The sequence below is a fragment of the Chlorocebus sabaeus genome, chromosome 23 (assembly GCF_047675955.1).
Source record: "Chlorocebus sabaeus isolate Y175 chromosome 23, mChlSab1.0.hap1, whole genome shotgun sequence".
In the NCBI taxonomy this organism is placed as follows: Eukaryota; Metazoa; Chordata; class Mammalia; order Primates; family Cercopithecidae; genus Chlorocebus; species Chlorocebus sabaeus.
The window spans coordinates 47,642,849-47,787,027 of record NC_132926.1 but is presented as its reverse complement, the minus strand read 5'-3'; the positions used below and the strand labels follow the sequence as shown (position 1 = coordinate 47,787,027).

Genomic DNA, 144,179 nt, shown 5'->3' with positions numbered 1-144,179 from the left:
TTGTCTATCAGTAGTTGCTTTACATATTTTAAAGCTCTGGTATTAAATGCATACACATTTAAAACTATTATATTTTCTTAGTGCACTGACCCTTTTATCATGAAATTTCTCTTTATCCCTGGTATACCTCATTTAAAAATCTACTTCATCTAAGAATGTAGTCACTCTAGCTCTCTTATTATCACTGTTGGCATCCTTTTTCTATCCTTTTAAACTGTGTATTCATATTTATAGTGTGTTTCTTATAGCATATGGTTGGATATTGCTTTTTTTTTTTCCCCAGTTAGACAATCTTTGTCCTTGTCATTGGAGTATTTGAACCATTTATATTTAATGTAATTATCTATGTAGTTAGGATATAGCATCTGTTTTCTCTTCCCTTTCATGTGCTGCTTCCCTATGAATAGAGTACCATTCTGTCTCTACTGTTGGTTCATTAGCTATACCCCTTTTGCTTTATGTCTTTTGTTTTGTTTTGTTTTGTTTTTTGACAGAGTCTTCCTCTGTTGCCCTGGCTAGAGTACAGTGGCATGATCTCTGCTCACTGCAACCTCCACCTCCCGGGTTCAAGTGATTCTTGTGTCTCAGCCTCCCAGGTAGCTGGGACTACAGGTGTGTCCCACCATGCCCAGCTAACTTTTGTATTTTTAGTAGAGAAGGGGTTTTGCCATGTTGGCCAGGCTGATCTCAAATTCCTGGACTCAAGCAATTCCCTGCCTCACCCTCCCAAAGTGCTGGGATTACAGGTGTGAGCCACCACGCCCAGCCCCATGTGGATTTTTTTTTTTAATATTCCATTTATTTTCTCATTATGTTAATGTTGTCCTTTAAATCCTGTTCTAAAGTTGTTGTAAAGCCCTTGCCTGCTAATTCCATTATCATTTCTTTATCTCCTTCTATTGAATCATTTAAAATTGTCATTGTAGGTCACATATTTTCTGGGTTGTTTTATTTTAATTTAATTTAATTTATTTATTTTGAGATACAGTTTCACTCTGTTGCCTAGGCTGGAGTGCAGTGGAGCAATCTTGGCTCACTGCAACCTCTGCCTCCCAGGTTTAATCCTCCCATCTCAGCCTCTTGAGTAGCTGGTACTACAGGCATGCACCACATGCCCAGCTAATTTTTGTATTTCTTATAGAGACAGGGTTTCACCATGTTGCCCACGTTGGTCAAACGATCTGCATGCCTCAGCCTCCCAAAGTGCTGGAATTATAGGAGTGACCCACTGCATCCGGCTGCTGGATTGTTTTCAAGTCTAGAATTTTTTTTTTTTTTTTTTTTTTTTTTTGAGATGGAGTCTCGCCCTTATTGCCCAGGCTGGAGGCAATGGTGTGATCTTGGCTCATTGCAACCTCCACCTCCCGGGTTCAAGCAATTCTCCTGCCTCAGCCTCCCAAGTAGCTGGGATTACAGGTGCCTGCCACCATGCCCAACTAATTTTTGTATTTTTAGTAGAGATGGGGTTTCACTATGTTGGCCAGGTTGATCTTGAACTCCTGACCTCAGGTGATCCACCCACCTCGACCTCCCAAAGTACTGGGATTACAGACGTGAGCCACCGTGCCCGGCTTTTTTGTTTGTTTTTTGTTTTGTTTGTTTGTTTGTTTTTGTATATGGAGCCTTGCTCTGTTGCACAGGCTGGAGTGCAGTGGTGCAATCTCAGTTCACTGTAACCTCCGCTGCCCTGATTCAAGCGATTCTCCTACCTCAGCCTCCCAAGTAGCTGGGATTACAGATGCCTACCACTATGCCTGGCTAATTTTTGTATTTTTAGTAGAGACAGGGTTTCGCCATATTGGCCAGGCTGGTCTCAAACTCCTGACCTCAAGTGATCCGCCTGCCTCAGCCTCCCAAAGTGCTGGGATTACAGGCATGAGCCACCGTGCCCGGCCAAGAGTCTTGTTTTTAAGCTGTGTAAGAGCATATCTAAAAGGCCTTTTATCGTAAGATAGTTTAGCCCTACTACAAAGATATGATATGGGGTCTCTACTAAATACCCTGGCTGTTCAAAAATATCTCTACACATTAGATGGCAGAAACTGGAGTTGCTCCTAGCCCTGTGGGATCTCTGACAATTATTTTACGTATAGATCCCTGGGAGATATTCTTTGACTGGCCTTGTAAATTTCATCCTATATATGGCTTATCAGTTTGAGTACTCCAAAAAACAGATACCAAGAAGGGGGTTCTAAGACATTATAACGTTGTAGGGAAAAATGGGAAAGGAGCCAGGGGAAGCTAAGAGAATCATATAATTGCAATGCAGGTTTGACCCTTTTGAAAGAGAAAAGAAAGGAAAGTTGAGTGGAAGACATTTAGACTGCACTGCAGTTCTAAGGAAGTTTGGAAATCTGATGGGGAATCCTTAAGCCAAAGTCTCCCATCGGAGGCATCCTCCTTTTCTCAGCAATAGGCCTACCTTCATATGCCTGAAAGTCATTAGATGGGAGTTGACACATGGGAAACATGGCCTTACTGCAAATGTGGAGATGGATTTCAGAGTGCAGCAGCTGGGCCCATTAGTCAAGTATGTTCTTAACAGTCAGATATATTAGAGACACATTTTTTTAGGCGACCAAATATTCACCCCTTCCATCAAACAGATATACATCTCCTCAAAATTTGGAGGCAGGCTCCTCCATGATGCCTATTATCCTTTCTTCCTGGGGGGAAACTAAGAATAGAGAGAATAATGAGACAAACTACAGTCCTCGTCACTGCAGTTGATCTAAGCACTGCACTTGGTCTTCACCCTCTCCTTCCTCCAATGATTCATTCTGAATTGCCTCACTCATAGCCATTATTTCAGCAGGTCTTGGTGTCTTACCTAGTGGTGTGATCCAAACCTCCATTCCTGGGAAACCTGAACTCTTAGTAATCATACCCTTTTCAGTCTCAGGTTGCTACATGTGTTCATTCACAGTTACAGTGGTTCAAGGGAATACCAGGAGACACTCAAATGGATAATGGGTTGGACACATTTGCCATCCTTCCCCCTTCATGTAACAGTGATCCTACTTCCTCCTGCTGATCAAGGCCAATTACCCCTCCCAGTATGGTGACTTCTTTTCTTGCCTGCTACACCCTGGACACAAAGAATTCAAAATGCCATTGTGGAAATTGTAACTTTACATTAAATGGAACTCTTGCTGTGTGTGACCTCTAGCAAGATTGTGCCCCTTTTGGAAACCAAGAACTCCAATTCTGTCAAAGTCCAGGGTTGCAAGGATGAGAAGTACAAAATCTCCCAGGTGGGACATGAATTCCCATTTTGGGAGTGATAATAAGAGGAGCCACTCCTGCTTCCATGCCCTGACTCCCAGACCCATGTGTTTTTCCCCCTGGGGATATGATATCCTATAAAATTCTCTGCATATATATCCTGCATCCGGAAGATTGGCACATTATCTTTTCAGAATATTTCCTCTGAGCTAGCACTTCATCTGTACTTACAAAGGCTGGTCCAGTGTTCTATAAGGCTGGCTGCTTTAGGATGGTACATGTGATATTCCCAGTGAATCCCATGGTCATGAAACTACTCCACATCCTCTTCACTGTAAAGTGGTTGGATGCTATGTTGTGTGGAATTCCATGCCTATGAATTATTCTGTAAGCCCCAGAGAAGCTGATAATCTTTAGGCAGGAAGTATAAGACCATACTCAGAATAAGTGTCTATACCTGGTGAAGATAAAATTCTTGCTCTTTTTGGTTGGAAGAAGCCTGATATACTTGACTTGGCACCAACTAGCTGGTTGGTCTCTTCAGAGAACAATGCTATGTCTGGGGTTCAACATTAGTCTCTGTTGCTGTAGTTTTCAGTGTCCAAATCTTCAACCTCATTTCACCAGTCCTTGGTGAATGATGTGTCCTCTGGGTCCTCCCATGATTCTCTGGTTAGACTTCTGGTCTTACATTACACATCTATTCCAGCATGCCTACTTCCCTCAGCCTCTTCATCCTTTCCTATGCCATCTGTAAGGGCAACTCAGGCACTTCCACTTCCCTGAGTGTTAGCCACAGCATTTTCCAAGCTTCTAAAATCCACCTCAGCAGTGAATTTGCCTTATCCCCTACGGTCCTTGCAAGGGTGTTAAATCCCATGTCCTGAGATAGTACTCCCAAGTAGAAGAATTCTTGCTTATCTATGCTTACATTCTAGTCCCCTTGATCAAACACCCTAAAAATCAAATTCCAAGGATACATTCCTGCCTCCTGCTAGTATGCTAGCTAATTCTTGCAATTCTTTTGATATAAGTCTCTTTTCTTCCCTTATCAGGCCCAGCATGTTTTCAACAAAGTTATGCTGAAATTTAACCTAAGTTATTGATTTGGCAGCAAAACGTCGGAGTGCTACTGAGATGAGCACCTGCGGCATCATACAGCAAAATATAAGTGTTAGTTCTTACAAGGGAAAAATGAGCCACCTCTGCAAGCCCAGACAGTTCAAGGGCTGCAGTGCCAGCATTCTTAGGGGCATTCAACCTGATGTCCCCATTCCATGTTTCAGGGTCCCAGGTTATCCCCACTAGGTCCTGACCTTTGTATAATAGGCCTGCTGGGCATTCAAATGTGTCATGTCTCTGAAGTTCTGCAACTCTAACAATTAGATCTTCATTCTACTGCTCACATGTGTCTGCTCTTCCACTGCAGTACATAAGGAGCTCTTTGTAAGATGATAACACGAAACCATCTGGCTTAGCCATTAATTGCTCAAGAGCTTTCAGTTTCTGATTATTCCACTGCAAGGCATCAATACAACTCAGCAGTAACCAATTCACCCACATTTGGAGGTAATCTCCTTCCTCCCTCAAAATCTTTCTCTGCCTGCATCAGCACACCTTATACAGAATTTCCCTCTACCACATCATTTTCCAAGCCACCACTGAAATCTTTAGTTGCTGAGCTCCGGTTTATGCTAGTGTCTATCCATGGCCCACGTACCAGTCAGAATGATGTTCTCTTTGCCTGCCAGAAGGGGAGTGAGCCAGTCCCAGATCCCATCTTACTGCCTATTTTCTTGGACCACTCTTGGTACCAAGAGTGTGTTAGCTGTGTTAGCTCAAGTCCCCTGAGAAACAGATGGCAAGAGATTAGATATGCAAGAGATTTACTGGGAGAAATACCTGTGAGAAAACTGGGAAAGGAGCCAGGGGAATCTAGGAAAGGCATCAGACTGTAATGTATGTCTGACCTTTGTGAAGGAAAGAAAAGAAAGGTTGAGTGGAAGCAATTTACACTGCAGTGCAATTCTAAGGAAGTTTGGCAATGCCAGTGAAGAATCTTTCAGCCAAAATTTTCAGTTTCACACCTTCCAAGAATGGGCCTTCCTCAGTATCTCTGTGCCTAGTCACTGACTGTAAGCAGCAGCCATAGGAAGATTCCTTAGTATGAACATGGTGATGAATTTCAAAATGCAGCAACTGGGCCGATAGGTCAAAATTACATTCCCTGCAGTTGAAGGTCTGAGAGGTCTATTTTCATGGCTGCCACAATTGCACAGATTAATAGTCAACCAAAGACTGGAGGGTAACCCATGCAGACTTTTGAGCACCTTCTCTATATGTAGAGCTTTTCTCTTCTCTAGTACTCTGCCTTGCAAATTCTAGCCACCTTGGCCTCCCCAAGCTTCTATCCCTACTTCATCAACTCAGCAAAGCTGCCAGGCTCTCCTTGGGTTATGCCATCCTGTGCCGTGGTCCAGAAATTGCCTTTAAGCAAAAAGCCTATGTGATCATAGTGCTTACCTCATTCATTTTCCATCTGTAAGGGACTATGGTCCTGGGCTGGCTGTTGCCCAATGTCTAAGGCATTGTTTCAGATACTTTTTTCCATTATCCTAGCTTTTACAAAGGAAGAGTATCATGCCAGTTGCTCCATCATGGACAGAAGTCAAAGCTCCTCAGTTTTCTCTGGTGTGTGTTTGTTTTAAATGTCATTATTTTTTACTTTTATCTATTTATTTCTCTCTGGGTTTAATTTGCTGTTCTTTTACTCACTTCTTGAAATACAAGCTTGGATCACTGATATTAACCTGCCTTCTTTTCTAGCATATGCACTTAAAGCTACACATTTCCATCCAACCACTGTTTTAACTACATCTCAGAAGTTTTGATATGTCATATTTTCATTATTATTAAGTTTCACATACTTTCTAATTTCTATTGTGATCTCTTTTTTGATTAGTGGATTACTTAGAAGTGTACTGCTTAATTTCCATTTTCTAATTAGTTTTCATAATTCATTTCTACCTTAAGACTATTGTGGTCAGAGAGTACATTCCGAGTGCTTCCAATCTTCTGAAACTTTGTTGAAGCTGGCTTTACTGTCAAATTTGATAAATTCACTTGTATACTAAAAACAATGTATATTCTAGCTGGGCATTTTGCCTCATGCCTGTAATCCCAGCACTTTGAGAGGCTGTAACGAGAGGATCACTTGAGGCGAGGAGTTCAAGACCAGCCTGGGCAACATAATAAGACCCTGTCTCTACAAAAAATTTAAAAAAAAATAACTGGGCACTGGTGGTGTGTGCCTGTAGTCCTAACTAGTTGGGAGGCTGAAGTAGGAGGATTGCTTGAGCCCAGGAATTCAAGGCTACAGTGAGGTATGATCATGCCATTGCACTCCAATCTGGGCATCAGAGTAAGACCCTGTCTCTATAAAAAAATTTTTAAGGCCGGGCGCGGTGGCTCATGCCTGTAATCCCAGCACTTTGGGAGGCCAGGGTGGGTGGATCACGTGAGGTCGGGAGTTTGAGACCAACCTGGCCAACATGGTGAAACCCTGTCTCTACTAAAAATACAAAAATTATCCAGGCATAGTGGTGCGTGCCTGTAATTCCAGCTACTCAGGAGACTCAGGCAGGAGAATCACTTGAACCTGGGAGGTGGAGGTTGCAGTAAGCTGAGGTCATGCCATTGCACTCCAGCCTGGGCAATAATAATAAAACTCCAACTCAAAAAAAAATTTTTTTTAATATATAGTCTTTTTTGTTTGTTTGTTTTTGAGACAGAGTCTCACTCTGTCGCCCAGGCTGGAGTGCAGTGGTGCAATCTTGGCTCACTGCAAGCTCCACCTCCCCGGTTCACACCATTCTCCTGCCTCAGCCTCCCATGTAGCTGGGACTACAGGTACCCGCCCCCATACCCAGCTAATTTTTTGTATTTTTAGTAGAGACGGGGTTTCACCATGTTAGCCAGGATGGTCTCGATCTCCTGACCTCGTGATCCGCCCGCCTCGGCCTCCCAAAGTGCTGGGATTACAGGTGTGAGCCACCGTGCCCGGCCCTAATATGTAGTCTTATCCTCAGTGCAGTGTTCTATTATGTCAACAGACTCAAGTTTATTGTGTTATTTTGATTTTTATGTCATTACTGATTTATCATGTACTTGTTTTATCAACTATTGAAAGGTGTGTTAAATCCACCTTATTAATGTTGATTTGTCTATATTCTCCTTTTAATTCTGTCCATTTTTGCCTTATATATTTTGAAACTATATTATTCAGTGCATATATATTTAGAATTGTTATATCTTCTTACGAATTGGACTCTATCATTAGAAAATGCCCCTTTCTATCTCGTTATTCTTCTTGCCTTAAGAGCTATTCTCTCTCATAATAACAGAGCAACACCAGCTTGAGTGCAATGATGCGATCTCAGCTCACTGCAGCCTCTGCCCCTGGGTTCAAGTGATTCTCACACCTCAGCCTCCCGAGTAGCTGGGATTACAGGCATGCATCACCACACCCAGCTAATTTTTGTATTTTTAGTAGAGGTGGGGTTTCACCATGTTGGCCAGGCTGGTCTCCAACTCCCTATCTCAGGTGATCTCCCCACCTTGGCCTCCTAAGATGCTGGGATTACAGGTGTGAGTATCACACCCAGCTCCAGCTTTCTTTTAATTATTGTTTGCACACTATATTTTTCCAACTTTTACTTTCAGCATTTCAGTGTCTTATACTTAAAATATTTTTTATATGCAGCATATAGCTGTCTTTTTTCTTTTTTTAACTTTTCTTTTTAGATTGGAGTCTTACTATGTTGGCCAGGCTGGCCTTGACTCCTGGCCTCAAGCAATCCTCCTGCCTCAGTCTTCTGAGTAGCTGGAATTATAGGCATATGCCACCATACCCAGGTTATAGTTAGATAATTTTTAATCCAATCTGATAATATTCATCTTCTGTTCAGAGTATTTATTCTATTTGTTTTAATGTAATTACTAATATAGTTGGAATTGTATCTACCATCTTTGACTTGAGTTTAATACAAATTACTATTTTAATATTTCCTTGATAATGCTAAAATCTTAGAACACTTTATTTACCCTTTCCTTCTTGCTTTATTGGAGTCATGAGTTTTAATTCTACATATATTTTAAGCCCTCATATTACTATGATTGATCTTTACAATAAATATTTATTTATATTTACTCACACATTTCCCCTTTTTGTTGTTCTTCATTCCCTTCAAATTTCCTGTTTCCATTTGGGACTATTTTCTTTCTGCCTTAAGAACTCTCCTCAGGCCAGGCACAATAGCTCACACCTGTAATCCCAGCACTTTGGAAGACTAAGTTGGGAGGATCACTTGAGGTCAGGGGTTCAAGACCAGCCTGGTCAACACTGTGAAACCCCGTTTCTACCAAAAAGAAGAAAACAAAATAGCTGGGCGTGGTGGCAGATGCCTGTAATTCCACCTACTCGGGAGGCTGAGGCATGAGAATCACTTGAACCCAGTAGGCGGAAGTTGCAATGAGCGGAGATTGCGCCACGGCAGCCTGGGCAACAGAGCGTCTCAAAACAAAAACAAAAACAAAAAAAACACTCTCTTCAGCTTTTATCTTAAGGCAGGTCTTCTGGCAATAAATTATTTCTGCTTATATGTTTGCTTAGGTGGCGGTTGCAGTGAGCCAAGATCATGCCATTGCACTCCAGCCCAGGCAACAAGAGTGAAACTCTGTCTCAAAAAGAAAAAAAGAAAAGCCTGTATTTTGCCCTCATTTTTGTCACAGAGTATACAATTCTAGCTTGGCAGCTATTTTCTTTCAGTACTTCAAAGGTGTCATGTCATTGTCTTCTGTATTTCATCATTTTTGTTGAGATCAGCTCCTTTAAAGGAAACACGTCTTCTTGCCTTTTAGATTTTCTTTTTATATTTGAATTAAGCAGTTTCATTATGATGTGCTTAGGTGGGGTTTTCTTTTTTCTTTTTTAAAACCGATTCTCACTCAGTTGCCCAGGCTAGAGTGCGGTGGTGCTATGTCAGCTCACTGCAACCTCTGCCTCCCAGGTTCAAGCAATTCTCCCACCTCAGCCTCCCGAGTAACTGGGATTACAGGTGCCCGCCAGCATGGCCGGCTAATTTTTTGTATTTTTAGTAGGCACAGGGTCTCACCATGTTGGCCAGGCTGGTCTCAAACTCCTGACCTCAAGTGATCTGCCCGCCTTGGCCTCCCAAAGTGCTGGGTTTACAGGTGTGAGCCACTGTGCCCAGCCGCCTAGGTGGGGTTTTAGTTGTATTTTTCCTGCTTGGGGTTCACAGAGCTTCTTAAACACACAAATTTTTGTCTTTCATCAGTTTGGTAGTATTTTGGGACATTCTCTTCAAATATTGCTTCTGCCTTATTTATTTATTATTTATTTATGTATTTATTTTTGAGATGGAGTCTTGCTCTGTCACCCAGGCTGGCGTGCAATGGCATAATCTCGGCTCACTGCAACCTCCACCTCCCGAGTTCAAGTGATTCTTCTGCCCCAGCCTCCTGAGTAGTTGGGACTACAGGCGCGCACCACCACGCCTGGCTAATTTTTGTATTTTTAGTAGAGATGAGGTTTCACCATATTGGCCAGGCTGGTCTCGAACTCCTGACCTTGTGATCCACCCGCTTTGGCCTCCCAAAGTGCTGGGATTACAGGCATGAGCCACCGCAGCCAGCGCTTCTGCCTTATTTTCTCTCTCCTCGTCTTATGGGAACCTAATTATACTTAGGTTAGATCTTTCCACTCTGTCTTGAAGGGGAAACAAACTATGTGTTGAGACTGTTCGTGTCTCTGATGTTGTCACTCTAGCTGTATGAAACTACTAAAAAGCTCTGTTAGTTTCTCTGTACCACAGTAGTGCCCTCTTCCAGAGCTAAGTCTGAATTCTCAGTTTTTTTCTTGTTTCAAGAATCAGTCTATATTCCCCAGGGAAAAGCCACTGTAAACCATCAGCTCAACTCTCTGGAATTATCCCCTCAAATCACTATTGCATCAGCAGCAATCTGCCTTTAAACAGAAATTTCTTGCATTTCACCTGGCTTTAGTGGTTCTCAATGGATGTTTAATTTTGTTGCAAACTATCGTATCTAGAAGCATAAGTATCTTATTCCATATGTTTTGAGACTGCATTTTTATTACTATTTTCTATGTATTATTATATGGAAATGATTAACTAATTTCCATTATTATTTCTTCTTTGACAGTTTCAGAAAGTACTTTTTAAAATTTCATATATACGGGGCCAGTCACAGTGGCTCACACCTGTAATCCCAGCACTCTGGGAGGCCGAGGTGGGTGGATCACCCGAGGCCAGGAGTTCGAGACCAGCCTCATCAACATGACTAACCCGTCTCTACTAAAAATACAAAAATTAGCCGGACATGGTGGCACATGCCTGTTATCCCAGCTACTCGGGAGGCTGAGGCAGGAGAATCACTTGAACCCAGGAGGCAGAGGTTGCAGTGAGCCAAGATCATGCCACTGCACTCCAGTCTGGACAACACAGCAAAACTCTGTCTCAAAAAAATATAAAATCATATATATGGGTTTATATGGGTTATTTTTCATTTTTGGGCAAAATGTTTTCTTATATATCTATTAAATCAAACTTAAATATATTGTTATTCAAATCCGTATCCATACTTTTTCTTTGTCTCCTTGTCAGTTACTGAAAGAGAAGTATTAAGAATATCATGCTATGATAATGGATTCTTCAAGTTCTCATGTTCACTAAATTTATGCTTTATATATTTTGATGCAAAAACTTCTTGGCTTTTATGCCTTCTCAGTGAATTAAATCATCATATGTAGTGTCCCTCTTTATGCACAGTAAGTTTTTTTGCTTTATAATTTGTTTTTCCTGATAATATAGAGCCACACCAACTTTTTTTCCTTAGTGTTTGCCTGTTATATCTTTTCTAACACATATTTTCACTATTTCTGTGTCCTAATATATATATATATATTTTTTGAGATGCAGTCTCGCTCTGTCGTCCAGGCTGGAGAACAGTGGTTCCACGCTCACTGCAACCTCCAACTCCCAGGTTCAAGTAATTCTTCTGTCTCCTCTTTTTGAGGAGCAGGTTTTTTTCTAATTCACTCTTTACTTAGGGTAACACTTTTTACAGACTCAACTTCATGTGCAGTCTCCAACATAACTTCCAAACTTGCTTAGGCTCTAGGTTTATCTCCTTCCAGCTGGGTGACCTATTCAAACCAATGCTCTAAACCACCAGGAACTTTTAGCCTTTGATGAGAGGTTTTACAATTGGAGTTTTTCAGGATATGCAGTATACATTTAATCAGACACCCACCACACATATTTCCAGAAATGAAAAAGTAGATCTGCTTTTGATCTAAGTCTGAAACTTCAGGAAATCTTCAACTACATCTTTCTAAAGGCAAACAGAACTGTGAATGCTCCGAAAATTTAAAGAGTAACTACAGCATGACACTAATTCCCATCTCAAGATTTCTTCTGGCAAGCTTGCTCAGTGACATCTATACCTCAGATTCTTTCTGGTTTTTTTTGTTTTTCTTTTTTTTTTTCAGGCTGGAGTACAGTGGCGCATTCTTGGCTCACTGCAACCTCCGCCTCCCAGGTTCAGTATTACTGATCATTTTTAACATCATTTCCTAATTCTTAAATAAGTCTCCAAACTACCAAGGTCATTTTGAATTTAAATTATTTGTTCCATACATATTGAGGTACATTATCATATAAAAGGCACTGGGGGTTCGGTGATAATGGTTTGACAACTCTAACTTCCAAGAACTAATAGTTTTGTTGATGACACACATAAATTAAGAGGTAACTAGCATCACAAAGCAGGATGTAAAACATAGTATAAACAATAGAATATGGGAACCTAGAAAAAAAGGAGATAACCTGTCATAGGAAGAGCCCAGGTCATGCAAGGAAGGCTACATAAGCATAAACATGAAAAATTAATACAATTTGGGAGGATCAAAATTTGTTAGAGTAAGTCAAGTAGGCCTGATGACTGAATGGCTATCAGATACATGGAAGCTGAAAAAATTAAGTTAATGCCAAGTTTCAAGCCAAGGAAAACCACAGTATTACTTTTAAAAACAAGAAAAGCTAAGAGAGAAAGATGGTTTGGGGATAAATTAATACAGTTTAGATATGGTAAGTGTATTAGTCTGTTTTCTCGCTGCTGATAAAGACATACCTGAGACTGGACAGTTTACAAAAGAAAGAGGTTTATTGGACTTACAGTTCCACACGGCTGGGGAGGCTTCACAATCATGGTGGAAGGCAAGGAGCAGCAAGTCACATCTTACGTGGATGGCAGCTTGCGAAGAGACAGCTTGTGCAGGATAACGTCCCCTTATAATAACCATCAGATCTCATGAGACTTACTATCACAAGAACAGCATGGGAAAAACCTGCCCCCATGATTCAATTACCTCCCACCAGGTCCCTCCCACAACATGTGGGAATTCAAGATGAGATTTGTGTGGGGCCAAACCATATCATTCTGCCCTGGCCCCTCCCAAATCTCATATCCTCACATTTCAAAACCAATCATGCCTTCCCAACAGTCCCCCAAAGTCTTAACTCATTTCAGCATTAACTCAAAAGTCCACAGTCCAAAGTCTTATCTGAGATAAGGCAAGTCCCTTCTGCCTACGAGCCTGTAAAATCAAAAGCAAGTTATTTACTTCCTAGATACAATGGAGGTATAAGCATTGGATAAATACAGCCATTCCAAATGGGAGACGTTGGCCAAAACAAAGCAGCTACAGGCCCCATGCAAATCCAAAATCCAGTGGGGCAGTCAATTATTAAAGCTCCATAATGATCTCCTTTGACTTCATGTCTCACATCCAGGTCACATTGATGCAAGAGGTGGGTTCCCATGGTCTTGGGCAGCTCCCATGGTCTTGGGCAGCTCTGTGGTTTTGCAGGGTATAGCCTCCCTCCTGGCTGCTTTCATGGACTGGCATTGAGTGTCTGCAGCTTTTCCAGGCGCACTGTGCAAGTGGTCAGTGAATCTACCATTCTGGGGTCTGGAGGACAGTGGCCCTCTTCTCACAGCTCTACTAGGCAGTGCCCCAGTAGGGACTCTGTGTGGGGGCTCCAACCCCACATTTCCCTTTTGCACTACCCTATCAGATGTTCTCCATGAGGGCCCCACCCCTGCAGCAAACTTATTCCTGGACATCCAGACATTTCCATACATCCTCTGAAATCTTGGCAGAGGTTCTCAAACCCCAATTTTTGACTTCTGTGCACTCACAGGCTCAACACTACAGGGAAGCTGCCAAGGCTTGGGGCTTGGTCCTCTGAAGCCACAGCCTGAGCTCTACATTGGCCCCTTTCAGCCATGGTTGGAGCAGCTGGGACATGGGGCACCAAGTCCCTAGGCTGCATACAGCATGGGAACCCTGGGCCTTTCCTCCTAGGCCTCTGGGTCTGTAATGGAAGGGGCTGCCACAAAGGTCTCTGACATGTCCTGGAGATATTTTCCCCGTTGTCTTGGGGATTAACATTCGGCTGCTCATTGTTTTTGCAAATTTCTGCAGCTGGCTTGAATTTCGCCTCAGAAAATGGGATTTTATTATCTATTGCATTGTCAGGCTGCAAATTTTCTGAACTTTTATATTCTGCTTCCCTTATAAAACTGAATGCCTTTAACAGCATCCAAGTCACCTCTTGAATGCTTTGCTGCTTAGAAATTTCTTCCACCAGCTGGGTGCGGTGGCTCATGCCTGTAATCCCAGCCCTTTGGGAAGCTGAGACAGGTGGATCACAAGGTCAAGAGATCGAGACCATCCTGGCCAACATGGTAAAACTTCGTCTCCACTAAAAATACAAAAATTAGTTGGGTATGGTGGCACATGCCTGTAGTCCCAGCTATTCAGGAGACTGAGGCAGGAGAATCACTTGAACCCAGTAGGCACAGGTTGCAGTGAGCCGAGATCACACCACTGCACTCCAGCCTGGTGACAGTGAGACTCTGTCTCAAAAAATAAAAAATAAAAAAAATGAAAAGAAAAAGAAATTTCTTCCACCAATTACCTTAAGTCACCTCTCTCAAGTTCAAAGTTCCACAATCTCTAGTGCAGGGGCAAAATGACGCCAGTCTCTTTGCTAAAACACAACAAGAGTCAGCTTTGCTCCAGTTCCCAGCAAGTTCCTCAACTCTATCTGAGACCACCTCAGTTTGGACCTTATTGTCCATATCATGATCAAGCTTTTGGTCAAAGCCATTCAACAAGTTTCTATGAAGTTCCAAACCTTCCCACATTTTCCTGTCTTCTTCTGAGCTCTCCAATCTGTTCCAACCTTTGCCTGTCACCCAGTTCCAAAGTTGCTTCCACATTTTTGGGTATCTTTTCAGCAATGCCCCATTCTAGTAGTACCAATTCACTGTATTAGTCTGTCTTCATGCTGCTGATAAAGACATACCTGAGACTGGACAATTTACAAAAGAAAGAGGTTTACTGGACTTACAGTTCCACATGGCTGGGGAGGCTTCACAATGATGGTGGAAGGCAAGGAACAGCAAGTCATATCTTACATGGATGGCAGCAGGCAAAAAGAGAGAGAGCTTGTGCAGGAAAACTCCCCCTTATAAAAACCATCAGATCTCATGAGACTTACTACTATGAGAACAGCACAGGAAAGACCTGCCCCCCATGATTCAATTACCTCCCACCAGGTCCCTCCCACAGCACGTGGGAATTCAAGATGAGATTTGTGTGGGGACACAGCCAAACCATATCAGTAAGGCTGAAGAAACAGCAAAATTATAAAGTGGAAACATTTAGCAAACATATAGAGACTGCAGCTTCAGGTAAATGTGGAAGAACTACAAATTTTGGAGTAATACGCTCAGAGGTGGTAGCCAAGCTATAAGAGTAACATGCTTCTCTCAAGAAACAGGGAAGAGTGGAGACCTTAAGAACTGCCAGGGAAACAGGTAGGAAGACAAATTATCAGTAGAACAGAAAAGCACTTAGAATTAAGAAGAAAATGATGATATGTGACAAAAAAGATGGAGCTTTGAGGAGGATAAGATGATTCATAGTGTGAAATGTGACACAAAGATCAGGAAAAATAAGGACTTAAAAAAGCCACTGAATTTGACAATTAGGTGATAACTAGTGCCCATGAAAAGCAAGTTTTTACTACTCTGGTGAAAACAGAACCCTGACTCAATTATTTAATGGATCAAATTTTAATTTTATTTTTCAAGGGGTGTTAAGCACAGGAGAGTGTTCCCTATCCTTGTGACTATATTCTGTGATCCTTCTTCCAACAGAAAGGTAATGAGTGCCACACACCAGCAACCCACTGAGCAACCAGTTGTATCCCCTTTCACTTATGACAACTTCGCGTGGCCAAAGGACTTAGAGCCAGGACTCCCAATAATCACATGGATGCTACCCAACAGATTTCAAGACCTGGCCAATTGATTGCCAATTCAGCTGCCAGGGCCACTGCCTTTGCCATAACCTACTTGTTTGCATGAGTTTTGGTGGCCACGGAGACCCAAGTAGGAGCAATCCTATCAGCAGAGGCATATTTGTTGAAAGCCAGTGTAACCCCTCACTTGCACAGGCTCCACTCAAAGCCATGGAAACAGCCCTTCCAATTTAGCCTTTGAAATTTTGTGTTTTCTCCTCAAAAAGCGCCCTCATTTAAAAGCAGCAGCTTCCATAAAACCTGTATCTGCCTAAATTAACCAGTAACTCATCTTCTCAACAACTTACCACAGCTATGTTTGTAACTTTACTTTTTTTTTTTTTTTTTTTTTGAGATGGCATTTCACTCTTGTTGCCCAGGCTGGAGTACAATGGCGCAATCTCGGCTCACCACAACCTCTGCCTCCTGGGTTCATAATTCTCCTGCCTCAGCCTCCTGAGTAGCTGGGATTACAGGTGTGCGCCACCATGTCCAGCTAATTTTGTATTTTTAGTAGAGATGGGTTTCTCCATGTTGGTCAGGGTGGTCTCGAACTCCTGACCTCAGGTGATCTGCCCACCTCGGCCTCCCAAAGTGCTGGGATTACAGGTGTAAGCCACCGAGCCTGGCCTATAACTTTACTTTTAAAACTCCACTAACACACAAAGAATCTGAGTAAATCCAATGTAACCCCAAAAGATAAAAGTTGGAAAGTGTTGAGCTAAACTTGCTTTTCTCAGGATGGAAAAGAATTACAGTACTAGTATCTCTGTTGTGACATGGTACAACTCTAACTGGGTCTCCAGAGATTTTCTTCCCAACCACAATAGAGGACACATTATACAGATCTCTTTTAAAACTGTAAATGCCATGTTTTTTCTTGTATTTAATGAAACACTTTATGCATGCAGAACAGATAATTCATGCCAACTCTATGTCTAAATACATGGTGCCCAGTGCACAGATACCCTAGGAATTTCACAGGCAGTATGCAACAAGAGTAGAGGGCACTTTCAAACCTAATTTATTCCCAAAGGGAATTAAGTCAGGATAAACTCAGATAACTTGCACAACAAAACTTAAAGACCATAATCTTCATCCTTGAAAAGACACACAGACCCAGTGAACTACTAAATTTCATCACTACAAACCCACTGTGTCCTGTGTGTGCTAAACCTTGAGTCCTCACAGTATCTCTAAGATAAGCTATTTTGTCCCCATTATCCAGCTGGGAAAACTGAGGCTGCAAAGCACCAAACAGGCTTCCAATGAAGAGGTGATAAAAGCATCTGCCTTCTAACTCAGGTAATCTGATACTAATCTGGACTCTCATAATACGGGGGTTTAAAAAAAATGGAATGTTTGTTCAATGAGCTTTTTTTTAAGAACCTCCCTGGCCAACATAGTGAGACCCTGTCTCTACAAAAAATTTAAAAATGAGCCCAGCATGGTGGTGAACACCTGTACTCCCAGCTACTCAGGAGGCTTAGGCAAGAGGATTGCTTGAGCCCAGGGATTTGAGGCTTCAGTGAGCTATGGTCTTGTCACTGTACTTCAGCCTAGACAACAGAGCAAGACCCTGTCTCAAAAAAAATAAATAAATAAAGGAAAGAAAAAGAAAAGAAAAAAATCCCCAGGAGTTTCTAGGTACAGTAGTTTCAATAAATATTCTGATACCATCAAATTTTCTATTTGAAGAATAGAGAGAAATTAAAGAAACCAATTTTCCAAACTCAACAACAATCCAAGGAATCTAACAATACTGATGGCAGAATTATTATATAATAAATCCTGTTATTAAAGTAATTTCATGAGACATCAGATGCTTTTAACATTATAATAATACTGTTCAATGTAATAATTAGTAGCCACAAAGAAATTACTCAGAGATGCCCAAAAGTAAACGTAGCCTGAAATGTGTATGATCTAGGTCTTGGTTTGAAACGTCCTAAGACTTTGGAGCCATTCATCTGAGGAAACCAAATTCCTAGCTTGCACTTTTGTTGCATCTGTCATCTAGGAGATTTAGAGCAAAACACAAAGCTGTATTAGCACCCCATCTTCATACATTAGTTCAGTCCAACAGGAGATCAAATGGCTTGTCCTCTGTTAGGGACAGAGGCTGACTCCAGCTCTTTAAAATGCTGGACTGTGGGCTCCCTCTGGAGGAGACTATGATAATCTGACTTCAGAGAGAATTTCAGGATCATCCTTACTCTCTAGAGCAAGAGGGGCATACAGAACATGTAACAGCTACTGGAAACAATCAATCAGTACAAAGTACTGAAAGTGAAATTAATACTAACATGATACAGAGGGCATATTCTACCCCACTGGTAAAATTATCTTATATTTCATTCTTCTTTTTTTTTTTTCTCAAGTGACTTACTATGTGGAGTGCTTAATAAATCCATTCATTCCCTGTAATCCCAGCACTTTGGGAGGCCAAGGTGGGCGGATCATGAGGTTAGGAGATCGAGACCATCCTGGCTAACACGGTGAAACCCCGTCTCTACTAAAAAAAAAACCAAAATAAATTAGCTGGGCGTGATGGCAGGTGCCTGTAGTCCCAGCTACTCAGAAGGTTGAGGCAGGAGAAAGGCGTGAACCTGGGAGGTGGAGCTTATAGTGAGCCCAGATCATGCCACTGCACTCCAGCCTGGGTGACAAAGTAAAACTCCATCTCAAAAAAAAAAATTAAATAAATAAATAAATAAATCCATTCATTTGTCACAAAGCAAATGTTATTGTGTGCCAATATATGTTATGCATTGTTCTAAGCATGGAGAACAATGCATAACATATATTGGCACACAATAACATTTGCTGTGAACAAGATGTTAAAACCTTGCCTTGGCCAAGCACGGTGGCTCACGCCTGTAATCCCGCACTTTGGGAGGCTGAGGTGGGTGAATCACAAGGTCAAGAGATCAAGACCCTCCTAGCCAACATGGTGAAACCCCGTCTCCACTAAAAATACAAAAATTATCTGGGCGTAGTGGCGCGTGCCTGTAATCCCAGCTACTCGGGAGGCTGAGGCAGGAGAATTGCTTGAACCCAGGAGGTGGAGATTGCAGTGAGCTGAGATTGCGCCACTGTACTCCAGCCTGGCTACAGAGCAAGACTCCGTCTTAAAAAGAAAAAAAAAAAAACAGAAACAAAAACAAAAAACCTTACCTTCGGGAGTCATTTTAGTGGAGGGACACAATTGATAAGAAAGATTCAAAAGTAACACAGATAGAGAAATGCTATCTGAAACAACAACAACAACAACAAAAAAAAACAAAAAGGGAAGAGAAATGGGGAGAGTTATGATTTTAAGCAAGGTGGTGGGGAGGCTTTGTACATGAATAAGAACATTAAAGAGTTTGTCTTGGCCAGGCGCGGTGGCTCACGCCTATAATCCCAGCACTTTGGGAGGCTGAGGTGGGTGGATCATGAGGTCAAGAGATTGAGACCAGTCTGGCCAACATGGTGAAACCCTGTCTCTGGCAGCACATGACTGTAATTCCAGCTACTCAGGAGGCTGAGGTAGGAGAATCGCTTGAACCAGGGAGTTGGGAAGTTGCAGTGAGCCGAGATTGTGCCACTGTACTACAGCCTGGTGACAGAATGAGACTCAGTCTCAAAAAAAAAAAATAAAGAAAAGAGTTTGTCTTGAACTGGAAGGAGGTGATAGGGAGGAAAATAACAAATGGTGTCAAAGAAGGGGAGAGGCATACTGTGTAGGGCTGTGTAAGTTATTGTGATGTCTGTGGCTTTTACTCTGAGTGAAGTGGGAAGCCATGAGGGTTTGGGGCAGAGCAATGACATCGTCTGATTTAAGATTTTAAAAAAAATTTTTTGTAGAAATGGGGTCTTGCTATATTGCCCAGGCTGATCTCAAACTCCTGGCCTCAAGGGATCCTCTCATCTCAGGCTCCCAAAGCGTTGGGATTATACGTGTGAGCCACCACACACAATCTGATTTAAGTTTTATTAAGAACACCCAGGCAGTGCATTGAAACTGAAGAAACTGAAGGCTGAACAGAGGTGAAGGCAGGAGATCAGTTAGGAGACTTCTACAAAATCCAGACGAGAGATGTTGTGAATAGCAGTGAAGGGGTATAAGGTGGCAGATCCTGGAAATATTTTGAAAACAGAGCTGAAAGGATGATGTAGGGTATAAGAAAAAGAGAGGAGTTGAGCATTACTCCAAGATTTTTCTCCTGAGCAATTGGAAGAATGGAGTTGCCCTTAACTAACATGCAGAAAACACTCAAGGAAGCATATGGGGAGTGGGGAAGAGATCAGGACTTTAATTTTGGACATGTTAAGCTTGAGATACCTAGTATATATTTTAATATAGCTGTTGAATGAGCAATTGGAAATCTGAGTTTGGAGTTTGCGGGTGAAGTCCAGGCTGGAAAAAGAGATTTGAGAATCATCAGCATATAAATGGTATTCAAGGTTATGAGTCTGGATAAAATCACCCAGGGATTGTAGACAAAAAAGAGAAGAGGTCTAAGAAGTGAACCCAAATGTGTGAACTACAAAAACATTATCTCTTGCTTTCCCATTATTTACAGGTTCATCAAACTATTATTAAGAGAAACTAACCAGGCCGGGCACGGTGGCTCACACCTGTAATCCCAGCACTTTGGGAGGCTGAGGCAAGCAGATCACCTGAGGTCAGGAGTTTGAGACCATCCTGGCCAACATGGTGAAACTCCCATCTCTACTAAAAATACAAAAATTAGCCGGGCATGGTGGCATACACCTGTAATCCCAGCTACTTGGGAGGCTGAGACTGGAGAATCACATGAACCTGGGAGGCAGAGGTTGCAGTGAGCCGAGATCATGCCATTGCACTCTAGCCTAGGTGACAGAGCAAGACTTCGTCTCAAAAAAAAAAAAGACAAACTAACCAGATAAAATGACAAAATCATAGTGATTATTATATACTGTTTCTCCGGATGACTATAAATCAACTACTGGGATTCTTTCTAGGTTTCCAGGTTTCAAAATTAAGATAAACAAATTTGTTATTTTTTTGTGTGACATTTTTATGAAGATTGCTAGGTTTGTCTGCCTTCTGAGAGATTTTCAAATAATAATTCAAAACTAATCAATAACAGCTAATGATTTCTTAGCAATCCTACAGTAAATGACAATATATTGGACCAGTTTGAATAGAACACAGCTTGAAGAGCTCTTTAACTATGTTTTCCTCTCTCTTTAGTTTGGTTTTTAATCCACCTATCGTAAGTGCATTCTTCTGGTTATCTAATCTCAGGATTACTTTTTCAGAAAAGAAGAAAAATCATCATAATCATCTGCCTCTGAACAGCCATCAGTCATCAACTTTCCCTAACCCTGCAGGAGGAGCAGGTGGGCAGTTAGGAGGTTAGTGAGATAGTAGGCTATTTGATTTCTTTCTATACTTTTGCCTTTATTAAAAATCAAAGAAGGCTTTCTTGCTGTCTTTTATCATCTTATAATTTATGGCTCCCATATCACCTAAGATTTCTCAATTGCTTCCCTATGCAATACTGCTAATTGTTTTAGTAACCTGGTCCAATTTCCATTTAGAGCCCTTTAATTTACACTTTCTGAATGTAGCCAACCTTTCTTCTTCTTGGCATTCCTATGTCCTAGTATAGTTGTTCCTATGTATATACAAGCATGTGTTTTAAAAGCCATGACTTTCTTGACCAGGCACGGTGGCTCATGCCTGTAATCCCAGCACTTTGGGAGGCTGAGGCGGGCAGATCACCTGAGGTCAGGAGTTTGAGACCAACCTAACCAACATAGCAAAACCCTGTCTCTACTAAAAAATATTAAAAATTAGCCAAGCATGGTGGTGCATGCCTATAAACCTAGCTACTCGGGAGGCTGAGGCAGGAGAATCACTTGAACTCCGGAAGTGGGGGTTGCAGTGAGCCAAGATCTTGTCACTGCACGTGAACCTGGTGACAGAGCGAGACTCTGTCTCAAAAAAAAATAAAAATAAAAATAAAAGCTCTACTTTCTTAACTTTGAATTTGAGGAAAATGTTGACTCTGCAACAGTCTACCATACTTGTGGCCTTAGTAGACACTGAAACTACACTTTAAACTATTTTTACTCAGACTCTGGAAATCAGTCTTAGGGAGAATAGATGAAAAATCTACGAGCTTGGAATATAAATAATAAACACAGAAATCAAGACTATATCTTTTTTCAAATACTCTGAGACCTATCTTAATGTCATCATGTTCTAGCCAAATGGATCATTTCCTTTTTCTTTTTTTTCTTTCTTTCTCCTTCCTTCCTTCCTTCCTTCCTTCCTTCCTTCCTTCCTTCCTTCCTTCCTTCCTTCCTTCCTTCCCTTCCTTCCTTCCTTCCCTTCCTTCCTTCCTTTATTTTCTTCTTTTCTTCTTCTTTCAAGATACAGGGTCTCACTATGCTGCCTAATGGGGCCTCAAACTCCTGGGTTCAAACGATCCTCTCACCTCACATTTTTCATTTGTTGTTGCTATTCTTCTTCCCTCCCTCCCTTCCTCCCTTCCTTCATTCTCCTCCTTCTCTTCCTCCTTTTTTAAGTGATAGGGTCTTGCTACATTGCCCTGGCCAACCTCAAATTCCTGGGCACAAGTGTTCCTCCCATCTCAGCTTCCCAAGTAGTTGGGACTACAGGTGCACACCACTGTACCTGGCCTTTTTATTTTTATGTAAGCAACTCATTACTTCAACCATTTGCTTTTAAAAAGTGCTTTGTAAAAAAAGACTTACAAGATAGAATCATATGTGGAAAATGAAAACAGACCAGAAATGAGACATAAACACACCTGCCAGACCAACACCTTTTGACAGGTATTATTAGCCAATAAAATATCCACCCTACCAAGTACATTCATTGCTGACGTTTTATTATATTACTGGCAAAAAGTTCAAATGTCATCAGCAATTATGTAATAATTGATCATTACAATAATCAAAATAAGTACAAAAAATGTATGAGCAGGCTCCTACTTATAGAATAAAGGGACAACTTTCTGTCTCCATATCCACACCCTTAGGTATGGTCTTCAACTAAAACATCAGACAATACAATCAAGGTCAATTTACATAAAAAGAGCTATAACCTTTGGTAATTACTCTAAAAGTACTTTAAAATTTTTAAGATAAATGTCATTGTGTTAGTCAATAGATCTCCATTATTCACAATAGTGACAAGATCTTCTTTAAGAACTCCACTTTTTTTTTTTTTTTTTTGAGATGGAGTTTTGCTCTTGTAGCCCAGGCTGGAGTACAATGGTGTGATCTTGGCTCACTGCAACCTCTGCCTCCTGGGTTCAAGCTATTCTCCTGTCTCAGTCTCCCGAATAGCTGGGATTATAAGCACCCACCACCACACCTGGCTAATTTTTTTGTGTTTTTAGTAGAGATGGGGTTTCACCATGTTGGCCAGGCTGGTCTTGAACTCCTGACCTCAGGTGATCCACCCCCCTCAGCCTCCCAAAGTGCTGGGATTACAGGCATGAGCCACTGAGCCCAGCCTTATTAAGAACTCTTTAACTGAACTTCTAGTTATAGCCATGTTGGAATAACAGGTATCGGCTTTACCTTTGATAATAATAAAACTGTACAAAATATATAAAACAACTGTTTTCAGGCATGTGATAACAGGTAATGGTCAATTTTATCAGAAATATTATAGCTCTAAATATATATGCAGTTAATAATAGAGCTTCAAAATACATAAAGCAACTGATGAAAAGAGCAACAGACAAATCCACGATTATAATTGAGGATTTCAACAGCCTTCCCTCAGTAATTAATTCAAAAAGTAAACTGAAAATCAGTAAAGATATGAGACTTAAATGCACCATCAACCAACTTGACCTAATTGACATTTATGGAACACTACACCCATTTTCAGCAGAATACACATTCTTCTCAAGTACAAATATTCACTAAGATAGACCATGTGTTAGGATATTAAACAAGAATCAATGGATTTAGAAGGATTAAAATAATATAGAGTATATTCTCTGACCACATTGAAACTGAATTAAAATCAGTAACAGAAAGATATTTGGAACACCTCCAAATAGATGGTAATTAAAAACAGATTTCTAAATAAATGGACCAAACAGAAAACAAAAAAGGAAGTTGGGAAATATTTTCAATGATGATAGGATAATAACATTTAAATTTGTGGGAAGCAGCTATAAAAGGAAATTTAAAATTTTAAATGCTCACATTAGAAAAGAAAGGTCTCAAATCAATGATCTCAGTCTCCACCTTCAGAAGCTAGAAAAAGAAGAGCAAATTAAACCCAAAATGAATAGAAAGAAGAAACAATAAATATAAAAACATAACTCAATAAAATAAAAAACAAACAATAGAAATAATAAAAAGTAGTTCTTTGAAAAGATTAGCAAAGTTGATAAATCTCTATCCAGACTTACCAATAAAAAAAGGAAGAGAGAAAACACAAATTATCAATAACAGGAATATCAATAAAGGGAACATCACCATAGATCCCACCAACTTAAAAATGATAACAAAGGAAAATATTAAACAATTTTATGCCAATACAATCAGCAACTTAATTGGGATGAATGAATTCCTTGAAAGAGGCAAACAAACTGATACAAGGAGGAAAAGAAAATCTGAATATCTCTATTAAATAAATGTAAGAAAATTAAGTTTGTATATTAAGATTCTTTCACAATGAAAACTCCAGGCCCTGTTGGCCTCACTGCCAATTTCTAACAAACATTTAAGGAGGAAATAAAACCAATCCTTCACAAATTCAGGAGGAAATAAAACCAATCCTTCACAAATTCAGGGGGGAGTCCTGGGGGATGGGAGAATACTTCCCAACTCATTTTATGAAGCAACATTAACAAAGATAACAAAACTAGACAAGGATAATACAAGACAAAAATGAACCAAAATCCTTCATTAAAATATTAACCACTCCAGTGCTTTGGAAGGCCGAAGTGGAAGGATCACTTGAGGCCAGGAGTTCAAGACCAGCCTAGGCAACAAAGCAAGACCCCAACTCTACAAAAATAAAATTTAAATATTAGCTGGATATGGCAGTGTAAACCTGTAGTCCTAGCTACTTGGGAGGCTGAGTTAGGAGGACTGCTTGAGCCCAAGAGTTCAAGGCTACAGTGAGCTATGATTGTGCCACTGCACTCCAACCTGGGCGACAGAGTAAGAACTTGTCTCTACAAAAAAAAAATTTAAAAATAAAATAGGCCAGATACAGTGGTTCATGCCTGTAATCCCAGCCCTTTGGCTTAAGCAGAAGGACAGCTTAAGGCCAGGAGTTTAAGACCAGCTTGGACAACAAAGCAAGACTCCATCTCAACAAAAATAAGAAAATGAAAATTAGCTGGGCATGGGGCAAATGGCTGCAGTGACTGCTTGGGAGACTGAGGTGGGAGGATTGCTTGAGCCCAGGAGTTCAAGATCACAGTGAGCTGTGATCACACGGCTGCACTCTGGCCTGGGCCACAGAGTAAGAATCTGTCTCAAAAAAAAAAAAAAAAAAGAAATAAAATATGTATCAATTGAATCCAATAATACATAAAAAGAATCAAATGGATTTTTTTTTTTTTTTTTTTTTGAGACGGAGTCTCGCTCTGTCGCCCAGGCTGGAGTGCAGTGGCTGGATCTCAGCTCACTGCAAGCTCCGCCTCCCGGGTTCACGCCATTCTCCTGCCTCAGCCTCCCGAGTAGCTGGGACTATAGGCATCCACCACCTCGCCCGGCTAGATTTTTGTATTTTTTAGTAAAGATGGGGTTCCACTGTGTTAGCCAGGATGGTCTCGATCTCCTGACCTCGTGATCCGCCTGTCTCGGCCTCCCAAAGTGCTGGGATTACAGGCTTGAGCCACCGCACCCGGCCTCAAATGGATTTTAATCTCAGGAATGTAGGGTTGGTTTAACATTCAAATGTCAATTAATATAATTCATATTAACAAAAAGAAGGAAGGAAAATCATAAGACCATCTCAATAGATGAAGAAAGGGCATTTGACAAAATTCAACACCCATTCATGGTAAAGACTCAGGAAATTGGAACAGAGGGAACCTTCCTCAATCTAATAAAGGTAATCTACATAAGACCTATAGCTAGCATCATACTTAGTGGAATAAAAATGCTTTCCCTCTGCTACAGGAAAAAAAAGCAAATGTCCACTGTCATGAGTTCTGCTCAACATTGTATCACAAATACCAGCCAGTGTAATAAGGCAAGAAAAAGTAATAAAGGCATACACACTGGAAAAGAAGAAGTGAAACTATTATTATTTGCAGATGTCATGATTGCCTATATAGGGAGACATCCTACATGGGCCAATTTATATAGGAAATCCTAAAAATAAACAAAGAAGATGAAGGAGAAGAAGAAAGGAAGGTAGGAAGGAAGGAAGGGAGTCAGGAGAGAAAGAAGGAAAACCAGAAACTTACCAGAACTAATAAGTGAATTTAGCAAGGTCTCAGGATACAAGATCAACATAGAAAAACAAATTGTACTTACGTATATTAGCAACAAACAACTGGAAGATGAGATTTTAAAAAGCAATACCATTTACAGCAGCATCAAAAAACAAAATATATAAAAATAAATTTAACAAATGATGTATCGGATTGCTACAGAAAACTGTAAAATATTGTGGAGGAAAGTTAAAGAAGATCTAAATAAAGAGTTTGTATCATGCTCATGAATTGGAAGACTTTATTTTTTTTCTTTTCTTTTTTTTGAGATGGGGTCTATCTGTTGCCTAGGCTGGAGCGAAGTGGCTCGATCTTGGTTCACTGCAACCTCCACCTCCCAGGTTCAAGCAATTATCCTGCCTCAGCCTCCCAAGTAGCTGGGATTACAGGTCCTTGCCACCACACAGAGCTAATTTTTTTAATTTTTAGTACAGACAGGGTTTCACCATGTTGGCCAGGCTGCCTTCAACTCCTGACCTCAAGTAGTCTGCCTGCCTCGGCCTCCAGAAATGCTAGGATTACAGGTGCGAGCCACCAAGCCCAGCCTTGATATTGTTAAGATATCCATTCTCAAATTGATGTATAGATTTAACACAATCCCATCAAAATTCCAGTAGGCATTTTTGTAGAAATTCTGAAAATGGACAATCTTTGATATTGGTGTAAGGATCAACAAATATATACATAAAACAGGCAATCAGCAGATTTATACCTGTTGAACCTACCACAGGAATAACTCTTAATTACCCTAGAGGAGCAATTACTTTTGCACCAACCTAATAGTTGCTGAGGCCACCAGGGAGTCTATCAGAAAGGTATATTATGTATAATGACCTCAGCTAGCAATTCTAATTAAGCTTTTTCGAGATTAACAGAGATCACAATATTATAATAAATTATGTTTTCCTTTGTTTTTCAGGTTTCTTTAGTAAATATAAAATTAGGTAGAGTCCTGGTAAAACACTAGGTAATCCAATTTAATTATTTTTTGAAGAACAGGAAAATTCAGAATTTTGGTAGTGCTGGGTTGTACATTGTATACTTCATGAAACAGAACAAGTCTGTACCACACAGAAGGCATCATCAGATGGAACTAGGAAACTGGAAGAGTGCTGACAATTTTTTATTTTTTATGTTTTTAGACGGAGTCTTGCTCTGTTGCCCAGGCTGGAGTGCAGTAGTGGTATAATCTTGGCTCACTGCAACCTCCACCTCCCGGGTTCACACCATTCTCTTGCCTCAGCCTCCCGAGTAGCTGGGACAACAGGCGCCTGCCACCATGACAGGTGCCCGCCACCACGCCCGCTAATTTTTTGTATTTTTTAGTAGAGACGGGGTTTCACAGTGTTAGCCAGGATGGTCTCGATCTCCTGACCTCGTGATCTGCCTGCCTCGGCCTCCCAAAGCGCTGGGATTACAGGTGTGAGCCACCATGCCCAGCTGAGTGCTGACAATTATTTAACAGAATATGTCATCCAAAAGACCACCAAGATGGCTAAATAGTAGAAAAAGGGAGTTTTATTGGTGATATCAGTTTGCAAATCAGGAAGAAACAATCTCCAGCATGGACTGAAGGTGCTTTCTCTTCAAAGAGGAAAAGAGCAGGCTGGGTTTTGTGCCTCACAGGGCCTGTACAACACAAGAGAGTCATACATATTCAGCAGGTTTGTGGGGAGTTATACATATTTATGAGAGGAACAGAGCACATGTGCAATGGACAAACACATATAAATGTAATATACATCCCATGTTCACTTTGGAATGGGACTTTAAGCATTAAGATGAGGTAGAATTGCCGTGAGCGGTGGCTCAAGCCTGTAATCCCAGCACTTTGGGAGGCCGAGACAGGCAGATCACGAGGTCAGGAGATCGAGACCATCCTGGGTAACCCAGTGAAACCCCGTCTCTACTAAAAAATACAAAAAACTAGCCGGGCAAGGTGGTGGGCACCTGTAGTCCCAGCTACTCGGGAGGCTGAGGGAGGAGAATGGCGTAAACCCAGGATGCGGAGCTTGCAGTGAGCTGAGATCTGGTCACTGCATTCCAGCCTGGGCGACAGAGCGAGACTCCGTCTCAAAAAAAAAAAAAAAAAGATGAAGTAGAATTTGTCTCTTTACATCAAAAGGTGAACTATAAGACATAAAGACAGTTTGTGCAGTCTCTATAAACTGGCTGAAACTTAAAGAATGTTTGTGTCTAGGCGTGCTGGCTTATGCCTGTAATCCCAACACTTTGGGAGGCCAAGGTGAGAGGATTGCTTGAGGTCAGGAGTTCAAGACCAGCCTGGGCAGCAGAACAAGACCCTGTCTCTACACACACACACACACACACACACGGATCTCTATCCAATCAGAGGTGTAGCAGTCTAGGTTGTAAATCAGGATTAGGAATTTGCCTCATAGCTTGTGTTGTTAGGGAGTTTAGCAAGAGTGTGGTTTTTCTTTTTCTTTTCTTTCTTTCTTTTCTTTTTTTTTTTTTTTTGAGACGTCGTCTCACTCTTGTCTTCCAGGCAGGAGTGCAGCTCACTGCAACCTCTGCCTCCCGGGTTTAAGCGATTCTCCTGCCTCAGGCTCCCGAGTAGAGTAGTAGGCACCACACCCGGCTAATTTTTGTATTTTTACTAGAGACAAGATTTTGCCATGTTGGTCAGACTGGTTTCGAAGTCCTGACCTCAGGTGATCTGCCTGCCTTGGCCTCCCAAAGTGCTGGGATTACAGGCGTGAGCCACTGCACCCAGCAAGACTGTGATTTTTCCTACAGCCTAGGAATTTAGAAAGTTGTCATGCCAGCTCAGCCCTGAACCCTCAACCCAGAGGTAACTTTTGTTTCCTTAATGTTAGGGTCCATCTTAGTTGATAAAGGGGCATCTATTTTGGTCCCTCAAATCACAGATAAAACAATTTAACATTTGAATACCATATTATTTTTAAATATTTTATAAACATTATATATTTTCTTTATTTTTAGATCAGAGATGCTGCTAAATTATAAATAAGTGCTTTCATTGTTGACTAATAGAACATATTTTTAACCATGTAATGTAATGATAGCTTTTTTTTTTCGTTTTTCTTTTTTTTTTGAGACAGAGTTTTGCTCTTGTTGCCCAGGCTGGAGTGCAATGGCGCAATCTCGTCTCACTGCAACCTCCACCTCCTGGGTTCAAGCGATTCTCATGCTTCAGCCTCCCGAGTAGCTGGGATTACAGGCATGCGCCACCACACCCAGCTAATTTTTGTATTATTAGTAGAGACGAGTTTTTCCATGTTGGTCAGGCTGGTCTCAAACTCCCGACCTCAGGTGATCTGCCCACCTCAGCCTCCTAAAGTGCTGGGATCATAGGCGTGAGCCACTGTGCCCAACCATGAATAGCGTGTGTGTGTATGTGTGTGTGTATGTGTGTGTGTGTTTTGAGTATTGCTCTTGTCACCCTGGTTGGATTGCAGTGGCATGATCTTGACTCTCTGCAACCTTGGCCTCCTGGATTCAAGTGATTCTCCTGTTTCAGCCTCCCGAGTAGCTGGGATTACAGGCGTGCACCACCACACCCAGCTAATTTTTCCATTTTTAGTAGAGATGGGGTTCCACCGTGTTGGTCAGGCTGGTTTCGAACTCCTGACCTCAAGTGATCCGCCCGCCTCAGCCTCCCAAAGTGCTAAGATTACAGGCATGAGCCATTGCAACCAATCACAAACAGTTTTTAAAACAATGGCTCAAATATTTCATTAAGAACTTATTTAAAGAGGCCTATGTGTTATAGGAGATAACTGACTCGAGGTTATGTGTCTATGAGAAGGCAGAGATCATTAAGTATAAGTACAGTTTGTATGATGTCACGGCATGTGTTACCCACTCAGTAATCATGGCAAAAAAAGAAGTAGGCAGAGAAAAGATGACTTTATAATTCCAAATCAAATTATCACATCAACAGAGTCTTAAAAGGGAGAAGAAAACAGTAACGGCTTTGTTAACAAAAAAAAAGCTGGATGATGCTCATGCACATGGATGTCTGACTTAACAATAACTCACATCACATTTCTATTGTAGATAAATAAAAAGGGAAGAGTTGTCATCTTGTATTTTTAGGACTATTTAAAAGAAAAGACACTACCAGAAAAAAAACCTGTTTCTCTTCAAATTCTTCCCCTCACAATGGCCATCTCCACCCTAAAATTAGAAACCAAGCTAGTAAGAATCAGGGACTAGAATGTAAATATATACTACCAAAACTCTGACTTTATTAATGCTAAATTACATATAAATTACTAAATTATAAACATGCTAGTCAAGCCAAAAGATTTGCTTCAATGCCTTGCTCAACTTCCATCCTTTTTTTTGCGGGGGTGGTGCGGCAGGATGGAGTCTCTCTCTGTTGCCCAGGCTGGAGTGCAGTGGCGTGATCTCAGCTCACTACAATCTCCGCCTCCCAGGTTCAAGCAATTCTTCGGCCTCAGCCTTTGAGTAGCTGGGATTACTGGTGCGCGCCACCATGCCCAGCTAATTTTTTGCATTTTTAGTAGAGATGGGGTTTCACCATGCTGGCCAGACTGGTCTTGAACTCCTGGCCTCATGATCCACCTGCCTCAGCCACCCAAAGTGCTGGGATTACAGGCGTGAGCCACTGTGCCCGACCAATTTCCATCCTTTTAAACAATCTTAATGATATATTTAAATACTGCCCCAGAAAGTTCAGTGTGAAGCCAAACCCATGTTGCATGCTTATCAAGTATATTTGTTTGCTCAGAAATGTTTGGTGTTCCCAGACATCGGGATCTTACTTTATTACATATTTAGAAACTTTTCCTTCTGTAATTATAAAGCTCTAAACCAATGCTAAGAATGACCACTAATCAAGTATGATTGAAATAATAGGTGATCAAATAAAATTATATGACTAAATGTAAGCTGAAATCTTATTAGGATGTACCAGTCAGGTAGTTTTTATAAATTCATGCTCAAATTAAGAAAACATGAATAATTTAAAGATTAATAAATTTAAAAACAAATTTAGGTGAATATACATATAACTAAAAGGATTTACAATATACCTGTAGAATTCTCTAGTTAGTATTTTTGTGTATGTAACATTAATAAAAAGGATTTTTTTAAAACCATACAGTGATTCTGGGATTCCCTGAATTTTCAGCTGCTGCATTTTCTACTCTACATCTGGTAGATTCTTCTTCCTTTCAGTTTGTGCATTTCCTGTATTCTAAAAAGTAAATAGAAACAGGTCTTTAATTGAGGACATGGTGAGTCTTTGGCTAAGGAAATACAGCCAGAGATAAATACTTGTACTTTGCCCCTACGGGTTGTTTCATAAGGTACAGGGAAACTATTTAGCAATGAATTCCTTATTATTATCATCCAACAAAACAAAAGGTGGCCTTTGTATGGACTCTCTCTCTCTTGCCTAACTCACTCATTCACAGTAATTTAGAGTCTCTTTCTGGTTATAGAACCTAATTAATGCATGCATGCATATTTAAGATGCCTGAAATAGTTTAAAGTAAACCTGGCAAGGCGTGGTGGCTCACATCTGTAATCCCAGCACTTTGGGAGGTTGAGGAAGGCAGATTACCTGAGGTCAGGAGTTCAAGATGAGCCTGGACAACATGGTGAAACCCCGTCTCTACTAAAAATACAAAAATTAGCCAGGTGTGGTGGTGGGCGCCTGTAATCCCAGCTACTCAGAAGGCTGAGACAGGAAAATTGCTTGAACCCAGGAGGCGGAGGTTGCAGTGAGCCAATATCACACCACTGTACTCCAGCCTGGGTGGCAGAGGGAGAGTCTGTCTCAATAAATAAATAAATAAATAATAATAAAAAAGAAAGTAAACCTGAGAAGTGCTTGGATCTGATTGTATAATTCAAAAACCAAGTCAATACAGAGCCAAGAATAGAAAAAATAACTAGCAATTCCCTATCTTATGTTTTTAAAAATATGTCATATTCTCTCATGCTCTAAAATAAACTACAGACTCAAAATTTAAGACATCTTCTTAATTCTGACATTTATTAAAACCAGTTGTACTAGCCTTATATGCAATTTCAGTCACTTGTCAGAGCTGCATTTGAATGAGAGTACAAATAAACTATAACAAACACTGATGACTTCATTTTTTTCTGGAGTTCTGTATCATATGAACAAGAAGATGTTTTCCCTTTGTAATTTATTATTTATCCTAAAAATCACAGAAGTCTTTTTTCCTGCAGAGTTCCTTTTTTCCTAGACTAGAAAGTAATTTTAGTTCCTGGGGACTCTCATAGGACAACGGGATAAACATGAGGCACATTAATAGTCTGCCTACCTCAGGAGCCCTAACTCGCCCAAATCATTGAAAAAATGTGTAAATGGTATGCTGTGCAACATGCTGTGACATGAGTATGTCACCCAAATTTAAAAGTTTAAAGCCATCTTATTACTTTTTATAATGAACTGAAAGATGACTATTAACGGTTTTCTTTTTCTTTTCTTTCTTTTTTTTTTTTTTTTTTTTTTTGAGACAGAGTCTTGCTCTTGTTGTCCAGGCTGGAGTGCAATGGTTTGATCTCAGCTCACTGCAACCTCCGCCTCCCAGGTTCAAGCACCTGCCTCAGCCTGCTGAATAGCTGGGATTACAGGCATGCGCCACCATGCCCAGCTAATTTTTGTATTTTTAGTAGAGACAGGGTTTCACCACATTGACCAGGCTGGTCTTGAACTCCTGACTTCAGGTGATCCACCCTCTTCAGCCTCCCAAAGTGCTGGGATTACAGGTGTGAGCCACTGTGCCTGGCCTAATGGCGTTCTTGTTCTACAACATTTCTGCAAAGTGGACTGTGGAGTTCTTAAGCTCTAGACCAAGACTAAAGAGCCCTAAATGTCACAGTGAGAATACATCTAATAGTGTCTGATAACCCTCTTATCCAAATATTATAGAGATCAAGTAGCCTTGTTAAAATGCCTTCTTACGGAGTTTCAGATTTTTTAAAACATTTTTAATTTCTTCAAATTTTCTTAATAAGTATATACTAATTTTATCATGAGTAAAACTGTAATATTATTTTTTTAAAAAATAGAGGTTGGGCCGGGCACAGTGGCTTACGCCTGTAATCCCAGCACTTTGGGAGGCCGAGGTGGGCAGATCATGAGGTCAGGAGATCGAGACCACCCTGGCTAACACAGTGAAACCCCATCTCTACTAAAAATATTTAAAAAAAAAAAAAATTAGCCAGGCGTGGTAGTGGGTGCCTGTAGTTCCAGCTACTCAGGAGGCTGAGGCAGGAGAATGCTGTGAACCTGGGAGGCAGAGGTTGCAGTGAGCCAAGATTGCGCCACTACACTCCAGCCTGGGTGACAGAGTGAGATTCTGTCTCAAAAAAAAAAAAAAAAAACAAAAACAGAAGTTGATAAATCACATACAGAGATGACCTCACAAGTGCAGAATAGGAGGCCATCAATATGATTTAATTCAGTGGGTGCTTGGCACAATCTCTTTCTCTTAAAAGACTGTCTTTATAGAGCATTCATTTGGATGTTACAGGCTTCAAGATTTTCAAATAAAATTTGAGAATCTCTCTGGTGGGTAGGGACTGGGAATATTTCAACAAGATTACCTGACAGTTAGCTGAGAGCAAATATTTGTTAAAATAGGACAGTAGGCAGACAGTAGAGATAGACAGGGGAATAAACTGGAGAGAAAACAAGAAGGAAGGAAGAGGCTTTAAGACAGAGACACACATGCTTGTGGCCATATAACTGTATATTTATACCATGATTCATTTTCTTTTTTTTTTTTTTTTTTTTTTTTTTTGAGACGGAGTCTCACTCTGTCGCCCAGGCTGGAGTGCAGTGGCCGGATCTCAGCTCACTGCAAGCTCCGCCTCCCGAGTTCATGCCATTCTCCTGCCTCAGCCTCCCGAGTAGCTGGGACTACAGGCGCCCGCCACCTCGCCCGGCTAGTTTTTTGTAGTTTTAGTAGAGACGGGGTTTCACCATGTTAGCCAGGATGGTCTCGATCTTCTGACCTCGTGATCCGCCCGTCTCGGCCTCCCCAAGTGCTGGGATTACAGGCTTGAGCCACCGCGCCCGGCCCCATTATTCACTTTCACTAGTCTGGCTTACCTGCCTGATATCTGACATTACACACAATATAGATACTATTTTCCCCGGGTGCCATGCATTCTAATTATTCAACATTACCCACTAAAAAATAACTTTTAGAAACTTCTATTAATGGGTTATTCTAGGAAAATACAGATCTGTTTCTTGAGTTCAAAGATTATAAAATTTCGAATTTTTATATAGCTTTCCAATAGTAATAACTAAATTTATACACTGAGTCAAGTCCTCTAAACAATATGCCTTAGTAAAAGCTATATACAAAAAAGTTACCTCTTGTTTTTCTTGATTTTGATCCACATTAAGTAAAGTTGGTATCTTAGATGAATCTGTTTTCTTTGACTCCCTCTTCAGCATTTTTATCTGTTTAACTTTTGTAAAAATATACAAAACAATGAAAATTTGTTATTCCTACTTTGAAATTTTACTTTCCAAGAATTTCAAATAGAGATTCTGATATCCACTAAGTCAGTTTCTCAGTTTATTACAAAGGAACAAAATAAGTTATGAGTTGTAATGGTAAAATACGGTAAATTATTTGTTTTATAACTTTACAAATAGTCTACTAAGTATTAAAATAAGACTTTTATTTTATTTTATTTTATTATTCTCAGTGTAACTGTTAAGTGGATCAGAAAATTCCTCTTGAACTGTACAAGGATTATATTCTTGCTATTATATTAACTTTTCACAAGGTGTCACTGTTCTTCAAAGAAACATAAGAAAATTTATTCAAGACAAAAGTGTGTTCATTCTGAGATAAATCTTAAGTTTATAAATCTTTTTTTTTTTTTTTTGAGATGGATTCTCACTCTGTCACCCAGGCTGGAGTGCAGTGGCGTGATCTTGGCTCACTGCAACCTCCACCTCCCAGTTTCAAGCAATTTTCCTGCCTCAGCCTCCCAAGTAGCGGAGATTACAGGCATGAGCCACCATGCCTGGCTAATAGAGATGGGGTTTTGCCATACTGGCCAGGGTGGTCTCAAATTACTGACCTCAGGTGATCCGCCCACCTTGGCCTCCCAAAGTGCTGGGATTACAGGTGTGAGCCACCATGCCCAGCCTATAAATCTATTTAATCCTTGGATGCCCAAAATACATATAAAATTTCTGCTACTATATGGGTAAATGATCATGAAGAAACATAGAAAGGCAATTTACTCCAGGTCATACTAAACCAGATTTCTCAAATACTGCTCTATCATTTCAACAACATTGAGCTAATAAAAAAATTCATGCTTTGCAGCCAGCTGCAATGGCTTATGCCTGTAATTCCAGCACTTTGGGAGGGCAAGGTGAGTGGATCACCTGAGGTCAGGAGTTCGAGACCAGCCTGGCCAAAATGATGAAACCCCATCTCTACTAAAAATACAAAAAATAGCCAGGCATGCTGGCGGGCACCTGTAGTCCCAGCTACTCAGGAGGCTAGACATGAGAATCACTTGAACCCAGGAGGTGGTGGTTGCAATGAGCTGAGATTGCAACACTGTACTCCAGCCTGGGTGGCAGAATGAGACTCTGTTTTAAAAAAATAAATAAATAAGCAAATTCAGCAAAGTCTCAGGATACAAAATTAATGTGCAAAAATCACAAGCATTCTTATATACCAGTAACAGACAAACAGACAGCCAAATCATGAAAGAACTCCCATTCACAATAGCTTCAAAGAGAATAAAATACCTAGGAATCCAACTTACAAGGGATATAAAGGACCTCTTCAAGGAGAACTACAAACCACTGCTCAGTGAAATAAAAGAGGACACAAACAAATGGAAGAACATACCATGTTCATGGATAGGAAGAATCAATATCATGAAAATGGCCATACTGCCCAAGGTAATTTATAGATTCAATGCCACCCCCATTAAGCTACCAATTACTTTCTTCACAAAATTGGAAAAAACTGCTTTAGAGTTCATATGGAACCAAAAAAGACCCCACATTGCCAAGACAATCCTAAGCCAAAAGAACAAAGCTGGAGGCATCATGCTACCTGACTTCAAACTATACTACAAGGCTACAGTAACCAAAACAGCATGGTACTGGTACCAAAACAAAGATATAGACCAATGGAACAGAACAGAGTCCTCAGAAATAATGCCACACATCTACAGCCATCTGATCTTTGACAAATCTGACAAAAGCAAGAAATGGGGAAAGGATTCTCTATTTAATAAATGGTGCTGGGAAAATTGGCTAGCCATAAGTAGAAAGTGAAACTGGATCCTTTCCTTACTCCTTATACAAAAATTAATTCAAGATGGATTAGAGACTTAAATGTTAGTCTAAATCATAAAAATCATAAAATCATAAAAACCCTAGAAGAAAACCTAGGTAATACCATTCAGGACATAGGCATGGGCAAGGACTTCATGTCTAAAACACCAAAAGCAATGGCAACAAAAGCCAAAATTGACAAATGGGATCTAATTAAACTAAAGAGCTTCTGCACAGCAAAAGAAACTACCATCAGAGTGAACAGGCAACCTACAGAATGGGAGAAAATTTTTGTAATCTACTCATCTGACAAAGGGCTAATATACAGAACCTACAAAGAACTCAAATACATTTACAAGAAAAAAAACAAACAACCCCATCAAAAAATGGGCAAAGGATATGAACAGACGCTTCTCAAAAGAAGACATTCATACAGCCAACAGACACATGAAAAAATGCTCATCATCACTGGCCATCAGAGAAATGCAATTCAAAATCACAATGAGATACCATCTCATACCAGTTAGAATGGCGATCATTAAAAAGTCAGGAAACAACAGGTGCTGGAGAGGATGTGGAGAAATAGGAACACTCTTACACTGTTGGTGGGACTGTAAATTAGTTCAACCATTGTGGAAAACAGTGTGGCGATTCCTCAAGGATCTAGAACTAGAAATACCATTTGACCCAGCCATCCCATTACTGGGTATATACCCAAAGGATTATAAATCATGCTGCTATAAAGACACATGCACATGTATGTTTACTGCAGCACTATTCACAATAGCAAAGACTTGGAATCAACCCAAATGTCCATTAGTGACAGACTGGATTGAGAAAATGTGGCACATATACACCATGGAATACTATGTAGCCATAAAAAAGGATGAGTTCATGTCCTTTGTAGGGACATGGATGCAGTTGGAAACCATCATTCTCAGCAAACTATGGCAAGAACAGAAAACCAAACACCGCATGTTCTCACTCTTAGGTGGGAATTGAACAATGAGATCACTTGGACACAGGAAGGGGAATATCACACACTGGGGCCTATTGTGGGGAGGGGGGAGCGGCGAAGGGGGAGGGATAGCATTAGGAGATATACCTAATGTGAATGACAAGTTAATGGGTGCAGCATACCAACATGGCACATGTATACATATGTAACAAACCTGCATGTTGTGCACATGTACCCTAGAACTTAAAGTATAATAAAAATAAGTAAATAAATAAAAAATTTTTTTAAATTTACCCTTTAAAGCTGTCTTAACCTCTCTTTTTCTTTTTAATTAATTTTTTTTTTTTTTAGAGACACGGTCTCATTATGTGTCATCCTGGAGTGAAGTATAGTGGCGTGACCACAGCTCACTGCAGTCTCAACCTCCTGGGTCAAGCAGTCCTCCTAACTCAGCCTCCCAAGTAGCTGGGACTACAGGCACACACCACCACACCAAGCTAGTTTATTTTTTGTAGAGACAGGGTTTTGCTATGTTGCTCAGGCTGGTCTCAAACTCCTAGACTCAAGCAATCCTCCTGCACTGGCCTCCCAAAATGCTGGCATTACAAGCTTACGCCTCTTTAAAATTATCTCCTTAAAATCGTACCCCTTATTTGACAATGGGGAGAAAATCTCATCAGCTGAAATGTTTTCCTTACCAATGTACTGTTTTCTACCTACATCACACTAAAATATAAGTTATATTATGAAAAAATCTTATAAATGATATCATCATAATTGTAAAGCTATACAACAAATGTGTACCTTCCATTCCTTTTATATCTTTTGGCTGTATTGTGACAGGCAATTCTGGAAAATGGAATTCTTTCCTGTCAGATCTGGAAAAATTCAGCTTCCTTTTGTTCTCATTAGACATTTGGTCACTGTGACCTGTTCGCTCATTAAATATACCCTTCTCCATTTGGCTCTAAACAAACAAACAAGAGTTAGTTTGAAGAAATGTGTCTAACTATCTGTAGAATGACAATCCTAGAATTGCTAGGCATTTGGATGATATAAGATAGACATAACAATTAATTTAATAATTAAGAAGATTTAGAATACTATTGAACATATCAACAGATCAAACTCCAACAAGTTTCATATAGCAAACATTTTTAGCATATTTAATATTCTGAGCATAACAGTCTTGATCATGAGAACCACAATAATAACAATAATAATAATATTATTATTATTTTGAAACAGGGTCTTGCTCTGTCACCCAGCTGGAGTGCATTGGCATGATCATGACTCATTGCAGCCTCAACCCCCTGGGCTCAAGTGATCTTCCCACCTCAGTCTCCCAAGTAGCTGGGACTACAGGCACACACCACCATGCCTGATTAATTTTTAAATTTTTTGTAGAGATGGGGTCTTGTTAGGCTGATCTCAAACTAGGCTGATCTCAAACTCCTGTGCTCAAGCAATCGTTCTGCTTTGGGCTCCCAAAGTGCCGGGATTACAAGCATGAGCCACTGCACCTGGCCTTATTATTATTATTATTATCATTGAGACAGAGTCTTGCTTTGTTGCCCAGGCTGAAATATAGCAGTGCTGTTATGGCTGCAGCCTCAACCTCTTGGGCTCAAGCCATAGTCCCACCTCAGCCCACCCAGTCTGAAACCACAGCCACACGCCACCACACACAACTAATTTATTTTATTTCATTTTTTGTAGAGACAGGGTCTCACTATGTTGCCCAGGCTGAACTCAAATTCCTGGGCTCAAGCAATCCTCCCAGTTCAGTCTTCCAAAATGCTAGGATTACAGGTTAGAGCCACTGTGCCTGGCCAGAACCACAAACTTAACTTTTCATTTTTAATACTATTCACTGCACTCTGACTTTGAGCAAATTGCTTCAGTTCATTTTCTTAATAACTTACTTATCTACCTACAAAATGATATGCTTTGTGAACACTGAGAAAACCCAAAGGAAAAAAAATTAATTGCACATCCAGCATCTGGGAAACGTTCTGTGTTACCAGATTTTTGTTCATTTGAAAACAGATCATAAAATCTTGTCTAGGTCAATGAACACTCTTCCACAATGTAATGTGTAGTATTCCACTGTATGAATGTACACTAATGTACTTAGTCACCGGCTCTTGGACAAGTTTGTACTGTTTTCAGTTTTTTGTTATTATAATTAACATTTTGCTTCAATTTTGAATAAATCACCTTCCTATGTAAAAAGTTGTGAGGTCCCATTAGAGATGAATAATGCAAAATAAGCCAAAAACAAAACAAAACAAAAGTTGGGAGGGGGATGAACTACACTGATGATTTTTTCTAGTGAAAATAAGTTGTGTTTATTTGGTGATTGTTTTTAATCCATAAAGATATTAAAAACATTTTTTGGAAGTGAAAAAAAACAAAACTACTTCTGACTTTCAAAGGTGGAAATCCTAACTTACTCTGCCTAAGTCACATATTAAATACATAAATTAAGATATATGAACTTAATTAACTGTGATAAATTAAGATATATGAACTTAATTAATTGTGAAAGCACTTAGAAAATAATGGCCTATTTTCATCTCAGGGAAAAAAAAAGAAACTTAAAGTACATTTTTAAAAGTGTGAGAGGCTGGGTGCATTGGCTCACACCTGTAATCCTAGTACTTTGGGAGGCTGAGAAGGGAGGATCCCTTGAGCCCAGGAGTTTGAGACCAACCTGGGCAACATAGTAAGACTTAGTTGCTACAAAAAATGAACAAAATTAGCTGGGCATGGTGGCATGTGCCTGAAGTCTCAGCTACTTGGGAGGCTGAAGTGGGAGGATTGCTTGAGCCCAGGAGGTCGAGGCGGCAGTGAGCTGAGATCGTACCACTACACTCCAGTCTGGGCAACAGAGAGAGATTCTGTCTCAAAAAAACAAAACAAACAAACAAACAAAAAAGTATTAGAGCCCTAAAGATACAGAAAAAGAAAACAGAAGTAATGTTAAAAGAGGCCATATTTTAATGCGTGGCTTCTTGCCTTACTTGAATAGGACCTGGATCCTCTTGCCTGCTATTAGGCATAACTTGTCCAATAGATTGTGAAGAAGTGCGTCTCTTTTTTGCTCTTTCAGTTAACCTATTATTTAAAAATGAATGAGAAGTTATTAGAACTCCCCAGAAATGCCTTTTTTTCTTTTTTTTGGGGGGGGGGGGCAGAATCTCACTCTGTCACCCAGGCTGGAGTGCAGTGTCATGATCTTGGCTCACTGCAACCTCTGTCTCCTGGGTTCAAGTGATTCTCTTGCCTCAGCCTCCCAAGTAGCTGGGATTACTGGTGCGTTCCAACTTGGCCAACTAATTTTTCTATTTTTTGTAGAGACAGGGTTTTGCCATGTGGGCCAGGCTGGTCTCGAACTCCTGAGCTAAACTGATACACCCGCCTTGGCCTCCCAAATTGCTGGGATTACAGGCACGAGTCACCATGCCCAGGCGAAATGGCTTTGTTTTAGCTTCAAGAATGAATAAATTATGGCATGAAAGTCTATTTTTTGAACACTGAGTACCAAAATGCAATAGTGAGTCCTTATCTACCAATTACCCTAAAGAGAGAGGTGGTAACAGGGCAGAGAACAATTAGTGCATGTTAACATCAGTGGTGACAGGCATGTTGTGGGGTTACTCCTGCTGGCCTACTTGCTCCCTTCTATCTGTTCTGAATTTGGATCTCTTCACTACCAGCTTTCTCAATTTATGAGCTTACTGTCCAAGACTGACTGGCTTACAACCATTGTTACTAGTATATGGTTTTGGGATCACCTCAAGAACAACTGGGCTCTTGCAGTCTGTAGCCTGCTGTACCTTTGGACTGACATGGACATGTCCACTTGCTCACCTCTGCAGACCACTGGGCTTCAAAACCTGTAGCCCAAACCAGTCTGCTAGAATCCTCTTGGGCTAATGAATCCAGTCTCCTTCTCCCCTAGAATGACCGTAGTCTCCCTAAATTTTGAAGTGGCCCTACTGATTTGTTGGACAGACCCTCACCATCCATCACACTGCCCTTGATTAACCAGACTCATGGACCAGTCTCTCAGTCTGTATCAGAGGATAAATCTAAAACTGGCCTAATACGCTATTTTTCTCCCAAAATATTTCACCTTGAAAGGCTATTTGACTTATGAAAGATTTTTTACTATCCTTTCTCCACTTAGAGAATTTGCTATGATATAGAAATAAAGCTTATTTTGTTATACCGAGGCACACTGATACCAGAACTTAGGGCATATCAACTTTTTTTTCTTCAAAAATAAAAACATTTTTCAAAGGGTCTTTTTTTTTCTTTAAATGAGGTTTCTCCAAAAGACATTAGTGAAAATTTAAACATCTATATGGTCAAGAAAAGTTAATTTCTTCTACAGCATTTGTAAGAAACACTCAGTAAATGGCCCATTATACAGCTTTAATTTCAACATATTTTCTTCAAGTTCAGTTTACATACAGACACTATGAACATGATTCTTCGAAATACCATTATACAGGAATATTGTATTATTTAGGTTTCTTCTCTGTTACAGCTCACCTCACACTGGGGTGAAAGAGATTTGAATTGAGATTTGCAGCCATCAAATTACTGTTAGTTAGATTGATGGGTGGCATTGTCATAGGACCTCCGCAATGTGGATTTTCTTTCAAGCCATTACAGTTAGTGCTGGGATTGATAGGGTTTGGCGGTTCAATGGTTACAAGTTTTGTATCTGGAGACATAGGATGCACATTTTCATTTGCATCCTGTTGACAAAGTCCACCTTCATACTCTTTCTTTTTTGGTTCTGAGATATCTCCTCTTCCTCCTTTGACTTTAATAACTCTGACTTTGATCTCCTTGGGCTTTTTCTCTTTTTCTATTTCCTGGAATATATACATCCAAAATCCGAGTCATGATAACAGTTATTTTTGTCATTAGAGTCTAACTATAATTATACTGGCTGAAACAAAAGCCAAAGTTCTTACCTTTCCCAAAACTGAACTACTTAGCAGTGTATTGGTATAAACTGTTTTTCTTTCATCTTTCCTGAGTTCATTTTCTTTAGAACTCTCTTTTGGCTTTATTAATGAATTGACTTTTGCTTCCTGCAGTAATTTAGCTTTCAGTTCTGGCATGAATCTGATAAAACAAGCAATATCAACGAGTAATCTTTTTTATATATGCAGATAAAGTATTTTATCTTGAATAAACCATTTCATCAATTAATTTGTATTTCAGCTACAGTATAAATAATGCTATCTAATTACAATGCATGCCAAGAGATGGCCCAATTTACCTAATAAAAATTGCTTTCTGGTAAAGCTACATCTTTCGAAAATTATGCTATGGGAACCTACTATATAAAACTTTTACAAAATAGATTTATACTAATTAGATTCCTTTCGCGATGCAAACTCAACTCAGAAAAATACTGCTTTTAATTTTGATAAAAATATTATTATTTTTAAGGAAGACTCAGACCACTTTGACCTTTTCTGTGGTTCTTTTTTTTTTTTTTTTTTTGAGATGGAGTTTTGCTCTTGTTGCCCAGGCTGGAGTGCAGTGGCGTGATCTCATCTTACCACAACCGCTGCCTCCTAGGTTCAAGCGATTCTCCTGCCTCAGCCTCCTGAGTAGCTGGGATTACAGGCATGTGCCACCACGCCCGGCTAATTTTGTATTTTTAATAGAGGTGGTGTTTCTCCATGTTGGTCAGGTTGGTCTCTAACTCCCAACCTCAGGTGATTCGCCTGCCTCAGCTTCCCAAAGTTGCTGGAATTACAAGCGTGAGCCACCGCACTCGGCTGTGGTTCTTTAAAGTAATAGAACTTTAAAAATGGACTAACTAGCTTCTAAAATCTTACTCTAGAGAAATGTAACAGAATACATTCATATTGGAGACAGATTATTTTGGTTTTAGTTTGATTTCTTTCTTTTTAAAAGTTATTTTTGATTAGAAAGTCCATTCATGTGGTTCAAAGTTCAAAAGTCTATACTGAAAAATTTCCTTCCCACCCCTTCCCTGAACTGCACAAGTCCCTTCCTTGAAGCAGCTACAGCTATCAGTTTGGGAAGGTTTTAAAATATCAGCCTATGAATTCTTCCCTAGTCCAGCAAACTCTTGCTAGTGCTGTGCAGGGCACAGGCCTAATGACAAGCAGTGTGATGGAAGAAAAAAAAAAAAAAAAAAAAAAGAATCAGTGTGATTAGTTTGGCTAGATGAGAAAATGTCATACTCCTGTTAAATCTCCCTTGAACTGCAGAAGGTACATGAAATAAAGAGGCATCGGGCCGGGCGCGGTGGCTCAAGCCTGTAATCCTAGCACTTTGGGAGGCCGAGACGGGCGGATCACGAGGTCAGGAGATCGAGACCATCCTGGCTAACATGGTGAAACCCCGTCTCTACTAAAAAATACAAAAAACTAGCCGGGCGCGGTGGCGGGCGCCTGTAGTCCCAGCTACTCGGGAGGCTGAGGCAGGAGAATGGCGTGAACCCGGGAGGCGGAGCTTGCAGTGAGCTGAGATCGGGCCACTGCACTCCAGCCTGGGCGACAGAGCGAGACTCCGTCTCAAAAAAAAAAAAAAAAAGAAATAAAGAGGCATCTTATCAAAGCAAAAGGACTTATCCAAATATTTGCTAAGGATTCTATAAATTGAACTCAAGGTACTTTCACCCCACAAAAGTAAAAGCCTGATATCTAAATGTCCAAGAAAAATAAACTTAGTCTGTGTAGAACTGATATGAAGTAACTTTTTAATTCAATAACTGACATCTTTTTTTTTGAGACAGTGTTCCTGTTGCCCAGGCTGCAGTACAGTGACACACTCAAGGCTCACTGCAACCTTGACCTCCTGGGCTCAAGCAATCCCCTACCTCAGCCTCCCTAGTAGCTGGGACTACAGGTATACACCAACACACCCAGATCATTTTTGCATTTTTTGTAGAGACAGGGTTTTGCCATGTTGCACAGGCTGGTCTCGAACTCCTAGGTTCAAGCAATCTGCCTGCTTCGGCCTTCCAAAGTGCTGGGATTACAGGCATGAGCTACCATGCCCGGCCGATAACTGCCACTTTTTATCAATGGCACTTCATTTTTTAATTTTTTATTCTTTTATTTATTTATTTATTTATTTATTTATTTATTTATTTATTTTGAGACGGAGTCTCGCTCTGTCACCCAGGCTGGAGTGCAGTGGCATGATCTCCGCTCACTGCAAGCTCCACCTCCCTGGTTCATGCCATTCTCCTGCCTCAGCCTCCTGAGTAGCTGGGACTACAGGGTGCCTGCCACCACACCTGGCGAATTTTGTTTTTGTATTTTTAGTAGAGACAGGGTTTCACCGCATTAGTCAGGATGGTCTTGATCTGCTGACTTCGTGATCTGCCCGCCTCGGCCTTCCAAAGTGCTGGGATTACAGGCATGAGCCACCGCGCCCGGCCTATTCTTTTATGTTTTGAGACAGAGTCTCGCTCTGTCACCCAGACTGGAGTGCAGTGGCGCGATCTCGGCTCACTGCAGCCTCAGCCTCCTGGGTTCAAATGATTCTCCTGTCCCAGCCTCCTGAGTAGCTGGGACTACAGGCGCATGCCCACGCCCACCTAAGTTTTTGCATTTTTAGTAGAGATGGTGTTTCACCATCTTGACCAGGTTGGTCTTGAACTCCTGACCTCAGTTGATCTGCCCACCTTGGCCTCCCAAAATGCTGAGATTACAGCATGAGCCACCACGCCTCGCCAATGGCACTTTAAATATATCATCTTAGTTTTTGTTTTAGAGTAAAACTCCTGAAAGGCTCAAAGTTCTAGTTGCCCTCAAGGATTCTTTTGCCTTTTTCTACTTAGTCTATCTCCAATAGCAGTTCCTGGACTTTTCCATATCTGACCTTAGCTCTATCACATTTTTAATGGATGTCCATCTTTCTAATATGTCCAAAGACAAGCTCAATGGTTTTACAGTTAATGAGAAACTTTTCCTGTTTTTTTCAAAGTCCAAATAGAAAATAGTGTTTTTTTAGAAATATGGCTGATTCATGAATCTAAATTGTAATACAGATTATATGCTGGGCATGTCATAAGCAATGTGGGGCACAGAAGGCCTGTAAGAAGCATGGCACCTGTCTTCAAGGAACTTCCAATTTCATGGGTAGGATACAACAACAGGCACTGCAGCTGGGCACAATGGCTCATGCCTGTAATCCCAGCACTTTGGGAGGCCAAGGTGGGTGGATCACCTGAGGTCAGGAGTTCGAGACTAGCCTGGCCAAAATGGTAAAACCCCCGTCTCTACTAAAAATACAAAAAATTAGCTGGGTGTGGTGGCATGTGCCTCTAATCCTAGCTGCTCTGGAGGCGGAGGCAGGAGAACTGTTTGAACTTGGGAGATGGAGGTTTGTAGTGAGCTGAGATTGTGCCACTGCACTCCAGCCTGGGCAACAGAGTGAGACTTTGTCTCAAAAAAAAAAAAAAAAAAAAAAAAGACAACAGGCACTACAACAGAGAATAAGTAGAAAAAAATCATTTGGGCTGGGCGCGGTGGCTCAAGCCTGTAATCCCAGCACTTTGGGAGGCCAAGGCGGGTGGTTCACGAGGTCAGGAGATCGAGACCATCCTGGCTAACATGGTGAAACCCCGTCTCTACTAAAAATACAAAAAATTAGCCGGGCGTGGTGGCAGGCGCCTGTAGTCCCAGCTACTCGGGAGGCTGAGGCAGGAGAATGGCGTGAACCTGGGAGGCGGAGGTTGCAGTGAGCAGAGATTGTGCCACTGCACTCCAGCCTGGGCCACACAGCGAGACTCCGTCTCAAAAAAAAAAAAAAAAAAATCATTTGGGAAGTGCATGCTAATTATGATAAATGAATGTCACCAGAAGAGGAAAAACTAGACTATTCTCTGAGTCAGAGGTCCAAACAGGAATAAAGCTAAGAAGTACTGATTGCTTATTTAATGTTATCTCTGGTCTATGATAACACTGAAACTGTAGTATGTAAAGAGCTGAGCACACTGCCTAGGACATAGTAACTGTGTAATGAATGTTAGCTGCAATTACTCTTTATTATTAGACTTTCTTTTTCTTTTTTTGAGATAGGATCTCAACCTGTCACCCAGGCTGGAGTGCAGTGGTGCAATCTCAGCTCACTGCAACCTCTATCTCCAGGGTTTAAGCCATCTTCCCACCTGAGACTCCCGAGTAGCTGGGACTACAAGTGTGTGCCACTACACCTTGCTAATTTTTGTATTTTTTGTAGAGACAGGGGTCTCCCTATGTTGCCCAGGCCAGTCGTGAACCACAGGGCTCAAGCAATCTGCTTGCCTCAGCTTCCCAAAGTGCTGGGATTACAGGTGTGAGCCACTGTGCAGATCCTATTATTAGGCTTTTCATTCATGACACTTGTTAAGTCTACTATCTTTCTAGTCAATACCTGATACAATAACTCAATAAATTTTTGTTAAACTGAATATTTGTTATGTAAAAGTAACCTATACAGCAATTTTCCTGCTAGTAAAATTTCCCAATACAAAATGCTTTAAAAAAATCCACATTCACTCAAAATGCTTACTTTTCAATAAATCCATCTCTAGTAAAATACTCATGATGCAAAAGATCACTAGATGATATCCTGTCAGCAGGATCAATTTGTAAACAAGCCTAGGAAAGGAAAAAGATTGTAATGATAAGTGAGCTCTCAACAGGGCTCCATATGGTAAAAATTAAATTTATTTTACAAATTAAGAAGTAATTAATTATCCAGATCAAAAAGCATTCTTGAAAAGATGGAATTAGACCTCAGGAATTTCTGGTAGTAAGTTCTGACTGTTTATTTCCTTAAGGAATTTGCACTTGCAGAACATTATTATAGGTTAAATGTCCCATGATTCTAGCCAAAACAGAGGTCAGTCTGTTTCTGCTGAAATTAGCAAAAATTAATTAGCTCATTTTGATCCTCTTTTCTGCCCTGCGAGGTGGAAAGTTCATGTATAATCATTTGCATTTTACAGATCTGGAAGCATGATTAGTAGTTTGCCAAACAAGAGTTTTAACCCATGTTGTCTTGACTCCTAATCCAGCACTCTTTCTATAGCATAATACCATTTTGCAAATATTCAAGTCCCTAAATCTTTCTTTTTTTTTTTTTTTTGAGACAGAGTCTCGCTCTGTCGCCCGGGCTAGAGTGCAGTGGCCGGATCTCAGCTCACTGCAAGCTCCGCCTCCCGGGTTTACGCCATTCTCCTGCCTCAGCCTCCCGAATAGCTGGGACTACAGGCGCCCGCCACCTCGCCCGGCTAGTTTTTTGTATTTTTTTAGTAGAGACGGGGTTTCACCGTGTTAGCCAGGATGGTCTCGATCTCCTGACCTCGTGATCCGCCCGCCTCGGCCTCCCAGAGTGCTGGGATTACAGGCTTGAGCCACCGCGCCCGGCCCCTAAATCTTTCAATAACCCATTATTAAATCAGCTCTTTTCTGTTTCCCTTTCTTGGTATAGAAACAAACAAACAAAATATGGAAGGAAGTTTTGAATGTTAAGTTGTACATAACAAATCTGTATGTAAACAACAATTATAAATGGAACACATTTCTTTAATCAAAATATTGAAGACACGTTTTGAATAAAAAGCATCTGCTTTATAATTTTCATTCCTCCTGTGAAAGGAGGTAAAACAATAATAGTTAACTTCTTTTTGTAGAGATGGGAGTCTTGTTATGTTGTGAGGCTGATGAACTCTTGAGTTTAAGTGATTCTCCTGCCTTAGTCTCCTAAACTGCTGGAATTACGGAAGAGAGCCACCATGTTTGGTTTTTAAAAATTTTTTAGAGACAGGCTTTTACTCAGTCGCCCAGGCTGGAGTGCAGTGGTGCAATTATAGCTCACTGGAGCCTTGAACTCTTTGGCTCAAGATATCCTCCTTCCTTAGCCTCTTGAGTAGCTCAGACTACAGACACATGCCACCATGCCTGACTAGTAACTTTTATTGATGCTTACTACATACCAGACAATGCTCCAGTCTTTTTCTCCATTCCATCCCAACAACAATCCTACAAAGTAAATATTATTATTATCCTCATTATACAGATGAGGAGACTGAGGCCCAGAGAGATCACGTAATTTGTCTAAGATCTCATAAGTAGAGGAGCCACAATTAAAATCCAGCAAATCCAAGATAATTGTATATAATATTATGTTTCTGTTTATTTCAAAATGCATATTTAAACTGATTCACAGAAAAAAATCTAGAGATCTGCTGTACTATAATGTGCATATAGTTAAAAATGCCATACTGTACACTTAATAATTCTGTAAGAAGGTAGATTCCATATTATGTGGGTTTTTTTTTTTAACCAAAATAAAAACATTGATTCACAAAGAGAAATTATTTAAGTCTATTACCTACTTAATGATGTGGCAGTCTTTAAGACTGCAACTAGTTGGCCAGGCGTGGTGGCTCATGCCTATAATTCCAGCACTTTGGGAGGCCAAGGGGGGTGGATCACCTGAGGTTGGGAGTTCGAGACCAGCTTGACCAACACGGAGAAACCCCGTCTCCACTAAAAAAAAAAAAAACAAAATTAGCCGGGCGTGGTGGCACATGCCTGTAATCCCAGCTACTCGGGAGGCTAAGGCGGGAGAATCACTTGAACCTAGGAGGCAGGAGGTTGTGGTGAGCCAAGATCATGCCATTGCACTCCAGACTAGGCAACAAGAGCAAAGCTCCAGCTCAAAATCAAAACAAAACAAACAAACAAAAAAAGTTAAAAAATGTGCTCATTTTAGAACATAATGGTAATCTATCACTAAAACTTAATATGAAAAATGCTAAAAGGTCTGACCAAATCATAGAGGCAGACAATTAGAGGCAGTCCTTCTGCAAATATAATTCAGTAAATTTAAATATATGCCCTATTTTGGAAAGTGTAAAATATGACACTTGGGGAAACAGATTGGCAGTTTCTTAAAAAATTAAACATATGCCTACCCATGACCCAGCCATTCTGTTCTTAGATATTTCTGCTGGAGGAATGAAAATACACTGTGTGTTCCACACAAAGACGAACATGAATGTTCTCATGGCAACTTTATTTGTAAAAGCGAAAAATGGGAAATAACCCAAATGTCCAACAACAGTGAAGGGATTTTTTAAAATTTAGTATAGTCATATAATGAACTACTACTCTGCAAAAGAGGAACAAATTGCTGATACATACAAAAACATGAATGAATCTCTAAACCATTATGCTGAGTGGAAGAAGCCAGACATGAAAGAGTGCCTACTGCGCGATTCTATTTATATAAGATTCCAGGAAATTCAAACTAATCTATGGAAAGAGAAAGCAAATCAGTGGTTATCTGGGGACAGAAATGGAAGAAAAGATGAATTGTAAAAGGACACAATGAAATTTTGGAGAGTGACGGAAATGTTAGGTATCGTGTGTGTGTGTGTGTGTGTGTGTGTGTGTGTGTGTTAGATATCTTGACTGTGGTGGTGGTTTCATGTGTGTATACATGTATCAAAACTCTTCAAATTGTACATTTTAATTATGTGTAGTTTACTGTTCATAAATTATACCCCAATAACATTGTTTAGAAAATGTATATTTAGGAAAAAAAGTGCCCTACATCAGATATCAAGGTGTATATTAAAGTTACAATAATAAATCAAAGTTGTACTACTTCTAGAATAAAGAGAAAAATCAATGTAACAGAAACAAACCCACACATGTATAAGCTTTTTGTCTATGATAAATGTAGCATTCCAAATCATTGGATGATTCTAGTTGTTTAAAAAAAAAAAAGCATATTGCAAGTTTTGCAAACGTATTGCAAAACTTATGACAAAAGATTAATGTGCTTTTTTCACAAATCAATAAGAGAAATATTTCAGTTGACACACAGGTTAAGGATTCTTTTTTTCTTTTTTTATACAGGGTCTTGCTCTGTCACCCAGGCTAGAGTGCGGTGGTGCAAGCATAAATTACTGCAGTCTCAAATTCCCGGGTTCAAAGGATCCTCCTGCCTCAGCCTCCCAAATAGCTAGGACTACAAGTGGGTACCATGACACCCTACGCTTTTGATTAGAGATAGGGTCTTACTATGTTGCCAAGGTATGCCTCATGCCACACCCGGGAGGCAGAGGGTGTGGTAAGCCAAGATCGCAGCATTGCACTCCAGCCTGGGCAACAAGAGCAAAACTCCATCTCAAAAAAAACAAAAACAAAAATAAAAATAATAAATAAAAAATTAAATTTTAAAATAATAAAAAGGAGTTATATAATGTTTTCATTTTCTCCAGTTCAAGACAGATTTTGGCCGTGGTATATCTTCAGACATTAAAACTATAGCTGCTGAGGTCCTGTAGATATTTTAGTACAAAAAATATGTCCCTAACAGGGCTAAACTAAATGTTAAAAGGTAGTGATAAACACAGTAAGTCCTTAGAATTTCTTCCAGTTGTTTTTTTTTTTTTGAGACAGAGTCTCTCTCTGTCATCCAGGCTGGAGTGCAGTGGCCTGATCTTGGCTCACTGCAACCTTGGCCTCTACGGTTCAAGTGATTCTCCTGCCTCAGCCTCCTGGGTAGCTGGGACTACAGGTGTATGCCACCATGCCCGGCTAATTATTTTGTATTTTTAGTAGAGATGGGGTTTCACCATGTTAGCCAGTATGGTCTCAATCTCCTGACCTCGTGATCTGCTGGCCTCGGTCTCCCAAAGTGCTGGGATTACACCGTGAGCCACCGTGCCTGGCCCATTTCTCCAGTTTATACCTAATTATCATTAAAATAGAGATAAATTAAATATAATGAACATAGTTATCTTAGGGGGCGTTCAGCTCTGACAGTCTATGAATTTTAATTTCTCTGTACTAAAGACATAACTTTCTACAGATTACATTACTTTAGGAATCCTTTTGGAATTTCATTAAAGTGATAATTTAAAACTGTATTATAATTTATGCAAATTTCTCAGATATAAATTCTTAATTTCTCAACATATATGAACTGGCTGGGCGTGGTGACTCACGCCTGTAATCTCAGCATTTTGGGAGGCCGAGGTGGGCAGATCACCTAAGCTCAGGAGTTCCAGATCAGCCTGGCCAACCATGGCCAACATGGTGAAACCCCATCTCTACTAAAAATACAAAAGTTAGCCGGGCACAGTGGCAGGCGCCTGTAACCCCAACAACTTGGGAGGCTGAGGCAGGAGAATCTTTTGAACCTGGGAGGCAGAGGTTGCAGTGAGCTGACATTGCTCCAATGCACTCCAGCCTGGGTGACAGAGCAAGACTCTGTCTCGGGGGAAAAAAAGACATACATGAACTATATCTGCCAACAATCCATTAAGCTTTGGATATTTTTTTCTTGCATTTTTGGGGTGTTGAACTTGAGGAAGAACTACCCCAGCAAAAATGGGGCTCTTGGAAAAGATATTCTGCAAGTGAGGTGACAAATTGCCTGAAAAGAGAAAAAAAATGTATATTTTAAAAACAGAGAAATTAGTCCATAATCAAAATAATCAAATTGCTATGTGATCTACATTAGATACTAAAAACTGATATAAGGAAGAATATCAATTATGTCTTTTAATTTTTTGAAGTAGAATAAAAACTATCTGAATATGTCATAAAAAATTGAGGTTTCCTGTTATCTGCTGATAGCCCACAGGCAACATAAGATATAAAACCACCAGGTTTACTTGCTTTTCCCAAACTATAAGACATAATATGTAATGCTGTCAGAAAATGCACATTCCAACTTTTATGCATTTCCATGTGGGTATCCAAATGATTTTACTATTAAGTGTTCATCAGCAAAATACATTGAAACCTTACTCAAAGTAGTTAAAATATTAAAGGTATGTAGAAATCAAAATATTGCAAAAAAAGAAACAAGGCTAGAGTAGTAGCAGAATGGAAAGAACTATAAATATGAGTGGAGGGAACTAAGTTCTAGCAGTTTTGCTATAACTAGTTCTGTGACCTTGGGTAAATCTCTTCCTTTTTGTGCTTGGTTTTCTCATCTGTGAAATGATAGGATTAAACCCCACCATCTAAGGTTCCTTCTGATATTAATCTCTTAACCAGAACTTCTTAAAAGACACAAAAAAGTGAGGTGTCTTAAGGCTCTAAACTATATCTTAAATCAATAATTATCCAGGTTTCACTGTTTTTAGAATTGTTCATAGTATCTTCCTCATAATCCTGTAATTACAAATTTATGCATACCTTCCCCACCACACAAAGAGCTCCTCAAGCTTCTCAGTCAGGAATAGTAAAAAATAAATCTTAGCCAGGCACGGTGGCTCACACCTGTAATCCCAGCACTTTGGGAGGTCAAGGCGGGCAACATGGCAAAACCCTGGCTGCACTAAAAATGCAAAAATTAGCCGGGCATGATGGCACATGCCTGTAGCCCCAGCTACTCGGGAGGCTGAGGTGGGAGAATCACCTGAGCCCAGGAAGTCAAGGCTACAGTGAACCATGCTTGCACCACTGCACTCCAGCCCAGGTGACAAAGTGAGACCTTGTCTCAAAAAAATTAAAATTTAAAATTTAAAAAAAACCCACAAATCTTGAAATAGCACATTCAAGGCTAACCATCATAATGTTTTGGTGGCCAAAGCAGATCATCAAATATACTCTCATCAAATATATTCTTTTTTTTTTTTCTCTGAGACAGAGTCTCATTCTGTTGCCTAGGCTGGAGTGCAGTGGCGTGATCTCAGCTCACTGCAACCTCTGCCTCCTGGGTTCAGGCGATTCTCATGCCTCAACCTCCTGAGTAACTGGGATTACAGGCGCTTGCCACCACACCTGGCTAAATTTTTTTTTTTTTTTTTTTTTTTTTTTTGTATTTTTAGTAGAGATGCGGTTTCACTATGTTGGTCAGGTTGGTCTCCAACTCCTGATGTCAGGTGCTCCACCTGCCTTGGCCGTCCCAAAGTGCTGGGATTACACGCATGAGCCACCATGCCCAGCCTTCATCAAATATGTTCTTGAATAAGTTATTTAGCTATCTGGCTGTCTATTATTGTTTTCTTTAAAAAGAAGGGTGGTTTCTGAGTAAATAATTAATTTTCTATTTCCCAGTGCTTTAAAAAAGCATCTGACTCAACTCTACTATTTGAAGTCCTTATATAGAGGTACAAATATTTGAAAAAGCCTAATTTAAAAACAACTTTTAGACAAATTAAAGTACATTCCTATTGTACTATTCTTCTTAGCATCAACAATCAACACATGGCTTAGCTATTTATATCCTAGCAAAGAAAATATTATTTGCAAAAACAGAGAATTTTCTGCCTTCTTTATCAGCCCAAGGAACCCATCTGCTGTCATCTATCAAAACAATATGCTTCCCTGTTCTTACACAGAACAGCTAAATTTGAAAATCAAGCAGAATTGATCTGGCAATATTTATTTTAGACATGTAACTCATGCTATTTCAGTAATACCTACCCACTTTCAAAACAATTTTATGGAGTAAATCCAAATCAGAGCTACTAGGAAGATAGGGATTTCCAGTGGCCATCTCAATGATCATACAGCCCAAAGCCCAGATATCCACAGGTCTGAAACAGATCAGGGAAAAAAAAATCACTTTTTCATGTAGAAATATATAAATATATTCTTAAAAATATGTTTAAAGAAGGCTAAAGAAACAAGCGGTATCATTTGTAAGTTTTGTTTCGTTTTGTTTTGTTTCGAGACAGTCTTGCTCTGTCACCCAGGCTGGAGTGCAGCGCCGTAATCTCAGCTCACTGCAAACTCTGCCTCCCAGGTTCAAGCAATTCTCCTGCCTCAACCTCCTGAGTAGCTAGGACTACAGGCACATGCTACCATGCCCGGCTAATTTTTGTATTTTTAGTAGACACGGGGTTTCGCCATGTTGGCCAGGCTGGTCTTGAACTCCTGACCTTGTGATCCACCCGCCTCAGCCTCCCAAAGTGCTGGGATTACAGGCATGAGCCACTGTTCCCGGCCCATTTGTAAGTTTTTATTGTAGATCATATACCAACTTTATAAGAATTGGTAACTGCTATATTGGTGAGGCTATCACAAAGAAATAGTACCAAGTACTGTTCTGGGAGTGTAAACTTATATGACTTCTTTGGAGGAAAAATTGGCAAAAGCCACCAAAATTGAAATTGTATATGCTTTTGATTGTACAATTTTATTCCTAGGAATTTATCCTAAGATATACTCACATGTCTGCACAAATATAAATTACATGAGAATTTCACTGCGGCACTGTTCGTGGAAGAAAAAGATTGCAAACAACCTAAACATCCACCTATAAGGGAATGGCTAAGAAAATTTTTGTAACAACTCACAATAAAATATTATTCATCTGTTAAAAATGATGAGGTCTGGCCAGGCACGGTGGCTCACACCTGTAATCCCAGCACTTTGGGAGGCCGAGGCAGGCAGATCACAAGGTCAGGAGTTCGAGACAAGCCTGACCAACACAGAGAAACCCCGTCTCTACTAAAAATACAAAATTAGCCAGGCGTGGTGGCACATGCCTGTAATACCAGTTACTCGGGAGGCTGAGGCAGGAAAATCACTTGAACCTGGGAGGCGGAGGTTGTGGTGAGCCGAGATCGCGCCATTGCACTCTAGCCTGGACAACAAGAGCAAAACTCTGTCTCAAAAAAAAAAAAAAAAGAAATTGATGAGGTAGATCTCTCTATATGTGCTGAAATGGAATGATGTCCAAGATAAATTGTCAAATGAAAAAAGCAAATTCATAAAAGAAATCAAAGATCTAAATAAATGGAGAGATACTCCATGTTCATCGATAGGAAGACTCAATATTGTCAAGATGTCAGTTCTTCCAAGTTTTATGTAATGAGTCAATACAATCCCTATCAAAATTCCAGTAAATTAAAAATGGATAATTATGTGAGGTAACACATATACATAAATTAGCAAAATTTAGTCATTTTACAATGTATTTATACCTCAAAGCATCATGCTCTACACAATATATACATACAATTTAATCTGTGAATTTAAAAAAATCCTAGGAAATAGTTTTGTAGATATTGACAATTGATTGGAAAGTTTATATGGAGAGGCAATAGACCCAGAATAGCCAACACAATTTGAAAAAGAATAAAGATCGAAACTACTTGACTTCAAGATGTTTTAAACAATAAGCAAAATAGTATGGTATTGGTGAAAGAATAGATAAATAGATCAAGGGAACAGAATAAAGAATCTAGAAATAGACTTGCACAAATATGATCAACTGATTTTTGACAAAGGAACAGAGGTAATTAAATTAAAAAAAATAAGATAGTCTTTTCAACAAATAGTGCTGGAACATACAAAAAACTAAATCTAGACACAGATCATACCCCTTTCACAAAAATTACCTCAAGATGGATGACAGACCTAAATATAAAATGCAAAACTGTAAAACCTCTAGACGATCACATAGGAAAAAATCTACATGGCCTTAGGTAATGAGTTTTTAGATACACCACCAAAAGTATAATTCACAAAAGAAAAAATTGATAGGTAGAACTTCGTTAAAACTAAAAATTTCTGCTCCATGAGAAATACTGTTAAGCAAATGAAAAGCAAGCCACAAACTGGGAGAAAATATTTGCAAAATAATAATGAACTTGTATCCAAAATACATAAAACTCTTAAAATTCAACAATAAGAAAATAACCCAATTAAAAAATGGGCAAAATAAACAAATATACAATTCACCAAAGAAGATACACAGATGGCAAAGAGGCATATTAACAGATGCCCAATATCATATGTCATCAGATAATTGCAAATTAAAACAATAATGAGATACCACTACACACGAATGCCTAAAATCCAAAATACTGACAACATCAAATGCAGGTGAGGATGGCAAACAACAGGTACTCTCATTCACTGCTGGTTGAAACACAAAATTATACAGTCACTTTGGAGGACAATTTGACAGCTTCTTACAAAGCTAAACATAGTCTTACCATATGACCCAGCAATTGTTTTCCTTGGGATTTACCCAAATGAGTAGAACACTTCTCTCCACACAAAAACCTGGACATGAATGCTTATAACAGCTTGCTTCACAATTGCCAACACATGGAAGCAATAAAGATGTCCTTCAATAGGTGAGTGGATAAACAAACTGTGGTACATACATATAATGGAATATTATTATTATTATTATTATTATTATTATTTTTGAGACAGAGGCTCACTCTGTCACCCAGGCTGGAGGGCAGTGCCACGATCTCGGCTCACTGCAAGCTCCGCCTCCCGGGTTCATGCCATTCGCCTGCCTCAGCCTCCCGAGTAGCTGGGACTACAGGCGCCCGCACCACGCCCGGCTAATTTTTTTGTATTTTTTCGTAGAGACAGGGTTTCACCGTGTTAGCCAGGATGGTCTCGATCTCCTGACTTTGTGATCTGCCTGCCTCGGCCTCCCAAAGTGCTGGGATTACAAGCATAAGCCACCACGCCTGGCCTATGGAATATTATTTAGCAATAAAAGAGAAGTGAGCTGTCAAGACACCAAAAAAAAAAAAGGAGGAACCTTAAATATATATTGCTAGGTCAAAGAAGCCAGTCCGAAAAAGCTACATACTATGTGATTCCAACTATATGATATTCTGGAAAAGCCTAAAGTACAGTAACAGTAAAAAGATCAATGGCTGCCAGGAGTTTTGGGAGAAGGAGGGAAGAATAAAAATGAAGCACAGAAGATTTTTAGGACCATAAAATTATTCTGTATACTATAATGATGGATACATGACATTATACATTTATCAAAACCCAGGAAATACAACACAGAGTAAACTCTAAACTATGGAATTTAGTTAATAATGTATCAATATTGGTACATAATTGTAACAAATGTACCTCACTAATACAAGATGTTAGTAATAGAGAAACGTAGGGTGGAGGGGACATAAGGAAACTACGCTTCCTGTTCAGTTCTTCTGGAACCTAAAATTGGTCTAAAAATTAAAGCCTCTGAATATAAACAAATAAAAAGTGGCAGGACTTGGTGGCTCATGTCTGTGGTTCCAGCAACTTGGGAGGCTGATGCAGGAGGATCACTTGAGCCTGGGAAATCAAGGCTGCAGTGAGCCATGAGTATGCCACTGTACTCCAGCCTGTGAGACAGAGTGAGACATTATCTCGTAAGTAAATAAAGAAGAGTGGGGAGGGAAACCAAGATTCTATACTATGTATATATTATGCTCCTATTTCTGTTCAAAAGGAAGAAGATGGAGAAGTATGTGTATGTATGTGTGTATACTGCTAGACAATGACCTAAGAAATAAAGGAATTAATTATAATACATACAGTTTTTCAGATCTACATTATAACCATGGATGATATAATAGTAACTTATAAACTTGCTTATTTCACAAGGTTTAATTGTGAAGTTTTAATTTAATTGTTATTTAATAACAGTTTTCCAGAGTGATTGTACAAGTTTACATTTCCCCACCAGTGTATGTGAGTTCTAAATGCTCCACTTAACATTAGTATTTACTGTCTTTTTTTCAATTTAACCATTCTGGTACCACCTTGTGATATAAGTTTGCATCTTTCTGATGACTAATAAAAGTATGCGCTTTCACATTTTTAAAAAAACAAGTTTTAACTCTCAAGCTTTAAGTTACTTATCATTATTACTATTTTTAACGTTTTTTTTTTGTTGTTTGTTTGTTTGAGATGGAGTCTCGCTCTGTCACCCAGGCTGGAGTGCAGTGGTGTAATCTCAGCTTACTGCCATTCTCCTGCCTCAGCCTCCCAAGTAGCTGGGACTACAGGCACCCGCCACCATGCCCGGCTATTTTTTTGTATTTTTAGTAGAGACGGGGTTTCACCATGTTAGCCAGGTAGGTCTCGATCTCCTGACCTCATGATCCGCCTGCCTCAGCCTCCCAAAGTGCTGGGATTACAGGCGTGAGCCACCGCGCCCAGCCAAAGTTAATTATTTTTAAGTACTCTCTCCACAGAATGCAATTTCTATGCACCTCCTCCACTACCAAAAGAGACACTAAAAACATTCCTACACAAAGCAGTTCGCTTTTCTCCAGCTTGACCTGAAATTTCACAGTACAGTTTAGTAAGGTAAGCCATTATCTGCAGAAATTTAAAGCATTATCTAGGCAGGCCTTTCAAAGAGCAATAGAAGACAGACCATGTCTAGTTAATTATCATTGCAGCAGTAATCTTAAAGGGATTTTCTGAAATATAAGCAAGTCCTAGTTAGCTATAGAGAAAACTTCTCCCCTTCACTTCAACTACAACATTTTGCAGAAAAAGAGCTGTCCAGTAGAAAAAACGAAAACAAAATTAACCTACTAAGGAAAGTAAAGATATTAGACTCAAGCCTTGATCAAGAAAAGTAGATCCAAAAAAGCTTAGGTTTAACATGCAGGGGTAAGGGAGGATTAAAAAAACAAACAAACAGGGATACGAACTTCTAGCATGACAGAGTGAAGAGATCAGCTGACCTACTCTCTTACTAGTTTATCATTGAAACTAGTATTTTTTTTTTTCGTTAAGATGGAGTTTCATTCTTGTTGCCCAGGTTGGAGTGCAATGGCGCAGCCTCAGCTCACTGCAACCTCCGCCTCCTGGGTTCAAGCGATTCTCCTGCCTCAGAATTATTTTTTTAAATACAAATACTTAAAGGATATGTATATATATACATAGTCCTTGTAGTCCTGAGGCTAAGCATAAAATGAAGATTTATTTACCCCCTAGAAACTATGCACTTCAGTATAAGAAAGATGAATCTGTGTACTTGAACCAAGACAACTTTTTCCTTCCCCACTCTCTGCCTGGTGAGGCAAAGACTCCACTCTAGGGCTCCCTCTTCCTTCAGCTCCCAGTTGAAGAGCTTTCTTCCCAGGAGAAGTGGAACTTCACCATTTCTCATCATTCTCCCAGCTGCCTGTTGCTGAGGCTAAGTTCTGGGTGATTAGTGTCAAGAGGAGGGAGACACTCCTCTAACCAGCCCCTGTTCATGGAACAATGGTTCTACCTTGAATGCAGTACAGAGAATACTGGGGCCCAAATTGCACTTGCTCCACTCATAAGGCAGAGGTTTCATGCCAGGAAAAGCAAGCTGAAGGGACCTCAGGTTGCTGCTCTCCATATCTCACTAAGTAGCCAGCTCTTAAGAGCAGCAATATTAACTTAGAGAGAAAATTACCATGAATTCAACCCAGATCCAGAAACTGGGCTCAGAGATTTTGCATGGGGGAAGAAGCAAGCCATAAATTAGATGGCTCCTAATCTCTTTCAAAGGAACTGACATCATTTGCAACAGAGTATAGAGAAGTTCCAGCTGAAAGGTGCTCTCAACAATAGTACAGAATGTGGTAAAAGACAACTGGGTGGAGATTCATCAATTTAATGAAGCTACAGTCTAGAGTATAGGCCAGCTAGCTTGTGGGAAAGAACCATGGAATAACACAGATGCTTTCCTGGGGTCAGGACAAATATTAAATATTGAGCACAGAAACTACTCCTTCAAAGGAGCCACAATTTGATTGGAACAGTTTGTAGAGCTATTTAAGTCCCAGGGCAATGATGAAAATAATAGAGCAATAAGCTATCAGTGAGTGGAGTTTAACAGCTAGGAGTAGCCAGGGAAAGAAAGGAAGATAACCCTACCAATACCACTGTCATCTCAGAGTGACTGTGGGCCTACCCAAAACCATGCCTCCCTGAGGAGCAACTAAAAAGGTTTAATACTGTGTGTGGGGGTGGGGGGTTGGAAGTATTGGCTCCATGAAAATAATTCAGCCAGTCTCCATGATACAAACAAGCAAAAAACAGTAACAAGTCCCAGAAGGAGGGGTCCCATACCCAGAGTTCCCACAATATGTTATCTAAAATGTTCAAGTTCCAACAAAAATTACACAGCATGCAAAGGAATCTATGAGATATGACCCGTACACCAGAAAAAAAGCAGGCAACCCAAACTGCCTATAAGAGTAACTACACGTTGGATTTGGCAGAAAAATATTTCAAAATAACAATCATGAATATGTTCACAGAACTAAAGGAAAGCATGATTAAAGAAGTAAAGAAAGGCATAATGACAGTGTCACATCAAATATTAATAGAGAATATCAATCAAGAGATATAAATTACATATATGTATAAAGAAGAACCAAGTGGAAACTCTGGAGTTGAAAAGTACAATAACTGAAATTTTAAAATTCACTAGAGGAAATCAACAGTAGATTTAAACAGGCAGAAAAAATAATTCATGAACTTGAAGACAAGACCAATAGAAATTATGTAAGCTGAAGGACAGAAAGTAAAAGGAATGAAAAAAATAACAGAGCCTCAGAGAAATGTGAAACACCAAAATATGTACACTGGGAATACAAAAATGAGTGGAGAGAATAGAAAAATATTTTATAAAATAATGGAGGAGGCCAGGTGTGGTGGCTCATGCCTGTAATCCCAGCACTTTGGGAGGCCGAGATGGGTGGATCATGAGGTCAGGAGATTGAGACCATCCTGGCTAACATGGTGAAACCCCATCTCTACTAAAAATACAAAAAAATTAGCTGGTGTAGTGGCAGGCGCCTATAGTCCCAGCTATTCGGGAGGCTGAGGCAGGAGAATGGCATGAACCTGGGAGGTGGAGCTTGCAGTGAGCTGAGGTCGTGCCACTGCACTCCAGCCTGGGTGACAGAGTGAGACTACATCTCAAAAAAAAAGAGGAGGAAAACTGCCCACAATTATTGCAGAACAATAATCCACAAATACAGGAAGCTCAACAAACTCCTAGAACAAAAAGCACAAAGAGATCCACAAACAAACACATCATACAAGACAAAAATCTTGAAAGCAGCATGAGAAAAACAAATCATCACTTACAAGAGAACTTTGGTAAGATTAACAACAGACTTTTCAATAGAAACAATTGAGACCAGTAGATAGTGGTACAATTCAAAGTGCTCAAAAAAGACCTCTCAACAAAAACGCCTATATCTAGTAAAGATATCTTTCAAAAATGAAGGTGAAAGTAAGACTTTCCAAAATGAACAAAAACTGAGAGAATCTGTTGCTAACCAATCCACTTCACAAGAAATACTGAAGGAAGTTCTTAAGACTGAAAGCAAGTGACCCCAGATGGTAATTCAAATCCACAGGAAGGCCAGGTACAGTTTCTCATACCTGCAATCCCAGCACAGTTGAGGGCTGAGGTGGGAAGACTGCTTGAGGAGTTTGAGACCAGCCTAGGCAATATAGTGAGACTTTGTCTCTACAAAAAAATAAATTATCTGGGTGCGGTGGCACATGCCTATAGTCCCAACTATTTGGGAGGCTGAAGCAGGAGGATTGATTGAGCCCAGAAGGTTGAGGCTGCAGTGAGTCACAATCACTCCACTGTACTCCAGCCTGGGTGACAGAGTGAGATCCTGTCTCAAAAAAATAAAAAATTCACATGAAAAAACAAAGAGCACTGGTAAACGTAATTATGTAATTATAAAAGGCAATATAAATGCATAATTTTCTCTTTTCTTCTGTTAATTTTAAAAAGCAATTATATGAGAGGACTTCAAAAAGTTCATGATAATGGAATTAAAAGATAAAAATTAAAATACAAGCTTCATTCTCATTAGCCGGGCATGATGGCATGTGTCTGTAATCCCAGCTATTTGGGAGGCTAAGGCAGGAGAATTGCTTGAGCCTGGGGGGTAGAGGTTGCAGTGAGGTGAGATCGCACCACTGTACTCCAGTCTGGGCAACAGAGTGAGACCCTGTCTCATAAAAAAAAATTAATAATAATAATAATGATACCCTAAGAAAAAATAAAAATATAAACTTTGTTCTCAGTGTGAGATCCATAAGGTTCAAGATACTTTTGTAAGCAGTGATACCAGCCATTTAGTATGTCCCTAAACAACTGAGTGTCTTGGGAATTTAACCTCATCAATGTAGTCCTTTTTACATTATTAACTGAAGAAAAATGGGTGCCCTTTATAGATTTTTTAAGATTAGGAGAAAAAAAAAGAATCAGGAGGAACTAAATCAGGACTTTAAGGTAGATGCCTAATAATTTCCCACCAAAATGTTTATAAAATTGCCCTTGTGTGATGAGAGGAATGAGCTGGAGCATGGTCATGGTGGAGAAGGCACTTCTGGTGAAGCTTTCCCAGACGTTTATTTTGCTAAAGCTTTGGCTAACTTTCGACCAGGTGCAGTGGCTCATGCCTGTAATCCCAACACTTTGGTAGATCAAGGCAGGCAGAGTGCTTGAGCTCAGGAGTTCGAGACCAACCTGGACAACATTGTGAAACCCCATCTCTACAAAAAATACAAAATGTAGCTGAGCATGGTGGCACATACCTGTAGTCCTAGCTACTCGGGAGGCTGAGGTGGGAGGATCGCTTGAGCCCAGGAAACAGAGGCTGCAGTGAGCCAAGTTCCCACAACTGCACTCCAGTTTTGGTGACAGAGCCAGACTCTGTCTGAAAAAGGAAAAAAAAAAAAAAAGCTTTGGCTAACTTTCTCGAAATGCTCTCACAAGAAGCAGATATTATCATTCTCTGGCCATCCAGAAAGTCAACAAGCAAAATGCCTTGAGCATCCCAAAAAAAATGTTGCCATGACCTTTGGTCTTGACCGGTCTCTTGCTTTGACCAGCCCACTTCCACCTCTTGGTAGCCAGTGCTTTGTCTTCAGGATGATATTAGTAAAGCCAGGTTTCATCATCTGTTACAATTTTTCAAAGAAATGCTTCAGGATCTTGATGCCACCTGTTTAAAACTTCCATTGAAAGTTCTGCTATTGTCTGCAGCTGATCTGGGTGCAATGGTTTTGGCATCCATCAAGTGGAAAGTTTGCTCAATTTTAATTTTGCTGTCATAATTGTGTAAGCTGAACCAACTGAGATGACTATACTGTTGGCTATTGTTTCTACTATTAATCATCCTTCAATTAGGGCAATAATCCCCTTCAATTATGGCATGAACAAGAGAAATGTTTTCCTCACAAATTGATGTGAGTGGTCTGCTGCTGCAGGATTCCTTTTTAACATCATTTCCTCCTTTCTTTCTTTTTTTAATTTCATTTTTTTTTTAATTACTATACTTTAAGTTCTAGGGTATATGAGCACAACATGCAGGTTTGTTACACAGGTATACGTGTGCCATGTTGGTTTGCTGCACCCATCAACTCATCATTTACATTAGGTATTTCTCCTAATGCTATCCCTCCCCCAGCCCCCAACAGGCCCCAGTGTGTGATGTTCCCCTCCCTGTGTCCATGTGTTCTCATTGTTCAACTCCCACTTATGAGAACATGCGGTATTTGGTTTTCTGTCCTTGTGATAGTTTGCTGAGAATGATGGTTTCCAGCTTCATTCATGTCCCTGCAAAGGACATGAACTCATCCTTTTTTTATGGCTGCATAGTATTTCATGGTGTATATATGCCACATTTTCTTTATCCAGTCTATTATTGATGGACATTTGGGTTGGTTCCAAGTCTTTGCTATTGTGAATAGTGCCGCAATAAACATGTTTGTGTATGTGTCTTTATAGTAACGTGATTTAATCCCTTGGTATATACCCAGTAATGGAATTGCTGGGTCAAATGGTATTTCTAGTTCTCGATCCTTGAGGAATTGCCACACTGTCTTCTACAAAGGTTGAACTAATTTACACTCTCAGTGTAAAAGCGTTCCTATTTCTCCACATCCTCTCCAGCATCTGTTGTTTCCTGACTTTTTAATGATCGCCATTCTAACTGGCATGAGATGGTATCTCATTGTGGTTTTGATTTGCATTTCTCTGATGACCAGTGATGATGAGCATTTTTAAATATGTCTGTTGGCTGCATAAATGTCTTCTTTTGAGAAGTGTCTGTTCATATCCTTTGCCCACTTTTTGATGTGGTTGTTTTTTTCTTGTAAATTTGTTTAAGTTCTTTGTAGATTCTGGATATTAGCCCTTTGTCAGATGGACAGATTGCAAACATTTTCTCCCATTCTGTAGGTTACCTGCTTCACTCTGATGATAGATTATTTTGCTGTGCAGAAGCTCTTTAGTTTAATTAGATACCATTTGTCTATTTTGGCTTTTGTTGCTATTGCTTTTGGTGTTTTAGTCATTAAGTCTTTGCCCATGACTATGTCCTGAATGATACTGACTACATTTTCTTTTAGGGTTTTTATGGTTTTAGGTCTTACATTTAAGTCTTTCATCTATCTTGAGTTAATTTTTGTGTAAGGTGAAAGGAAGGGATCCAGTTTCAGCTTTCTACATATGGCTAGCCAGTTTTCCCAGCACCATTTATTAAATAGGGAATCCTATCCCCATTGCTTGTTTTTATCAGGTTTGTCAAAGATCAGATGGTTGTAGATGTGTGGTGTTATTTCTGAGGCCTCTGTTCTGTTCCATTGGTCTATATATCTGTTTTGGTACCAGTACCATGCTGTTTTGATTACTGTAGCCTTGTAGTATAGTTTGAAGTCAGGTAGTGTGATGCCTCCAGCTTTGTTCTTTTGGCTTAGAATTGTCTTGGCTATGTGGGCTCTTTTTTGGTTCCATATGAACTTTTAAAGTAGTTTTTTTCCAATTCTGTGAAGAAAGCCAGTGGTAGTTTTTTGGGGATAGCACTGAATCTATAAATTACCTTGGCCAGTATGGCATTTTCACGATATTGATTCTTCCTATCCATAAGCATGGAATGTTCTTCCATTTGTTTGTGTCCTCTCTTATTTCCTTGAGCAGTGGTTTGTAGTTCTCTTTGAAGAGGTCCTTCATATCCCTTGTAAGTTGGATTCCTAGGTATTTTATTCTGCTTGTAGTAATTGTGAATGGGAGTTCACTCATGATTTGGCTCTGTTTGTCTGTTCTTGGTGTATAGAAATGCTTGTGATTTTTATATATTGATTTTGTATCCTGAGTCTTTGCTGAAGTTGCTTATTAGGGAGATCCTGGGCTGAGATGATGGGGTTTTCTAAATATACAATCATGTCATTTGCAAATAAAGACAATTTGACTCCCTCTTTTCCTAATTGAATACCCTTTCTTTCTCCTGCCTGATTGCCCTGGCCAGAACTTCCAATACTGTGTTGAACAGGAGTTGCGAGAGAGTACATCCTTGTCTTGCGCCGGTTTTCAAAAGGAATGCTTCCAGTTTTTGCCCATTCAGTATGATATTGGCTGTGGGTTTGTCACCAATAGCTCTTATTATTTTGAGATACATTCCATCAATACCTAGTTTATTGAGAGTTTTTAGCATGAAAGGCTGTTGAATTTTGTCGAAGGCCTTTTCTGCATCTACTGAGATAATCATGTGGTTTTTGTTGTTAGTTCTGTTTATGTGATGGATTATATTTATTGATTTGTGTATGTTGAACCAGCCTTGCCTCCCAGGGATGAAGCAGAGTTGATTGTGGTGGATAAGCTTTTTGACGTGCTGCTGGATTCAGTTTGCCAGTATTTTATTGGGGATTTTTGCATCAATGTTCATCATTGATACTGGCCTAAAATTCTGTTTTGTTATGTCTCTGCCAGGCTTTCATATCATGATGATGCTGGCCTCATAAAATGAGTTAGGGAGGATTCCCTCTTTTTCTATTGATTGGAATAGTTTCAGAAGGGGTGATACTAGCTCCTCTTCCTACCTCTGGTAGAATCTGGCTGTGAATCCATCTGGTCCTGGACTTTTTTTGGCTGGTAGGCTATTAATTATTGCCTCAATTTCAGAACCTGTTATTGGTCTATTCAGAGATTCAATTTCTTCCTGGTTTAGTCTTGGGTGAGTGTATGTGTCCAGGAATTTATCCATTTCTTCTACATTTTCTAGTTTATTTGCGTAGAGGTGTTTGTAGTATTCCCTGATGGTAGTTTGTATTTCTGTGGGATTGGTGGTGATATCTTCTTTATCCCTTTTTATTGCATCTATTTGATTCTTCTCTCTTTTCTTCTTTATTAATCTTGCTAGCAGTTTATCTGTTTTGTTCAGCTTTTCAAAAAACCAGCTCCTGGATTCACTGATTTTTTTGAAGAGCTTTTTGTGTCTCTGTCTCCTTCAGTTCTGCTCTGATCTTAGTTATTTCTTGCCTTCTGCTAGCTTTTGAACTTGTTTGCTCTTGTTTCTCTAGTTCTTTTAACTGTGATGTTAGGGTGTCAATTTTAGATCTTGCCTGTTTTCTCTTGTGGGCACTCAGTGCTATAAATTTCCCTCTATACACTGCTTCTGCTGTGTACCAGAGATTCTGGGGTGTTGTGTCTTTGTTCTCATTGTTTTCAAAAAACATCTTTATTTCTGCCTTCATTTCGTTATTTACCCAGTAGTCATTCGGGAGCAGGTTGTTCAGTTTCCATATAGTTGTGCAGTTTTCAGTGAGTTTCTTAATCCTGAGTTCTAATTTGATTACACTGTGGTCTGAGAGACAGTTTGTTATGATTTCTGTTCTTTTACATTTGCTGAGGAGTGTTTTACTTCCAATTATATGGTCAATTTTAGAATAAATGTGATGTGGTGCTGAGAAGAATGTATATTCTGTTGATTTGGGGTGGAGAGTTCTATAGATGTCTATTAGGTCTGCTTGGTCCAGAGCTGAGTTCAAGTCCTGGATATCCTTGTTAATTTTCTGTCTTATTGGTCTGTCTGATATTGACAGTGGGGTGTTAAAGTCTCCCATTAATATTGTGTGGGAGTCTAAGTCTCTTTGTAGGTCTCTAAGAACTTGCTTTAAGAATCTGGGTGGTCTTGTATTGGGTGCATATATATTCAGGATAGTTAGCTCTTCTTGTTGAATTGATCCCTTTACTATTATGGAATGGCCTTCTTTGTCTCTTTTGATCCTTGTTAGTTTAGTCTGTTTTATTAGAGACCAGGATTTCAACCCCTACTTTTTTTTTTGCTTTCCATTTGCTTGGTAGATCTTCCTCCATCCTGTTATTTTGAGCCTATATTTGTCTTTGCACGTGAGATGGGTCCCCTGAATACAGCACACTGATGGGTCTTGACTTTTTACCCAATTTGCCAGTCTGTGCTTTTTAATTGGGGGCATTTAGCCTATTTACATTTAAGGTTAATGTTATATGTGAATTTGATCCTGTCATTATGATGCTAGCTGGTTATTTCGCCTGTTAATTGATGCAGTTTCTTCACAGCATTGATGGTCTTTACAATTTGGCATGTTTTTGCAGTGGCTGGTACTGGTTGTTCCTTTACATGTTTAGTGCTTCCTTCAGGAGCTCTTGTAAGGTAGGCCTGGTGGTGACAAAATCTCTCAGCATTTGTTTGTCTGTAAAGGATTTTATTTATCCTTCACTTACGAAGCTTAGTTTGGCTTGATACGAAATTCTGAGTTGAAAATTCTTTTCTCTAAGAATGTTGAATATTGGCCGCCACTCTCTTCTGGCTTGTAGGGTTTCTGCCGAGAGATGCACTGTTAGTCTGATAGGCTTCCCTTTGTGGATAACCCAACCTTTCTCTCTGGCTGCCCTTAACATTTTTTCCTTCATTTCAACATTGGTGAATCTGACAATTATGTGTCTTGGGGTTGCTCTTCGCAAGGAGTATCTTTGTGGTGTTCTCTGTATTTCCAAATTTGAATGTTGGCCTGCCTTGCTAGGTTGGGGAAGTTCTCCTGGATAATATCCTGAAGAGTGTTTTCTAACTTGGTTCCATTCTCCCTGTCACTTTCAGGTACACCAATCAAACGTAGATTTGGTCTTTTCACATAGTCCCATATTTCTTGGAGGCTTTGTTCATTTCTTTTCACTCTTTTTTCTCTAATCTTGTCTCCTCACTTTATTTCATTAATTTGATCTTCAATCACTGATATCCTTTCTTCCACTTGATCAAATCAGCTACTGAAGCTTGTGTATGCTTCATGAAGTTCGCGTACTGTGGTTTTCAGCTCCATCAGGTCATTTAAGCTCTTCTCCATACTGGTTATTCTAGTTAGCCATTCATCTAACCTTTTTTCAAGGTTTTTAGCTTCCTTGCAATGGGTTAGATCATGCTCCTTTAGCTCAGAGAAGCTACTTCTGTCAACTTGTCAAACTCATTCTCCGTATAGTTTTGTTCCCTTGCTGGTGAGGAGTTGTGTTCCTTTGGAGGAGAAGAGGCGTTCTGGTTTTTGGAATTTTCAGCCTTTCTGCTCTGGTTTCTCCCCATCTTTGTGGTTTTATCTACCTTTGGTCTTTGATGTTGGTGACCTATGGACGGGGTTTTGGTGTGGATGTCATTTTTGTTGATGTTGATGCTATTCCTTTCTGTTTGTTAGTTTTCCTTCTAACAGACAGGCCCCTCAGCTGCAGGTCTGTTGGAGTTTGCTGGAGGTCCACTCCAGACCCTATTTACCTGGGTATCACCAGTGGAGGCTGCAGAACAGCAAATATTGCTGCCTGATCCTTCCTCTGGAAGCTTCGTCCCAGAGGGGCACCTGCCTGTATGAGGTGTCTGTCGGCCCCTACTGGGAGGTGACACCCAGTCAGGCTACACAGGGGTCAGGGATCCACTTGAGAAGGCAGTCTGTCCGTTATTGGAGCTCAAATGCTATGCTGGGAGAACCACTGCTCTTTTCAGAGCTGTCAGGCAGGGATGTTTAAGTCTGCAGAAGCTGTCTGCTGCCTTTTGTTCAGATATGCCCTGCCCCTGGGGGTGGAATCTAGAGAGGCAGTAGGCCTTGGTGAGCTGTGATGCACTCTGCCCAGTTCGAATTTCCCTGCGCTTTGTTTACACTGTGAGCATAGAACCTTCTACTCAAGCCTCAGAAATGGTGGACGCCCCTCCCCCTACCAAGCTCCAGTGTCCCAGGTCGATCTCAGACGGCTGTACTAGCAGCAAGCAAGGCTCCATGGCCATGGGACCTACCAAGCTAGGCACGGGAGGGAATCTCCTGGTCTGCCAGTTGCAAAGACCATGTGGAAAGCACAGTATTTGGGTAGGAGTGTACCATTCCTCCAGGTACAGTCACTCATGGCTTCCCTTAGCTAGGAAAGGGAAATCCCCCGACCCCTTGCGCTTCCGGGGTGAAGCAACGCCCCTCCCTGCTTTGGCTCGCCCTCAGTGGGCAGCACCCACTGTCCAACCAGTCCCAGTGAGATGAACCAGGTACCTCAGTTGGAAATGTAGAAATCACCCGTCTTCTGCATCTATCTTGTTGGGAGCTGTAGACTGGAGCTACTCCTATTTAGTCATCTTGGTGTTTTCTCGCCATTTCCTCCTTTCTTAAAACAAGTTATCCATTTATAAGCTGCTGGTTTCTTTGGGGTATTGTCTCCATAAACTTTTCATAAAGCCAAACCTGTAATCCCAGCACTTTGGGATGCTGATGCAGGAGGATTGCTTGAGCCCAGGAGTTTGAGACTAGCTTTGCCATCAATACTGCAAGACCTTGTTTCTATGTTAAAATTATAAAATATTAAAAATTGGAAAAAAGAGAACTTTTCATAAAGCATCAATGCTTTCACCATTCTCCCACTCAAGCTTCATCATAAACTTGATGCTTGTTCTTGCTTCAATTTTAGCAGAATTCATATTGTTTTGATAGAGGCTCTTTTCCAACTGATGTATTATCCTTCTTAACGCCTCAAACTAGATCCTATCCAGACATGTTATAACAAGTTAGTGTGAGTTTATTTTGGTGCAAAAAAAAGTTAAAGCCATGCATAGTTTTTTCATAATATGTATTTCCATGAACTTTTTGAAGGCACTTCATACCAAATAATATGCAAGCCATTAGAGCTGCCTCTACCTAGGGAAAAAATAACATGCATGCAATACATTGTCGGCCCTATAACATTACAAATGTAATATGTGTAACATATTTGCCAATGACATCAAAAAGGAAGTGAGAAGAAGCAAAACTGTATTGAGTTTTAGAGAAATGACTATAAGGAAAAAGTAATAACGGTTCATAACATTATTAGATGTAATATGTACAACAAATATACTACACAAAGATGGAAAAGGGAATAGAACGACATAAGAATAACTTTTCTATATCTGTATCACTGGAATTAAACCAATATAAATAGGAACTTATCAGTTGATTCTGATAAGGTGTAAACCTTAGAGCAAGCAGTAAAAAGAAAAAAAAATCCTCAAAAATATAGTAAAGGCCAGGTGCGGTGGCTCACATCTGTAATCCCAGCACTTTGGGAGGCTGAGGCAGGAGAATCACTTGAGGCCAAGAGTTCGAGACCAGCCTGGCCAATATGCTGAAACCCCATCTTGGCTAAAAAAAAAAAAAAAAAAAATACAAAAATTAGCCAGACTTGGTGGCACACACCTGAAATCTCAGCTACTCAGGAGGCTGAGGCAGGAGAATCGCTTGAACCCAGGAGGCAGAGGTTTCAGTGAGCCAAGATTGCCCCACTGCACTCCAGCCTGGGTGACACAGCGAGACTCCATCTCAAAACACACACACACACACACACACACACACACACACACACACACACACAAAGATAGTAAAAAAAAATTATTAAAGAAATTAAAACAATTAGAAAACAACCATTTAATGCAAAATAATGCAGCAAAGGAGGAACAAGAAAACAACATGAGACAAACACAAAAGACTAAAACGGCAGATGTAATTACAACTATGTCAATAATGACATTAAATGTGGTTGGGCACGGTGGCTCGCACCTGTAATCCCAGAGATTTGGTAGGCCTAGGTGGGTGGATCACTTGAGGTCAGGAATTTGAGACCAACCTGGCCAACATGGTGAAACACCATCTCTACTGAAAATACAAAAATTAGCCAGGCATGGTGGTGGATGCCTGTAATCCCAGCTACTCAGGGGGGTAAGGAAGGGAGAACTGCTTGAACCTGGGAGGCAGAAGTTGTAGTGAGCTAAGATTGTGCCACTGCACTCCAGCCTGGGTGACAGAGTGAGACTGTCTCAAAAAAATAAATAAATAAAAATAATAATGGCATTAAACGTTAACAGATTAATCAATCCAGCAAAAGGCAGAGACTGTCAGCCTGGAGGGGTGAAAAAAAACCTCATGATCTAACTATATATTGTTTAGGCAAGATATACTTTATATTGAATATACAAACATTATAAGTAAAGGTTGTGAAAAAGATATGTAAACAACAACCACAAGAAAACTAAAAAGGCCGCCCTAATATAAAATAGACTTTTAACAAAAAAAAGTTACTAGAGATGAAGAGGTAAATTTCATAATGATAAAGGGGGAAATCTATCAGAAAACTATAATAATGATAAGCATGTCTAAACCAATTAGAAAATCAAGAAGAGAAAATATGAACAACATGATAAACAAACTAGACCTAATAACTATCTGTAGAACACTTCACAGAACAACAATAGAATATACATTTATGTATTGTTCTCAAGTCACATGGAACATTCTCCAGGATAGCCCATGTGCTGGACCATAAATAAACCTCAGTAAATTTAAAAGGGCAGAAATTACACAAAGTATATTCTCTTGTTACAATGGAATAAAATTAGATATTAATTGCAGGAAAAATTTTGGAAATTTACAAATATATGGAAATTAAACTACATTCGACGAAATAACCAATGGGTACAAGGTGAAATCAAAAGAGAAATCAAAAAATACTTTGAGCCTGGACGTGGTAGCTCATGCCTTTAATCTCAACACTAGGGGAGGCAGAGGTAGGAGGATCACTTGAGTATACGAGTTTGAGAAGCCTGGGTAATGTAGTGAGACCTCATCTCTGCAAAAAAATGAACAAAATTAGCCAAGCAAGAGGGCACACACCTGTGTGTGTGCTACTCGGGAGGCTGAGGTGGGAGGATCACTTAAGCTGGGGAAGTCAAGGCTGCAGTGATTCAAGATCATACCACTGCACTCCAGCCTGAGCAACACAGCAAGATCCTGTTTCAAAAAAAAAAAAAAAAAGAAAATCCTTTAAGACTAATGAAAATGAAGACACAATATACCAGCATTTGTGGGATGCAGTAAAGCAGAGAGGGAAATGTATAGCTGTAATGTCTATATGAAGAAAGATATCAAATCAGTAACCTAACCTTCCACCTTAAGACACTGGAAAAAGAAGGGCAAACTAAACCACGCAAGTAAAAAGAAGGAAATATTTAAAAAGTAAAAGTTCATTAAATAGAGAAAGAGAAAATCAATGAAACCAAAAGCTATTTTTTCATAAATCAACAAAATTGAAAAACAGTTAGAATGACCAAGAACAAAAGAGAGAAAACTCAAATTATTAGAATCAGAAATGAAAGAGGTGACATTACTACTGACTTTACAGAAATTAAAACGATTATAAAGGAATAAATAAGTGTTTGCCAACAGATTAGATAACTTAGATTAAATGAATAGTTTCCCAGAAAAGCACAAACTACTGAAACCGGCTCAAGAAAAAATAGACAATCTCAATAAACTTTTTTTTTTTTTTTTTTTTTGAGACAGAGTCTCGCTCTGTCGCCCAGGCTGGAGTGCAGTGGCCGGATCTCAGCTCACTGCAAGCTCTGCCTCCCGGGTTTACGCCATTCTCCTGCCTCAGCCTCCCGAGTAACTGGGACTACAGATGCCCACCACCTCGCCCGGCTATTTTGTAGTTTTTAGTAGAGACGGGGTTTCACTGTGTTAGCCAGGATGGTCTCAATCTCCTGACCTCGTGATCCACCCGTCTAGGCCTCCCAAAGTGCTGGGATTACAGGCTTGCGCCACCGCGCCCAACCTCAATAAACTTTTAACAAGTGAAAAGACTAAATTCGTGATTTTTTGAAAAAACTACCCACAAAGAAAAGCCCAGGCCTAGATGATGTCACTACTGAATTCTATCATTTAAAGAATTAATACCAAGTCTTCACAAACTCTTTCAAAAAACAGAAGGAACACATCCTATCTCATTTTTTAAAACCAGTATTTCCCTGATACCTAAACCAGTAGAAAAGAAAACTACAAATATCTTTTATGAATGTGAACACAAAATTCTCAACAAAATACTAGCAAACTGAATCCAGCATCATATAAAAAGAATTATGCCCTGTGACCAATTGGGATTTATTCCAGGAACACAAGGTTGGTTCAATATCCAAAAACCAATAAATGTAATATAATACATCAATAGAATAAAAACCAAAAAAAATTCTCATTTTGATCATTTCAATAGACAAAGAAAAAACATTTGATAAAATCCAACACCCCTTCATGATAAAAACACTCAACAAACTAAGAATAAAAGGAAACTTCCTCAACCTAATAAAAGGCATCTATGAAAAATCCATATCTAATACCATACTTAGACTGAATGATTTCCCCATAAGATTAGGAACAAGACAAGGATGTCTGCTCTTGCCACTTCTATTCAACATTGTACTGGAGATTCTAGTCAGCATAATTAGACAGGAAAAAGAAATAAAAGGCATCCAGACCAGCAAAAAAGTACAACTATATCTATTCACAGATGACATGATCTTCTATGCAGAAAATCCTAAGGAATCCACTAAACAACTATGAGAACAAATAAACAAGTTCAGTAAGGTTGTATGATAATGATATGAGTTAAGAATAAATTATTTAGGCGGGCAGTGAGGGTACGGGATCCTCATTAAGGTTTTCCTTTTAATGAAAAGCAGCCCCAAATCATTTTCTTTTCTAACAAAAAGCAGCCTGTAAAATCGTGCTGCAGACACAGACACGCAAGCTGGAAGCTTGCAAAGGTGAATGCCACTAGTTGCGCCAACAGGAAAAGGCTACCTGGGACTAGGTATGTTCAAAATGGTGGTTCTATCTTCCCTTCTCTTTGCCAAACCATGTGTACAGTAAGGAGAAGAAAATATGGCCCCAGCCAGGCAAAGATTCAATTTGCATAATAAGATTAGAGTGGGGCAACCAGCCTTCCCCTTGCTTATGTAACTGTCACACCTGGTCAAACCCATCTGTGAGTTCTACGTAAATCAGACACCACCTCCTCAAGTCTGCCTATAAAATCTCATGCAGTCTGCTGCAGGCCAGATTTTCCTTTAGGAGGCCCCTCTTTCTCACCAGGGAGAGAGCTGTTCTCCTTTCTCTTTCTTTTGCCCATTAAACCTCTGCTCCTAAACTCACTCGTCATGCATGTCTATGTCCTTTATCTCCTTGGCACGAGATTATGAAGCCCAGGTATTTACCCCACACAATGACACCACTTCAATATGAACTCAGTATACAAAAATAAGTTGTATTTTTATGCCCGTGCAATGAACAATTTGAAATGAAGTTAAGAAAACTCCATTCATGATAGCATCAAAAAGAATAAGATACTTAAGAATAAATTTTACAAAACAAGTGCAAAATGTATGCTTTGAAAACTACAAAACATTGTTGAAAAAATTATGGAAGATCTAAACAAATGGCAAAACATTCTAAACTCACATATTAGAATAAGAGTTAATATTTTTAAGACAGCAATATCTCCAAACTAATCCACAGATACAATGTAATCCATATCAGAATATCAGATGTCTTTTTTGCAAAAATTGAGAAGCTGATCTTAAAATTCATATGGAATTGGAAGGGACCTAGAATAGCCAAAACAATCTTGGAAAAGTAAGTAAAGTAGAAAGACTCACACTTCCTGATTTCAAACTTACTACAAAGCAATAGTTATTAAGACAGTGTGTCAGCTGGGTGTGGTGGCTCGTGCCCATAATCCCAACACTTTGGGAGTCCGAGGCAGGCAGATTGCTTGAGCCCAGCCATTCAAGACCAGCTGAGGCAACATGGTGAAATCCTGTGTCAACAAAAAATTTAAAAATTAGCCAGGTTTGGTGGTGCATCCCTGTAGTCCCAACTACTCAGGAGGCTGAGGTGGGAGGATTGCTTGAGCCTGGAAGGTGGAGGTCGCTGTGAGCCGAGACCATGCCACTGTGCTCCACCCTGGGCAACAGAGTAAGATCTTGTCAAAAAAAAAAAAAAGAAAAGAAAAGAAAAAAAAGGAAAGAAAGTGCGTTGCTGGAAAAAGGACAGCCTTACAGATCAATGGAACAGAACTGAGATTCTAGAAATAAGCCCTTACAAAACCACCTTTGCAAAATTATGACTGAGACAGTGAAGGAGATCTAACTTAACTGACTCCATCTTGCTTCTAACCTCCAAGCTGTCCTTGTTCATTCTTGGGCGTAGGCTGGACTAACTTCGGAGAAACTTCGTTTATAGTTTGTAGTTTAAGACAAAGACAGTAATAACCCTTTCCCAAAGCAGACTTCCTTCTTGCCTGGGCACCAGATTGCCTTTGTAGGACTAACATTAGCCACAAGATCAGAAATCATGGTTTAGGAGTCATGCAGCTGGAAGCTATAAGATTCTGACCCTCCATAAACTGCTCCTAAGATCAGTGCTTGAGATATTTTGCAAACCCTGCATTTGATGGATCAGCTAGCTCCACCCACACTGCTAAACCGGCTCATCTGATCTCATGGCCATCCCGGACCCAGGAACTGACTCAGTGCAAGAAGACAGCTTCGACTCCCTGTGATTTTAAACCTGACCAATCAGAACTCCCAGCTTACTGGCCTCCCCCTACCCACCAAGTTGTCCTTAAAAACTCTGCTCCCTGAATGCCCAAGGAGACTGATTTGAGTAATAATAAAACTCCAGTCTCCTGCACAGCCGGCTCTGCATAAGGTATTCTATCTCTACTGCAATTCCCGTCTTGATGAATCAGCTGTGTCTAGGCAGCGGGCAAGGTGAACCCCTTGAACAGTTACACTTACAACTATGGTCAACTGAATTCCAAAAAGGGCCCAACACCATAATAGGGAAAGAACAATATTTTCAACAAATGGTGCTGGGACAACAACTGGATAGCCACATGCAAAAGAATGAACTTGGACTCTTACCTTATAGCATATACAAAAATTAACTCGAATGGATCAGACTTAAATGTAAGAGCTAAAGTCGTAACTCTTAGAAGAAAATGTAACTGTAAATCTTCATAATCCTGCATTTGGCAAACAATTTTGAAATATGATACCAAAAGCATAGGCAATAAAAGAAACAGATAAATTGGACTTCTCAAAATTGAAAACATTTGAAAATCAAAAGATATAATTGGCCGGGTGCAGTGGCTCACGCCTGTAATCCCAGCACTTTGGGAGGCCGAGGCTGGCGGATCACAAGGTCAGGAGATCGAGACCATCCTGGCTAACACAGTGAAACCCCGTCTCTATTAAAAATAAAAAATAAAAAAAAAATAGCCAGGCGTGGTGGTGGGCGCCTGTAGTCCCAGCTACTCGGGAGGCTGAGGCAGGAGAATGGCATGAATCTGGGAGACGGAGCTTGCAGTGAGCTGAGATCATGCCACTGCACTCCAGCCTGGGCAACAGAGTGAGACTCCATCTCAAAAAAAAAAAAAAAAAAAGACATAATCAAGAAAGTGAAGACACAACTCATAACATGGAAGAACATATTTGCAAATCACATATCTGATAAGGAATTTGTATCTGGGATATGTAGAAAATTCTTACAACTCAATAATAAAAAGAAAACTCATTTTAAAAATAGGCAAAGGATCTGAACAGACATTTCTCCAAGGACAATATACAAATGGCCAATAAGCACACACAAAAAAGACATTCATTCAACCTCATTAGACATTAGGGAAATGTAAAGCAAACCCACAATGAGATACCACTTCACACCCATTAGAGTAGCTAGAATTAAAAAGTCAGGCTTCAGCGTGGTGGCTCACACCTATCACCCTAACATGTTGGGAGGCTGAGGCGGGAGGATCGCTTAAGCCCAGGAGTTCAAAATAAGCCTAGTCAACACAGCGAGACCCTGTCTCTACAAAAGAAAAAATTAAAAATTAGCCAGCCATAGGCCGGCCGCAGTGGCTTGCATCTGTAATCTCAGCAATTTGGGAGGCCGGTGCAGGTCGATCACGAGGTCAGGAGTTCGAGACCAGCCTGACCAACATGGTGAAACCCCATCTCTACAAAAATACAAAAAAAAACTTAGCTGGGTATGGTGGCATGCGCCTGTAGTCCCACCTACTCAGGAGGCTGAGGCAGGAGAATTGCTTGAACCCAGGAGGTGGATGTTGCAGTGAGCCGAGATCGCACCACTGCACTCCAGCCTGGGTGACAAAGAGAGACTCTGTCTCAAAAAACAAAAATAAAAATAAAAATATATAAAGATAGAGAAGACAGTAGTAATTGCTTAGGGTTAGGGAGGGAGTTCAGAGCTGTAGGGGTGTCACAGATAAAGGGAATGGGGTTTTTACTGAGGTGATGAAAATTGACTGTGGTGATGGTTGTACATATCTGTGAATACACTAAAAACCACTGAAATTTACTTCAAATGGATGAATCATATTATATAAACATATCTCAATAACGCAGTTTTTAAAAAAGATATAATATGGCTGATACCAGGTCTGGGGCAAAAACATGTAAAAAATGAGCCTGGACTGCTATCTTGTCAGTTAGGTCACAAGGGAAGTATCAGAGACTACATACTAGGTCCTGTTAAAAGGACTTGGAAAGTCACCTTAAAAAGGCACCCTTCACTCATGTCCATGTGAAGAGATCACCAAACAGGCTTTGTGTGAGCAACAAGGCTGCTAATTTCACCTGGGGTGCAGGCGGGCTGAGTCCAAAAAGAGAGTCAACGAAGGGTGATAGGGGTGGGGCCATTTTACAGTATTTGGGTAGGTAGTGGAAAATTACAGTCAAAGGGGGTTGTTCTCTGGCAGGCAGGGGCAGGGGACACAAGGTGCTCAGTGGGGGAGCTTTTGAGCCAGGATGAGCCAGGAAAAGGAATTTCACAAGGTAATCTCATCAGTTAAGGCAGGAACAGGCCAATTTCACTTCTTTTGTGATTCTTCAGTTACTTCAGGCCATTTGGATGTATACATGCAGGTCACAGGGGATAAGATGGCTTAGCTTGCGCTCAGAGGCCTGACAGCACCCATTGATTTTGAACTTCAATAATAATAATAATTGTGTCCATGCTTAGACTATGATACCCGAAAGTATGGTGCTTTGGCATGATACATACTTTGAACTAAAGGAGATTAGAAAGGCCTCAGAAACAAAATCTCTCTGACCTTCTCCTGCCCTCCATTCTCCTCGAAGGTGTATCATAGAAACCAGGATTCCTGGCCGGGCGCGGTGGCTCAAGCCTGTAATCCCAGCACTTTGGGAGGCCAAGATGGGCGGATCACAAGGTCAGGAGATCGAGACCATCCTGGCTAACACGGTGAAACCCCGTCTCTACTAAACAATACAAAAAACTAGCTGGGCGAGGTGGCAGCGCCTGTAGTCCCAGCTACTCGGGAGGCTGAGGCAGGAGAATGGCGTAAATCTGGGAGGCAGAGCTTGCAGTGAGCTGAGATCCAGCCACTGCACTCCAGCCCGGGTGACAGAGCAAGACTCTGTCTCAAAAAAAAAAAAAAGAAACCAGGATTCCTCTTCCACCTGCCCACCTCCTGAGCAACTAGAATTTCTCTTCCCCAGAGCAAGCCATAAAACATAGAATGGTCACTCTCTGATCCACCTTCCTTGAAAGTAAGTCATAAGACCCTCATTCCAGAGAAGTCCTGCCCAAACCTGGAAGGAAGGAATGCAAAACAGAGAGGCCAAGAAGAATCTGAACAAACAGGCCTTGCTGGGCTTATTACCATTAGATCATACTCCTTTTGCTCAATCATGTTTCTCTACAACTATTCACTCCTTTCAGCAAACTTAGCATAAAATCAGACTGTGTTCTCCCTGGGTCTTTGGGTTTTCATTTATGAAGGCTTCCATGTCACATAGAGCTTTGTTAAATTTGTCATATTTTTCTCTTGCTAACCCATCTTTTGTTATAAGGGTATTGGCTGTGACTCTTGTTACAGGTAGGGAAAAGGTATTATCTTTTTTTTTTTTTTTTTTTTTTTGAGACAGAGTTTCACTCTTGTTGCCTAGGCTGGAGTGCAGTGGTGCAATCTCGGCTCACCGCAACCTCCGCCCTCCCAGGTTCAAGCAATTTTCCTGCCTCAGTCTCTCAAGTAGGTGGGATTACAGGTGTGCACCACCACACCCGGCTAGTTTTGTATTTTAAGTAGAGACAGGGTTTCTCCATGTTGGGCAGGCTGGTCTTGAACTCCTGACCTTAGGTGATCCGCCCACCTCGGCCTCCCAAAAGTTCTGGGATTACAGGCATGAACCACTGTGCCCAGCCGGGAAAAGGTATTATCTTTTTGCCCCAATAATTGCAATGCATTGAAACCCATTAAATACGTTTAAGTCCATGAGTTCATAATGGTATTTCTAAAAAAATTAATTAGTTGCCTTTGGAGGTCACCTTTTGGAGCCAATTCATCTTTAAAATTGATAAATAAATCAAGCATTTACCCAGTTTCTCTATATGAACTATACCATTAGGTAACCAAATAAGGGGAAATGTCCATTTATAAAAGTATTCAAGTAATAAATTAAAAAGAGATGATAAACCTCCATAGTAATGAAATATGATATTAGGGTAAACAGAAACTGGGTGAGGACTATGTGGAAACTCTCTATACTGTCTTTGCAACTTTTCTGTAAATCTAAAATTATCCCAAAATAAAGTTTACTTAAAAAAAAAAAAAAAAGGCTAGGATGGCTATTAAACAAAAGAACATAATAGTAAGTGCTAGCAAAGACATGGAGACACTGAAACCCTCACACTCAGCTAGTGGGAATGTAAAATGGTACAAACACTATGGAAAACAATCTAGCAGTTCTTTAAAGACTAAACATAGTTGGCCGGGCGCGGTGGCTCAAGCCTGTAATCCCAGCACTTTGGGAGGCTGAGACTGGCGGATCACGAGGTCAGGAGATCGAGACCATCCTGGTTAACATGGTGAAACCCCGTCTCTACTAAAAAATACAAAAAACTAGCCGGGCGAGGTGGCGGGCGCCTGTAGTCCCAGCTACTCGGGAGGCGGAGGCAGGAGAATGGCGTGAACCCGGGAGGCGGAGCTTGCAGTGAGCTGAGATCCGGCCACTGCACTCCAGCCTGGGCGGCAGAGCGAGACTCCGTCTCAAAAAAAAAAAAAAAAAAAAAAAAAAAAGACTAAACATAGTTACCATATGACCCACAATTCTAACTCCTAAGTATATACCCAAAAGAAATGAAAACATGACCCAGCCATCCCATTACTGGGTATATACCCAAAGGATTATAAATCATGCTGCTATAAAGACACATGCACACGTATGTTTATTGCGGCACTATTCACAATAGCAAAGACTTGGAATCAACCCAAATGTCCATCAGTGACAGACTGGATTAAGAAATGTGGCACATATACACCATGGAATACCATGCAGCCATAAAAAAGGATGAGTTTGTGTCCTTTGTAGGGACATGGATGCAGCTGGAAACCATCATTCTCAGCAAACTATCGCAAGAACAGAAAACCAAACACTGCATGTTCTCACTCATAGGTGGGAATTGAACAATGAGATCACTTGGACTCTGGAAGGGGAACATCACACACCAGGGCCTATTATGGGGAGGGGGGAGGGGGGAGGGATGGCATTGGGAGTTATACCTGATGTAAATGACGAATTGATGGGTGTTGAGGAGTTGATGGGTGCAGCACACCAACATGGCACAAGTATACATATGTAACAAACCTGCACGTTGTGCACATGTACCCTGGAACTTAAAGTATAATAATAAAAAAAAAAGAAAACATATGTCCATATAAAAACAAGTACACAAACGCTCATAGCAGCATTACCCATAATAGCTAAAAAGTAAAAACAACCCAAATGTCCATCAACTAATGAATGGGTAAATAAAAAGAGCTCTAACCATTCAGTGGAATATTATTGAGCCATAAAAAGAAATAAAGTGGGCTGGGCGTGGTGGCTCACGCCTGTAATCCCAGCACTTTGGGAGGCCGAGGCGGGCAGGTCACAAGGTCAGGAGATGAAGACCATCCTGGCTAACACGGTGAAACCCCGTCTCCACTAAAAATACAAAAAGTTAACCAGGCGTGGTGGCGGGCGCCTGTAGTCCCAGCTACTTGGGAGGCTGAGGCAGGAGAATGGTGTGAACCCGGGAGGCGGAGGTTGCAGTGAGCCGAGATCGCGCCACTGCACTCCAGCCTGGGCGACAGAGCGAGACTTCTTCTCTAAAAAAAGAAAAAAAAAAAAAAAAAAGAAACAAAGTGCTGGCTGGGCACAGTGGCTCAGGCCTGTAATCCCAGCATTTTGGGAGGCCAAGGTGAGCAGATCACTTGAGGTCAGGAGTTCGAGACCAAATGGCAAAACCCCATCTCTGTTTAAAAAAAAAAAAGAAATGAAGTACTAATACATGCTATGTTAAGTGAAAAAAGCTAGTCCCAAAGGACCATATATTATATAATTCAACTTATATGAAATGTCCAGAATAGGCAAATCCATAGAGAATGAAAGCAGATAGGAGTTTATCTAGGCCTGGAAGGGTTGGGAGGAAATGGAGAGTTAAAATGGGTACAAGGTTTCGTTTTGGGGTGATAAATATGTTACAAAATTACTATGGTTATGGTTGTACAACTCTGTGAATATACTGTAAACCACTTAATTGTACATTTTAAATGGGTAACTTGTATGATATATGAATCATATCTCAAAAAAGCCTAGATTAAACTAAATGGATGCACATTTGGGTGATAAAACTATCTTTAAAATGCAAGGAAATGGCCAGGCCTGGTGGCTCACACCTGTAATTCCAGCACTTTGGGAGGCTGAGGCAGGAGGACCACTTGAGGGCAGGAGTTCGAGACAAGCCTGAGCAACAGAGCGAGACCTGTCTCTATTATTTTAAAAAATGCAAGGAAATGATTGCAATAAAAATCAGTATCGTGGTTGCTTTGTGGGGAAAGGAGCATGTTACAACTGCAGTAGGGCACACAAAGGGTTTTCTGGGGTGGTGGGCAAAATCCTATTTTTTGATCAGGTGGTGGAGCTATCCATTTGTTATGTGAGATATTCTGTGTCTGTGTTTTCTTTTACAGTAAAAAAGTTATCAAAACAGACTCACAAGCAAATTTGTTTCAAACATAACGTGAAGTCTCCTAGAATCCAATCTTACTGTGGGCCAGGCACCAAGTTTGGTTATGTATAATATAAGAGATTATGCCTATCCTCAAGGAACTTAACTTTTAGTGAGAGGTTAATAAAAAAAAAAAAAAAGAGCTAGAGAAAGAACTAGCCCATGTTAGATATTAACTGACACAAAATTTACAGACAATGTACTAAAAGATGTAGAATAGGATTGGGGGGCTAGGTAGTATATCAGAAAAGGAATTTAAGCTACATCATGAAAAGAGGGTAAAACTGAGACAGAGAGACCTTTTTTTTTTTTTTTTTTGAGACGGAGTCTCACTCTGTCGCCCAGGCTGGAGTGCAGTGGCCGGATCTCAGCTCACTGCAAACTCCGCCTCCCGGGTTCACGCCATTCTCCTGCCTCAGCCTCCCGAGTAGCTGGGACTATAGACGCCTGCCACCTCGCCCGGCTACTTTTTTGTATTTTTTTTTAGTAGAGACGGGGTTTCACCGTGTTAGTCAGGATGGTCTCGATCTCCTGACCTCGTGATCCGCCCGTCTCGGCCTCCCAAAGTGCTGGGATTACAGGCTTGAGCCACCGCGCCTGGCGAGACAGAGAGATCTTATGCAGGCTACATTATGCCCAGAGGCAAAAAAGAAATGAAGAAAAAAAATTTTTGGACTTTGAGTAAGAGTAGATAATATTTATTGAGCATGTATCAAATCATTTAATCCTCACCACAAACCTACGAAGTGAGTCCTATTACTATTTCCATTTTATAGATGAAGTAACTGAGGTACAGAGACAGTTTGTACAGGGCATCAATGGTAGGTACAGTTGAAAAGGTACCCAGGGGAATGGACTGTGAATCCAGACCACCTGGGTTAGAATCCTAGTTCAGTTCTGCTATTAAGCAGCTATGTGATTTCAGGCAAATTACTTTACCTCTGTGCCTTAGTGTTCTACTATTTAAAATGAGAATGCTAATAGTAGCAACTTCATCACAGGGTTGTTGTAAAGATTAAATTATTTGATGTATATAAAGCATTTAGAACAGTTTCTGGCAAAAAGTAAGTACTCATTAATATTACATATTATTATAACAGAATAATAATTTCTAGGAAAAGCACATGAGAATTATCCTCCTCCATGTATTCCATTAAATCAGGTATTAAATTACATACTTCTATCTCTTTATGTTCAAGATTGATTATTTATATTTTAGGCTGCTGTTTTATGTTAGACCGAGATCATGCTACTTTTGAGGCAATTCTCCTGTTTCAGCCTCCCAAGTAGCTGGGACTACAGGCACACGCCACCACACCTGGTTAATTTTTGCACCTAAAACAGTAGAATTTAAAATTATTTGCCAGTCTTCACAAAGAGGGTACCATTTTTCCAGGAAATGGGAAACTCGGCAGTTCCTACTGCAACACTGGCAGAGTAAGATAAATGATTTCAAATATTTGCAGAATGTCGAGGCTAAAGATAAACAGAAGAGGGAACTCTGCTGAGGGCATGGCACAGCTTAAAGCAAATATAGATACACTCTGAGGGATGTCTGCATAGGTCTTCTGGGGCTGTGTTCATTCAACCCGTGAGAGCTGAGAGAGCGCAGCAGTAGCAGTAGCCAGCAATGCAGGTACCTAAAGAATCTGTTATGTTATCTTTAAAGGTGTCCCTCTTCTTAGCCCCAACCTAGATGCAGAGGGCAGAGTGTGTCAGTATTAGGGGTGACAGATATACAAGAATATACCAAGGGATAAAAGAGATACCTAGGAGGCTGGGCACGGTGACTCACGCCTGTAATCCTAGCACTTTGGGAGGCCGGGGCAGGTAGATCACCTGAGGTCAGGAGTTCGAAACCAGCCTGACCAATATTGTGAAACCCCGTCTCTACTAAAAATACAAAAATTAGCCAGGAGTGGTGGTGTGCGCCTGTAGTCCCAGCTACTCGGGAGGCTGAAATAGGAGAATTACTTGAACCTGGGAGGCAGAGTTTGCAGTGAGCTGAGATTGTACCACTGCGCTCCAGCCTGGGCGACAGAGCAACACTCTGTCTCAAAAAACAAAAAAAAGAAAGATACCTAAGAAAGGCTGACAAGACCCCAAAATATACATACTTTCCATAAGAAGTATCTTTTAATACTAATTCTGGAGCTCTATACCAGCGTGTGGCCACATAGTCCGTATAAATGTCCCCAGGAGCTGCTAGTGTTCGTGCAAAACCAAAATCACAGAGCTTAGTAATTCCTGACTGGGATACTAAAATATTCTCAGGTTTTATATCGCGATGAATGATCTAAAAACAAACAGAATACAAAATACATTAAAATGAGATTTCATTATCCAGAACCTCTCAAAAATTATACTAAGAAAATCTAGCTAATTAAGATAGTAAAGCTATTTCCTTACCACATGCAAAGGATTAATTACACAATGCAAATATAGTTATATGTTTTCAATTCTTGCTCCATCCACCACCTCAAAATAAAATGAAGCTAAAAAAACAGACATAATACTAAAAAGGCAAATCACATTCGTGTAAGAAAAACCAAAAGAACTTAATGAGGCTGGGAGTGGTGGTTCATGCCTGTAAACCTAGTACCTTGGGAGGCCAAGGCAGGAGGATCACTTGAGGCCAGGAGTTTGAGACCAGCCTGTGTAACAGAGTGAAACCCTGTCCCTGCCCCCCAAAAAAAGAAAATAAAGAAAGGAAAAGAACTTATTGAAATTTTACTTTCCTTTAACTCTATGTCCCACTCCAGTTCCGGCCCTTTCATGTCCTTCACAGCTAAACCTCTTGAAGACATTATCTGTACTCACAGTCTTCACTTTCTGACCCAGTCACTCAAGATAGTTAACCTTCTCTTTTGCTCCTACACTGCATTAAACTTCTCTAGCCATAGGAAAAAAGTCATCTACATTTTTCCTACATCCAATAGCCATCTCTCCGCCCATATTTACTTGGTTTCTTAGCGTAAAAACAATGCCAACTGTTCCTCCATTCCTGGTTTCTCGGACCTAAAATGTTCCCAATCTCCGCCTATCTACCTGGCAGCTACTCTTTCTCTGTCTGTTCTAAAACATAGGGTCCTTGTCTTAGGCTTTCCTCTCTTCATATATTGATATATATTGACCAGGATTCCTGGTCAATCTCACATACTCTCTTTTTTGGGGGGTACGGGAGCCACTTTTGTCACTTGGTTATAGCGACAACACTCTTGGGCTTCTCCCCACCTACTGGCTGCTCCATCTGAATCTGATCAACTCTTTTTAAGAAATTATTTTTTAAAGAGATAGGGTCTTGCTCCATTGCCCAGACTAGAGTGCAAAGGCACAATCGAAGCTCACTGCAGCCTCAAACTCCTGGGCTCAAGCAAGGAGCCTACCACCTGAGACAATCCTACCACCTCAATCTCCTGAGTAGCTAGGACTACAAGCGCGTGCCTGTAGTCCTACAGCCTACAGTATTAGGACTACTGGCTAAACATTTTTTTTGTAGAGACAGGGTCTGATTATGTTGCCCAGGCGGATCATGAGTGCTGCGCTGAAGCGATCTTCCCGCCTCAGCCTTCCAAAGCACTAGCATTGTAGGTGTGAGCCACCACACCCGGCCTGAATTACTTTTTAACATTTTGTTAATTTTAATTGATAAATTAAAATTGTATATATTATGTACATGTTGTTTTGAAATATGTATACATTGTAAAATTAGCTAAATCAAGCTAATTAACATTACCTCACATACTTATTTTTTTGGGGCGAGAACACTTAAATTCTACTCTCAGCAATTTTCAAGAATACAATCATTGTTATTAACTAGCTACCATTTTGTATAACAGATCTCTTGAACTTACTCCTTCTTTCTGACTGAATTTTCGTATCTCTTGACCAATATAGCCCCAACCACCTCCACTCTAGCCCGTGGTAACTACCATTCTACGCTCTACTTCTATGAGTTGCACTTTTATAGATTCTGTATGTAATTGAGATCACGCGGTATTTGTCCTGTGTGTGACTTATTTCACTTACTATAACGTCCTCCAGGTTCATCCACATCATCACAAATGACAGGATTTCCTTCTATTTTTACGGCTGAATAGTGCTCCATCGTGTATACATACCGCACTTTCTTTATGCATTCATCCTTAATGGACACTTAGGTTGATTTTTTTTTCCTTTCTTTTTTTTTTTTAGACGGAGTCTTGCTCTGTCACCCAGGCTAGAGTGCACTGGCATGATCTTGGCTCACTGCAACCTCTGCCTCCTGGGTTCAAGCAATTCTCCTGCCTCAGCCTCCTATGTAGCTGGGATTACAGGGACACACCACCACGCCTGGCTAATTTTTGTATTTTTAGTGGAGATGGGGTTTCACCAGGTTATCCGAGCTGGTCTCAAAACTCCTCATCTGAAGTGATTTGCCTGCCTCAGCCTCCCAAAATGCTGGGATTACAGCTGTGAGCCACTGCACCCAGCCTCCTTTGCCCATTTTTTTTTTTTTTTTATTTTTTAAAGACACAGGGTTTCACCATGTTGCCTGGGCTGGTCTTGAACTCCTGGACTCAAACTATCCTTCCACCTTGGCCTCTCAAAGTGCTGGGATTATAGGCATATGCCACTGCACCTGGTCCTTTGCCCAATTTTTAATCAGGTTATTTGTTTTCTTACTACTGATTTATCTGAGTTCCTTATATATTATATATTAATATATATTATTATTATATATTCCAGATATTAACCTCTTATTAGATGTATGGTTTGCAAGTTCTCTCTTTTTGGGTTCTGTGGGTTCTCTCTTCTTTCTATTGATTGTTTCCTTGGATATGCATACTTTTTTGTTTGATGTAATCCCATTTGTCTATGTTTGCTTCTGTTGTCTGTGCTTTTGGGTTCATATCCACAAAATCATTACCCAGATCCAATGTCATAGAACTTTTCCCAAGTTTTCTTCTAGTAGTTTTACAGTTTCAGATCTTACATTTAAATCTTTAATCTATTTTTAGTTTACATTTGTATAAGATTCATCTACTCTTATAGCTTTAGTAACTGTCCATATACTACTGATAATTTCAACATTTCTATGTCTAACAGATATTTCTCCTGGTTTCCACAAGAAGTGAAAGTCCACAATAAATCCCACAAACTAGGTACAGGTCCTTTAAATTCAGCAAATCTAAAACTAAACACATCTTCTTCTCCCCCAAACCTACTGGTTCTCAACAATCTGCTATTACAGTGAATGGAACCACCACTTACTCCATAAATCAAGCCAGAAACCAAGGGCATTTTTCTCCCTCCCCACACTCCCTTAACCTATCTACCGCTCTTCCTAGTTCAGGTCTCCTCAGCTGTCTCACAAAATTGATACACAAGTCTATCAGTTGGTCTCCCTGAATTCACATTCGTGCTCTCCAATTCAGTCTCCACAATGAAGTCACAGAACTATTTTAAAATCAGATGTGTGATCATGTCATTTTTTTTTTTTTGAGACGGAGTCTCGCTTTGTCACCAGGCTGGAGTGCAGTGGCGCAATCTTGCCTCACTGTAACCCCCGGCTCCCGGGTTCAAGCTATTCTCCTGCCTCAGTCTCCTGAGTAGCTAGGACTACAGGACTACAGGCACGCGCCACAATGCCCAGTTAATTTTTGTATTTTTAGTAAAGATGGGGTTTCACCACGTTGGCCAGAACGGTCTCGGTCTCCTGACCTAGTGATCCGCCCGCCTCGGCCTCCCAAAGTGCTGGGATTACAGGCATGAGCCACCGTGCTAGGCCTGATCATGTCACTTCTCTGCTTCAAGGATTCCTCATCCTGCAGGATATATTTAAAACTCCCTAAAATGGCTTATAAGGCCTTGTGAGATTTGGCCCCTACTTATCCTCTTAACCTCCTTTCCCTAGCCTATAGAATATTAGTTTCCCGATTTGCCAGGGTTTGTCTAATCTCTGTGCATTTGTTGATGCTACTCCAACTGCTTGGCCAAGTCAGCTATTTCCTCAGGACTCAGCTTGTATGTTAGTATTAGATGCTCCTTCTATATGTTCACATCAGTCTGCACTTTCCCCTTCATAGCATCTGTCATGCAGTACTGTTAACTGCCTGTTTACTTGTCTGAAACCCCCACTAAACCATAAGCTCCGTGAGGGCAAGATGCACACCTGTCTTGTTCAATTAATATCCCGTGTTCAGTACAGTGCCTAGAACAAAGAAAGCATTTACAAATTTTATCAAATGAATGACAGAAGAACATACTCATCACCTGTAAAGTATCATAGCAGAAGTAGAAATGTCTCAGTGACAGAAATCTGGGATCTTTCCTTGTTTATACAACTTACTACCATAAATCTTTGAGACTGGCTCTTGTTCTGACTCAATCTCCCTCCATAAATAGCCAAAAAATTAATTTAGTTGGTAAGCCTTTCTAATTGAGCCACTTTAAAGTTGTCATCTGTCAAAATATATAAATCCTTTTTTACTACCACAATTTTCACTGAGTGCCTACTATATGCCAGGCACTATTCCAAGACCTAAGGATATAATGTGAACAAAAAGACATTAAAACGCACATTAAGATACCGCTTCAGGGGCCGGGCATGGTGGCTCACACCTGTAATCCCAGCACTTTGGGAGGCCGATGCAGGTGGATCATGAGGTCAGGAGATCAAGACCATCCTGGCCAACATGGTGAAACCCCGTGTCTACTAAAAGTACAAAAATTAGCCGGGCATAGTGGCATGTGCCTGTAGTCCCAGCTATTCAGGAGGTTGAGGCAGGAGAATTGCCTGAACCCGGGAGGCGGAGGTTGCAGTGAGCTGAGATTGTGCCATTGCACTCCAGCCTGGGTGACAGAAGGAGACTCTGTCTCAAAAAAAAAAAAAAAAAAAAAAAAAAAGTCTTTCTCTGATGTACAAAATGAAAACAGCAAAAAAATTTTTTAATTAAAAAATGTCACCGGGCGCAGTGGCTTCACACCTATAATCCCAACACTTTGGGAGGCTGAGGCAGGCAGATCACCTGAGGTCAGGAGTTTGAGACCAACCTGACCAACATGGAGAAATCCCATCTCTACTAAAACTACGAAATCAGCTGGGCCGTGGTGGCACATGCCTGTAATCTCAGCTACTCAGAAGCTGAGGCAGGAGAATTGCTTGAACCCAGGAGGTGGAGGTTGCGGTGAGCCGAGATTTTGCCATTGTACTCTAGCCTAGACAACAAGAGTGAAACTACATCTCAAAAAAAAAAAAAAAAATCATCATCTGAAATTTGGAAATATTAAGAAAAGAAAGTTTTAGCAGGGCTTGGGGGCATGCACCAGTAGTCCCAGCTACTCGGGAGCCTTAGTTGGGAGGATTACTTGAACCCAAGAGTTCAAGGCTACAGTGAGCTATGATTGCACCACTGTACTCCAGCCTGGGCAACAGACTGAAACCTCATCTCTTAAAAAATATCTATATACACCAGGCATGGTGGCTCATGCCTGTAATCCCAGCACTTTGGGAGGCCGGGGTGGGAGGATCACTTGAGGTCAGGAGTTCAAGACCACCTGGCCAAAATGGTGAAACCCCATCTCTACTAAAAATACAAAAATTAGCCAGATGTGGTGGCGCACGCCTGTAGTCCCAGTTACTCAGCATGCTGAGGTAGAAGAATCGCTTGAACCCGGGAGGCAAAGGATGCAGTGAGCCAAGATCGCGCCACTGCACTCCAGTCTGGGTGACAGAGTGAGACTCCATCTCAAAAATAAATAAATAAATAAATAATATCTAGTCTGAAGAGCCACTTCACTCATGGCTGCCTTAATTCTCAAAGGTAATTAGCCTTACAACATTCTGTGAGGTAAGGGACAGGGATAATTTTACTCCAGGTTCCAGATAAGAACAAGAGGATAAAAGAATGTGGGTACTTCTGTCTAGGCCTCCTTCTCTGCTGTTCTCCAACACTCCACAGATCTCTTCCATGCTTGGTGATGAGAACTACCTCTTATTTTTTCCTTCCATTTCTGGGAGAATGATCTATTCTTACCTCTTCAACCACAGTCTCTAAGAGGAAGATTCTCAAATCTGTATATTCAGTTCTGAAAACTTCCAAAGTCATGATATAATTGGTTAGCTACTATTTTTACTTAGAAATTCTCACTATCCCTTAAAATCCATCAATATATCTTAATGCAATTCCCACTTCTAAATTCAGTTATTGACAATGGCACTTCTGCTCTCCAATTAAAAATATAGTAATACTACTAAAAATACAAAAATTGTCCATGTCCAGGCATGGTGGTTCATGCCTGTAATCCCAGCACTTTGGGAGGCTAAGGAGGCGGATCATGAGGTCAGGAGTTCAAGATCAGCCTGACCAACATGGTGAAACTCTGTCTCTACTAAAAATACAAAAATTAGCTGGGCATGGTGGCACGCACCTGTAATCCCAGTTACTCGGGAGGCTGAGGCAGGAGAATCGCTTGAATCCAGGAGGCGGAGGTTGCAGTAAGATCACGCCATTGCACTCCAGCCTGGGCGACAGAGCAAGACTCCGTCTCAAACTGAACTGAACTAAACTAAACTAAAAATACAAAAATTAGCTGGGCCTGGTGGCAGGAACCTGTAATCCCAGCTACTCGGGAGGCTGAAGCTGGAAGAAATGCTTGAACCCAGAAGGCAGAAGTTGCAGTGAGCTGAGATCCTGCCATTGTACTCCAGCCTGGGCAACAGAGAGAGACTCCGTCTCGAAAAAAATACTGTAATAACCTCTGATTTCACCCTTTGTTTTCATCTCTCTCATACCTAATTAGTTCCCAAGTCCTGTGATTTTCCTTTTGAAGTATTTCCATCCTATCCCTCTGCCATCCTTCCTCTCCTTCCCATTGCTACTATCTTAGTCCAAACCGTTACCACCCACACATCTAGACTGTCACAACAGTTTCCCGCCTGATCTCTCTGGGTCTCTATCTACTCATATCTTCTACTCTTGTTAAAATAAAATTAGGTTTTGTTTTCATCTAGTCACAGCAATGCTCAAGAACCTTCAATGGGCTGGGTGGGGTGGCATGTGCCTGTAATCCTAGTAACTTGGGAGGCTGAGGCAGGAGGATCGCTTGAGCCCAGAAGTTGGAGGCTGCAGTGAGCTATGATCATGCTATTGCACTCCCATCTGGGCAACAAAGCAAGATCCTGTCTCAAGAAAAACAAACAAAAAACAACAAAATCTGCAATAGTTGCCCAGGATCCTCAGGAAAGAGTCCACCCTCCTGTGGATAAATTTCAAGGTTCTAGAAAATCTCTCCCCTGGGAACCTGTAATCTTATCTTCCTCTACCTGTTGCTCCCTGTAACCTGACTTAACAGCACTCTCTACAGTCCCCCACTCCGGTCTACTTCTATTTTCACAATGGTACCCCACCTGAATGCATTTTCTTCTCTATTCCAACAAAATCCTAACTACAGTTCAAAATCCTACTTATTTCAGTTTTACCTCATCTTGGAAGTTTTCTACTGTCAGTTTAGCCCAGACTAATATCTCCTTTTATTCAAGAAACATTTTTAGAGTCTAATACAGACAACGCTCTAAAAAGATACAAAGATAACACAACTATTCTTGACTCCCTACCAGCTTTCTTTTCCTTCTTTCCTTTTCCTTTTCTTTCCTTAACACAACTATTAATTCTCCTGACTCCAAACCAGCTTGCTATATTTATTTATTTAACTTACTTACTTACAGGATCTTGCTCTGTCAACCAGGATGGAGTGGTGCGATCATAGCTCACTGCAGCCTTGACCTCCCAGGCTCAAACAGTCCTCCCACCTCAGCCTCACAAGTAGCTGGGAGTACAGTATTGTGCCACGATGCCTGATGCCCAGCTAATTTATTTTTTATTTTTAGTAGAGACAATGTCTTGCTATGTTGCCCAGGCTGGGCTTGAACTTTTGAGCTCAAGTTATCCCCCTGCTTCAGCCTCTCAAAATACTGAGATTAGAGGTGTGAGCTACTATGGCCAGCCTACCAGCACTATCTACTGAGCATTTAAAATGGGCCTGACACAGTTTAAATGCTTTATACCTAGTACCTAATTTGATCTTTTAAAAAATCTGTGCCAGGTGCAGTAGCTCACACCTGTAATCCAGCATTTCGGGAGGCTGAGGCAGGCAGATCACTTGAGCCCAGGAGTTTGAGACCAGCCTGGGTAACACGGTGAAATCCCATCTCTACAAAAAATTAGCCAGGTGTGGTGGTTGATAGAGGAGGAGCACCATCATCTTGGACAAACACCGAGATGTTTTAAGGAGAGACGGGAGAACTGCTTGAACCCGGGAGGCAGAGGTTGCGGTGAGCCGAAATCGCACCATTGTACTCCAGCCTGGGCAATAAAAACAAAACATCTCAAAAACCAAACAAACAAACAAAAAACCTGCTGAGCTAAAAGCTTACAAGCCAATGCTAAAGTCAACACTAAAAATCAGAATAGCTGTGATCTTTCCTCTTCCTTGATTTTTCATAGGTTAAATGACAAGGCCTCACACAGCTCAGCCACTTTATATCTCCTTTCTTCCCCTAAAGGCTTCCACATTTACTTGCTATTCCCCTGGCCTAATTTCCAGTTCCCAACGCTAAACTTGCCTTTTTTTTTTTTTTTTTTTTTTTTTGAGGCGGAGTCTCGCTAAACCTCCCTTTATATGAGCAACTCTCCATTAAGCCACAGACCTGACTTCCAACGTTTTAATACTTTCTCTAATAATAGTGCCCCAGCTGACTACTGATTCTACTAAACATAATTATTGATACTGCCTTTACTATCCCATACTTGGTCTGCCTTACAGTTGGAATTACTGAGTGCTCAATATTTTTTGGTTCTGCAACCAAAAGGTAGTGCTCCCTATCCCTATCCCCATTTTCAGGATGTCTATTATTATTGCATAAAAAAATACTGTTAGCCACCTTCATAAAAATAAAACAATGTATAAGGAGCACTTATGATTCATATTCATCCTACAAATTGGCTTATTCTGAAGCACTTACATTATTACTGTGAAGATAGTCAATTGCTCGAAGGATCTGGAAGAGGTATTTTCTAAGTCGTTTACTCTCTAGTCCATGACAATAATGTTGTAACTCATCTAATACTGTGTGGTCAATAAATTCAAATACCAAATGAATTTTCTTTTTCTGTCTAAAAACTTCAATCAGATTGACCAGGTTTTCATGATGAAATTGCTATTGACAAAAGAAACAACACAAATTTTTAATTATTTCAAGCCTAACAATTTGTACATATAACATGTATAAATTTTGAAAAGAAACAGGAATATTCTTAGCTTTGTTCCATACATTTCTTTATCTTTTTCTTTTTTTTTTTTTGAGATGGAGTCTTGCTTTGTCGCCAGGCTGGAGTGCAGTGGCACAATCTTGGCTCAGTGCAACCTCCGCCATCCCATTTCAAGCAATCCTCCTGCCTCAGCCTCCTGAACAGCTGAGATTACAAGCATGCACCACCATGCCCAGCTCATTTTTGTGCTTTTAGTAGAAACAGGGTTTCACCATGTCGGCCAGGCTGGTCTCGAACTCCTGACCTCAACACAGGAGGTCCTGCCTCGGCCTCCTAAACTCCTGGAATTGTAGGTGTGTGCCATCATGCCCAGCCTATGTTCCATGCATTTCAACTGAAATTTCTCAACCAATGTGCTTCCAATCCTATTTTAAGAAAATTTTAATCCATTTTATAATCAATATTTACAGGACAAAGTGAGTTATATTACTTTATCTCAAGTTGGCATTTGGTTGCTTATTAAAATAATTTAATGTACTATAACAGTATTCTCTTGAGAGACATCTGCTATTTTTAAACTTGGTTTGTGGTTAAATTTAACACCCAAAATTTAAAAGGCCCTTATATTTTCAAATGAGCATGGATTTCAACACGATTAAGTATGTGATCTGAATTTATATAAATTAATTAATCTCTAATTTTAATCCTAAACTCTAGAAAGTAAACCATAAGTTCTAGGGGGCATCATAAATTCATTAGACTATAACAAAAGAACATCAAAATATATACAAAATCTTCAGATATGTGAACTACCAATTTATAACCATAGAAACTTTACATAAATATATAATTATTTGTGGGTAAACGTTTTTTCGTTGTCTTTACTCTTCTATTAAACAACTAACCACCTTTTTAGACTGGTAACAATTATTGCTAAAATAATTTTAAAATGTAAATTATGCCCACGTATCAGCTTAGGAAACAAATGAGATTTAATATTGTATGCTACTTATTCTATTTTTCATCACAGTGCCTTAATTATAATCAATTCTGAAATATGTAACCATTTTGTTCAAACTATCAAGAATATGTGTTCATTTAGCTAAGAATGAAGGTTTTTTTTTTTTGTTTTTTTTTTTTAAGAGAAAGAATCTTGCTATATTGCCAGGCTGGTCTTGAACTCCTGGCCTCAAGTGATCTTCCTGCCTCAGCTTCCCAAGTTGCTCGGACTACGTGCATGAGCCACTGTTCCTAGCTCTAGAAAACTATACCTTTATGAAAATATATTTGCCTTTATTCCAATAACGCAATGTCAATTTTTCTACTTCTCTGTAACTAATGAAGAGACTAAAGTCCTTAAAACATGACTAGAGAAAAACATCCAAAATATAACACCAGATTCCTTTCCTTTTTGCTCCAAATTTCCCTGGTTGGCAAGATGCCAGAGTGCTGCAGCAATAGCACACTGGCAGCAGTGAAAAGAATTGACTGCTGGCTGGGCATGGTGGTCCACACCCATAATCCCAGCACTTTGGGAGGCTGAGGCGAGCAAATCACGTGAGATCAGGAGTTCGAGACCAGCCTGGGCAACATGGTGAAACCCCCTCTCTACTAAAATTACAAAAATTAGCCGGGCGTGGTGGTGGGCACCTGCAATCCCAGCTACTAGAGAGATTAAGAGAGGAAAATCGCTTGAACCCAGGAGGTGGAGGTTGCAGTAAGCCGAGATCATGCCATCACACTCCAGCCTGGGCGACAAGAGCAAAACTCCGTCTCAAACAAAATAAGAATTGACTGCTTTTGGACACTACAATATTAATCCTCTACTTAAGGAAAATTACTGGTTTCCTGTCCAGTCTTTATTTTAAAGGCAAAAGCAGTGAAAGTAGGGAAAGGGTAATATGAATAAGCATTGTAGAAGATCCATTCAGGGATGAGGGATTAGGTACAGTACTTACTCAGATGAACTGTGAAATGAAATTCCTAGAAATGCTCTAGTACCCCTCTTCAAGTTGTTTTTCTCCATTACTAGACAACTTTTCTACAGATATTCTCACTAATTACCCAAACTGCAATTTATTTAATGAAATTCTAGCACAAAAATTTAGTTTGGGCTGGGCGCAGTGACTCACTTCTATAATCCCAGCACTTTGGGAGGCCAAGGCAGGCGGATCACCTGAGGTTGGGAGTTCAAGACCAGCCTGACCAACATGGAGAAACCCTGTCTCTACTAAAAATACAAAATTAGCCAGGCATGCTGGTCCATGCCTGTAATCCCAGCTACTCGGGAGGCTGAGGCAGGAGAATTGCTTGAACCCAGGAGGCAGAGGCTGCGGTGAGCTGAGATTGCGCCATTGCACTCCAGCCTGGGCAACAAGAGTGAAACTCTGTCTCCAAAAAAAAAAAAGTAATTTGAATTAAGTCATTATGACAAATTTTTTAGACTAAGGATATTAACTAGTCCAAGAAATCTCTCTAGTGGAATTAGATTACATCAAATTTAAAATCCTATAAAAAGCCAATGAGAGCCAGGTGTAGTGGCTCACACCTGTAATCCCAGCACTTTGGGAGGCTGAGGTGGGCGGATCACATTAGGCAAGGAGTTCGAAACCAGCCTGGGCAACATAGCGAAACCCCATCTCTACTAAAAATACAAAAATTAGCCGGGCGTGGTCATACACGCCTGTAATTCCAGCTACTTGGAGGCTGAGGCATGAGAATTGCTTAAACCTGGGAGGCAGAGGTTGCAGTGAGCCAAGATCGTGCCACTGCACTGCAGCCTGGGCGACAGAGTAAGACTGTCTCAAAACAACAACAACAACAATAACAAAAAGCCAATGAGAATAGTTAGGGTATCTCAAAATTATCTGCATAACAGTTGTTACAGTAAAATACATACTCAAGTTCATCTCTGTATTGTCACATACTGGTTAGTTTTACAAAATGATTAAGGAGAAAAAAATAATCAGTTTAATTGCAACAGTTGAAGAGCAAGAGATACTGCCTTGGGGGAAAAAATCTCCTTCTAATCAGATTTTCATTCACAGTACACAACTGCCTTATTTATAGTATTATTACGTTTTAGGTCATCAGGACAGGAACTGATTATCTTTCACAAAATCATAACATCTTTACTGACTAACTTTTCATTGTCTAGAAACAGAGCTGTTCTATTTATTTATTTATTTGTTTGTTTGAGACAGAATCTTGCTCTGCTGCCCAGGCTGGAGTGCAGTGGCGTGGTCTCGGCTCACTGAAACCTCCATCTCCCGGATTCAAGTGATTCTCCTGCCTCAGCCTCTTGTTCAGCTGGGATTACAGGCACCTGCCACCATGGCCGGCTGATTTTTTTTTTTTTTTTTTTTTTTTGAGACAGAGTCTTACTCTGTCAGCAGGACTGGAGTGCAGTGGCACTATCTCAGCTCACTGCAACCTCCTTCTCCCGGGTTTAAGCAATTCTCCTACCTCAGCCTCCCAAGTAGCTGGGACTACAGGCGCACACTGCCATGTCCAGCTAATTTTTTGTATTTTAGTAGAGACAGGGTTTCATCGTGTTGCACAGGCTGGTCTCGAACTCCTGAGCTCAGGCAATCTGCCCGCCTCGGCCTCCCAAAGTGCTAGGATTACTGGTGTGAGCCACCGCGCCCAGCATAGAGCCATTCTAACAATCCACACACGCCTAAAATATTTCCACAAACTAGGCCAGGCACAGTGGCTCATGCCTGTAATCCTAGCTGTTTCACAGGTCCAAGACAGGAAGATCGCTTAAGCTGAGAAGATGGAGGCTGCAGTGAGCTACGATCATGCCACTGCGCCACAGCCTGGGCAACAGAGTGAGACTCCATTTCTAAAAAAAAGAGAAAGTAAGCAAATTGATCCATTATATCTCATAAAGACTTACAAAGAAAGAAGAAAATATTTTTGTATCAGATAAAGACAAACAAGAACATCTGTGGCATATAAAACAGCTATACTATATCGTCAAGATCATAAACCTTAAAGGATATAAATAGATTCGAATAAATAGAATATATACATATTTAAATATTTTTTAAATCGTTAGTTTTCTACCCAGACCCCAAGGAATGTTAATGCTCCTTTCTCCACACTCCTCAGTTGTTTCCTCTGGGTTTAACCATCACACCTACATAGGATTCTATCTTGTTCCCAGATCTCTCCTGACATTGTTCCTCATTTCTAAAAGCCTATTGGTCATCTTTACTTAAATGTACTCCTGTCAGCTCAAATTCAACATTTCTAAAATCAAAGTAGTTCCCAAACCATGTCTCTTTTGAGTCTTTCATATTTCTATCAATTGTAGCAATCACTGAACCTCAAAGAGACCTTTGACTCTTTCTACACTTTTTCTATAGTCTTCTATAGTCTTTCTATAGTCTTCTACACTCTTTCATGTCTTTTTTTTTTTTTTGAGATGGAGTCTCACTCTGTTGCCCAGGTTAGAGTGCAGTGGCGTGATCTCGGCTCACTGCAACCTCCACCTTCTAGGTTCGAGCGATTGTCGTGCCTCAGCCTCCTAAGTAGCTGGGATTACAGGGGCGCGACACCATGCCGGGCTAATTTTTTTTTTTTTAATTTTTCGTAGAGACAGGGTTTCACTATGTTGTCCGGGATGGTCTTGAACCCCTGACCTCAGGTGATCCACCCACCTCGGCCTCCCAAAGTGCTGGGACTACAGGCGTGAGCCACTGCACCCGGCCTCATGTCTTTTTTTTTTTTTTTACAATATAGCATGTTCTAACTTTACTTTCCATTCACATTGCTGCATTTTAGCAAGGGCCCTCAAACATTTCCCAAAATTCCTGAATTGAACTCCTAACAGACCTATTTTTACTCTTAGTCCTCCAATCTATTCTGCACAATAGGGGTAGATTAAAATTTACAACATTTCTTTACACTGAATTCAAAACCTTCACTGACTTTCCACCTCTTACAAAATCAAATTTTTGACTCCTTAGCCTAAAAGACTTTAAAATCTACCTCCAATTTACTGTTCTAATATACCTCTTTCCAATTCTGCTCAGAAAACTCTACAGGCAAATGTCTTTGCTCTTTGTCCTTTCCACTTTGCCCTTTATCCTTTGTCCCTCTTTAGTCTCTTTTGAGTTTATGTTGTTCCTCTAACCTAGAACACAACAGCTTCTCCCTCTTATCTAAACCCTCCACATCCTTCAAAGCCAAATTCATGTCCCAGTTCCTCAGAAAAACGTTCCCTACCAGGGAAAGGACTTTGTGTTGATTCCCTGGCATTTATTATGAGCCACTTTTTATTCAGTATGATTTTTTATATACTCTCCTGATTAAATTATAGAAGTCTTCAAGGGCAGGAACTATCTTTCACCTCCTTATATTCTCAGTACCTAGCACCATGCCTTGCACAAAGCAGAAATTTTTATTATTATACTTGAATATTTCTGAATAATTATTAAACAATATTGGCATAGCTTTTGTTACATACCCCAAAACACATATATCTTGTATCACTATAAAATTACAAAAGGTAGACAAGATAGCGTATTACACTTGTTTCTACATAATATGAATCAGTACGTGTGTGAATTAAAATATTTTTATGCAATTTTTTATTCCATAACAATTTTTCTTTTGACTTAGATGATTAAGGCAAAAGAAGCAAACCTTTAGAAACTTTATTTCTCTCATCGCAATTTTGTTGACAGATTGTTCTGGTCTCTCATAAAATATCTTAATGGCCACTATCTGCCCAGTATTCTTATGTTTACATTTCATGACTGTTCCGTAACTTCCCTCTCCCACTTTTCCAAGGGTTTCATACATCTCCATTTTCAAGCTGGGCTTTTACTACTTTATAGAAATAAAGAAAGAAAATGGAAAATGTTAAACGTTTATACTTTTATTTATTCAAACTAGATAATGCATATCCACAATAAACTCATAGTTTAAAATATAGAGACATTTAAAAAAAAAAAAATAGGAATCTTTTCCACTGAGCCTTTCTGTCTTTGGGAACCAAAGACTGCTTGAGTAAAGTGTCCTTCTGAGGCTCCAACTCTCACCAGAACTTACGGGTACTCCTGCTGTTCCGGTCATGCCCATCAACACTGAGATTACTTCACTATAAGTCACCATCCATCAAGCATGGAGTCCCCACACTTCCTGTCATATTCCTGTCAAATAATAGGTTCCCGCACTACTGCAGTCGCCCGCTTATCAGGCCCAAGGTCCTAAAAAAAGCCTGGTCCCGCCCGCAACTCAAACCAGACGTCTTAGGATGCCGGACCGGCGTCACGCCCCACGTCCCGCTGTCGACTTTATCCAAAGAGCCGCCGCCGCCTCAGCCCATTCTGTGGTCCCGCTGGCCTGGCTCTGCGTAGTTCCAGTGGGGCTACGGAACACTGATACTACTTCGTTGCTTAGCCCCGCAAAGATCAGGCCACTCGCTACCATGGAAACGCCAGCAGAGTGGCTGCGTTCTAGCCCTCGTGCGCAAGACCGGAACATGGGCAGGGTCCTGACCCGGAAGGGGAAGTGAGAAGAAACGGAAACCTGCTCTGGGTAGGCAGAGGGTGGAAGAGTGCTGCGCTTGGGAATGGGGGAGGGGAGTACAGCTCGCTGTCACAGCTGAGCCTCCTCACAACGTTGCTTTTGAATGGGGATAGGGAGGGTCTGCCTTTTTATGTTGTTTGCTTTTTTGAGATAGTTGTGCAGTGGCGCCGATCTCGGCTCACTGCAACCTCCTTCTCCCGGGTTCAAGTGACTTTCCTGCCTCATCCTCCCGAGAAGCTGGGATTACAGGCGTGCGCCACCACGCCCGGCTTTGTATATTTAGTAGAGACCGGGTTTCTACTATGTTGGCCAGGCTGGTCTCGAATTCCTGACCTCAGGTGATCCGCCTGCCTCAGGCTTCCAAAGTGCTGGGATTACACGCGTAAGCCACCGCGCCCGGTCAAGATGGTTCTTAAAAACTTTTCTTGAACACCTGCCATATGCCTTTAAATTTTTTCCAACTGCTAGTAATGTTTTTTAAAGGAAAAAACCTCCCTCACCACGTGTCAAACTCTAGGAAGGCAAGTAATTCGAAGGGTTCCACCATATACGAAATGATGTACAAGAGCGCAGAAATAAAGAGGCCAGTGTCTAACTGCTTAAGTAGACATAGAGTTCAGCTGGAGTGACAGTCCCTAATGAATAACCACCGTATCACTAGAGCAAGTGCCTAGGGAGTGCTTTCTTTATTGAATAGGGCTTTCTTTGCTTTTTTTCTATAAAATGAGTTAAATGTAAAAAGCGAAATCTCGCCATGCTTCCACTAAATAAGAGGAAAGGCATTACTTAATAAATTCTAGTCCGGTGGGTCCCGCCCCAGCATGCATATTTAAATCACACCTGGAGAGCTTTTAGAAAGCAACTCCCAACCCCCACATCCACACCCCCGCCCCAACACCAGAGAGCCTGATTTAATTGAGATAGGGTAAATAAATTAGTATGTTTGAAGCTTCTCAAGTTTTCTATGCTGCTACGGTTTATATTGAGAGAAAGGAGAAGTGGTCATCGTTTTCACTGATCACCTAAAATATTCAGAATTGTCTTTTATTTGAAAGTTATTCCGCAGGACGCGGTGGCTCACGCCTGTAATCTGAACACTGTGGGAAGCCGAGACGGGCGGATCACGAGGTCAAGAGATGGAGACCATCCTGGCTAACACGGTGAAACCCTGTCTCTACTAAAAAATACAAAAAATTAGCCGGGCGTGGTGGCGGGCGCCTGTAGTCCCAGCTACTCAGGAGGCTGAGGCAGGAGAATGGTGTGAATCCGGGAGGCGGAGCTTGCAGTGAGCGGAGATCGCCCCACTGCACTCCAGCCTGGGTGACAGTGAGACTCCGTCTCAAAAAAAAAAAAAAAAAAAGAAAGTTATTCAACCACAATATAAAACACCTTCTATAAATAAGAATGTCATAATAAATCTTATAGTGGGTTCAAACTTCATGTAAGCATATTATTTGCTGTGGGCTAAATATTTGCAAGGATGCTTCGCACAGTGGCTCACACCTGTAATCCGAGGGAGGCCAAGGTGGGCAAATCACTTGAGCCCAGGAGTTCCAGACCAGCCTGAGCAACAGGGCAAAACCCCGTCTCTACAAAAAATTAGCTGGGCGTGGTGGTGCACACCTGTGGTCCCAGATACTTGGGCAACTGAAGGAGAATTGCTTGAGCCTGGAAGGTCAAGGCTGCAGTGAGCCCTCTTCACACCACTGCACTCCAGCCTGGGTGACAGAGCAAGACTCTGTCTCAAAAAATAAAAAAAACATTGCCCAGGACAAAGATGAACCAAACTCAGTCCCTGCCCTCAATGAACTCATAATCCAGAGCTACAGAATTGATAACAGCATACAATTAATAGCTTTAAAATTATTCCTTCTACAAGTAGGTTATGGCAGGCCTGGTTAACCAGAACAGCCAGTGATTCTTGCTAATACACAGCTGTAAGACTTTATGATGCACATTCACTGAATTAGTTAAAAGTGTTAATTCATTTTGGAAAATTTAAACTGTTTCCGAAACAATTATAAATCCCTGTAGTCACGGAATTCCTAACCTCCATTGCCTCCAGTTCCCATCTTTAGGACTTTGTTGGTGCGTCAGGAGGACTCAGCACTTTTGTATCCATTCTTCAGCTCAACGGGGAAAGGGAGGTAGGAGGACCTCAGCATTGCCCTAATCTTGCCCATAGTTCCATGGAACCAGAAAGGGTTAACTTTTCCCACTCCTTGTACCTCCCTTTTTTCAAACCCTGAATTCTGTCTCTGCTTTCAGTGACTGCCTAGACTGATAAATTATAAGGGTTTTTTGGTTGTTGCAGGGTTTGAGACAGGGTCTCAGTGGCATGATGATGGCTTACTGCAGCTCAAGCGATTCTTCTGCCTCAGCCTCCTGAGTTGCTGGGGCTACTCGTGTGCACAGAGACAGGATCTCCTATGTTGCCCAGGCTGGTCTTCAACTCCTGGCCTCCCAAAGTGTTAGGATTACAGGCATGAGCTAATGCCCCAGCCCATGAGGGATATTTTTAAGATATAGTTTCTATTTACCATTTTTCTCCATGTAACCCTACCTGTGTGTCTTCCTCCTTTGCTATTGGAAGGGTTAGGACTGCAATGGCAGAAAAGCAAAAACATTAAGAATATTCAGCTTTTAACTTAGAAAACACATTGTGAATGTCTAACAGGACCTATCAAGAGTTAGGCCTGGCTAACTTGATCACTAAGGCAGTCACTGGAAGCTGAGAGAATTCAGGGTTTGAAGAAAGAGGTACAAGGAAAGTCAGAAAAGTTAACTCTGCTTCCATAGAACTAGGGGCAAGGTTGAGGCAATGCTAAGGTCCTCATTCCACCCTCCCTTTACCTGTTGAACTGAACAATTCCCCAAATGGATACAAAAGTACTCAGAGTCCTTAGTATAACAAAGTCCTGAAAGTAGGAATTAGAAGCAATAGAGGGAAGGACAGTAACTACAAAAAATATTCAAGGTCTGTGGGAGGTCAACACCTCTGAACCCCCTGGTGGTGGGGGGGCACTTCTCGCCCATTTGCACCTTTCTTGCTAGTGTAAAAAACCTGAAGTTGTCTCAGGCTGGATAGATAACCCTCACTCAGGTCTGCTGGAGCTCTCCCCCAGATATGAATCATATTTGTAGGTTTCTTTGACAACCAACCACTCATTGATACGCTTGGAAGACTGCACCCCCACATTCTTAAAAATACAATGGTACTCCCCCCCATAGGCAAGTCCCCGGACTCTAACACATATCTTCAATTGAAAGCAGACCCAGAACGGAAAAACTGCATAATACACCATCTTTTAATGTTTGCCCAGAATTTCCAATACTAGAAACCCCACTGCAAAGCAGAAAGACTATTTGGTAGCTTCAAGGAACCATTTCAGGAGATTGTTGTGTGGCCCTCAGTATTCAATGCTGCCTTAGAAGATCTTGCGATCCTCTCTCTTCTTGCCCCAAGTACCAGAGTTCATAAGCCACTGAACCAACCAGAGGGGAGTTATTTTTGGTCCCGGTTTAAAGAAAACAAAACAAGCTGTTGATCCTCCCACGACCTCTTGGGTAATGTCTCTATACCTGTGATAAACCGAAAACAACTAATAAAGGTGTATCCAGCCCTCATCCTCTTAGACCCGCTTCACAGACCTGGCCGAAACTCACATCCAGGCGAGGCTCTCACGTGACCCGTTCTAAACGCGTCACAGGGACACGTGGTTCTAGATACTTCTCCCCCTCCCCCTCAGGGGTGGATTGTTGACAAGGCCGCGGGCAGTCACGTGATCTTACTTACATCATCCCACCTCCTTTCCCTGAAATCTCTGGCCCGGATACGTCCCTCTTTCTCCACCCCGCCGAGCCTAAACTAGAGACGGGGAGGCAGACAGGATAGTGTGTCGGTTTCCTGGTCTCTGAATCCACAACCTCTAGTCTGAACACAGAGAACACAAATTTGTCGATCACTTCAGGAAGCCCAGGAAGAACCATGCCCCGCTGAAGGGCTCAGGGAACGCGCGCTCCCCCGTCCCCCCCCTCCTCCCCCAGCACTCACTCTGTGGTAGCGGCGGAGGGCGGAGGGATCCGAAGGCGGCGGAGGGAGACGTCATTGCAGGGTTGTTTGTCAGTCTCGGCGGCGGCAGCGGCGGCGGCAGCGGCGATCCACAGTGATTCGGCCGCCGCGCCGGGGGGTGGGGGGGCTGCGCGGGACTCTTTTCTTTCAGACTGACCGCGGGGCAGCTGCGGAGCATGTCGACCCCGGCCCGGAGGAGGCTTATGCGGGATTTCAAGCGGTAAGGGCCTTCAGCTTCGCATAGATGACGGCCCCTCAAAGCTGCGGGGCTGCAGGGCGTGGATCCCGGACACCTTCCCCTTGTGACCCTCAGAGGGCCGGCTGTGGGCCCAGCAGGACTGGCGGAAGCCGGGTCCTACCTCGGCCCCTACTCTCCTTATCCTTGCCGCTCGCTCTGGCGCCCGAAGAAATTTCGATACTGCTTCCCCTCCCCCCAAAAAGTAAAACGATGTCGATCGACTGGTCTAGGGTTCCCTGCTGCCCATTTCGGCCAGCTGCCCGGGGTCTCGTCCAGGGGATCAGACATCATCCACCCGCCCCTGCACCCTGCGGCGCCCCTTTCTTGTCCCCTCAAAGTGAGCTCCCGCGGGAGCTTGTTCTTCTCCGGCAGCACCAGTCAGCTTTGTTTCACGGTCCCTCAGTCTTCTCCGAGGAGCCGGGTTGGGGTGAACCTCCCCAGCCCCCCACCCCCGCCAGTCCTTTCCATTTCTGCGGTGAGGGTGGGGTCCAGTGCGTGAGGCTCGGAGGTTAACCCATCCCCCGAAACCCGACTCTGTCCCCGCCCGCCTGAAAGGACCTTGGGAACTGACTTAGAGATCTGGGACCTTAGAGCTGGCCACCCCGGCTGCCAGTGACTTCTGGAACTCAGATCTGGCTGGTGAAGAAAGCCCTATCTATAGCCTCCCGAGTCTGGAAAAATGCCTTCCCTTAGACTGGCGCTAATTTGATACTCCCTGGGCCTCCTTTGGTAAATAGGGTTTTGTTAGGAGGTATTGGGGTTGTGAGGAAGAAAATGACTATTCCGTTAGTTTACCTTTTATTGGATACTTAGAGATGTAGAAAAAATAAGTGAGAAAACATTTTGATATTCTGCACATTTTTCTTAAAATTTTTTCTGGGGACACCTACCCTAATTGAACAAAATAGCATAAAAACATAGATTTGTCGCTCAGGAAGTCACCTCTCAGCTATTATAAAGCCTATGTGAGGCATTTGGATTTGGCCAACTTATTTAATTCATTCGTAGCTTCTCTGAGCCATTTAAAGGTAGGCGTCAAGCAGTGCAGTTCTTCTAAGGCTTCTGTTTGTGGTGGCCTAATTTGCTTGAGATTGACTAAAAACCATTTTTTTTATGTGGACTAGTTGCACATTATGATGCCCCATGAAAACAACTCCATATGTATTTGTGTGTGTGTATAATGTAGCATTTTTAATTGAGGTTACAGTCTCTGAAAGGAGATGCCCTTTTTGGTGCAAAAGTCATTTTTCTAAAGCTTGAAATCAGTGTATCTGATTAGCACTCATGACTAAAATTCAAATAGTAAACTAGTTCATGTCATTGTCGCCCTGACTCCTTACTGTAATGCTCTGCTTAATTCTGAGTTGAATACATGGCACCTTTTGTAGTTTTCCAGAGATCTGCAGGTTACAAGAATTTGACTATGACGAATGTTGGAAAGCCTTGTATTGAGTCTCCTGATTTGAGAGGTAGATTTTATGTTAGTGCAGAGCCTTTAAAATAGGGACTGGCGGAAAACCTACTGATTACTTTTTAAAGCCATTGCTGTTTGAAGCAAAAGGGATAGAGTAAATCTGCTGCCTAATACTAGTTTCCTGGTTACATTTAATGTGTTTTCAGTCATTTCGTGTTTACACTGAGGTTTGCTTTTTTTTTTTTCTTGTAGCCATTTTGCAGAAGTAGCCGTGGTTAGGATACACAGTCTTTGCATGTTTAGAGCAGCAAAATCAATGGTTCTGTAAAAATATCACTTGCTTTTGAGGTTTTAAACTTTTTTTGGTATAAGAGGACAGTCTATATACATAAATTCTTGAAGAGATAATCTTGATAATATTGAAAGAGGGATGATTCTCAAGCTTTTCGGATTTTTAGGTAATTTGGAGAGGTATTTAATAAGTATATATACCTGGTTAATATATCTAAGTCATATGGTTCATTTTAGTTCACAATAACAAGGAAATGGAGTTAGTCTGTGTCTCAAAATAGATGGTGTAGTGTCTGTAGGTGTTTATGTGGCCTCCTTAGTGGCCTTAATGTTCAACTTTTTAAATTACAACGCTGGATTTCTAGGTTACAAGAGGACCCACCTGTGGGTGTCAGTGGCGCACCATCTGAAAACAACATCATGCAGTGGAATGCAGTTATATTTGGGTGAGTTGAAAGGTTTAACAAATAATAGGTGTGTGCTGAATCTTTAAGAAAAGTGAACATATAACAACTGTCTAGGAAAAGAAACTGAGGTGGAATGAGAGATCTTAAGGACTAAAACTGCAAGATAAATTAGAAAAAAAATTTTTTCAATTAGAGTTTTGGCCCAGCACAGTAGCTCCACGCCTGGGAGGATCGCTGGAGCCCAGGAGTTCATCACCAGCCTGGGCGATATAGTGAGACAGTGAGACTCTGTCCCCTCTCCACCAAAAAAAGAGTTTTGGCAACATAGTGAGAGACCTTGTCTCTACAAAAAGTATAAAACTAACTGGGCATGGTGGTGCCCAGCTACTTGGAAGGCCGAGGCAGGAGGATCACTTGAGCCCAGAAGTTTGAGGCTGCAGTGTGCCACTGCACTCCAGCCTGGGCAGCCAGCTATCCAAAAAAAAAAAAAAGGAAAAAGTTTCAGCAGTTATACAAAGTTTATTTGCTCTTTGATGTTATTACATATGGTTTTATAATCACTTGGGGTTTTACTTTTAAGGTACTACTCAAAACTAAATGGAATGGAATAATAAAGGAGAAACAATAAGTTACTTTGTATAAAACATATCATGCAAATGCTCTCATTCTGTTGGAGCTGTTAAAAGGTTTGGAACCAAAAATATTAAGAACTTCCACTGCTGCAAGAATTTAAGTGAAAATGATTCACAGCCCAGTGTGAAATAACAGAATGCAGCCATTTGAGAAGCAGCTGTAAATTTTACCTACTATATATATTGCATATATGCTTTTTAATTTAAAATTTCCTTATGCTTTTTTTGGTTTTTTCTAGACTTGATCTATTTTTTTCTTTCATTCCTTTGATACTAGAGTTTTGCATTAAAAAGTAAAAGGAATATGTTGATAAACAGAATTCTGACACTACAGAATCAGCTACAAGAGTCTACATTTAAAGACTAGTGGAAAATGAGTGAAGTTCATCCTCATAAAGTACTTCTGAATCTGAGTTGAATACATGGCACCTTCAGGATATTATCCTGCTGCTTTGAGATCCTGAATATGCCTTGCAAGTAATAATTAAGCTTTATGCTGCTGCTTAGGAGAGATGAAATTGGGATGTTGGGGGCAAGGATCTGAGCAAACAAACCTGGCTCTTTGGTGACATCAACTATGTTTAGCCTATTTGAACAAAAGTTGTGGCTCCATTGGAAAGCAGGACACTTGGGTTTAGCATCATAACTAGAGTATTGCTTTACTTCTTATTGCTGTAAAATGAAAAGATGACTTTCCCTCTTAAGAATATACATATGGGCCAGGTGCAGTGGCTCATGCCTGTAATCCCAGCACTTTGGGAGGCTGCGACGGGTGGATCACCTGAGGTCAGGAGTTCAAAACCAGCCTGGCCAAGATAGTGAAACCCCATCTCTACTAAAAATACAAAAATTACCTGGGCGTCTGTAATCCCACCTACTCGGGAGGTTGAGGCAGGAGAATTGCTTGAACCTGGGAGAAGGAGGTTGCAGTGAGCCGAGAACGTGCCATTGCACTCCAGCCTGGGGGACAAGAGCAAAATTCCATCTCAAAAAAAAAAAAAAAGAATATACGTATGTACAAAATGACTGGTCAGTATTAATGAAAGTTTTTTTGTGCTAAAATTATGGGCAAGTTTTTTTATTTGGTTTCGTAAAACCACTCTAAAAAGAAAGCTTAGAATGAAAGTTATACTTTATGCCTGGGTCTATGAAAATTCAGGGCTAAGGTGTTATTAAACTCTTATCTTAAAACTCCACACATCATCAGAATGAGTCCCTCTTTTTCTGTTGGAGTAAATTTATCCTTTCCCATTCTTGAAAATCAAGAAAAAGCTGAATGAGAAACTTCTTTTAATCAGAAATCTTCTTGTTTTCAGACCAGAAGGGACACCTTTTGAAGATGGTAAGTCATACTCATTATGTTTTCTATAGTGTTATGAGGTTACTTTTTGGTAGAAAATTGTAACACCAACATATCTATTTGAAGCCATTTTCTATGGTTAATAGGCCAAGTTAAAAGTAAAGCTATGGAAAATTTATACTTCATAAGGGACTTTTTCCCACAGCAGCTTGGTCACCTCCATTCGTAACCGGTATTAAAGGTTACTTTAATATTTTTGTGTAGAACTGTAAGCCGAGATGGCAATGTTTATGTTGAGAATAGTTTAAATTTAGGTGGCCTTAATAAAGATATCTCTGAGGTGAACACCAGAAGAGTAAATCATGCTTTTTTACTTTGTTATCTTTGATATTTGACAGGGTGTTGAGCTGAACTTTTTCATGAACATACATAGCTGCCAGTAGTTTCAAGTACTACTAGCATTTAACACCCATAAGTAGTTACCATTTTGCATAATCTTTGGCATTTCAAGTTGCGTATTTTCATCGGGGCGAGGAAAATGGGAAACGAGTTCTAATAACGTATTTATAATTGAGCTTACCAAATTGATTTTAAACAGGTACTTAGACTTTTCCTAATTATAGTATTGGATTTTAAGAAATTATTAAACAGCTTTGTTATTAACAAAATGACTTCAGAATTAATCCATCAAAAATATCCAAGAATATTGATAATTCTCTGTTTGTAAGGACGTAATCTCAATGTCCAGTAGGAGAAATGGTTAAGCAAATTATGATGTATCTGGATTCTGGAATATGTACCTGTTAAAGAATAAGGTAGATTTGGACATACTGTCTTAAGAGGACAAAAAAACTGCAGGATAATGTTTGTTGTAGCATCACATTTTTAGTAAATACATATATGCATGTGTGTCTATGTTAAAGGGTTATATATCAAACTGTTATCAGTGATTATCTGTAGGTGGGGGTGAGTTGAAGGAGGTACAAAATGCCAGTTGGTCAGGGGCAGTTGCTCACAGTATAGCCAGCGCTTTGGTAGGCTTAGGCAGGTGGATCATGGATCACTTGAGCCCAGGAGTTTGAGACCAGCCTGGGGGAGCCCTTCTTTACAAAAAATTAGCCAGGCATGGTGGTACATGCCTTTAGTCCTAGCTACTTGGGAGGATCACTGGAGCCCGAGAGGTCAAGGCTGCAGTGAGCCCTGATGGAGCCACTGTGCTCCAGCCTGGGCGACAGAGTGAGACCCTGTCTTAAATTACCAATTTTTCTTAATTTCTTAATTTAAAGACATTTTTATTAGTATTAGGAAGCTCTGGACCCTTGAGTATCTTTTTTTTTCTTTTTTGTCTCGCCCTCTCACCCAGGCTGGAGTGCAGTGGCGCAGTCTTGGCTCTCTGAAACCTCCGCCTCCCAGGTTCAAGTGATTCTCGTGCCTCAGCCTTCCAAGTAGCTGGGATTACAGACACGCGCTACCATGCCGGGCTGATTTTTGTATTTTTAGTAGAGACAGGGTTTCACCATGTTGGCCAGGCTGGGGCCTTAAACTACTGACGTCAGGTGATCTGCCCGCCTTGGTCACCCAAAGTGCTGGGATTACAGGCATGAGCCATGCCCAGCCAAGTATCTGTCTTTTTAATATTCTGTATGGGCCGGGCGCGGTGGCTCAAGCCTGTAATCCCAGCACTTTGGGAGGCCGAGACGGGCGGATCACGAGGTCAGGGGATCGAGACCATCCTGGCTAACCCGGTGAAACCCCGTCTCTACTAAAAAAAATACAAAAAACTAGCTGGGCGAGGTGGCGGGCGCCTGTAGTCCCAGCTACTCGGGAGGCTGAGGCAGGAGAATGGCGTGAACCCGGGAGGCGGAGCTTGCAGTGAGCAGAGATCCGGCCACTGCACTCCAGCCTGGGCGACAGAGTGAGACTCCGTCTCAAAAAAAAAAAAAAAAATTCTGTATGATAGGAAGATGTATGAACAAAGCACTTCTGCATGTCATAGTATGATAGTTGTCTGGAAGAAAAGCACTTCTGCAGTTGTTGAAGTTGCAATTTGAACTACTTTTTTCATGGAACATTTTTACTTGAAAATACAGACAAGCTATGGTTATTCAGGTTTGAATATATGGTAGACATATTCTCAGAAGTGATGTAATAAGCTTGGTGTGGTGGCAGGCACCTGTAATCCCAGCTACTCGGGAGACTGAGGCAGGAGAATTGCTTGAACCTGGGAGACAGAGGTTGCAGTGCGCCAAGATCGCACCATTGCACCCCAGCCTGGACAACACAGCAAGACTCCATCTCAAAAAAATAAATAAATAAAAAGTGGGAGGAGATCTAAGTGGGTTGTTAGGTTAAGGATAACGACTGAAGATATTTGTTGCTGTTGATAAAATGACAGCTTCCTGATACTTACTTTTTGATGTTAGTGGGTAGTGTTACCTGTTGTGATTTTTTTGATAGTATATAATGGAATATGGCAACATTTGGAAGATCGGTAAAGTTGAGTCACCCAATATTTTGCAGATGTCCCAGGAGTAATAATACAAAACCATGAATGGGTAAAACGTATGTGAAATGAACAGATTTTAATGTAACTGAGTACAAAAAGTTGACTAATAATTTCAGATTCTATATTGCAGCAAACCTTTAAAAGAACTACCATTTGTTCTTTGGTATAATATCAAAACAGAATAGCTACAGTTACCTGAAAAAGCTATTAAAATACTACTTTTTTTGCCGGGCGTGGTGGCTCATGCCTGTAATCCCAGCGCTTTGGGAGGCCAAGGTGGGCAGATCACCTGAGGTCAGGAGTTCAAGACTAGCCTGGCCAACATGGTGAAACCTCGTCTCTACTAAAAATACAAAAATGAAACAGGCGGGATGGCGTGTGCCTGTAATCCCAGCTACTCCAGAGGCTGAGGCAGGAGAAATGCTTGAACCTGGGAGGCAGATAGATTGAGTGCAGAAGCAGATAAGCGAATCCAGCGGTCTTCTGTTAAACCAATCATTAAAGAGACAGTTGCAAATATGTAAAACAATGCTTACACTTACCACCAACTTGGGGAGAAATATAATTTTAATTTATATTATGTGTAATGGGTTTGCAGTTTAACCTACCTTTTTTTTGGGGGGGGGAGACAGTCTTGCCTTGCTCATGTCACCCAGACTGGAGTGCAGTGGTGCGATCTCTGCTCACTGCAACCTCTGCCTCCCAGGTTCACGCGATTCTCTTGCCTCAGTCTCCTGAGTAGCTGAGATTACAGGCACCCCCATACCTAGCTCATTTTTGTACTTTTAGTAGAGACGGGGTTTCACCATGTTGGCCAGGCTAGTCTCCAACTCCTGACCTCAGGTGATCCGCCCACCGCTTAGCCTCCCAAAGTGCTGGGATTACAGGCATGAGCCACCGCACCCGGCTACAGTTATTTTTAATGAAGATTTTCTGAGTTAAACTTTTTTTTTTTTTTTTTGAGATAGAGTCTTGCTTTGTCGCCCATGCCAGAGCATAGTGGCATGATCTGGGCTTACTGCAACCTCCACCTCCTGGGAGCGTCCTTTGCCATGTGGTAGTCAGTCCCTCTCAAAATCCTTTGACCACCCCTCATTCTAAGCTATAATAAACTATTTGTAGTTCTTCAAATATGCATTTTAAATCTTGGTAGCTAGGGCCTAGTTGCCTTCCAAAAATATGACAGTTAACACTCCCACCAATAGCAACATGAATGTGCTTGTTCCCCAACTGCTTGCCAATGCTGCGTGCTATCATTCTAACATAAATAGAGTATATTCAGTATGTTTTGTGTGTCGAACCAAAGTTGACATACTAACTTTTATGTGGTTGTACAAAAACCAGTGTGCAGTTGAGAACTGATGAAGAGATTAAAAAGTCATGCTTGTCTTTACTATAATTATTTTATTTTCTCTCTAGGTACTTTTAAACTAGTAATAGAATTTTCTGAAGAATATCCAAATAAACCACCAACTGTTAGGTTTTTATCCAAAATGTTTCATCCAAATGGTAAGTAGCATTTTATAGATTTGGCAGATGATAGTGGGGAAAAGAGTTGTTTCCCTCCTTTTAGCTCTTTCACCTTACATTTCACTGTTAGGACTCACTTGTAGGTGTTGTTTCCATGTCCATGTTAGCCATGTATTTTGTTGCGGATTTTTTTTTTTTTTTTTTTTTTTTTTTTTTTTTTTTTTTTGAGACGGAGTCTGGCTCTGTCGCCCAGGCTGGAGTGCAGTGGTGCAATCTCAGCTCACTGCAAGCTCCGCTTCCCAGGTTCATGCCATTCTCCTGCCTCAGCCTTCCGAGTAGCTGGGACTACAGGCACCCGCCACCACGCTTGGCTTATTTTTTGTATTTTTAGTAGAGACGGGGTTTCACCGTGTTAGCCAGGATGGTCTCGATCTCCTGACCTCGTGATCCACCCACCTTGGCCTCCCAAAGTGCTGGGTTTGTTGTGGATTTTTGGTTTGTTTCTTGTTTCTTCAGAGACAAGGTTATACTCTGTCACCCCTGCTGGAGTGCAGTGGTGCAATCTCGGCTCACTGCAAGCTCCACCTCCCAGGTTCATGCCATTCTCCTGCCTCAGCCTTCCGAGTAGCTGGGACTACAGGCGCCCACCACCACGCTTGGCTTATTTTTTGTATTTTTAGTAGAGACGGGGTTTCACCGTGTTAGCCAGGATGGTCTCGATCTCCTGACCTCGTGATCCACCCACCTTGGCCTCCCAAAGTGCTGGGTTTGTTGTGGATTTTTGGTTTGTTTCTTATTTCTTCAGAGACAAGGTTATACTCTGTCACCCCTGCTGGAGTGCAGTGGTGCAATCACAGTTCACTGTTACCTCAAACTCCTGGGTTCAAGTAATTCTCCTGCCTCAGACTCCTAAGTAGCTAGGATGACAGGCGTGGACCACCATGCCCAGCTAATTTTTTTGTTTGTTTTCTTTTTCTTCTTTGTAGACACAAAGTCTCTGCGTGTTACCCAGGCTGGTCCTTGAACCCCTAGCCTCAAGCAGTCCTCCCACTTTGACCTCCCAAAGCACTGTGATTACAGGAATGGGCCACCTTTTCCAGCCTTTAGCTATCTTTCTGTAGCTAGAATCTTATGAAGCTTCCAAATTTGAGGTCAAGTTGTTTTAATAACCCCTGAATTAAAAGTAATATGTGGTTGGGCATGGTAGCTCATACCTGTAATCTCAGCACTTTGGGAGGCCGAGTTGGGCGGATCACCTGAGGTGAGGAGTTTGAGACCAGCCTGGCCAACATGGTGAAGCTCCATCACTACTAAAAATACAAAAATTAGCCAGGCATGATGGTGGGCACCTGTAATCTCAGCTACTCAGGAGGCTGAGACAGGAAAATCGCTCGAACCTGGGAGGTGGAGGTTGTAGTGAGTCGAGATCACAACACTGCACTTCAGCCTGGGTGACAAAGCAAGACTCTGTCTCCAAAAACACAAAGGTAATATGTTAAGCCAGGCACAGTGGTGCACACCTGTAGTCCCAGCTACTCTGAAGGCTAAGGCAGGAGGGTGGCTTGAGGCCAGCCTAGGTAACATAGCAAGATCCTGTCTCTACTAAAATAAATAGATAAAACTATTATCTATCTATTTGTGGAATTGTGAAAAATAACAAGAAAAATGTGTTGGCTGAAATTAAGCTTTTCAAAAATACAATTTTGGCCAGGCACAGTGGTTCATACCTATAATCCCAGCACTTTGGGAGGCCAAGGTGGGAAGGTTGCTTGAGCCCAGGAGTTAGAGACCAGCCTAGGCAACATAGTGAGGTCCCATCCCTATAAAAAATTTAAAAAGTAGCAGGGCATGGTGGCGCACACCTGTAGCGTCAGCTACTTATGGAGGCTGAAGTGAGAGGATCACTTGAGCCCAGGAGGTCAAGGCTGCAGTGAGCCATGACTGTCCTACTGCACTCTAGCCTGGGCAACAGAGCAAGATCCTATCTCAAAAGTACAATTTTGCATATACAAAATTGGAGTCAGTGACTATGCACAGTGGTTCATGCCTATTAATTCCAGCACTTTGGAAGGCTAAGGCAGGTGGATTGCTTGAGCACAGGAGTTCGAGACCAGCTTAGGAAACATGATGAAACCCTGTCTCTACAAAAAATACAAAAATTAACTGGGCACAGTGGTGCATACCTGTCTTCCCAGCTACTAGGGAGGCTGAGGTGGGAGAATTGCTGGAGCCTGGGAGGTTGAGGCTGTAGTGAGCCATGATTGCACCACTGCACTCCACCCTGGGTGACAAAGCAAGACCCTGTCTCAAAAAAAAAAGAAAATTGGGATCATTTATATATAAAATGAGGTGGTTGTTTGTTTTAATATACTGTGAACATTTTCCCTTATTAAATATTCTGGGCCGAGCACAGTGGCTCACGCCTGTAATCCCAGCACTTTGGGAGGGAAAGGCGGGCGGATCATGAGGTCAAGCGATCAAGACCATCCTGGCCAACATAGTGAAACCTCATCTCTACCAAAAATACAAAAATTAGCTGGGCATGGTGGTGCGTGCCTGCACTCCAGCCTGGCAACAGAGCAAGACTTCATCTCAAAAAAAATAAGTATTCTGATACGTCATTTTTAATGGCAAAATGTTCTGTTACATAGATTTATTATATTTTTAACCAGTGTCCAATTGTTGATAGTTTTCTTTTTTTTTTTTTTTTGAGACAGAGTCTTGCTCTGTTGCCCAGGCTGGAGTGCAGTGGCCGGATCTCGGCTCACTGCAAGTCCACCTCCCGGGTTTATGCTATTCTCCTGCCTCAACGTCCCGAGTAGCTGGGACTACAGGCGCCCGCCACCTCGCCCGGCTAGTTTTTTGTATTTTTTAGTAGAGATGGGGTTTCACCATGTTAGCCAGGATGGTCTCGAACTCCTGACCTCGTGATCCGCCCGTCTCGGCCTCCCAAAGTGCTGGGATTACAGGCTTGAGCCACCGCGCCCAGCCGATAGTTTTCAATTGTTCATAATTTTAAATAGCACTTTGAACATTCTTAAAAATAAATCTTAAAAAAAATTTTTTTTTTTTTTTTTTTGAGAAAAAGACTCGCTCTGTCACACAGGCTGGAGTACAGTGGTGTGATCTTGACTCACTGCAACCATTACCTCCTGGGTTCAAGCGATCTTTAGCCTCAGCCTCCTGAGTAGCTGGGACTGCAGACGTGTGCCACCATACCCAGCTAATTTTTTTTTTTTTTTTTTTTTTTTTTTTTTTTTTTTTTGAGACAGAGTCTTGCTCTGTTGGCCAGGCTGGAGTGCAGTGGCAGGATCTCAGCTCACTGCAACCTCTGCTTCCCAGGTTCAAGTGATTCTTCTGCCTCAGCCTCCCAAGTAGCTTCAGACCCAGCTAATTTTTATATTTTTAGTAGAGATGGGGTTTCACCATGTTGGTCAGGCTGATCTTGAACTCCTGACCTCAGGTGATCTGCCTGCCTTGGCCTTCCCAAGTGTTGGGATCACAGGTGTGAGCTGCTGTGATGGCCTGAAAATAAATCTTTCCAGATACTAATTATTTTTTGACTAAGTTTTTTGTTTGTTTTTTTAATTGCTGCATAACAAATAGACTAAGTTTTTTAAATGTAGGGATTACTGGGTCAGAGACTTGTGTGTTTTTAAAGCTTTAGTATCATTTTCCATTTTTTTCCTTCAGTGGAATTGTTCTCATTTTCACTTGGTAGAGTAGTTTGTTACTACTCTTCATTAAATGATGGCTAATTACTTGTAATACATTTGGTCTTCCTTGACATCTTGCTGTTTACATCTATTACATTTATATTTCTGGATTATTAATTACCACGTGAAAGACTTCTCCAAATTCTTGAAGCTCCTCTTCAGTTTTACAGCCTTTGCTCATTTAAATGTGGTGTTCTCCATCAGCCAACTCACTTTCAAGAAGAACATTTTCAGAGGTCCTCTTGGTCATGTCTCTAGTACTGCAGAATACATTATAGAGCTCCCTACCCAGAGGACAGATGTGTTTTGTTTGTGTCTGGAATCAAGATGACTTTCCAGTAATAGATACTACTTTTGGCGCTTCATTGCTATGAAGTTGCTTTTTCCTTCTAGTTGCCTTTTTTGCTTTTTTTTTTTCGGTCTAAGACAGGTTTAATTTTATTTTCTGTTTCTCTTTTTGGGGAAGTTCCCAAGTCATTTACCATTTATTCCACTGTAGCTTTATCTTGCTTAGACTTGTTATTGAGTCAAACCAAACCAGTTATGGTAAGAGGGTCTTTAAATCAAGGTGGGAAAGACGGTAGAATGAGTAAGGGGTATAAATGTAGGATTATCAACTTACGCAAATGTTTAAGAAAACACAGTGTATTTGGTTTTCACATCTCTTCATATTTATAGCATGGTTTCCCTTTTTTTCTGTTACGAGTCCTTTTTTATAATTTAACTTTTTGGTTTACTTTTTAAAAAACATTTATTGAAATATAATTTACACACCAAGCTGTTCACCCACTTAAATTGTACAGCTCAAATGGTTTTTAGCATAGTCACAACCATTACCATGACCACCTTAAAAACAACAAAAGCCCCATAACTATTATCTTAGCAGTCAACTGTGTTTGTCCTAACCCTCCCCGCTTCAGTCCCAGGTAACCCCTAATCTGTTTTCCCTCTAGATTTGACTATTCTGGACATTTCATATCAATGGAATCTTACAACATGTGGTCCTTTGTGACTAACTTCTGTCACCCAGCATGAAGTTTTCAAGGCTCATCTATGTTGTGACATAATAGTATTTGTGATTCATTTTTTATTGCTGAATAATATTCCATTGTATGGATATTCTGTATTTTGTTCATTCATCAGTTGATAAGATGTTTCGAGTTCTGGTTTACTTTTGGATTCTCAGAAATAGTTACTCAGAACTTTAAAATTGTTTTATACTTTTATGGGTTTTAAACAGTTGCCAATTTTTGCTTTAGGCGGCTAAGTTTGATGTTTTTGTGGGATGGACAGTAAGTTGGCTTTGAAGCTGAGAGATAGATCTAGGCTAAGGCCAATGATTGGGAGTACTGAGCACATGGATGGTAACTGAGGCCACAGGAGTGAATAATACAGCCTGGTGTGTGTATAAAGGGTAAGAAGGAAAAGGGCCTATGATAGAGTCTGGAAGAATCACAGTGTTTTTAAGTGTGATTTGCTCCCCACTCCCTGTTATGGTTTGCTCCATGAAGTGGTATCTGTAACATTTAAATGCATTTACCCTTTGTTTTACATAGCAGTTCACTTCTAGAAATTTTTTCTACAGATAGTCTCACAATTGGGCAAATATTTATATTCATTGCTTGTATTTTCACAGAATCAGTCTAAAAGGGGAAGAACCCTCCCAGATATTAGGACTTTTGATACCTGTCACTTGATTTTTTTTTTTTTTAAATGAAAGGAATATGTATACTCATTGCACAAATAAATCATAAACACAAGGAAAGATAAAGAAAATAAGATAGGCCAGTCACGGTGGCTCACGCCTGTAATCCTAGCACTTTGGGAGGCTGAGGCAGGTGGATCACGTGATCAGGAGTTCGAGACCAGCCTGGCCAGCATAGTGAAACCCTGTCTCTACTAAAAATATAAAAAATTATCCGGGCATGGTGACGTGTGCCTGTAATCCCAGCTACTTGGGAGGCTGAGGCAGGAGAATTGCTTGAACCTAGGAGGTGGAGGTTGCAGTGAGCCGAGATTGCGCCACAGAACTCCAGCCTGGGTGACAGAGTGAGACTCCATCTCGGAAAAAAAAAAAAGGATCATCTGCTGGGCGCGGTGGCTCACGCCTATAATCCCAGCACTTTCGGAGACTGAGGCAGGCCGATCACCTGAGGTCAGGAATTTGAGACTAGCCTGGCCAACATGGTGAAACCCCATCTCTACTAAAAATACAAAAATTAGCTGGGTGTGGTTGTACGTGCCTGTGACCCTAGCTACTCGGGAGGTTGAGGCAGGAGAATTGCTTGAACCCAGGAGATAGAGGTTGCAGTGAGCTGAGTTCTCACCACTGCACTCCAGCCTGGACAACAGACCGAGAATCTATCTTTTAAAAAAAAAAAAGGCCGGGCACGGTGGCTCATGCCAGCACTTTGGGAGGCTGAGGCGGGTGGATCACCTGAGGTCAGGAGTTCGAGACTAGCCTGGCCAACATGGTGAAACCACGTTTCTACTAAAAATGCAAAAATTAGCTGGGCGTGGTGGTGGGCATCTGCAGTCCCAGCTGCGTGGGAGGCTGAGGCAGGAGAATCCCTTGAACCTGGGAGGCAGAAGTTGCAGTGAGTCGAGACTGCACCATTATACTCCATCCTGGGCAACAAGAGCAAAACTATGTCTCAAAAAAAAAAAAGGACAAGAAAATAAGATCATCCATAACCCTACTATTACAAACATCCACTACTTACATTTTGACATTCAGTCTTACGAATGTTTTTGTGACTACATATACTTTAAATGAATTTATATAAAATTTTTTAATCAAAATAGGAAATTATAAATAAAAACATACTTTTAAGGTAATATTCTGTTGATGTCTTACTCTATAAAACAGTAGATATGTATCATTTCTCGTGATTGTGTTGCTATTGTTTATATGAATGTATCAGTCATTGTTTATTTAGCCAGTTCCCTCTTTTATGGACCACAAGGTAGTTTTCAGTTTTTCACTTTTTTTTTTTTTTTTTTTGAGATAGAGTCTGCTCTGTCACCCAGGAGTGCAGTGGCACAATCTCGGCTCACTGCAACCTCTGCCTCCTGGGTTCAAGCAGTTCTCCTGCCTCAACCTCCTGAGTAGCTGGGACTATAGGCGTACACTACCCGTGCCTGGCTAATTTTTGTATTTTTAGTAGAGACGGGGTTTCACCATGCTGGCCAGGCTGGTCTCAAACTCGTGACCTCATGATCCACCCGCCTCGGCCTCCCAAAGTGCTGGGATTACAGGCGTGAGCCAGTGCACCTGGTCTTCTACTCTTATAAGTAGTAGTATAGTGAACAACCTGTAAGTCAATCTTCGTGCATATCCACGTTTATTTCCTTAATTTCTAAGAGTGTAATTGCTATGTCAAAAATAGGCAGTTTTTTAAAAGCTTTAAGAATATTTAGAAATACGGAATTTAAATATATTGCTAAATCATGTGTGTTGAAGAAATTTAACTCAAAGCCTCCTGATCATAACATGCTGTGAAAGAACATGAAAATGAATCTTAGTTCATTTTCTGCTACAACAGAATAGCAGGGACTGATAATTTGTAAACAATAGTAGTTTGTTTGGCTCATGGTTCTGGAGACTGGAAGTCCAAGAGCATGGCACCAACACCTAAGCAAGGTCCTTGGTGCTGTGACATCCCATGGTGGAAGGCAGAATGACAAGTGAGCACACAAGACATGAGAAATAGTGCCAGACTCATCCTTTTATCTGGAGTCCACTCCTGCCATCAGCTCTCATGACCTAAGCACTTCTTAAAGGTCCCACTTCTCAACAGTGTTACAGTGGCAATTAAATTTCTTTTTTTTTTCTTTACTTAATTTTTTTTATTTTTATTTTTTTGAGACGGAGTTTTACCCTGTCATCCAGGCTCAAGTGCAGTGGTGTGATCTCGGCTCATTGCAACCTCTGCCTCCTGAGTTCAAGCGATTCTCCTGCCTCAGCCTCCCAAGTAGCTGGGATTACAGGCATGCACCACCACACCTGGCTAATTTTTATATTTTTAGTAGAGACGGGGTTTCACTATGTTGGCCAGGTTGGTCTCAAACTCCTGACCTCAGGTGATCCACCCGCCTCAGCCTCCCAAAGTGCTGGGATTACCAGCATGAGCTACCGCGCCCAGCCTCCAGCAATTACATTTCAACATGAGTTTTGGAGAGAACATTCAAACTATAGCAGGTACAGAATAAGAGACTTAAGTTTTAAGACAGGTTTTCCTTTGATACAGAAGAATTTAGTTATTACCTAATATTTAAAACATCTAAGCCAAGCATTCTGTTTGTGGTAAAGATTTCTCTTAACTGTTAGATATGACAAAGTGAATGTGTAACCAATTTTAGTGTTGTCTTTGCAGTGTATGCTGATGGTAGCATATGTTTAGATATCCTTCAGAATCGATGGAGTCCAACATACGATGTGTCTTCTATCTTAACATCAATTCAGGTAAGTGTGTGTTAAGATGTATTATAGTTTGTCAGTATTCTGTAGGATACAGTCAGCTCCTTTAGGAGCACTGTAACCTGCTTAGCACACAGGTAACCAATGGCAGAGCTTGGACAAGAATCCATGCTTTTCAGCTAACTTCTCTTTCAGTAATGCCTACATGGGATCCAGTCTGCAGTCCCTTTCCTGATTGTGTAAGTTACATGTTCTCACAGGTCAAACCTAATTTGTGTCCGTGAAGCATAGCCAACGGTTGTGGAAAAGAAAAAAATGGCTTGGAAAAACCATAGGAACCTAAAGAAACTGCCAAGCACAGATAAGCATTGAATGTGTTACCCCATCCAAGAAATTCTGTTTTAAAAAAAGAAAGGAAAATTAATGTAACCATTTGCCAAAGCAGTCTGGCAGAATATTTCAGAATAGATCTTTGAATGAAAATTTAGGAGGGGTGGAGTGAGGGGTGTTCTGGTTTTGTGGATTTGAGAGGAGCAGAAATAATATGTTGGTTTGTGATGTTCTTTTTAAAGTTTTTTCTGTCACACTTCTTTAATTCTGGCCTTTTTTTTTTTTTTTTTTTTTTTTTTTTGAGACAGAGTCTTGCTGTGTTGCCCAGGCTGGAGTGCAATGGCTCAATCTTGGCTCACTGCAACCTCTGCCTCCCAGGTTCAAGTGATTCTCCTGCCTCAGTCTCCTGAGTAGCTGGGACTACAGGCATATGCCACCATGCCCAGCTAAGTTTTTTGTATTTTTAGTAGAGATGGCGTTTCACAGTGTTAGCCAGGATGGTCTTTCTATCCAACCTCATGATCCGCCCACCTCGGCCTCACAAAGTGTTGGGATTACCGGCATGAGCTACTGTGCCAGGCCAATTCTGGTCATCTTACAAGCATTGTTTTTCAACCTTCGTATCTCATTCTCTTCCTGCTAAATGTATATGTTTTGTTGATTAAAGGAAATAAGACTTATCCGCCAACTTTTACTGTCAGACATTTGCAAAGTAACTGCAGTAGTAGAGTTTAACCTTGGAAAATGTTGGATACTGACAGATTTATTGATATTATATCTTACCCAAATTAAGCTGTTCATTTCATTGGTTTAATGAGAAAATCTCAATATGCTTAAGAATATTCTTTTCTGATTTCTTTGAAATTATAGGTATTTTTTTCTTTTTCTTTTTTTGAGACGGAATTCACCCTTGTTGCCCAGGCTGGAGTGCAGTGGCGCAGTCTCGGCTCACTGCTACCTCTGTCTCCCGGGTTCAAGCAATTCTCCTGCCTCAGCCTCCTGAGTAGCTGGGATTACAGGCATACGCCACCACACCTGGCTAATTTTGTCTTTTTAGAAATTATGGGGTTTTCTTCATGTTGGTCAGGCTGGTCTCGAACTCCCTACCTCAGGTGATCTGCCCGCCTCGGCCTCCTACAGTGCTGGGATTACAGGCATGAGCCACCACACCTGACCTCTTTTTCGTTTTAAATAGAAACAGGGTTTCCCTATGTTGCCCAGGCTGATCTTGAACTGCTGGGCTCAAGGGATCCTCCTGCCTCGGCCTCCCAAAGTGTTAGGATAACAGGTGCAAGCCACTGTACCCAGCCGAAACTGTAGGTCTTAAGGCAATTGAGAACATTATTTCAGAAGCTTAAGTTCCTTAGCAGCAGGAAACCTCATAGTATTTATCAAATCATTTCTAAAAGTATTTAGACCCAAAATTATATGACATGTTAATCTCTGAAGTAATTTGTTGTTTTGCATAACTTCTCTGTAATATATTCCATATCTGACCCGTTAGTATAAAGAATAACTAAGCAAATCTGTTTTTTCTTTTCTTTCCTCCTAGTCTCTGCTGGATGAACCGAATCCTAACAGTCCAGCCAATAGCCAGGCAGCACAGCTTTATCAGGAAAACAAACGAGAATATGAGAAAAGAGTTTCGGCCATTGTTGAACAAAGCTGGAATGATTCATAATAGACAACTGGTCTGTTAATCTTTTTCATCATTGTTGTGTATAATTTACCTCTCAGTAGAAAGGCTAACAAATTTTAAGTGCCACAGGTTTTAAGGATTCTGCAGAAAAAAAAGAAAAAAGTCCTTCAGTTTAGAACCTACAAAAGCTTGTGTATCTTGATTAATGTACTTTTTATTGCATGGTGTGAACTAAGTTATTGCTGCATAAATTTGTAATATATCCTGTTTGTATTTTTTTCCAAGTGTATAATGTTGGTGTGGAGTTTTCATGACAGAATATACACATTTTGTAAATCTGTACTTTTTTCAAATATTGAATGCCTTATTTTTGAATTCTTTAGATTTTTAAATTGGAGAAAAGCACTTAAAGTTTTTTATATATGAATATTACATGTAAAGCTGTTAAAATACATAACTTCAGTGCAAGAGACTTTGTCACTTATTTCCTTATGTGTGTAGGAGGGGTTAATAAGTCTCTAGCTCTCCATCTATTGATAGTTTCATTTACAATTTCAAAAGAACATTCTTACATTTTATCAAGGAAGTCTTCAAATTTGATTCTAAATAGCAATTATAATCTCCAACTTTATTTTGAATGTACCTATATTAGTTTCAATTGAGTAATTCTAGACATAACTGGTTTGGTTCTTTCCAACTCTGTATTTAGGCCATTTGTTACAGTTTCTTCATGCATTACTTACTGTTAAACTGTACCTTAATTGCGGTTTCACAGTTGGCACTTCTGCCACGAGCAGAGAACTGATGCGACTTGTTTTGCTGCTTGGTAGCACTTTAAAAATTTTTTGATTAATGAAGAAAGTAAAACCATAAACATTTGCCAAAAATTCATGCCCCAGTATTAGCAATGAATTGATTGCATTGGTTTGAGAAAGGCACATCTTGGAGGGAAATCTTGGTGTAACTTAAATATTTGAAAATTACCTTTAATGCAATGCATATCTGTTTATTCTGGGAAATGTTTTAATGCCAGGGCCTGCTGAGTTGCTGCTTCTTGTGGAGATTTTTTTTTTTTAATCTCCTGAGTTGTATAAAAGTTGTACTGCATCTTAGTTTACTGGATAAATTTAAAACACAGTATTGTAGAAAGCTAATACAAAACTATCCTATGCTTTCAAATAGTATAGAAAATGGAAAATATACAAGTAAATTCTGTTGAACCACCTGTGTAGTCTCTCTAGTAGATAAAACAGCTACTTCAGTAACCCCAAGAGTTTCTTGTCATATCCATAAGATTGGGTTACAGTATGGCAATATCTACAGCTTCTATTCATTATGCAATGTTTAACATTGATTGGATAAATGATTATGGGCTGGGCCAGGTGGCTCCCACTTGTAATCCCAGCACTTTGGGAGACAAAGGCGGGAGGATCACTTGAGGCCAGGACTTCGAGACCAGCCAGAGCAACATAATAAGACTTTGTCTCTACTTTAAATTTTTATAAAATCAATTGGGCATAGTGGCGCTTGCCTGTAGTCACAGCTACTTAGGAGGCTGAGGTGGCAGAATAGCTTGTGCCTAGGAGGTTGAGGCTGCAGTGAGCTGTGATTATGCCATTGCACTCCAGCCTGGGTGACAGAGCAATACCCTGTCTTTAAAAATAAAAGCTATTACTTGGCAAATTCTGGGGTAAGTGTATGATCTTAGGGAACTTTGATACCAATGGGAATTCACTCACTGGAATCGTGGTTCCCAAAAAGATGCTTTAATTGTGTGGTGCTTTCATAGTTTAGCTCCGAAACAAATTACAGACATTCACTCCAGTAACTCCTAGATTAAATATACAGTAGCCATGAGGGTCTGCCCTCTTATTTCATTAAATGCTATTTGGTTACTACTTCAACATCGATTTTTATTCTTGACCTGTTTTTGCCTTTCCCAGTTTAAAACAGGAACATTTCAAGTATTGGTAGATTATTATAAAGAAGTTACTTTGCAGGGAGGTCAGTGAGTTCTAACCAACAAAATTCAACACATGCATAAAACTCATAGCGTCCACATTCCTTTTTGAGAAAATCCTTAAGAAGGTTCAATCTATACGCTTTTTTCAATCCTCACTTTTTTCTGCAGCCTTGGAACAGATTCCTGTTTCTTTGGTTAAGTAGCAGATATAAACCTTCGATTTACAAGGTTGAGTTGTACAAAGTGTTTACTTTAAACTCTAGGTCAGTTTCATAAATGTATGCTAGGGCTAGAACTAAAATACATTTATTTATGTTGGTACAAAGTTATATTGCTGGATTCATGTTAAAAAGTTTAAATGCATTTGTGGTGCAATTCCCTGTAACAATACCCCTAGCACAGAATAATCTGTGAAAGGCACTATTCTAAGCACTTCTAACATACATTATTTCGTTTCAAATTCACAAATACAGTGGCTCACGCCTGTAATCCCAGCACTTTGGCAGGCTGAGGTGGGCCGATCACCTGAGGTCAGGAGTTCAAGACCAGCCCGGCCAACATGGTGAAACCCCGTCTCTACTAATAATACAAAAATTACCCAGGCATGGTGGCATGTGCCTGTAATCCCAGCTACTCGGGAGGCTGAGGCAGGAGAATCACTTGAACCTGGGAGGCAGAGGTTGCAGTGAGCCGAGACCTCACCACTTGCACTTCAGCCTAGGCAACAGCGAGACTCCGGCTCAAAAAAAACAACAAAGATGATGATGAAACTAGGCACAGATAGATGAAGTGGCTTGCTCAAGATCAACCAGCCAGTAAGTTATAGAACTAGGATTTGAACCCTATGTGGTCTTATCCAGAAATGTGCTATCTTTTCAGAGGCTGAGATTGGTTTTAGAAATTCTATAGAACTTCAACATTCATCCCAATTTGTGGAAATACTTTAATTGATTTAGTTTTATACAGACTTGTGTCTACTCCAGTGAAAAGGTTTCCTTTGAGACAGGGTCTTGCTCTGTTTCCCAGGCTGGATGCAGTGCCTCCAGGCAGCTCACTGCAGTCTCAACCTCCCAGGCTTAAGCCGTCCTACCACCTCAGCCTCCTGAGCAGCTGAGACTACAGGTGCATGCCCCCACACCCGGCTAATTTTTTTACTTTTGTAGAGACGGTGTCTCACTATGTTGGCCAGGCTGGTCTCAAAGTCCTGGACTCAACTGATCATCCTGTCTCAGCCTCCCAAAGCACTGGGATTATAGGCATGAGCCACTGTACTCAGCTGAAAGTGCTTTCTTGACTACTGTTTTCCACTGACTTTAGGAACACTTTCTGGTTTCTATATAAAGGACTGACTTATCAATAAGCCACATTTTTCCCCTTCCTGGAAATATCCTTGAGTCTTTAGGATTTCTCTCCTCCACCCCCCCACCGCACACACCAAGTTTCATTAATATGAATAACTTTCCATGCTTCTTGTGTTCACAGGATGGCCTAGGAATTTTTAGTTGAGCCAAAAAGATGAATGAGCTGTGCTCATTACAAACCTTGTTGATTATCTGACTGCTCCACAGCTCTAAATTCACTCATGTAGGTGGAAGATAGCAGAGAAGTTAGTTATTAAAGGTGTGGTATTAGTAACCGTCTGTTTAATGCTCATTAAACAAAGTTAACTGCCTACTTATTCATTTAGTATTCTTTAAGAGATAACCCTGAGGATCATAGTATACTTCAGAGTTACGTCTAAGGTGTTTCATATTTCAGTTCTCCCAGGTTTTAAGAAGTAGGGATCAAATTTTGTAGTCTTGATGGTATTTATGACAGTTCTTTTCCATTGCATTCAACAATGTAGAGTCCAAGTGGAATCTGAGTTATGTGAGAATCATGTGTTTAAATAGAAAAGTGAATAGTTGGAAAGCTATTCATGGTAAATGAAATAATCCGTAGGACAGAGGCCTTATGCCAAGATGGTAGCTCTATTACTTTAGTTCCCATCTAGTTATGGGGGGAATGAACTGTTACCAGATGGGGGAAGGATTAGTTGTCATCAGTCATTCTAGTATATGACAGCAAAGATATTAGAAACTAAATTTTATTGTTGGAAGGACTTTATTGTTTGAACAAAGAAGACACAATTAAATGTGTGCCATTCTTCCTTCAATGAATTCTCCTCACTATCACTACAGCTTTTTAAAACAATTTTGTCAGAAATATCTTGAGGTTTCAGTGCTGCTTGTGTTCACAGGATGGCCTAGGAATTTTTAGTTGAGCCAAAAAGATGAATGAGCTGTGCCCATTACAAACCTTGTTGGTTATCTGACTGCTCCACAGCTCAACATTAGTTCCTTGATGGCTGAAATCAAGAACCCTGGAAGAACGTGGGCTCCAGAGTTCTCTTTGCCATATGGAAGATTCAGACTTGCGTGAGAAACTTGCATATTAAATAACTTTCAGGAAGTAAATGCTAAAGCTTGGCCACATGTTGCTTTTGTTCATCAGTGACTTCTGGATTAATATATTTGTGAAGACTCTAATATATAATAGAGTGGGCTCTGCCTGGAGAAAGCAAAGTAACCTTTTAGCCAATTAGAGAAAAGTCTTTATATAATAGTAACAGTCTTGGTTACAAGTATGATACTTCTGTAGTCTTTTAGGGGAGGTTGGCTCCTCTGAAGTCTTATTTGGAAGACAGATTCATAAAGTGCCACTGGGCTGGGAACTCCTGTAAAGGGAATCAAAGCCTGTCTCTGAAAAGATCCCCTCAGGTTCCATCAACCTGAACAATTTAGTCCTTCTTCTGGAATGCAGGAGTTGTTCTCTACTGTGTCTTTGACTGCCAAAATGCAAACATAAAAGCACTTGAGGCAAATCCCCCTAAGAGCAAAGGGGACTGGGTGCCGTGGCTCACGCCTGTAATCCCAGCACTTTGGGAGGCTGAGGCAGGTGGATCACCTGCGGTCAGGAATTGGAGACCAGCCTGATCAATGTGGCGAAACCCCGTCCCTACTAAAATTAAAAATTAGGGGTGGTGGAGGGCGCCTGTAATCCCAGCTACTCAGGAGGCTGAGGCAGGAGAATTGCTTGAACCCTGGAGGCGGAGGTTGCAGTGAGCTGAGATTGCACCATTGCATTCCAGCCTGGGTGACAGAGCGAGACTCCATCTCAAAGAGCAAAGGGTTGGTTTTACTGCTTTATTTCTGAAGCCCAAGGGATATATTGCCCTCTTCCTTTTCCCCTTTACAAATAAGATCTTTTGCCAATACCATAACTCACCAGTACAGGAGTGCTGGACTAGCAGCACTCCTGAACAGGAGAATATCAAACAGAAAGGGTTGAAGTTCTTTGGCTGGCCCCTGTATAAAGTCATTGTATAAGATTGAATTGGAAATTTTATGTTTTTGTGTTGATGTTAGTACAAAGAAAACAACAGGAAGTTGCTTAGCTGTTAACCTCATTTTAAATCTGAGGGATATTTTCCCCTTCCTATAGAAAAAAATGCTTTTGCTTGGCCTAATGACCATACTGGGCAGACAACAGGGTGAAGTCCAGAGACTTCAGCCCGTGTTATTAGTTTCAGCTACAGATGAGAAATAGCACTCTAAAGAAAAGCTAAACTGGTAACCTTGCTGTGTAGCAGAGATCTTTGGTCATAGGAGTATTCCTGTATGGGCCATAAGGTTGTGGTTTGAGGTGGAAACCCTGGAACATCAGCTGGAAAGTTGCCTTTAGAATAAAGACAAAAAACCATCTGCAAGCCAGCCAAGGCAATACCAGGGCTTGGAGGTGGCGAGTTTGATAAACTAATCTGTAGGAAAAAGTTCCTGTCTTAGTGCTTAGACAGTTTTTGTTTGTTTGTTTTGGTAGAGACAGGGTCTTGCTACATTAATTCTTTGACTGGGGCTTGGTCTTCTTTTGCACAGGGCAGCTTGAGACTACAATCACTATGGCTTCCTCTCAAAACCAAGTCAGGGATTAGGCTCTAAGAATAACAATACAAGTACTAAAGACTGAAATTTTATTAAAGCCAAAGATTGAGAACTAGTTTCCAGACAGCTTCTGGCCAAGCATGCATAGGCTGTCGGCAGGAGTCCTGTAGAATAACAGGGGACCTCTAGGGTCCAAGCTCTGAGCTTCTGGGCACATTTTAAGTGGGTCTCACTTTCTTGTCCAGTCTGGAATGCAGTCACATGATCACAGCTCACTACAGCCTGGAACCCTTGGGCTCAAGCAGTTCCAATATCAGCCTCCTGAGTAGTTGGGACTACAGGCACGTGCCACCTCAGCTAATTTTATTTACTTATTTATTTATTTAGAGACAGGGTCTCGTATGTTGACCAGGCTGGACTCAAAACTGCTGGGCTCAAGCAATCCTCGTGCCTCAGCCTCCTAAGTAGCTAGGATTACAGGCATGGGCCACCACTCCCGGCTTAAATAGCAGTTCTGTTTTTTGTTGAAAAAGTAGAAAATCATCATAAAAGATAATTTGGTGAATACAAAAAGAAGGAATCTGAGTCATAGTCTTACCACCTGAGATGTTGAAAACAGCTGATTTAAGGGGAATTGGGTTCTGTAGTGAGCTGGGGCCCAAAATTCACAGCCAGAGTGATAAGGAATCTAGTCAGTTTATAGGACAAAACTCCAGGACAGGCTGGGCATGGTGGCTCATGCCTGTAATCCCTGCACTTTGAGAGGGTGAGGCTGGTGGATTACCTGAGGTTAGGAGTTTGAGACCAGCCTGGCCAACATGCTGAAACCCCATCTCTACTAAAAATACAAAAAATTAGCTGGGTGTGGTGGTGGGCACCTGTAATCTCAGCTACTCAGGAGGCTGAGGAAGGATAATCGCTTGAAGCCAGGAGGCAGAGGTTGCAGTAAGCCAAGATCGCACCACTGAACTCCAGCCTGGGCACCAAGAGCAAAACTCCATCTCAAGAAAACAAAAACAAAAACAAACTCTAGGATAAGCCTCCTGTGCTGGAGCAACGGCCATGCTCACAATGAAAGGCGCATACCCACAGGCTGCACAAGCTCCAGACCTCCTAGATCCAGCGGTACAGGGGTGACAGTGCACCTAGTATCTGACATTTACCTAGCAGCTAATGGGTGCCAGATTGCCTGTTGGGCTCTGTGCCACAAATTAAACAGAAAAGGTCCACTTTTGCATCCCTTTGCAGGGATGGACCCTGGTTGAATGGGATGATTGTGGGTACCTGTTTTGTATAAATCTAAGTTAGTTGAAAGGCTTTCCTATCTTTCCTCCTTGGGCTTAGAGGGAAACCAGGGCAGGAATGAAGCAGTGAGAGCCTACTAAGTGCCAGGTACTCATAGACATTCATTTTTCCACTGAATCCTCCAAAAAAGTTTGAAGTAAGAATCATCCCCACTTTGCAAATGCCTACACTGAGGTAAAGTAACACTCAATTTGAAGGACTATCTACCAGCTCACACCTACTAGGGACAATTCAACATTCTTACTATGAAAGTGTCAGAGGGAATGGAAAATGCAGTCCTAGAAGCATGAGATTTTGGTGCCAACTTTCATAGCAAAGCAAGAACTTTAGTCACTAGGTCCACACAGCTCAAGGTTGACCTCTTTACTGTTCATTGCCTCTCTGTCATATTAGGTGAGGACCAAGACCTGCCTCAGACCCCTAACAGCAACATTCTCCAAGGCAAATGAGGCTGGAGGGGGCTACATTCAAGCATATTTTGGGTTCATTGGTTCCTTAGTCTATAAGGCTGGGAAAGAAAGGACTTGGGTTAGGACCACTGGTTTATATTCTAAAGAGGCATCCCTGTCTGACACAACATCAAGGAAAAAAGCTCTAGCTCTAGTGTAGGTAAGAATAGGGGCTAAATAGTGTCAATGTCACTCATCCTCTCTCTCTCTTTCTTTTCTGAGACAAGGTCTCACTCATTGGCCAGGCTGGAGTACAGCAGCTCTATCATGGCTCACTGCAACCTCAACCTCCTGGCCTCAAGCAATCCTCCCACCTGAGCCTCCCAAGTAGCTGGAACTACATACAGGTGTGCACCACCATGCCTATTTTTTAAAATTGTTTTGTAGAGATGGGGTCTTACTACGTTACCTAGGCTGGTCTTGAACTCCTGGATTCAAGCGATCTTCCCACCTCCCAAAGTGCTGGGATTATAGGCATGGAACCTCTGCACCCAGCCTCAATTTTTATTTTCTGTTCTTTGATTTCCAAGCAATCTGTTCAGATGATAGTCTTTTTACCCTATCTCCTCATTTGGTCTAGTGTGTGTAGATGAGCAGGGCTTCAGGCCCACATCCATCACTGATAGGAGCACATGCAGAGGACTCTGACCCTACTGCAGTCATTGTGAAAACCTTCCAAACCAAAATCAGAAGAGTAACCAACACCACCACCACCTAGCCCCAGGAGTCCTGACTTTAGAAAAGGCAGAGTGAGCTATGTGCAGCATGCATCTGTAATCCCAGCCACTCCGGAGGCTGAGGTGGGAAGATGGCTTGAGGCCAGAAGGTCAAGGCTGTACTGCACTGTGACTGCACCTGTGAACAGCCATTGTACTCTAGCCTGGGCAACATACCAAGATCTTGTCTCTAACTTAAAAAAAAAAAAAAGAAAGAACAGACAAAGTGAACTTTGGGGAAGAAACAATCTTGCCTGGCTGGCTTTTCATTTTATATATATATGTATATATATGTATGTATATATATACACACACACACACGCAGATAGATACACATACCCAATGACAGTAGAGATTTTTTTTAAGGGTGCACTCTTTGTTGAATTAAGTTTCCATATGACCAAAAGTCTTCAATAAGTTCTAAAACGCTTGCCTCTGAAGATCTGTGTTTACTCATTCCTACAGAAAGTTATCCCTAAACTAGTTAAGAATGAGAGCCATAACTAGATGTTTTAGGGCACACAGGTCTTAGATACCAGAAGCTGACAGTCTCCTTCCAGATATAAAGGGATACCCAGCAGGGATTCTTTAGAGCTGGAGAGCTGAGAAACACCAACTTATCTGACATTTAGGGTAACACCATTCTCATATTTTAGATGGGACAGTACGTATTTTACTACAGACTACAAAGCATCAGAGGATGGACAGTGACAGTTAATATGATTCCTCTCATTGCCCATAGGTAGGCCACCGATCCAAATGGATCCTGAGTTCAGACAGAATCCTTACCTCCTGATAAGGTAGATTATCAGGTGAGCCACAGACTAAGGAATGTTTCAGAAAGCAGTTTTCTAGGTGTAGTTTGGATTTAAAAAAAAAAAAGTTATCCTCCTATTTATTACTTGTCCCTTCCTATGATCTCTATCTTTACCCCAAGTCTTCAGCAAGACACTGTATATGAACTTCTATGTGATATGAAGTACTGTTTCAAGGCTGACAGTGGGCCATTTTACCTATAAGACTATTGCTGAAATGCAAACATTTAGATTTCTTTGCCATTTTCTATTCCAGAAATAAAGGATGAAATTCTAAAATACTGGTTAATTTTATATGTGAGATAGCCACAGAAATTGTAAAACCACGAGAAGAAAAGCAGTTTAACTGAGGAAACAATGAGAGAAAACCGATTAGAAAATTGAAACAAAACTTGATTTTGATTAACTAGAGAAGTCTTCAAAAACAAACTAAAGGAGGCCAGGTTTAGTAGCTCCTGCCTGTATTCTTAGCACTTTGGGAGGCTGAGGCAAGAGAATCACTTGAGGCCAGTAGTCTGAGGCTGCAGTGAGCTATGATTGCACCACTGCACTCCAGCCTGGGTGACAGAGTGATAGACCCCGGCTCTGAAAAAACAAAAATAAATAAAAGCAATGGAAGGGAAATCATTCCACAATTTAAACTTGCTTTATGTAGTGCATGCATTCTTGAAAGGCTATTATTATTTTATCAGGGTATCATATCATATAAAGAAATGGAATTCATGAGAAACCAATGGAAATGCATTTTCTTCTCTTTTTTTCATAGCTTCCTACTCAGACTAAGAAAATGCTTTTTTTTTTTTTTTTTTTTTTTTTAAGATGGAGTCTTGCTCTGCTGCCCAGGTTGGAGTGCAGTGGTGTAATCTTGGCTCACTGCAGCCTCCGCCTCCTGGGTTCCAGCGAGTCTCCTGCCCCAGCCTCCTGGGTAGCTGGGATTACAGGCATACACCACCACACCCAGCTAATTTTTGTATTTTTAGTAGAGGTGGAGTTTCACCATGTTGGCTGGGCTGGTCTCAAACTCCTGACCTTGTGATCTGACCACCTTGCCTCCCAAAGTGCTAGGATTACAGGCGTGAGCCACCATGCCCGGACTGCAGGGTCCAACGTCTTATTTGCCACTATCGCTAGTACCAAGCACAGCACCTGCCACTGTTGAGTGACCCCTCCTGTGATAAACTTACACTACTGCCTCCCAAATGAAGCCCCTCTCCCAGTATTTATGCCTAGACCTATTTACTTAATGGAGTGGACTAAACAAGAAAGAGGAGCAGAGAGGGGGTACAGAACAGACACTTAGTTGAGGAACATTAACAGCAAAATTTCAGAGCAAAGGAGGACTGCAACAAGCATTTCTTAAGAGGCTATGTGCAAGGTGGTTCCTCAAGTCTAGAAGACCCAAGCCTCAGGCTTCCTCCAGAAAAGCAGACTGGGAGACAGAATTTACAAATCAACTTGCTGACCGGACAAAGCCCTGGAATCCTGTGTCAATGCGTTTTAAACTAAGGCCAGATGCTTTTTGGTAGGCCGCCTCTTTCCATGAGCTGGTGGGTACTTCAAGTCTATGATTTGATTCTCATTTCTTAAAAAAGGATGAGTATGTGTGGTAGTTGGGTATAGGTATGGTATAAATTTCAGGTGGAAATAGGAATTAAAGGATATGACAGGTGGAAATAGGAATTAAAGGATATGATTTGCCTTGGTGGGGGAAGAAAAAGGCCATAAAAGAGAATTGCACTTAAAGGTACATTGTCGAAAAATCTAAACTATAAAATTCATTACCTGCCATTACATCAACAACAAAAAGGCATTTTATTTTATCATTTTTATTTTTTTGAGAGTGTTTCACTTTTGTCACCAAGGATGGAGTGCAACGGTGCGATCTTGGCTCACTGCAACCTCCACCTCCCAGGTTCAAGTGATTCTTCTGCCTCAGCCTCCTGAGTAGCTGGGATTACAGATGTCCGCCACCACGCCCAGCTAATTTTTTTGGTATTTTTAGTAGAGACGGGGTTTCACCGTGTTGGCCAGGCTGGTCTCAAACTCCTAACCTCAGGTGATCCGCTCATCTCGGCCTCCCAAAGTGCTGGGATTATTACAGGTGTAAGCCACTGTGCCCAGCCCAAAAAGGCATTTTAAACAAAAATTCTGACATTTAAAAACTGAAAATATACTGCACCACTGCACTCCTGCCTAGGTGACAGAGCAAAACTCTGTCTCAAAAAAACAAAACGAAAAACAAAAAACCCTGAAAATATGAGCCCAGGAGTTCAAGGCTGCAATGAGCCAATACTGCACCTTTGTACTCCCGCCTGGGTGACAGAGTGAGACCTTGTTGGTAAGAAAAAAAAAAAAAAAAAAAAAAACTGAAAATAGAAAAGAGGGCTTTTACAATGTTGATGAACTCATCTTAGAGTACATGATTTATAAATACATAAATATCCATGCATACTTTTACAGTGATAACTACTGGAAAAAATGAGAATGTTAAAAAGCCAATCTAGACAGAGTCCTTCTCATTCCACCTGCCTCTTTATGTTGGTAATACCAGAAGTCTTAAGAGAGCTGCTGTGGTCTATGTCACATTCATCCCAGCCTCCTTTCTTAATCCTGTAGCTGATGATGAAAATGTGATAAATCTTCTGGCTTAGCTTTGATGCTGGGAAAAAAAGAAAAGAAAAAGTTATATAACCATGTAGTCCAGTGACTCAAATTCATCTTCATAAATTAAAATATAGCAGTGATGTAATATTTATGTACTATCCAGGCAGTAAGTATACTCAGAAATTATTAATATTTTACAACATACAGAAAATTCAGCAAAACATTGACCACACCATCCATTTGGAAGCCAGAACTTGATTTTCCTGTCTTGTCACTTGCAATCTATAAATGTTCACAATTTAAAGTGATAATGGAAATGCTTAAAATACTTTTCCTGGCATGCTTTGCAGTCAAAGGTTCTAAAAACAGAGTCACACAAACACTTATTGTTCTAAATTAAAAGCAGTCAGTTCAGGTAGTAATTCACAACATTTCACATTGAGTCAGGATATTTAGATGTGAAGGTTATATATTTCTGGATTTCACACTATTAGAAACTGTAAAAGCATGTCTTCAAATAGTGGTGAAATGAAGCAGAGCTATTCTTTCTGGGTACTCTCTAGCACCTCTGGTAAATTTAAACTTGGCTTTAGACAACTTTTAAGCAGGGTGTGAAAAAATCACTTTGGCTGTCACCTTGTATTTGAATGAATTTCCTTAACATTTAGCAGTGCAAGTGAATCAATCTGAGAGTCTTTTTAGTAATCAGAGATTTCAAGGTATGACCTGTTTCCTAGGTAGGCCAGTCAGTGCTTTTTTTTTTTTTTTTTTTTGAGATGGAGTCTCACTCTGTCACCCAGGCTGGAGTGCAGTGGCATGATCTCGGCTCACTGCAACCTCTGCTGCCCGGGTTTAAGCAATTCTCCTGCCTCAGCCTCCCAAGTAGCTGGGATTACAGGTGCCTGCCACTGCACCTGGCTAATTTTTGTAGTTTTTAGTAGAGACGGGGTTTCACCATCTTGGCCAGGCTGGTCTTGAACTCATGACCTCATGATCCACCCACGTCGGCCTCCCAAAGTGCTGGGATTAGAGGCGTGAGCCACTGCGCCCAGTCCCAGTCAGTCTTTTTGAGATGAAAAAAAACCAAAATTCCTCAGCAAAAGAAAATTATAAGAAGACTTTCATCATTTAGGGGAATGCCTAAAGTAACCATCTTAAGTCCAAAGAGAAAAAAATCCCCTCAGTCATCTCTCAAATGACAGGACAGACCAATGCTATGAAAGCACACAGCTGCCGCCGGTTTGGGCTGCTGTGAATACCGTCTTTTCCACAGGTGTTTGCAGGTGATCCACTACTGACTCATGAGCTCCAGACAAGACTGGTCTGTGCGATGAGACATACCTTTTCTGGCTTCTATTTCTAGTGTATAAAGAGTAAAAGACAAGTACCTCCAATGAGCATTTATCTTGGGGTACAACAAGACCTCTGATTTAACTAATCTGACAGGCTGATTTTTTTTTTTTAACTTTTCTTTGAGACAGGGTCTCACTCTGTCACCCAAGCTGGAGTGCAGTGGTACGATCATGGCTGACTACAGCCTCAACCTCCCAGGCTCAAGTGATCCTCCCACCTCAGCCTCGAGTAGCTGGGACCATAGGCATGTGCCACCATGCCCAGATAGTTTTTATTTTATTTTTTGTTGCGACAAAAGTCTCACTATCCTGCCCAGGCTGGTCTGGAACTCCTGGGCTCAAGCAATTCTCCCACCTCGGCTTTCCAAAGTGCTGGGATTACAGGCGAAGCCACCAGGCCAGGCTGATTTTTTTTTTTTTTTTTTTTTTAATACTCACCAACATTTGCACCATCTTAGAATCACAGCTGCTTCCACCAAGGAAACAGCAGCTCTAGTACCTCAGAGCTTACCAAGATGACAAAATGCACAAAAGCAGGCACACTTGTTTTTCTTGCTTTTCTTTGAAATTTCTTTTTCTTTCTTTTTTTTTGAAACTGTCTCACCCCATCACCCAGGCTAGAGTACAGTGGTGCAATCTCGGCTCACTACAACCTCCACCTTCCAGGCTCAAGTGATTCTCCTGCCTCAGCTTCCACAGTAACTGGGACTACAGGCATGTACTACCACACCTGGCTAATTTTTGTATTTTTAGTAGATGGGGTTTTGTCATGTTGGCCAAGCTGATCTTGAACTCTCAACCTCAAATGATCCGCCCACCTCATCAGACTCCCAAAGTGCTGGGATTATAGGCATGAGCCAATGCACCTGGCCTTTCAAATTTCATAGTCACTTTTCTTTTTGTTTATTATTTTTTGTTTTGAGACAAAGTCTCGCTCTGTTGCCCAGGCTGGGGTGCAGTGGTGCGATCTCGGCTCATTGCAACCTTTGCCTCCCAGGTTCCAGTGATTCTCCTGCCTCAGCCTCTTGAGTAGCTGGGATTACAGGCACGCACCACCACGCCCAGCTACATTTTGTATTTTTAGTAGAGATGGGGGTTTCACCATGTTGGTCAGGCTGGTCTCGAACTCCTGACCTCATGATCTGCCTGCCTCGGCCTCCCATAGTGTTAGGATTACAGGTGTGAGCCACCACGCCTGGCCTTCATAGTCACTTTTCATACTGCCATTTTCCCTCTTGGGATAAAAATGTTCTCAGAAAAAACGGACCACGTAATTAGGTTGACAGTTTCTTTGAGTCAGTAATGATAGCTTCCTAGTCAATCACTCCTTTCTCCTTAAGACATTACCTTGGAAATATCAACTCTGACAGTCATAGCAATGACACCTTTCCTGAGTCAGCTGCTGCTCTTTGTTAATTATCGCTCATTAATTGGTAAGGTGAGCAACCACAAAGGCTGCTAGCAGGAGCCTAGGATGGCAGTTAGATAATCAAGATTGTTTACTCAATGTATGTGTGTTTGAATCCCCTTTCAAAAGAAAAAAAAAAATCATATACTGCAACTGTCCAACAAATCCCACCTGTCAGAAACCAATGCTCATTTCTTTTCTCAGACTTAAAAAAAGAGCTGGACAGATTGCAGAGCTGTACTTGCCTCAAAGCTGCAGAATAGCCATAAAGTATTTTTAAAATCTTAAAGAGCCTGTGCCTCCAAATCATCATCACTCTCTGTCTTGAGATACCAACAATGCCAGGAAATTTACTCCCACTTGGTAGCTAGCTTTAAAACTCAACTAAACTCTAATTTTTTAGCTAAAGATCAATTCTGGGCAGAACAACAACAGACGTTTTCAGGTGTAAGGCTGGACATCAGGAGTATTTTGTCTGTGGGCTGGCAATGTTGCCTAATGTTTATCAGCATCCTCTATCATATGTGCAAAAACTGCAGGCAAAGGACAAAACTGCTGCAAAGTCCTCATGGCTCTCTTTCCAGTGGCCTTCAATGGAGAGGGGACAGCCTTCAATACCACACAAATTTGTCATGGTACACAGATCAGATGACTCGTTCTCAGAATGGGCTTATCTAGAAGTCTTAAAGACTCACCAGGCACAGTGACTCACACCAGCACTTTGGGAGGCTGAGGCAGTTGAATCATTTGAGACCAGCCTGGAGAACACAGCGAAACCTGGTCTCTACAAAAATTAACCAAGCATGGTGGCGCACACCTGTAGTCCCAGCTACTGGGGAGGCTAAGGTGCAAGGATCACTTGAGCCTGGGAGGTCAAGGCTGCAGTTAGCTGTGAGCAAGTCACTGCACTCCAGCCTGAGCAACAGGCAAAAGTCTATGCACAAAACAAAACTGGCAAAACTCTATGCACCCACGAAGTATCTCACCTTTCAGAATCAGCTGAATTTCACTTACAGTGGCATCAACAGACTAAAGTTAAACCTGGCTACTTAGAAAAATATAAGTTTTATTTGAAGGAAGTTGCAACACACAATTCAAAAATGCTATAGACTGGCCGGGCGCGGTGGCTCAAGCCTGTAATCCCAGCACTTTGGGAGGCCGAGACGGGTAGATCACGAGGTCAGGAGATCGAGACCATCCTGACTAACACGGTGAAACCCCGTCTCTACTAAAAAAAAATACAAAAAACTAGCCGGGCGAGGTGGTGGGCGCCTGTAGTCCCAGCTGCTCGGAAGGCTGAGGCAGGAGAATGGCACAAACCCGGTAGGCGGAGCTTGCAGTGAGCTGAGATCCAGCCACTGCACTCCAGCCTGGGTGACAGAGCAAGACTCCGTCTCAAAAAAATAAAGTAAAATAAAATAAAATAAAAATGCTATAGAAGTATGGCCTCTGTATAGGTTTCTTCCACATAGCTAACTGCTAATGATTAGTAAGATGGCAGCACTGGTTTCAAGATGATAATTTCATGCCTGAGGACTCTTCTCTGTAGACTCACACTGTTCAATGACAGTGTCAAGAATGAACATCCCAGGGCAGGGGCTCTGTACATTTTTTAAGTATAAGACCCCTTTGGCCGGGCGCGGTGGCTCAAGCCTGTAATCCCAGCACTTTGGGAGGCTGAGACGGGTGGATCACGAGGTCAGGAGATCGAGACCATCCTGACTAACATGGTGAAACCCCGTCTCTACTAAAAAATACAAAAATCTAGCCGGGCGAGGTGGCGGGCGCCTGTAGTCCCAGCTACTCGGGAGGCTGAGACAGGAGAATGGTGTGAACCCAGGAGGCGGAGCTTGCAGTGAGCTGAGATCCGGTCATTGCACTCCAGCCTGGGCGACAGAGCGAGACTCCGTCTCAAAAAAAAAAAAAAAAAAAAAAAAAAGACCCCTTTAGGATGTTTCAGACAGACCCTTCCTAACACACACACACACACACACACACACACACATATTTCACACTGGTCTATAATGTTTGGGATGTGCCAAACCTCCTTAGTCTCCTACTGGGGTCTGCAGCCCAATGTCATTAGGTGTTCTGATCTCTAATACCCAACATGACTGGAAGGAGTTCAGATACCTTTCAGAAAACATGTAGGACAGAGAAGTATAATGGAGAACTGATATAAAAAATCAGAAAACCTTTCCAGGCATGGTGGCTCACGCCTGTAATCTCAACACTTTGGGAGGCTGAAGTGGGCAGATAAACTGAAGTCAGGAGTTGGAGAACAGCTTGGCCAACATGGTGAAACCCCATCTCTACTAAAAATACAAAAAATAGCCAGGCGTGGTGGCAGGTGCCTGTAATCCCAGCCACTCGGGAGGCTGAGGCAAGGGATCACTTAAACTTGCAAGGCAGAGGTTGCAGTGAGCTGAACCATTGCACTCCAGCCTGGGCAACAAGAGCAAAACTCCATCTCAAAAAAAAAAAGGAAAATCAGAAAACCTCTTAGAAACAAAAAGGAAAGAATCTACCACAAGCAGTTAAAAAATAAAGGCTCGGGCAGGTGCAGTGGCTCATGCCTGTAATCCTAGCACTTTGGGAGGCTGGGCAGATCACTTGAGGCCAGGAGATCAAGACCAGCCTGGAAAACATGGCAAAACCATCTCTACTAAAAATACAAAAATTAGCTGGGTGTGGTGGTACCCGGCTGTAATCCCAGCTACTGAGGAGGCTGAGGTGCTAGAATCACTTGAGCCTTGGAGGCAGAGGTTGCAGTGAGCCGAGATCGTGCTGCTGCACTCCAGTCTGGGTGACAAAGTGAGACTCTGTCTAAAAAATAAATTAAAAATAAAGGCTCACCTCACTCCCTGCCTACCTCTGCCTCTGCCCCTGCCCCATAAGGTATACTCCAGCAGCCAGAAACTATCTAGCTCCTCCCTGGCTGGGCCCCAAGAACCTCACTATAGGACACCCAAGGACTGCCCAATAAGTTTTTAAGTATTACATGAGAAGATCCAAAAAGCCACAAACTCGCAATTCACATTGCCCCCTGGCTAAAAACAGGAACCCCTTTGTAACAGCTGGTTTTACTTATTTATTTATTTTTTGTCAGGAGTACTGCACTGAGATAACAGCCAATTTTAAAAACATAATAGCATCTCAAAAACCAACCTGAAGCTTTTCCCCAGGTTCAGATTAAAACTAAAAGAATACTTTTTAAGAAAAACAAACCATCCTGAAAATCAAGTGGGGTGTGCTGTTTGGGACTGAAATACTTTACAAGCAACTGAGGATTTGATTAGATCCTTGACACCCATATGGAAGAGGACCTCTGTATGTGCCCCACCTCCCAAGACAAGACCTGAATGTGGAGGAATGGGCTTACCTATGTTTCTAAGGGCAGACCTAAAAAGGGACCAGTAGCTTTTTACTCTATTGCTTCAGTCGATTTTATAAGTATTTTCTGAGTACCTTCTCTGGGGTATAAGTATACTAGGTTTGGGAGTACTAAAGACTAAATAAAACTTTAGACACCATCTCTTCCCTCAAGGTCACAACTGCTTTAAAAGAGGTCTGGATAAAGTGCCAAAGGAATTCTGGAAGATAAGCGAGCAATTAATTCTGCTGCCTGAGCAGATAAATGTGAAACAAGTACATATTGGGGGTGATTCTGAAAAGTATTAATAGCTGGGATGCCCAGCTCCATACTCTGAGGTTCTTTCTGCCACACTCTCTATAGGCCCAGCTCCAGCATCCAGATTCAAGACTCTAGGCAAGACTCACTGTAAGAAATCCATCGCCTGAGATCAGACCCCACAGGATAGAGAACAGCTACGGTATCGACATTGCTCCAGCCACATTCCTATCAGCAAATCAGAGAAGCCAAACTAGTCAGGTCAGCACTCACAGCCAGGGTAAGGATGAGTTAGTTACTCTATTACCAACAAGATTTTTTAACAAGTAGGAAACAAGTATTCTAGCCAACATGTTTTTAAAGATCAAGCAAAAATCTCAAAACAATGTTCCTAAACACCCAGAAGAGGTTAAGCTTATGTGTTACCTCATCAACAACGCATAATTTATCACAATGTGTTGTCAACTACTTATGAAAAGGTTATACCAATTATGGGGAAATAATAATGAAAACGTATAGGTCTTTGGGGTAGTAAACAAGAGCACTCAAAAACAATAATAGTGTCATCAAAGCAGGGACTGTTAACTCTACACCATTTCATCACATACACTTGGAAATCCTATTTACCTTTTTCATTAACTCACTTCTGGTAGTAAATTGTGGCAGGTCGTCCACTTCAATCCCATCGGCCATTTCCATCACCTTGTCTAAAAGGTCTTTATTGTAACTGCACAATAAAAAGTAATAAGGTAAAAACCTCGGAAGAATTGTCATTGTGAATTAATAAGAAACTGCAGGTTGCTCGACCATAAAATCAACTCTCAGAGAACTGATCTGATACTGCAGGGCAAACCTATGCATGCTCAGCACAAGGTTTTGAGATGGAGTCTTGCTGTATCCCCCAGGTTGGAGTGCAGTGGTGTGATCTTGGCTCACTGCAACCTCCACCTCCCAGGTTCAAGCAATTCTCCTGCCTCAGCCTCCTGAGTAGCTGGGATTACAGGCGTGTGCCACCATGCCCGGCTAATTTTAGTATTTTTAGTAGAGACAGGGTTTCACCATGTTGGCCAGGCTGGTCTCGAACTCCTGACCTCAAGTGATCTTCCCGCCTTGGTCTCCCAAAGTGCTGGGATTACTGGCGTGAGACACTGCGCCTGGTCCTGTGAACACTTCTTGCTTGTAGATACAGAAGTGGACTTTATAAATACCAGTAGAGCAAATGTTTCAAGATTTAGAAGAACAGAGGCACTGTACATCCAACAACAGATATTCTCAGATACGAGATGAGGGCCAAAATATTTTTGTTTATTTTTAAAATACATGGAATGTCAGTCTAACAAAAACATTATTTATTCGCCCAATTCTCTGACATTTGCCTAACCATGGAAAACCAGGATTTCCCAGGAGCACCTAGAAGGCAGGGAAAAGGGACGGGTGCCTCTGGCATTGGTTCCCTACATACTGTTCTAATAAACCCCAATATATGAAGCAAAACCAAGTGGCTTAGGCCTGGAGGGGCCAAATGACCATAGTCAGGCAACCATAATAGGTACAGAAACCAAGATCAAACCAAGTCACCCTATTTTCCTAACACAATTTCAGGAAAATGGAGGCTCTCTAATAGGGAGTCTCAAGATTTGCCACCTTCCTCATGGAGGGGTGAAGGGAAAGCCTTATCAGGCACTTCAAAAGCGGGCCTTTGTCCTTTTGGTGCAGCAGCCAGGATGAAGTGGGCTTTGGGACCTTAACAAAAAGGCATCGGTCATTTTCATAAGAGGGAAAGCAGAAGGTGAAGCTGGTTCCTACTTAGGACCCAGTAGGCTGTGGAGTGAGGACAAAAAGCCGTAGGATACAGATTACATCCTGTCATTAGTGGTTAAAATCCATCAAACCTGCCAGAAGCTGCATGGTCCTAGTTACATCACTTCCCTCCCTAAGCTTTTTCATCTGTAAAATGGGGATCTCCGTTTCTGTCTCTGCACTTTGCCATGTAGGTGACAGGGGCTAACGGACTTCGAATGCACGCTTGAAAGGTGATGGTTTGAGCTAATAATAGTAGTAATACAAATAACAACAGCAACTTTTGAACCCGCCATGTATTTAGCTCTTCACCCTTTAATTATTACAGTCATCATAACCACCCTTTTACCAGAAGAGAAAACTGAGGCTCAAAGATAAGGATCGTTCCAAGGGGCCTTCAGAGGGGGAATCAGTCTTCGGGCTGGCCAATGCGGAAGGAGGTTGGGAGCGGGTTCAGTCTGGGGCAGAGGTGCGGGTCAGGGGTGAGCCCTGGAAGAGGGCTTGAGGGTCGGAAGAGAGGGGACAGGATCAGCCGGCCGGCAGGGGTCCGCACCTGCAGCCTAGGAAGAGATGGTTGGCCCAGACCATGGAGAGGGACAGCAGCTGGTCCAGGCGGCCACCGCCGTCGGGCGGGTCGCGGTAGTCGGGCAGGTGGCGCAAGATGAATTCCATGCGGGCCTTCCATTGCTTCTCGCTCTCTGAGTAGGAGCGGAACTGCTCCGCGAAGTCAGCAGCCTGCCGCACCCCCGAGACCAGCTCCTCCACTGCAGCTGCCGCCTCGCCACCAACCATGGTGCCCGCCGCAGCCGAGGACCGGATAGCCCGCCGCCTTCCCGACGCGCACTGCGCCACCACCTGCCAGCCAGAAGGGCCCCGTCAGCGCACGACTGCTCCAGAAGACCAGCCTGGAGCGCCCTCGCCCGGAGCGGCGGCCTGCGAGGGCACAGAGCGGCTCCCGGCTCCTCAGACCGCCGCAGCCCGTGGCGCATGCCCTGGGTCTACCCAGGGCTGCAAGGGCCCTTCGCGGTCGACCCTGCTGGGAATCGGTGGGAAAACTGAGGTCCCTAAGCACAGAGTCGGAGCGCCCTCTTCCAGTTGGCAGCTGGATGCCAGTCAGAGCTATGCTGTGTCTTTCTTGCCCTGGGAGTTTCCCGGGCACCGCCTCATCCTAAGGGATATCAGGGGGCCCGGGTCAGGGATAGATAGGTCCACTTCCAGGGGTCTCCACAGCCACGCAGGTTGGGGCCCGCCTTCCTGGAGCGAGTAATCCATCCATCCGGTGAATACTTGCCAGGCACATTGCTAGGTGCTGGAGAGGCAATGAGAGCACACTCGGAGCCCTGCTCGCCTGAACTTTACCATCGAGTGGAGGAGCAGACATTAGTGAACTAAATTGCTCAATAAGTGGAGAATTTCAGCGTTGACAAGTACTAGTAAAGAGAAGTCCAGCGTGCTACAACCATGAATAAGCAAGCCAGGGACCCAATCTAGTCTTGGGATCAGGGAAGTGATCCTGGAGAACTGAAGAATGAGCAATTTTC

At 41.2% G+C, this 144,179-nt stretch overlaps 3 protein-coding genes across 16 annotated transcripts; 1 reads left to right on the top strand and 2 right to left on the bottom strand.

The window, feature by feature from the left end:
- Positions 1 to 27,633: 27,633 nt before the first annotated feature.
- CDKL3 (cyclin dependent kinase like 3) lies at positions 27,634 to 104,399 on the bottom strand. Of its 11 annotated transcripts, none has more exons than XM_008014447.3 (13): positions 99,975 to 100,587; positions 99,353 to 99,538; positions 93,451 to 93,645; positions 84,563 to 84,741; positions 53,910 to 54,022; positions 51,767 to 51,906; positions 47,020 to 47,108; positions 42,447 to 42,600; positions 42,016 to 42,344; positions 40,479 to 40,572; positions 38,257 to 38,419; positions 34,551 to 34,648; positions 27,634 to 30,340 (listed from the first exon to the last, which is right to left on the bottom strand). In XM_008014447.3, the coding sequence occupies exons 2-13, from the start codon at positions 99,515 to 99,517 to the stop codon at positions 30,281 to 30,283; spliced, it is 1,779 nt and encodes a 592-aa protein (XP_008012638.3). In that variant the 5' UTR covers positions 99,518 to 99,538; positions 99,975 to 100,587; the 3' UTR covers positions 27,634 to 30,280. The 11 variants fall into 11 exon arrangements, with proteins under 11 accessions (XP_008012638.3, XP_072866786.1, XP_072866785.1 ...); XM_073010685.1 differs by having other exon boundaries at positions 27,634 to 27,805; XM_073010684.1 differs by having other exon boundaries at positions 99,353 to 99,535.
- UBE2B (ubiquitin conjugating enzyme E2 B) lies at positions 104,086 to 123,900 on the top strand. 2 transcript variants are annotated; one of them, XM_008014439.3, is made up of 6 exons: positions 104,086 to 104,532; positions 106,621 to 106,701; positions 108,611 to 108,636; positions 112,520 to 112,609; positions 120,663 to 120,751; positions 122,589 to 123,900. In XM_008014439.3, exons 1-6 carry the CDS (start codon positions 104,489 to 104,491, stop codon positions 122,715 to 122,717), a joined length of 459 nt encoding a protein of 152 aa, XP_008012630.1. In that variant the 5' UTR covers positions 104,086 to 104,488; the 3' UTR covers positions 122,718 to 123,900. The 2 variants fall into 2 exon arrangements, with proteins under 2 accessions (XP_008012630.1, XP_008012631.1); XM_008014440.3 differs by lacking the exon at positions 112,520 to 112,609 and having other exon boundaries at positions 104,100 to 104,532.
- Positions 123,901 to 133,625: 9,725 nt separating this feature from the next.
- CDKN2AIPNL (CDKN2A interacting protein N-terminal like) lies at positions 133,626 to 143,494 on the bottom strand. Of its 3 annotated transcripts, XM_038007805.2 has the most exons (4): positions 143,192 to 143,494; positions 141,466 to 141,565; positions 140,988 to 141,066; positions 133,626 to 134,502 (listed from the first exon to the last, which is right to left on the bottom strand). In XM_038007805.2, the coding sequence occupies exons 1-4, from the start codon at positions 143,428 to 143,430 to the stop codon at positions 134,360 to 134,362; spliced, it is 561 nt and encodes a 186-aa protein (XP_037863733.1). In that variant the 5' UTR covers positions 143,431 to 143,494; the 3' UTR covers positions 133,626 to 134,359. The 3 variants fall into 3 exon arrangements, with proteins under 3 accessions (XP_037863733.1, XP_037863736.1, XP_008012645.1); XM_038007808.2 differs by lacking the exon at positions 140,988 to 141,066 and having other exon boundaries at positions 141,483 to 141,565; positions 143,192 to 143,493; XM_008014454.3 differs by lacking the exon at positions 140,988 to 141,066 and having other exon boundaries at positions 143,192 to 143,492.
- Positions 143,495 to 144,179: the final 685 nt, after the last annotated feature.

What these genes read in the sequence shown, in the direction of transcription:
- UBE2B (XM_008014439.3), top strand. Translation starts at nt 104,489, where the DNA reads ATGTCGACCCCGGCCCGGAGGAGGCTTATGCGGGATTTCAAGCG. An exon ending in AGGGACACCTTTTGAAGATG is followed by an intron (nt 108,637 to 112,519) that starts GTAAGTCATACT and finishes TTTTCTCTCTAG; the next exon opens with GTACTTTTAAACTAGTAATA. An exon ending in CTATCTTAACATCAATTCAG is followed by an intron (nt 120,752 to 122,588) that starts GTAAGTGTGTGT and finishes CTTTCCTCCTAG; the next exon opens with TCTCTGCTGGATGAACCGAA.
- CDKN2AIPNL (XM_038007805.2), bottom strand. Translation starts at nt 143,430, where the DNA reads ATGGTTGGTGGCGAGGCGGCAGCTGCAGTGGAGGAGCTGGTCTCGGGG. An exon ending in CATCTCTTCCTAGGCTGCAG is followed by an intron (nt 141,566 to 143,191) that starts GTGCGGACCCCT and finishes TTTATTGTGCAG; the next exon opens with TTACAATAAAGACCTTTTAG. An exon ending in GAAGTGAGTTAATGAAAAAG is followed by an intron (nt 141,067 to 141,465) that starts GTAAATAGGATT and finishes ATTTGCTGATAG; the next exon opens with GAATGTGGCTGGAGCAATGT.
- CDKL3 (XM_008014447.3), bottom strand. Translation starts at nt 99,517, where the DNA reads ATGGAGATGTATGAAACCCTTGGAAAAGTGGGAGAGGGAAGTTACGGA. An exon ending in ACTATCTTCACAGTAATAAT is followed by an intron (nt 84,742 to 93,450) that starts GTAAGTGCTTCA and finishes GTTTGTTTTTAG; the next exon opens with ATCATTCATCGCGATATAAA. An exon ending in GTAGTTCAGTTTTGGGAAAG is followed by an intron (nt 42,345 to 42,446) that starts GTAAGAACTTTG and finishes TATATATTCCAG; the next exon opens with GAAATAGAAAAAGAGAAAAA.